This window comes from Schistocerca americana, chromosome 4 (assembly GCF_021461395.2).
Source record: "Schistocerca americana isolate TAMUIC-IGC-003095 chromosome 4, iqSchAmer2.1, whole genome shotgun sequence".
Classification (NCBI taxonomy): Eukaryota; Metazoa; Arthropoda; class Insecta; order Orthoptera; family Acrididae; genus Schistocerca; species Schistocerca americana.
The window spans coordinates 530,450,917-530,595,095 of NC_060122.1; positions in this window are offsets into that span (position 1 = coordinate 530,450,917).

Below are 144,179 nucleotides of genomic sequence, written 5' to 3' on the forward strand. Positions count from 1 at the left end.
CTCCTATTTGGCACTCAATCCGTTTATATTTCTTTCCCACTGACATTACTTTCGTTTTGGAGATGCTAATCTTCATACCATAGTCCTTACATTTCTGATCTAGCTCTGAAATATTACTTTGCAAACTTTCAGTCGAATCTGCCATCACAACTAAGTCATCTGCATATGCAAGACTGCTTATTTTGTGTTCACATACCTTAATCTCACCCAGCCAGTCTATTGTTTTCAACATATGATCCATAAATAATATGAACAACAGTGGAGACAGGTTGCAGCCTTGTCTTACCCCTGAAACTACTCTGAACCATTAACTCTATTTACCGTCAACTCTAACTGCTGCCTGACTATCTATGTAAAGACCTTTAGTTGCTTGCAAAAGTTTGGCTCCTATTCCATAATCTCGTAGAACAGACAATAACTTCCTCCTAGGAACCCGGTCATATGCCTGTTCTAGATCTATAAAGCATAGATACAATTCCCTGTTCCATTCGTAACACATCTCCATTATTTGCCGTAAGCTAAAGATCTGGTCCTGACAGTTTCTAAGAGGCCTAAATCCACACTAATTTTCATCCAATTTGTCTTCAACTAATACTCGCACTTTCCTTTCAACAATACCTGAGAAGATTTTACCCACAACGCTGATTAAAGTACTACTTCATCGATACTAATTAATTTACGGACGCTAACTATTTTATTGGTGTGACCAAATTTAGCAGAATCGCTAAACCGTTATCATACTTTCGTCTTCTGCACTTGTTGCAGTGCGATGCCGTACATCAGATTTTTGTCTCCTCCTTTGTAGTTTTCTTCTTAAATTAGAGCAAAGCTTAGACTTTAAGGCATTACTCGTCCGAGTTTACGAGAAAGCGAGTAGGGAAGCACGCCCCGAGCCGGACTTGGCAATTCGCCGTCGCGAGTTTGACGGGATGAGTGAGGGCGGGAAGCAATAAAACGAACGAGCGCCAGGGCGTGGGACCGCGGCGCTACACGTGGCACTAATTACACGGCTGTCAGGGCAGACATGGCGGACGCTCCAGGGCCGGAGTCCGCAGCCGTCTCTGCCACTGGCGCGCTGTTCACTCTGGATGACGTCGGTGTCGTCTGCCTGCAATGCAGTGCAGGTTTCACACCGAGAGATGCACTGAGACGAAAAAAGTTACGGGATACCTCGTAATATCGTGTCGGACCTCCTTTTGCCCGGTTTTGCGGAGCAACTCGACACGGCATGAACAAGTCGTTGAAATTGCCCCACAGAAAGAGTGAGCTGTGCTGCCTCTTTAGCCATCCATCATTGTTAAAGTGTTGCCGCTTCCGGATTTTGTGCACTAGCTGATCTCTCGATTGTGACCCTTAAATATTCGACGGAATTCATGTTGGGATCGAAATGTCCAGAAAGTTCTTCAAACCAGTCGTGAACTATTGTGACCCAGTGATACAACATCGTTGTTTGGGAACGTTGTAAGACGTCGTGGCCTCCTGACCTTCATTGCTTACATATTCTGTCCCACAATCATATTCTGCACATCAAGACGCTTCATTCGAACCGAAACTCGATAAGATAAAGTCAATGTTGTATGAATTCATGTAAACGATATGCAAATAACTAGTCCATCGCAAGTGCACACCGCGATTGAAATACTCGAGGCTGGCGTACACACACACATTCCAGACATGACGGTCACAGGAGCTTTTAGTTCGGGGAGGCAAACCACATGCCAGGAGGCCGGTTCCTTCAGAGGACCAGTCAACCTATCTACGTCGGACGGCGACCGCCCGTAGAGCAGACAGCGTTTGCTCGAGTGAAAGAAAGAACAACCTCGTGTTCAGCTTAAAAGCAAATTCCGCTACATTGTGTGGGAGCGCCCAGCCTATGCGTTCTTTACGAACATAGCACGCAGGTTCAGAGGTTTTCACAGGGAGACAGCAAACGCCAAACGCCGATCAGATTTCTGGATTGGTCGCCTTAAACAAAACGTCATTCTCCCGTTTCAGAAGAGCAATGCTGATTGGCAGACGATATTCCTGACGCGTTGAGCTGAAGGAGTAATGGAAGAGACCGAAAGATGCACCCCTTCACGTCTGGCATGGAGAGGGGCCGTTCTGTTGTTGCTCTTGGAGGGAGAACACGTAACGAGAGCGTGTGCGCTCGTACGTGTACTCGAAGAGCGAGGAACAAGTCTCTCCTTAGTACTTCACTGCGAGAGCACCTCTGTCGAGAGCAAATCGGAGTGCAACTCTGTATTGAGTCCTTGCGATTAAGTGTTGTTCACTGTGTTGGCCGCCACACTTATTGTGCGGTGTGAACGGACAGAGTTAAACGCCTGCGAGCGAATTTTTGAGTGGCATCGCGGTGGACTGGTTATCTGACCGGTGTACCACGCCAATAGTTAGACTAGAGGCGAATAGGAGTCCTTGACTTCATCAAGGCGTAGGGAGAGTTTGATTGGCGAAGGCCAATCCAGATAGAACGAGAGTTATCTTCTTTGTCAGCAATGAGCGGCGCAGACAGCATTCATCGCAGCTCACAGTATTGTGCGCTACAGCTCTTGTGAGCCCCATATTTCCTCCACAACAGTACACTTTACTGCATTTCACACGCGACAGCCTCGACCGTACCTAGCAACATTGTAACGGATAATTATTCAAGTTGAGTAGGCGCGGCTCTCAGCCATTCTGCCAAGTCATTAACAATATTTAACTTTGTATATAAATGTCATTAGCGAATCCTATCCTTAATAGGTAACTTCACATTCCGAAAAGAACCCGGAAATAACTTGTTCAAATCATAACTAAAAGTGCCATTGTGATTTCTCAGAAGTTTTGCAAAATAAATAATAATTTTCGTTAGTTTCGTGTTTTTCTTACACTAACTAGCACTACTCCAGTACCCAAGTATCCCACTAGTTACGTAAGAAATTTTGTGAATTTTTGTGTCATTTCCTCACAGCAGACGACTCCAGAAGACTGAAAGTTTTTCAGGCATTTCTCTTTAGAACGTTAGGAGCGTCTGTCTGACTTCTGGAGTAGTGTGTGGGTGGAAATCGCATCTTGCAGGAGCCACAGGGTAAAGGGTACATCTCAGATTAATCAGTTGCGCAGAATGACAGAATAGCACCCCACCGCTCACAGAACGTGAAGTCTATGAATGGCTGCAAATGGTCTCCGAGTAGCCAAACATAGCCATTTACAGTCAATGACCATTTCAGATGCACCAAATGACCCAGTCCATTCCATGTAAACGCAGCCCACACCATTGTGGAGCCACCGCCATCTTGCACAGTGCCTTGTTGACAAATTGGGTTCATGGTTTCTTGGGCCTGTGCCACACTCGAATGCCACCACCAATTCTTATGAAATGAAATCGGGACTCATGTGACCAGGCCACGGTTTTAAAGTCGTCTAGGATCCAACTAATACGGTCACGAGCCCAGGAGAGGCGCTGCGGGCGATGTCGTGTTGTTAGCAAAGGCGATCGCGTCGGTCGTCTGTTGCCACAGACCATTAACGCCAAATTTCGCCACACTATGCTAACGGATACGACAGTCGTACGTCTCACACTGATTTCTGCGGTTATTTCAGTCAGTGTTTCTTGTCTGTCAACATCGACAGCTCTACGCAAGCACCGCTCTTGGTCGTTAAGTGAAGGCCGTCGGCCACTGCGTTATTTGTGGTGAGAGGCAATGCCTGAAATCTGGTATTACCTGCACACTCTTGACGTTATCTATCTAAGGTATGTTGAATTCCCTAAAGATTTCCGAAATGGAATATCCCAAGAGTCTAGCACCAACTACCACTCCTAGTTCAAAGTATTTTAATTCCCGTCGTACGGCCATAATGACGTCGGAAACCTTTTCAGATAACGGACCATAGCAGAAATGACAGCCCCGCCAGTGCACTGCCCTTTTATACCTTGTGTACGCGATACTGCCACCCTCTCTATATACAGGGCGTTTCAAACAGAATATACGTATTACAAAGTATTATTTTGTCCAAACTATCGATCGCTGCGCCTCGGCTCGGCTGTTGGAGAAACGAATACATAGTCTACTTCATATTAATAGCCACTAGATGTCAGTTGTCTTCTGTTTTGATTGTTAACCGTCATATGTTTAAAATGGTTACTCCGCAGGAGAAATCATTTTGTGTTCTCGAGTTTGCGAAGTGCAATTGCGTCATTACAGTGCAAAGACGTTTCAGATTGAGGTACCAAATTGATCCTACAAATGGGTGGGACATTCGCAGATGGTATCGACAGTTTCTAGATACAGGATGTGTATGTAAAGGAAAGAGTCCTGGCAGCCCTCATGTTCGTAAAGATAATGTTGCACGAATTCAAACTGCTTTCCAACGTAGTCCTTCAAAATCAACTCGTCGTGCCATTCGGGAGTTACAACTGCCTTCAACAAACATTTGGCGTGTTTTGAGACGTCGGTTGGTTATGAAACCGTACAAGTTACAGCCATTACAAGCTCTGCGTCCTGATGACAAACACAAACTTGTGGCATTTTGTAACGAGATTATTAATGCTATTGACAACGATAACACTTTCGCACAACGCATCGTGCTCAGTGATGACGCGACTTTCCATGTTAGTGCTCAGGTAAACAAACACAATGTTCGAATTTGGGGCCATTGAACATGTACGAGATTCGCCCAAAGTCAATGTGTTTTGAGCGATATCCCGATCATCTGTTTACGGCCCATTCTTCTTTGATGGAAACACGGTTAACGGTCAGCAGTATCTCGCTATGTTACAAAACTGGTTGCTTCGGAGGCTGAACGAAGACAACTTAATTTTTCAACAAGGCGGGGCACCCCCTCACTGCAGTCGCCAAGTGCGTGAATACCTGAAGAAAGTTCTACCAAACCGTTGGATTGGTCGTCAAGGAGCTGGCGACTTAGTGTGTCTCAGCTGCGCTCCACAGTCACCGGATTTGACACCCTCTGACTTCTTCCTGTGGGGTTTCGTTAAGGACAACTTTTATGTACCACCACTCCCACAGAACCTGGAAGAGTTGAAGAACCGGATCCGTACTGCCATAACAATCTAGACGAACGACATGCTTGCCCGAGTATGGGAGGAATTTGAGTATCGATGTGATATTGTTCGTGTCACTGATGGAGGACATATTGAACATCTGTAATCTGATCTTGAGAGGTTCGTAAATACGTGTGTAAAGTTTCATATTCGTATGCCTTAAAGTTTGATAAATATAAGCATTAAAAATACGTATGTTCTTTTTGAAACACTGTATTTACACATCACTATACCATGACTCTTGTCACTTCAGTATACATCTTGTTAAAAGTATCAGGATACCCGTATGTAATGCGGAGTTGACCACCAGATGCCACTAGAGGAGGACTCACCAGTAGAAAAGGAAGGCGTTAGTGTCGTCGTGTCAGCAGAGAAGCAGTAACAACAGAACTGGTCGGTCAGGGGAGCTCAGTGAGCTCAAATGTGGTCCAGACCTCGGGTGTCGCCTGAGTGAAAAATCCGTCAGCGTCATTTCGGATCTTCTAGAGCTTTTTTTTTTTTTTTTTTTGGTCATCAGTCTACTGACAGGTTTGATGCGGCCCGCCACGAATTCCTTTCCTGTGCTAACCTCTTTGCCCTCTACAGCTCCCTCTAGTACCATGGAAGTCATTCCCTCATGTCTTAGCAGATGTCCTATCATCCTGTCCCTTCTCCTTATCAGTGTTTTCCACATATTCCTTTCCTCTCCGATTCTGCGTAGAACCTCCTCATTCCTTACCTTATCAGTCCACCTAATTTTCAACATTCGTCTATAGCACCACATCTCAAATGCTTCGATTCTCTTCTGTTCCGGTTTTCCCACAGCCCATGTTTCACTACCATACAATGCTGTACTCCAGACGTACATCCTCAGAAATTTCTTCCTCAAATTAAGGCCGGTATTTGATATTAGTAGACTTCTCTTGGCCAGAAATGCCTTTTTTGCCATAGCGAATCTGCTTTTGATGTCCTCCTTGCTCCGTCCATCATTGGTTATTTTACTGCCTAGGTAGCAGAATTCCTTAACTTCATTGACTTCGTGACCATCAATCCTGATGTTAAGTTTCTCGCTGTTCTCATTTCTACTACCTTCGTCTTTCTCCGATTTACTCTCAAACCATACTGTGTACTCATTAGACTGTTCATTCCGCTCAGCAGATCATTTAATTCTTCTTCACTTTCACTCAGGATAGCAATGTCATCAGCGAATCGTATCATTGATATCCTTTCACCTTGTATTTTAATTCCACTCCTGAACCTTTCTTTTATTTCCATCATTGCTTCCTCGATGTACAGATTGAAGAGTAAGGGCGAAAGGCTACAGCCTTGTCTTACACTCTTCTTAATACGAGCACTTCGTTCTTGATCGTCCACTCTTATTATTCCCTCTTGGTTGTTGTACATATTGTAAATGACCCGTCTCTCCCTATAGCTTACCCCTACTTTTTTCAGAATCTCGAACAGCTTGCACCATTTTATATTGTCGAACGCTTTTTCCAGGTCGACAAATCCTATGAAAGTGTCTTGATTTTTCTTTAGCCTTGCTTCCATTATTAGCCATAACGTCAGAATTGCCTCTCTCGTCCTTTTACTTTTCCTAAAGCCAAACTGATCGTCACCTAGCGCATTCTCAATTTTCTTTTCCATTCTTCTGTATATTATTCTTGTAAGCAGCTTCGATGCATGAGCTGTAAAGCTGATTGTGCGATAATTCTCGCACTTGTCAGCTCTTGCCGTCTTCGGAATTGTGTGGATGATGCTTTTCCGAAAGTCAGATGGTATATCGCCAGACTCATATATTCTACACACCAACGTGAATAGTCGTTTTGTTGCCACTTCCCCCAATGATTTTAGAAATTCTGATGGAATGTTATCTATCCCTTCTGCGTTATTTGACCGTAAGTCCTCCAAAGCTCTTTTAAATTCCGATTCTATTACTGGATCCCCTATCTCTTCTAAATCGACTACTGTTTCTTCTTCTATCACATCAGACAAATCTTCACCCACATAGAGGCTTTCAATGTATTCTTTCCACCTATCTGCTCTCTCCTCTGCATTTAACAGTGGAATTCCCGTCGCACTCTTGACGTTACCACCGTCTTCACACTCATAGAGGCTTTCAATGTATTCTTTCCACCTATCTGCTCTCTCCTCTGCATTTAACAGTGGAATTCCCGTTGCACTCTTAATGTTACCACCGTTGCTTTTAAAGTCACCAAAGGTTGTTTTGACTTTCCTGTATGCTGAGTCTGTCCTTCCGACAATCATATCTTTTTCGATGTCTTCACATTTTTCCTGCAGTCATTTCGTCTTAGCTTCCCTGCACTTCCTATTTATTTCATTCCTCAGCGACTTGCATTTCTGTATTCCTGATTTTCCCGGAACATGTTTGTACTTCCTCCTTTCATCAATCAACTGAAGTATTTCTTCTGTTACCCATGGTTTCTTCGCAGCTACCTTCTTTGGACCTATGTTTTCCTTCCGAACTTCTGTGATGGTCCTTTTTAGAGATGTCCATTCCTCTTCAACTGTACTGCCTACTGCGCTATTCCTTATTGCTGTATCTATAGCGTTAGAGAACTTCAAACGTGTCTCGTCATTCCTTAGTACTTCCGTATCCCACTTCTTTGCGTATTGATTCTTCCTGACTAATGTCTTGACTTCAGCCTACTCTTCATCACTGCTATATTGTGATCTGAGTCTATATCTGCTCCTGGGTACGCCTTACAATCCAGTATCTGATTTCGGAATCTCTGTCTGACCATGATGTAATCTAATTGAAATGTTCCCGCATCTCCCGGCCTTTTCCAAGTATACCTCCTCCTCTTGTGATTCTCGAACAGGGTATTCGCTGTTACTAGCTGAAACTTGTTACAGAACTCAATTAGTCTTTCTCCTCTTTCATTCCTTGTCCCGAGCCCATATTCTCCTGTAACCTTTTCTTCTACTCCTTCCCCTACAACTGCATTCCAGTCGCCCATGACTATTAGATTTTCGTCCCCCTTTACATACTGCACTACCCTTTCAATATCCTCATACACTTTCTCTATCTGTTCATCTTCAGCTTGCGAAGTCGGCATGTATACCTGAACTATCGTTGTCGGTGTTGGTCTGCCGTCGATTCTGATTGGAATAACCCGGTCACTGAACTGTTCATAGTAACACACCCTCTGCCCTACCTTCCTATTCATAACGAATCCTACACCTGTTATACCATTTTCTGCTGCTGTTGATATTACCCGATACTCATCTGACCAGAAATCCTTGTCTTCCTTCCACTTCACTTCACTGACCCCTACTATATCTAGATTGAGCCTTTGCATTTCCCTTTTCAGATTTTCTAGTTTCCCTACCACGTTCAAGCTTCTGACATTCCACGCCCCGACTCGTAGAACGTTATCCTTTCGTTGATTATTCATTCTTTTTCTCATGGTAACCTCCCCCTTGGCAGTCCCCTCCCGGAGATCCGAATGGGGGACTATTCCGGAATCTTTTGCCAATGGAGAGATCATCATGACACTTCTTCAATTACAGGCCACATGTCCTGTGGATACACGTTACGTGTCTTTAATGCAGTGGTTTCCATTGCCTTCTGCATCCTCATGTCGTTGATCATTGCTACGTAGGTCGAATGTCGCTGATACAATTGTAAAGTGGAAAATCGAAGGAACAACGACAATTAAGCCAAGACCAGGCCCATCTCATGTACTGACGGAAAGAGACCGACGATCATTGCGGAGGCTGGTTGTTAGAAACAGCATGAAATCAGCGGAAGGAATAACTCGTGAATTACAAAGTTCTGTCAGCAATTTAGCTAGCACAAATGACTTGCCGTAGAGAGTTAAAAGGAATGGAGTCCAATGGCCCAGCAGCTCCTCATAAGCCACACCTGCTAAGTGACGCTTTAAGTGGTGAAAATAGCGATGCCACAGGACAATGGATGACCGGGAGCCAGTAATGAGTCGCGTTACACACTGTGGCAATCGATGGAATGTTTTGGGTTTGGCGAAAGCCTGGAGAACGTTACCTTCCAGCACTGAAATACTGAGAAGGTGGCCTCACAGTTCAAAATGGTTCAAATGTCTCTGAGCACTATGGAACTCAACTGCTGTGGTCGTAAGTTCCCTAGAACTACTTAAACCTAACTAACCTAAGGACATCACACACATCCATGCCCGAGGCAGGATTCGAACCTGCGAGTGTAGCGGTCGTGCGGTTCCAGACTGTAGCGCCTTTAACCACTGGGCCACTCCGGCCGGCGGCCTCACAGTATGGCCGTCTTTATTGTGGTAGTGTGTGGTTCCCTATCTGTGCTTAAGGAAATGTTAATGTGGAAGGATGCGAACACATTTTACAATATCGTACCGGTATACTGAGTGGAGCAGAGTAACAGTTCAGAGACTGTGGTTATTTGTATCAGTATGACAAAACACCGTATCGTGACACGCGTAAAGCTGAAAAACTAAACACCTTTTTCCAAAGCTGTTTCACAGAGGAGGACCTCACTGCAGTTCCTTCTCTAAATCCCCGCACGAGCGAAAAAATGGCTGACATCGAAATAAGTGTCCAAGGAATAGAAAAGCAACTGAAATCACTCAACAGAGGAAATCCCACTGGACCTGACGGGATACCAATTCGATTCTACACAGAATACGCGAAAGAACTTGCCCCCCCCCCCCCTTCTAACAGCCGTGTACCGCAAGTCTCTAGAGGAACGTAAGGTTCCAAATTATTGGAAAAGAGCGCTGGTAGTCCCAGTTTTCAAGAAGGGTCGTCGCGCAGATACACAAAACTGTAGTCCTATATCTCTCACATCGATCTGCTGTAGAATTTTAGAACATGTTTTTTGCTCGCGTATCATATCATTTCTCGAAACTCAGAATCTACTTTGTAGGAATCAACATGGATTCTGGAAACAGCGATCGTGTGCGACCCACCTCGCTTTATTTGTTCATGAGACCCAGAAAATACTAGATACAGGCTCCCAGGTATATGCCATTTTTCTTGACTTCCGGAAGGCGTTCGATACAGTTCCGCACTGTCGCCTGATAAACAAAGTAAGAGCCTACGGAATATCAGACCAGCTGTGTGGCTGGATTGCAGAGTTTTTAGCAAACAGAACACAGCATGTTGTTATCAATGGAGAGACGTCTACAGACGTTAAAGTAACCTCTGGCGTGCCACAGGGGAGTGTTATGAGACCATTGCTTTTCACAATATATATAAATGACCTAGAAGATAGTGTCGGAAATTCCATGCGGCTTTTCGCGGATGATGCTGTAGTATATAGAGAAGTTGCAGCATTAGAAAATTGTAGCGAAATGCAGGAAGATCTGCAGCGGATAGGCACTTGGTGCAGGGAGCGGCAACTGACCCTTAACATAGACAAATGTAATGTATTGCGAATACATAGAAAGAAGGATCCTTTATTGTATGATTATATGATAGCGGAACAAACACTGGTAGTAGTTACTTCTGTAAAATATCTGGGAGAATGCGTGCGGAAGGATTTGAAGTGGAATGATCATATAAAGTTAATTGTTGGTAAGGCGGGCGCCAGATTGAGATTCATTGGGAGAGTCCTTAGAAAATGTAGTCCATCAACAAAGGAGGTGGCTTACAGAACACTCGTTCGGCCTATACTTGTGTATTGATCATCAGTGTGGGATCCGTACCAGGTCGGGTTGACAGAGGAGATAGAGGAGATCGGAAGAAGAGCGGCTCGTTTCATCACTGGGTTATTTGGTAAGCGTGATAGCGTTACGGAGATGTTTAGCAAACTCAAATGGCAGACTCTGCAAGAGAGGCGCTCTGCATCGCGGAGTAGCTTGCTGTCCAGGTTTCGAGAGGGTGCGTTTCTGGATGAAGTATCGAATATATTGCTTCCCCCTACTTATACCTCACGAGGAGATCACGAATGTAAAATTAGAGAGATTCCAGCGCGCACGGAGGCTTTCCGGTAGTCGTTCTTCCCGAGAACCATGCGCGAGTGGAACAGGAAAGGGAGGTAATGACAGTGGCATGTAAAGTGCCCTCTGCCACACACCGTTGGGTGGCTTGCGGAGTATAAATGTAGATGAGATGTAGATGAATCAGCTTCTGTGAGGCAATGCTTTGTGGACAATAACGTTCTCGAAGTGGACTCGTCTGCCCAGAGTCCCGGTCTGAACCCGTAGGAGCACCATTTCGAAGAGTTAGATAGCCGACTTTCCGTCTAGTGTAACTACTTTCTCTGGTTTTGACTTTTGAGGATGAATGGGCTACTATTCCTCCACAGACATTCCGACACCTCCCTGAAACTGTCTCCTGCAGATTTCAGGCAGACATGAAGGCAAAGGAAGGACGTTCCACATGATCTGCTAATAGATGGCCAGAGACTTATAATAAGATAGCGTACGAGTGAAAATTTTCAAATAACTGTACGAACGTAATACGAAGTCTTTCGAGACCATGGAAGCTAAGTTATAGGCTAAGTTGCCGCGTCTTATTCGAATGAAATCCCAGGCTTCCGTCGATAGGCTTCATCGTCAGGGGATGCATCTGTTGTTATTGTTGTTGGGGTTTCCAGATCAAAGACTAATTTTAATCAGCTCTCCACGCAATGCAGTTCTGTTCAACTTTGTAACCTACATAAATGAGTAATCTTGTCTTAGTCTTCATCTTTATATTTTACCTGCCGCACTCCCGTCCGCTACCAAATTGACATGTCCTACCTCTTTTTGTTCCGATTCACTTCAGAACCTCCTCATTAGATACCCGATCTACCACCATATTTTCAATATTCTTCATAGCAACACATTTCAGTAGCTTCTGTTCCTTTCTTGTCTAAACTGCTAATACACGTTTCATTTCCATACAGGGCTACACTTCATACAGTTGCCTTCAGGAAATACTTCTAATGCTTAAATTTATATTGAATGTTAACAAATTCGTCTGTTCAAAAAGGCTTTTCTTGCTACTGTCAGCCTGCATTTTATATCCCCTGTATATTTATGTTGCGGCCCAAATTGTCGAACAGTTTAGGTCTCATTTCCTTAACAGATTCTTTCAGCGTCACCTGTTTTAATATGACAATTCTTTCACTTTTGTTGATATTCATCTCGTAACGTCTTTTCAAGAAACTATCCATTCTGTTCAACTGCTGTTCTAAGTCCTTTCCAGTCTCTGACAGAATTCAGTGTCATCGGAAATTCCATTCCGAAATATCGCCTTGATGTCCCTGATTCAATAACATCGGAGACAATCTACAATCTTGTATCACTCTCTTGTTATTTACTGCTATTACTGGTTCATTTACAAGCCGCGCTTCCTTTTCACATAACTGTAGACAGATTTCTGTAGAAATTGTAGATAACTCTTCGCTCCCTGTATTTTACCCTTTCTACCTTCACAATTGCAGAGAGTCGGTCAACTTTGTAAAAAGCTTAATCTAAACCTACAAATGTCACAAACGTAGTTTTGCCTTTGTTCAGCCTACCTTCTGAGATAGGTAGTTGGATCACTATGGCCTTGCTTGTTCCTACATTTCTCCTGACCGCAAACTGATCCTTCCCACGGTCGGGTTCTACCAGTTTTTCCATTATGCTGTACATAATTCGTGTTAGTATTTTCAACAAATGCTTATTAAACTGACGGTTCGGTGATATGCACACGTGACAGTACTTGCCTTTTTTGGAACAGGAATTATTACTTCTTCTTGAAGTGTTAGAGTAATTCGTTCAACTTTCACAGAAGATGGAACATTTTTGTCATGGCTGATCCTCTCAAAAAAGTAATTACGAGACAATATCGTCTACTGCAGGGAACTTGCTTCTTTCAGAGTTCTGTCAAATTCTTTTCGCAGTACATACCTCTCATCTCATCTTCATTTACTTCCCATTTTCTTTCTGTAATAAGTCTTCATGCCTGTTTCTCTTATATAGACATTCTATGCATTATTTCTATATTTCAGCATTTTTCTTTGCTTAGCGCGGGATTGCCATCAGAGCTCTAAATTATCTCTTTTCTACAATAACACCATCGAGACCGTTGAGTTTTTCTCTTCTGCTTACGACCGACAGAACACCGCCAAAAGTGTCACTCATCCCCTCAGAAAACTGGCGAGGTTGTCACGTTTATGCCCAGAACACGAAAACATGTTTCAGTAAACGAGGATCCAGATTCTTGTTTCGAGCTACTGCGACTCTCTTATTGGAGAATCCACTGAAATTACACTGCGTAACAAATCCTTTCACAGAGATGCCTACTGAGCAATGCGTAGGCGTCCAGGAATTTGCATACGATTCCCCTGTTTTTATAATGTTTTGGAATAGAAGTTTACTCCAGCAGCATTTTCCTCTTCTTCCTTGGCTGGATGATACTGTTTCTTATTCCTGCTTTGCTTGCTGAAATGGCATGCCAAAGAACAATCTCTTGGGATGAGGACAAGTGAGAACAGCAGACAGGTCCACCGCAAATCAGTATATTGACATCTGTTCTCCGCAGCCAAGTAACAGTGTCTGGCGTAGGACTGTTTTGTTTTCCCCTTCCCTATCCAATTTGCGAACGGAGAATAGTGCGTGGAAGAATTATTGTCAGTAAGTCTTGTATTAGTTTTAATTTTTCGGATCCTCTAGCTGACATGATTTCTCTTGAAGTATGTCTTGGAAAGTAAAATGTTTCCGACTTTCCAGAACGTATCCTCTCAGAATTTCAATAGTGAACCTCTCCGTGATGCACAACGCCTCTGTTGCAGCGTCTGCCACGTGAGTTTGTTGAGCATCTCCGTAACGCCCTTGCGCCGACTAAACGATCCTGTGACGAAACGCGCCTTCTTCGTTGGACACTGTCTACTAGTAACACAATCTAATGTGGGTCCTAGACTGACGAAAATACTCGAGAATCGGTCGAACAAGTGTTACGTATGACGCTTCTTTCGTGGATGAAATACATTTTCTTAAGATTTTTCTGCCGGGAATCTGATTTTTCTAAAATTATTTTTGTATGTCCATTTCGCTGTAGGTCGTCTGGATAGTAGCTCCAAGGTATTTTGCTATGGTTACAGTACCAAGTGATTTGTCACCACTAGCGTAACGAGACTGTAGCGGCTTTCTTCTCCCACTGATGCGGAATACGGTACATTTAGTTACGGTCATGGTAAAACACCATTACCTGTACCAATCATCGATTTTCTGCTGGTCATCCTGAAGTACGCAAGAGCCGTACGGCATTACTAGCTTCTTATAGGAAAACACCTCATGTGCAACTAGCCTCCTGGAGCTAGTGAGGTTAACTACTAGATCACTTACATATGTATTATAAATAATAACGGTCCTATAGCACTTATTTCGGGTATTCCTGAAATTTACACATGGCGTTATTGTCCCATTAAGAACGAAGTACTGAGTTCCGTCCGCCAGTCCCGAATGTACGAATGGTACACGGTTAGAAATATATTACAAACAAGTCATCCTTTAGCACACACAGATGCAATTCCTTCATTTCGTAACTTGAGAAGATACGCCTTTCTTTTTTTGTACGAATGGTACACGGTTAGAAATATATTACAAACAAGTCATCCTTTAGCACACACAGATGCAATTCCTTCATTTCGTAACTTGAGAAGATACGCCTTTCTTTTTTTTTATATAGCGACTCGCCTACTTACTTGCTTGTATTTAGTGCAACCGCCTTCCAACAGGACGTCACTTAGCCGGCCAGTGTGGCCGAGCCGTTCTAGGCGTTTCAGTCTGGAACCGCGGGACCGCTACGTTCGCCGGTTCGAATCCTGCCTCGGGCATGGATGTGTGTGATGCCCTTAGGTTAGTTAGGTTTAAGTAGTTCTAAGTTCTAGCAGCCTGATGCCCTCAGATGTTAAGTCCCATAGTGCTCAGAGCCATTTGAACCATTTTTGAGGACGCCACTTCGGCTGAGTGAGTGTGGGGCATGTGAGAGGCGCTGCTATTCCGCAACTGTACATTCAATTGATGAAAGCCTGCTCCAGTTGGTGATTTGGTGATATACAGGGTCAACACTAATAAAACCGAGAAACTGCAGGGTCAGATTCCTGACTACAAATGGAGGAGGAAAGGTCAGGTGAACATGTGATCGGAAATGTATCGTTCCATGGTAGATGCCACTGATGGATGAAAATTCCTCTGACCATGTGCCGTGTGTTCCCTGTGCGCTGCAGGCTGTGTGGTAGACGCGCCGTACTGTAAGCAGCAGAATGATCCGGTATTCATGTGGGCAACAAGCCGAGGTTTGTGTACGGCCAAGCAGATCGAAACAGTCTATACCAAAACAAGCACTCATACGGACACCAACCACATTACACACATTTCAAGAACTTTTTTGGCGATTGTGTGATCACGAGTTCTTTCAGACAGTCGAAGATGCAGCAAAGTGGCCACACGAAATTTGAAGGAGCGGGTCCTACAGAATATTGGGACGAACCCTAGTAGAAGCTCCTGGCAAGTGGTCTGCTAACTTGGTGTAAGGCAAGTATGATTATATGTATCCTCCATGACAACCGCTACTATTCCTATCACCTGAAACGATTAGAAGGACTATCAGCAGCGGGTTTTCCTCTTGGGAAACATTTTGTCTATGGTTTTTGCACCAGACTACGAAAATTATGGGATTATTGTCCTCAGTCCTCTTTACCAGCGAAGCAACCTTTAGCAGAACCGGCATCACCAGTCTGCATAATCATCATCATCTGTGGGCTACAGACAATCCTCGGAAAGTGGTTGAGGTGCCTCATCAGCATCGGTTCGGCATCAATGAGTGGGGAGGTATTTATGGCCACTACATGATTGGATAGATCATTATTTCATAACGCCTAAATGCAGGAACGTACCTGGACTTCCTGCCGAATACTCTGCCTGGACTGCTTTAAAATATGCCTTTCACAACACTACAGACAATGTGATTTCTGCATGACGGAACACCATCCCACTTTTGCGTTACAATTCGCCTACACCTCAACAACATCTTCCATGGACGTTGGATAGGACGCGGAGGTCCTGTAGCATGAGCCGCTAGGCATCGGACTTCTTTGATTTTTATCTCTGGGGGCATCTGAAAAGCGCTGTGTATTCTGAACCAGTTCCAGATGTGCAGACCCTTCAACAGCGTGTTCACGACGCCTGTGATGCTATTCGGAGAGAGGCCGTAACTTGCGAAAGAATCGGCCAATCCATGATGACACGTGTGAAGGCATGCATTACATCCCATGGACGCCACTCTGAACTTGCCTTGTGATGTTGATGCGATGCAGCTCTGTGTTGTGTTCCGGGACCATTTGTTGTCGTTGCGCGCACGCCGTCCATTTTTGGACACATGTTCATAGGACATTTTTTCCTCCATTTCCAGTCAGGAATCCATCCCTGCAATTTGTAGGTTTTATTGATGTTCACCCTGTATACTGAAAGTCCACGACCGGTTTCGGCTTTCACATCCATGCTGTTATCAAACTGTGTCCTCGTATGTAATGGCCTCTGGTACTATTCCCCAGGCTTCGTCCGAAATACCATCTACAGGGTGATTATTATTAAAATTCCAGTTTAAAAACACTTTAAAAACGAACCACTGCTAGGAATGAAGTGAAATTTAAACTAAATATCATCGCAGAGGGGGGAAACGTTAGGGAAACAAAAACTTATGATGAAAATATGTCCAATAGATGACGCTCTAAGCAACATAATACGCAAAATAAAAGACGCGGGATACACGGTTCAATTTAGGATCGCGGGCTTCTGGTAAAACTCTTTTACAAGAACAGTAGCTGTGTGCCAGCAACTCTGCAGAAGTTGACTCTAAAAGCTATGAAACAAGGCGTTGATCCGATGTCTACCAATGGTCTGGAGTAAATGATTAGGAAATATGAAAAGACAGATTCTTCTGAAGTGCAGTGTGGCAGAGGGAATAAAACAATTCAGCTGACGACAGTAGAAGGTGTGGCCGCAGCACTGCAGGAAGACTCAAGTGGTGGTGTGCAAATATGTAGTGCACGGGGAATAGTCCGTACTTTGGACATGCCTGTGAACACGGTGTACGGAATTATACGAAACATCCTGCATTGCTATCCAAACAAAATTACCCATGTTTGACAGCAGGTTCAGCCTGCCAGTAAAACAAATGTTGTCTGTAGAATTTCTTGCTCACATGGAAGTGGATTTTGTGTGGACATGGAACATTCCGTGGATATACGAAGCCCATTTCCATCTACAAGAACATGAGGACCTGTCAACCGGTCCCTCATATCAACAGAAAAAAATTTGGAAAATTTGTGGTAAAGCTTTATGTGACCAAACTGCAGAGGCCATCGGTCCCTAAGCCTACACACTACTTAATCTAACTTTAATTTACACTATGGACAACACACACACACACACATGCCCGAGGGAGGACTCGAACCTCCGACGGGGGGAGCCACACGGACCGTGACAAGACGCCCAGACCGTGCGGCTATTACGCCCGGCCATCAACCGGTACCGCTTTATTCTGAAAAGGTAACCGTGGTGCGGGTTGACGACATCGTTTATAGTAGGACCATTTTTTTTTTCGAGGAGATAGGCCCTACAATTCCTGTTAGCACTACCGTCAACGGTAAACGCTATGAGAGTCTTTCGCATACCAACGTCATTCCAACCTTTCAAAAGCGTGGATCTGTGACAGAATCATCTTTATGCAAGATGGATCTCCTCCGCACATTGCACAGCCAGAATTAACAAGCCTTAATTTCCCTACAGCCTGGCCGTCCAGATAACCTGATTTTAATCCCTGTGACTTCCGGCTGTTGGGTTATCTGAAAGATGGTCTGTTCAGTGCTGTGATTACAAACAAAGCTGATTTGAAGTCCTGCATCGAGCAACGCATTCCGAACGTGGCACTTGAGACACTCCGACCTGTTGGGGAAAGCGCTGCTACTCGATTTTAACTTGCAGCAGGAAACAGTGGACAGAATATCGCACAGTTTATGACCGATTTCTTTGTTGCTTCCTGTGCAGTTTTTGGCCCCAGGATAATTAAAGTCCAATTTCTCTCACCCGATGTGGTACCTACTGTAACAGAGCCACAACTATTGAATGGTAGACTTTTTCACATTGAACAGTACGATTGGTTTGATGTGAAACTTACACTCTAGCCGTCGTATTGCGATTCATGTATCATTTGTAGCTGAAACCATCTATGTTTGTCGCTCACATCTCCATCTAATGGAACATTATTGCTAAACTTTCTTTCGTTTCTTTCGGTAACATTCCGTTTTGTGAGCAGTTGTTCTTTCTTTTACAGCATTTTGAAACTTGAACTTTACATCCTGTGCAATCCAGTCCGTCCACAACTACTGTTTACAACTTGCAGCTCTTCTCCGTTGACTCACAGTATATATCAGCATCAGAAGCGGCCTCTCATTAATTACATACAGGATTCGAAGCACCTTAATCAGAATCTAGAGCAAGCACGCTACCGAGAGTGTGCGTCTAGAGACTCCGACAATAGAAAGGGATTTCATGGTGTAACGTACCGTCGATTGTCGTGGAGGCAGGTGTTGAGTTAGTGATATAGTTGCACCAAACTCCATATTTAATTCCTTAAGGATTTGCTTTTAACATAAATATAATTGAGATGTTTTTTACCGAGAGATTAGAGCCCACACAGAGACATACCGACAATCTTTCTTTCCACGAACAATACGAGCCTGGAATCGAAGGGAGGACCGATAGAGGTACTCAAGGTACCCTCCGCCACACACCGTCAGGTGGCTTGCGGAGTATGGATGTAGATGTAGAGTAATCTTTAGTGGATGAAGGTTTTTTGGTAACTATAACTTAAGATCCTCGGAAGGGTGTAAGACTAGCATCGTGGGCAGATGCTTTAAATAATACCCAAAAATAAGCAAAAACCACTCCGACATAGGGAAACAATGGTAAATTATGGTAAATCAAGCTCACCGTGAGGGTGAATTATGGTGTACCAGCCAAGAAAAGCTTTTTTTTTATTTTAATTGCACAGAAGTGTGAAAGTGGTGTGTAATATCATTATCCAACAGCTCGCAAAAGTTAACTGTAGGCAATCCAGGCAGCATATAAGCGACGTGGTTAACATTTGGAAGGTACTTTAAGTGCGTCCGATTCAATTTATAGTGGCCGGTTCAATAAGGCCAATGTAGTATAGTTTGACAAATTATCGGCAACTGCTTGTAGGCAAAATGAGTTGCAGTGCTCCCTTTTATTTTTCTCTCTTAGTGCACTGCGGAATGCCTTCGGAACGATTCGTTAATCACAAACAAGCGGTCCATCAAGAGTCAGAACAGGTTTCACAAAGGTGCGCCAACTATTACCTCTTCAAACACTCTGAAATTTCCTACCACATGCCAATAAATGTAGCCTTTGATGAAATCCATTGCTAGCCGCAAAAAATTGCTTTGAGATCTATGGACTGCGCGGCTTCGTTACACAAAACGAAAACAATTTTCGTAGGGAACGCTTGTCGCTTAACACAAGGTATCGCCAATTAAGAACTTCTATGCGAGACATACAAAATAAAAATTGATAATGTCAACTTATTGTTCAACAGCTTTTAAAAGCTACGGGAAAATTATAAATACGCAAAGAAGGAATTGTAAGGTAAATTCTGGTTTATAAACCAGAGGTTCGTTTTCTTTGATGAGTAATTCAGAAAATTATTATAATGGGAAATACTTAATACAAAAAATGGAGTTCCTTCTCGTGCCTAATACTCGTACTTAATAATATATATAATTCACCTAATGTTACTTATTTGAAGCTGCTGGCGATTTGTTGTCTTACTCACGCACATGAATGGTTACAACTAAATTTCACAGATCCAAATCTACGAAAATGGAAATAAATTTTTCATTAAAGACAGAACGTTGATGCATTGCATTCATAAATGTGAATTTACTTGACAAAGAAAATGTAGCTTACTTTTAGTTTAGAACTTAGCAGAGTTCGTCTCTTGGTAATGATTTTAGTTTTAAATACACTAAAGGAGGAGTATAAATGTTAAGAGCTACGCAGCTATTAACACGTAAATAAATTTTCGTGCAAACAACACAGTGAAGTAAAACAAATATAGAAATTTGAATTTGTTTAACATCTGAGAAATATGAAGTGTGATCGTTTCTGTCATTAGACAATCAAACATATTAATGAACGAAATACATCTTTAGAATTTTATCTGGAAAGCAGTGTTCCATACATGACAAGAAATAATGGAGGTAAGTGCAGATATTTCTGTTGGTTACAGGACAGTGAACTGAACAACGTTACATCAGTACTAAATCAGTATTTACTTTATTTGCTGAAATTTAATTATAGCTATTAGAAATAGTATGTTTTTAGATTGGTTAGTGCCTTCAAGTACATGTGGCAAGAGCAAGCCATTAATACTTACGTTCCCCTGGGCAGCAGGTCAGGTGTTAATGTGTGGACATGTGGAAGCAACACGTTAGTCTATAAGTATAGGGGTAGTCACTTTGTGGTGCACTTACTACTATGCAGAAAGCAGCAATTCATATATATATATATATATATATATATATATATATATATATATATATATATATATATATTACTTGTGTGTATGGTGAAACCGTACAGCCAGTTCCGTTCCACTGTCACTTGCAATATTCGGGCCTGTTATTAACATTCGGGTCACAGTGAATCTTATGCTTTTACTGCTGTGTGAGCCTCTGGAGGAAAATGAGTGAGTACAAATGTTTATTTTTTATGTATTAGTGCCCGTTAACACGCATTCTTTCCTTTACAACGCTTTGGAGTGTCTGGTTGGACGAATCAGACTGTTTTGAAAGTTCCGAGATGGATCAGAGAGTAACATCTGTATGCCTGAGCTGTACCGACCTTACAGTGTTCTGGTAGTTAAGCAACAGTAAACGCAGGGTGAGTGAAACATGTGTTATTTCTCTTAAACGCAGCTGAACTGCAGTTCACAGCAATTAACATTTCAGCTCTCCCCACCATTTTCCGGGAAACGCAAAAAATGGCTCTGAGCACTATGGGACTCAACTGCTGAGGTCATTAGTCCCCTAGAACTTAGAACTAGTTAAACCTAACTAACCTAAGGACATCACAAACATCCATGCCTGAGGCAGGATTCGAACCTGCGACCGTAGTGGTCTTGCGGTTCCAGACTGCAGCGCCTTTAACCGCACGGCCACTTCGGCCGGCAGGAAACGCAAAAAAAAAGAGTGAAACCCCGCGATCAGGATCTGAAGGCAACGCGGTAGTTGACCGGCTGCTGTGTCATACTCAGTCATTAATCATCGGACGATCCGGGAAACATGTCCGGCCGAAATTATGAATGGTCAAGTACTTTGCTTAGGGGACGCGTCAATATATGGCAGTAACTCTCCTAAGCTTACTGGTATACTTCAGTACTGCATAACGGTTGGAGTCATTTCAACAAGTAGCTATTTTTAAACTGTTTCGGTTAGATGTGTAATTCAGTCGACCGTTATGCGATTATATTTCTTGGTTTTACTTATTCGAGTTTTACGCGTATGGCGCGGTTTACTGTCGAAGTGTTTGTCCATGATGGAATGTAGCTATGTGTGTCTATAGATCCACGCACTTAGACTCTCATGAGTTGTTTCGTTCCTAAATTAAAATATTTATTCACGGGGTTTTCAGAAATCTTTCTCAAAATATTCGGGTAATTTTGATATGTTACACAGCAGCTTTGATCATGGTCCTTTTTCTGTAGTCATTCCACGTGTCAGCATAGCGAAACTGATTCTAAGCTGATTAAATGAGAAGACTATTGCCTACAGCAACGTAATTTAATTATTTTGCACTCCTCATCTTAGGAATATTTTATCCGAGTGAACGTTTTCCATTCCAGTGTTGAACATAGCTGTGCAGATCAGACCGTGCAACGTGTGCTTCATCTTGACTGTAGCGGGTAATGATGTGTTTCACAATGTAGTACGGAAAACTATGAGCGTACAAATACCAACACGCGTAAAGGATTCGTTCTCGTTTTTCATCTACAGATTTCAATGCTATTTCTTTTGTCGTCACAGTATCCGGTCGGTTACATCCTAGTGTTTACCCTCCTCCTCCTCCATTGGGTTTTGTGATAGATGAGTACCCGTAGAATGCCTATTTCTGAGAGTTTGTGCAAATTATTCCCCCTACCTTCGTTCCACGACTGCTGCGAACGTGATGCAAACCCTGTCTGTAATCGAAATCCCATGTCCATGATATTGTTTTATTCACTGCATTAAGGCCCGGTTTAGTTAAAATTGCGACATTACCCTTGTTAACACAGTATTCGTATGTCGAAGACGTTTAAGTCTACCCTCTATGGCTCTATGGCTCTATAAGGATTCATGACGACCAAGTGTCACAAGAACGGATAATTCACCATTCTTTGTAATTACCGATCACTGTGATTTATTGACAACACATATAAATCCAAACTTTATTCCTTCCCAATGCTCAATGTACTCCAACAAAGCGAAGAATGTTTTGGAAGGGAAATGGATTTAATTTATCATGATGCGTATTAGGTTATTCCACGTACCACTGAGCTGGTGTGCTAATATTGTAGTGAAACATTTCTCACAGAATCAATATTAACAGCAGTCTCGGTCCGCTTCAATGAAGTAGAGTCAAAAGTTGTAGGTTCAGAGATCCCATGCAAACCCAGTAGCTCATCAAAACAGGTGGATAATGTGATAGGAATATAATCTTGTTTAAAATACCCCCGTGTTATCTGCATCCCAGCAGTGACATCCCAGTATAATCACAAAGGTTTGATTTTCATTAAAACACCCCACTTCTATCCTGCGAACCAAACTTCGATTTTTTTTATATCCATCTCAAATACCAAACGTTATTAAACTTTCCTTCTTTTCATCAGTATATATACTAATGTGTGAAGGCATTATGACCACCTGATCAGTGGCTTGAGGGTCCACCTATGTAATGCAACAGAGTAGCCATTCTACGCGGAATGGATTCGGCAAGTCCACGTTTTGTTCAAATGGTTCAAATGGCTCTGAGCACTATGGGACTTAACTTCTGAGGTCATCAGTCCCCTAGAACTTAGAACTACTTATACCTAACTAACCTAAGGACATCACATCCATGCCCGAGGTAGGATTCGAACCTGCGACCGTAGCGGTCGCGCAGCTCCAGACTGTAGCGCCTAGAACCGCTCGGCCAGTCCAGCCGGCCCACGTTTTGTTTCCGGAGGTGTGTACCACTAGGTGTCTGAGAACAGATCACGCAATTCCCGTAAATTAGAGCTCAATGATTTGTAGGCAAGATGTGATCCATCGCGCTATTATCAGCACTGTTATTCTAACCAAACTACTGTTGTTTGGATCTGGCCATGTGATGGGAAAAATTATCCTGGTGGAATATGTCATCGCCGTAGACGAAGATATCAGGCTTGAAGCAGGTGGTGTGGAATAATTTTCACGCACTCCACTGCTATCATGGATTTTTACCACAGGTCGCATGGAAGCTCATGTGGATGCTCCTCACAGAAAAATACGGCCCTTGTAGGCCTGCGTCCACAGTGTGGTGGATGTTTCGAGGATCCATACGCCTGGACGACGGCATCTCAGAACTCGACCGTCGACCTGGTATAACAAGAAAAGTGATTCAGGAGATCAGAGAACACGTTCCCATTGACCCACGATGCAATTTCGATGACTGCAAACGTAACTGGCGTTGTCGTTGGGCCAGAGTGGGAGAACGTGCAGGCAGGGAAATCAGGACGCGCTCAGTGTAAAGACACTTCAGCTATCAAGATATTAGTAGTAAATTTTCAGGGTGTTCGGAATAAAGTTCCTGAATTTACTGCCCTCCAGGAAGCGTGTGGCGCGCATATTATTCTCGTGACTGAGACCTGGCTGAACCCTGAGATAGGAAGTTCTGAAATATTTAGTGAGGGTTGTAACGTGTATCGGAAAGACAGATTAGACACCGTAGGAGGTGGTGTCTTCATTGCAGTTGACAAAAATATTGTGTCTACTGAGGTCGAAGTAGAGTGTGATTGTGAAGTTATATGGACACGTTTAACAGGCTAGGGAAATAAAGTTAATTGTGTGGTGTTATTATGGGCCACCAGGCTCCACCGTGAGAGTTCTAGAATCATTCAAAGGGAGTCTACATTCTGTATCGCAGAAGTACCCGGATCGTGCTATATTAATCGGAGGCGACTTCAACCTACCTAGTATAGACTGGGATGTCTATGGATTCATTACAGGTGGTACAGACAAGCCATCGTGTGAATTACTTTTGAACATATTATCCGAAAACTGTCTTGAGCAGCTAAAGCGACAGCCTACTCGTAATGGAAATATTTTAGATCTGGTAGCCACGAACAGACCAGACCTCATCGACGGTGTCAGTGTTGAGACAGGGATTAGTGATCATGATGTCATTACGACTATGGTTACGAAAGTTAAAAAGTCGGTCAAGAGGGCTAAGAGAGTATTCTTACTAGAAAAAGCAGATAAGCAGTTGTTAGCATCCCACTTAGTAAACGCATTGACATCATTTACTTCCGGTACGATGGATGTGAAAGAATTATGGGCAAATTTTAAACACATTGTAAATCACGCATTGGAGAAGTATGCTCTGAAAAAGTGGGTTACGGACGGAAAAGACCCACCGTGGATTAACAGCACAATTCGGAGAATGCTCAGGAAGCAAAGACAGCTGCACTCGCGGTACAAGAAAGATGGGAAGAATTAGGACAGGCAAAAGTTAGTAGAGATTCGTGCTGATGTAAAAAGAACGATGCGCCAAGTATACAACCACTACCATCGTCATACCTTAGCAAAAGATCTTGTTGAAAACCCAAGGAAATTCTGGTCTTACGTAAAATCGGTAAGCGGGTCGAAGGCTTCCATCCAGTCACTCACTGATCAGGCTGGCCTGACAACGGAAGACAGCAAAACGAAAGTTGAAATTTTAAATTTAGCATTTGAGAAATCTCTCACGCGGGAGGATCGTACAAACATACCGCCGTTTGAGTCTCGTACAGATTGCCGTATGGAGGACATAGTGATAAACATCCTTGGGGTTGTGAAGCAACTGAATGGTTTGAAAATAAATAAATCGCCAGGTCCTGGTGGGATTCCAATTCGGTTTTACAGAGAGTACTCTACTGCAATGGCTCCTTACTTAGCTTGCATTTATGGCGAATCTCTTGTCCAACGTAAAGTCCATAGCGACTGGACAAAAGCGCAGATCACGCCTGTATATAAGAAGGGTAGAAGGACGAATCCTCAAAATTACAGACCAATATCCTTAACATCGGTTTGTTGCAAGATTTTTGGACATATTCTCAGTTCGAATATAATGAATTTCCTTGAGACAGAGAAGTTGCTGTCCGCGCATCAGCACGGCTTTAGAAAGCATCGCTCCTGCGAAACGCAACTCGCCCTTTTTTCACATGATATCTTGCGTACCATGGATGAAGGGTATCAGACGGATGCCATATTCCTTGACTTCCGGAAAGCGTTTGACTCGGTGCCCCACTGCAGACTCCTAACTAAGGTACGAGCATATGGGATTGGTTCCCAAATATGTGAGTGGCTCGAAGACTTCTTAAGTAATAGAACCCAGTACGCTGTCCTCGATGGTGAGTGTTCATCGGAGGTGAGGGTATCATTTGAAGTGCCCCAGGGAAGTGTGGTAGGTCCGCTGTTTTCTATCTACGTTAATGATCTTTGGGATAGGGTGGATAGCAATGTGCGGGTGTTTGCTGATGATGCTGTGGTGTACGGGAAGGTGTCGTCGTTGAGTGACTGTAGGACGATACAAGATGACTTGGACAGGATTTGCGATTGGTGTAAAGAATGGTAGCTAACTGTAAATATAGATAAACGTAAGTTAATGCAGATGAATAGGAAAAAGAATCCTGTAATGTTTGAATACTCCATTAGTAGTGTAGCGCTTGATACAGTCACGTCGATTAAATATTTGGGCGTAACATTGCAGAGCGATATGAAGTGGGTCATGCATGTAATGGCAGTTGTGGGGTAGGCGGATAGGCGTCTTCTGTTCATTGGTAGAATTTTGGGAAGATGTGGTTCATCTGTAAAGGAGACCACTTATAAAACACTAATACGACCTATTCTTTAGTACTGCTCGAGCCTTTGGGATCCCTATCAGGTCGAATTGAGGGAGGACATAGAAGCAATTCAGAGGCGGGCTGCTAGATTTGTTACTGGTAGGTTTGATCTTCACGCGAGTGTTACGGAAATGCTTCAGGAACTCGGGTGGGAGTCTCTGAAGGAAAGGAGGCGTTCTTTTCGTGAATCGCTACTGAGGAAATTTAGAGAACCAGCGTTTGAGGCTGACTGCAGTAGAATTTTACTGCCACCAACTTACATTTCGCGGAAAGACCACAAAGATAAGAGAGATTAGGGCTCGTACAGAGGCAAATAGTTAGTCATTTTTCCCTTGTTCTGTTTGAGAGTGGAACAGGGAGAGAAGATCCTAGATGTGGTACGAGGTACCCTCCGCCACGCACCGTATGGTGGATTGCGGAGCATGTATGTAGATGTAGATGCAGGTGGTCTGCTACTGAGACGCTTCTTCACCAATGCACGCCAAACGGAATGCTCCGAAATACTTGTGTCTGCTTCAGCATTGCACTGTCGCCAGATGTGCCACAGACCACCGCATATCCTGCTTTTCAGAGTAGGAAAGCCTGAGAGTTCCTGATATACACACGTCGCCCGCTACATATCTTTTCATCGTCCTTTCTGTGCTATTCGTACGGGCTCACTATAGTTGCACGTGAAAAGCCTTCTATCTTCGTTTTCGAGCTGCTCGTTCCCAGGCGTCGGTCCATAACAGCCTCTGTTTGTCAATGTCGCTTATGTACTGGATATGCAAATTTGTGGCCCGTGTCGTCGCTTAAATAATTCCCCATGAGTCTCTGGCCCTCTTACATAGTTTCCTCACCTTGTAATGAGCCAGTAACGTCACCAGGCAGCATAAGTCTCGTGGCGGGCAATTGCCTTTATGTTGATGATCGACACTAGAAACTAATGTTAAGTGTATATTCCAGCTAGCTTGCTTATTTTTATGACATACACAATTTTCGCTACAGTGCTTCTGTTTACGACAGCGCAGATATACTTAGGTCCAATCTCCGATAAAATGGCACAGGTATTCAAGGAAACTAGTGTAGAGACTACTTATCATACAGACAGAACATTACGGCAGAAAATCAGTCACAGCAGAGGCAGAACCAACCAGATTTCAAGATCTGGGGTCTACAGAATAGAATGTGGCTGATGCGCAAAATATTATATTGGACAGACTGAGTGGGCCTTCAGTGGCAAGTTTAATGAATATCTTATGCAGACATAGAGTAGTGCCTCTACTGTCAGCAAACATTAAAGCGGGAGTAAACATATAGTGAGCAACATAGATTCAACCATTACGATGCTGCATACAGTGCCTCAAAGTAGAATTATGAGCATTCTTGAAGAAACAGAAATTTACAACTGTCTTAAATCATCCAGACGACTTGCTTAATAATCAAATTGAATTAAGAAATAAAAGATTTTTAGATAATTTCCTGTTTATTTTATGCGCAGATAATAGAAAGTAACACGGCATAGGGAAACATTACCTTTCTCCATCTGTCCTAACATTTTGTACAGAAACGTATGTATCTTACTACGCTCCCAATGTTTTCTATTGTATTTCTCTGTTATACACGATAACGAGGAAGAAACATGAGCATTTCCATAAATTTTATTTTTGTAAATTCATTTTATCCCCTACATTTTATCTTATCTTTAGAGTTTATCTTATCTAATCTATATTAGTAGTGCAACATAATACTGTGTAATTACTTTTTGCAGTTTTCTCAAGAACATCTTAAACATTTTTAAATTGTATAATTACATGTACACACGTTTTTAAATATTTACAGTTCCCATATCAGAGCTTGTTAGAAATACATATTGCTTATTTATGAGGAAGCGTTTTCTCATGTATTTTCTCATTTCGTTGTGCTGCGCTGTCAACTGTTTCACGGGCAGTGAATTTTGCACCTTCTTTGTTTTTTCATCACTCGTCTTGTATACGCTAAGTAACACCTACTATTACTGTTGCCATGTTCTGCATGAGTATCCAAACAAGTGAAACAGATTTAGAACAAATAACATGTATTAGTATACCGCTGTGTTATAAATAATTTTTCTACCCTGTTCCTTGTACGTTACGAATATATAATCACACAGAAAGATGTACGCTGCCAACACGTGTAAAATAATATTATGATATGAAGTTTAGAACTGTTATTACTGGAATGTATTACCTCTGGACTCTGACTTGTGAACGTATTGTCGCCGTCAACGGCCTCAGTTTACAAGTAAACAGTGTGTTAGAAAATTGATTTTTAATGATTTATGTGAAGAATGTTACCACTGGTAGCAGTTTACGTAATTTACATCATTTCACGATGTACAGGGCTTCGCACATGTTTGATGTTAGTGAATTTCTACAGCGAAAAGAGTTAAGTTTGACGATAACTTGTATACATGGTGGAGGATTGTAAAGTCCATGTGCTGATGCAAAATGTAAGTGATGTGTTTTTTAACCATTCTTATAACGTACTTTTGCCTACACTCTGGGTTTCATTCTTTTAGTGATCCTAGAAGGATTCAGTTCTTACCGATTGAGGTATAGAACTCTAAAAACAAACGCAGCAGTGACAGACAAAAATTAGAATTCATAAACAGTTAATTGTGCAGATATGTAGCCATGGTACTGATGCCACAAAACTGAAGTAAAGCAGACGGAATCGTATTATTCGAAGGGAGATGACTAGGGAAGAAAATTTTTTTCAGTCTGTCCACACCTCTTCGACGATGCTCACTCATACGCCTAGACAAGAGTCGGCGTCAACGAACATGGCTGGTAAGCAACGTTTGCTCGCACCATTAGCTGTTTGTAGCAGCACGTCGCGTCGCTCGGCAGCCGCAGAAAAAGCATCGCGCCTCCCTCCCCTCTCCCGCTCATCACCTCCTCCCCTCCCCCCACCCCCATCCCCGCCCACGCTGATGAGTGTCGGCAGTGGTCCTGGAGGGTCTCTTCCGCCTTTCGCCTCGATTACAGCGGCGAGTGCAAACCAAAGCCCTGGGCGAAGCGTTTTATCCACCCGCTACACAAGACCGTAATCTGCGTTCTTTCTTCCGTGCAGATACATCTGTTCTGGTGTTGTAGTTGAAGCAGACTATTACCTTTCCACGGACGGCATGCCTCTATTCAGCACACTGCGACAAAGCACCTCTACACTTCTATAATTACACTCCTCGTTGCATGCAGATAGAAATATTAACTACGCCGTTGAAAGCATGCCTTTTCTGCGTTGTACTATTTGAGACTCGTTGAATCAGATTTACCCGCGACGCCCAATTTACGAGTGAACAGGGATAGAAATGAACATATATTAATCTATATGCCTTAGGTGTCCTAGAAAGAGCGCTTAGCCGACAAGCAACTAATAATAGAAAAGTAAGTCCGATATTACTCACAGCTGCAAACGGTCTTCACTGGAATCGGTAGTGCTTTGTCAATCGAAATCTCTCTACGTATCGGTTGTCATTGATCAAGTAACTATAGGCTAGCGCTGAACAATAAAAAGCTGCAACGTTCTTGTATCTGCGAAGCCGCAGCGATGATTTATAGTCTAAGGTACTGCCGCTAGGAGCATCCCAAGTTCCGCCCAACTCCGCAGACGGCACAAGACGAGAATACAATGGGCACGTCCCCGGCTTACTTCTACCTCTGCCCCACCTCATTTGTTGACATATAGTTGTGTTGGCCGAATGTGCCTTATTGTACCTTAATAGTGCCCGCATCAGGTAATGACTTTTTGTTCAAATGTGTGTGAAATCTTATGGGACTTAACTGCTAAGGTCATCACTCCCTAAGCTTACACACTACTTAACCTAAATTATCCTAAGGACAAACACACACAATATGCCCGAGGCAGGGCTCGAACCTCCACTGGGATCAGCCGAACAGTCCATGACTGCAGCGCCCCAGACCGCTCGGTTAATTCCGCGCGGCTGACTTTTTGTCGTTATTGTAGAAAAGCGTATTTGTTTGCTGCTACCTCACTTAGTAAAGTCATTTTCCTCGTCTCAGAATGGCAGACAATTTTTCTCTCAGGTATTGAAAGACGCTATTTCGATCCGTTTCTGCAACAAAGTCGTATTGTACTTTCAAAAACACTGATGGCTCAGATGATTCTCTTTTTATTTCCATACAGTCTCAAATTTAGGTTGGTTGAGACGGTGACGACATCTCCAGCCTCATGCAGAAAGCTTCCATTGTAACATCTGATTCGACGTTGTCTTGTCGACACAATGCCTGGATGTGATCTGAAGAGATATTACGGATTCAGAACACCTCACTCTTATTTCATTACAACTCTGTATCATGCGTGTTTTCTGTCCCGGTCTGTGGGTTTTTGAAAGCCAAGTCCAACGTGTATTTCGGACATTTTGCTAGACTGGTAAGGGCCAACGTTCTATGTGATGCGTTGGATTGTTTTAGAGAACCCCAAGCGCTTCTAACCGCCAGCAGCCATTACGATAACCTCTAAATCGCCGACACCTTTAACCATATGACACCCGGAACAGTCAAATTCGTATTGTATACAGCTTGAAACTCTTCGTCCTATGTCAGTACTTTTTATTTAGTTTTAGTGGTCTTTGATGTATATTTCATGCAATTACCACACTATTTCCTAAGTGTCGCATGTATATAAATAAAAATGTAAGGAAACATGGGTGAAAAACAATATGTGTTTAAAAGGAAAGTAGGGACAAGAGGTACAACAGGATATCTACACTTCCCAGGATACAGTTTTATTAAAAGAAAATGGCGTGTGCATGTGTTTTGTACATTCTGAAAAATTTTTTAACAACGTGAACTAGAAAAGCTTACAAATACCTTGAAGATAACGTGTGGACAGGAAAACTACGCGGGTTATAAATTCACCATATCTGAACCAGAACGCTTCTATAAGACAGAAGAGAGGATAGCAACTGGAAGAGATTAGGAAACCTACACCATGCAACATATATTTAGAAAATTTGAATGAGCATTGTTTCCTAATGGAAATGGGGATAGGAATCGAGACATAGTGTTCGGGATTCGCAGACGATACGATACTTTTAGCAAGGGCATTAAAAGGGCTCGAAGAAATTGTTGAAGAGTTCGCAACTACTCAAAAAGTTTATGATATGAAAATACGGGTGAACAAAAAGAAAAAAATGACAATAAGACGAGAAATGTGGCCATACTTAGCTGACTGGAGAGAAACTGAAACATAAGCAAAATTTTAAGTAACTAAGAAATAGAACAAAAGGCAACAGGAGGTGCAGAACACGTATTATAATGGGTGATCAGAAAGTTTTTGCTTGAGGCCGTTGCTGCAGCACACATGCAATGTAGCGCGACTCCGATGCGGCTATGAAAGCACTGACATATAGGCGAGAGGATTAGTGTGGCATGTACGTGTGATAAACGCGAACTATGGCGACGGATTACCAATTGCACCCAAACAGGACCAACGTTATTCTTTTCTTGGTTGCCTAGGAATAAACGCTGGTAGACATGCATCGGAGAATGAAGAATGTGTATGGGACAGTATGACTGCCGAAAACCCAACGTTGTGGAATGGCGCTGCTGCTTCATGATGGCGAACGTCCCCATATCGCAAATGCCGTATCGCAGAAGTTACGAAAACGCAAGTGGGGAACACTCGAGCACCCGCCCTATAGTTCTGATCGCTCCCCATGCGATTATCACGCCTTCGGTCCCTTAAAAAGCGCTCTGTTGAACGAGGATGTGCAGCAGGCAAGTACGGATTCCTTCGCGCAGCAGGAAACGGCGTTTTACCAGACGAGTATCTTTAACCTGGTGCGTCCGACAGATTATTGCCTCAAGGTGATTTTGTCTGATTGGCATATCGATTCTGGGCTGTATCACCTTCGACCGGAAACTTGATCACCCCTTGCAATTCGAGAAATTCAGTAGAAAAATTGGAATTTCGAAAAGAAGTATTTGCTGCATGGATCAGTGTGAAGATGGGATTAAGAGACTGTTAGATAGGAGCGAAGACAGCAACAGGGCCGGCCGGAGTGGCCGAGAGGTTCTAGGCGCTATAGTCTGGAATCGCGCGACCGCTACGGTCATGGATGTGTGTGTTATCCTTAGGTTAGTTAGGTTTAAGTAGTTCTATGTTCTAGGGGACTGATGACCTCAGAAGTTAAGTCCTATAGTGCTCAGAGCCATTAGAACCATTTGAACAGAAACAGGTGTGGTCATGACAAATAAAGAAAATAGAATTGGTTGAGTGAGTGAAGAACGATGATACGCTGAGGAGAGTGGAGACGAAAGACCGTGTGTGGCTATAATTATATGACTAGAAAAAGAAACTGGATTGGACGTTTAATAACAAAAAGTGAAACGACTTTAAAAACCGTTTCAGAGGGCTATGTGGATGGGGGGGGGGGGGGGGGGGGGAAGGAGGAAGGGGGGTGAAAGAGGGGGGAATAGTGAAGACAAAGACGCAGGACGACTCAGAACCTGGACGATCTGCTCAAAAGGTGCAAATAGTCTGAAGAGGGAGGTGATCGACTGCAAAAAAGTGTAACCATAAGAAGAAGACAAAATAGAAAAGCGATGATTATTATCAAGAAATACCATTTAACAAATAGTGCAACGAGGTGTATAAACCTACAGGTGTATGACCACCCCGCAGCTCTCGCTTAAGTGCTTGGCAGATGCTTTATGGAACCACCATCAGTTTGTTTCTCAACCGTTTCACTCTCGAATAGCACATGGGAAAAATAAACACTTAAATCTTTCCCTGAGAGCTCTGATTTATCTTATTTTATAAAAATGATCAGTTCTCCATCTGTAAATGGGCGTCAAGAAAATATTTTCACATTCGGATGAGGCAGTTGGTGATTGAAATTTTGTGTAAATATCTCATCTCAAAAAAAAAAAAAAAATCCTTTGTTTTAATGGTTGCCAGCTCAGCTCTCTGTTATTTCACGATAATGCAAAATGAGTTGCCCTTCTTCGAACGTTTTGGAAGTCTTCCGTCTGCCTGTTTGGTAAGGATCATATACCGCACAACAATACTCCAGAAGAGATCGCAAAAGCGTGCGTAGGCAGTCACTATAGTAGACCTATTGCATCTTCTAAGTGTTCTGCCAATGAAACGTATTCTTTGGTTCGCCTGCCTCACAACATTACCCATGTGATGGTTGTTCGTAATTTTAATCCTTCATATTTAGTTGAAAGGACAACCATTCCATGCCTTATCGATAACGGAAAATTTAATGATTTGTTTTAGTATGCAAGCAGAGAAACTCGCATTTTTAGTTTTTTTGGTTCAATTCTCATTTTTCGTACCATACAGATATCTAGTCTAAATAAATTTGTAGTTGATTTTGATCTTCTCACGGCTTTACTAGATGGTAAATGACAGCATCATTTGAAAATAATCTAAGAGAGTTGCTCAGTCCTCTGTATCGTATACATAGATTAGGAACAGGAGACCGCCTGTAATACTACCCTGGGGAACCCCATAGACACTTGTTTCACTCGATGATGTGAACTTTCTGGTAGGAATCACGAATCTAGTCGCACAACTGATATAGTACCTGGTAGACACGCAATTTTATTGGAAGCTGTTTATAAGGAACAGTGTTAAAAGTCTTCTCGAAATCTAGAAATCAGCTTGAGGTTCGCTGTCGACAGAACTAATTACTTCGTCTGACTTAAAATCCAGTTTTTCACAAGAAAGACTTTTCTAAATTCGTACTGGTAATGTTTCAATATAACTTTTTTTTTGCAAATTAGTATGAACGATATGGGTCGGTAATTCAGAGTATTAGTAGTTCACTGATGCTATATGTATTTACATAGTGTCATATTTTCATTTGGAGATAATGAGTGGAGCTGTGAACGTTAGAAGATGGAGTGCCAAGTGGAGAAAACGGAACATTTCCGACATGTTCTTCTGTTTGAGTTCAATAAAGGGTTGACACCCATGAAGGCAGCCAGAAACATTTGCGCCGTGTATGGGGATAGTGCCATTGGACATAGCACGGTAAGAAAGGTGCTTTTCTCGTTTTACGGACGGTCATTCTGACATTAGTGACTCCCTACGTTTAGGAAAACCTTCGGGGTTTGATGAACATCGTTTAGACCCAATTATAAACAATGTTCACGTTAGTGTACTCGAGAATTGGCAAATGTAATGAACTGTGGTCATTCCACCATCGTCCGACATTTGCGTGGAAACTGAGAAAGTTCAAAAATCTGGTGTATGGGTACCGCATGCAAGTCAAAATCACAAAAATCTGCAGGTGGCCATATGTTCATCTCTGCTTACTCGTCATCAATTGGCTCGTAGCCGGCCGAAGTGGCCGTGCGGTTAAAGGCGCTGCAGTCTGGAACCGCAAGACCGCTACGGTCGCAGGTTCGAAACCTGCCTCGGGCATGGATGTTTGTGGTGTCCTTAGGTTCGTTAGGTTTAACTAGTTCTAAGTTCTAGGGGACTAATGACCTCAGCAGTTGAGTCCCATAGTGCTCAGAGCCAATTGGCTCGTGAACAACACCGACCATTCCTATGCCGTATCGTTACTAGTTACGAGAAATGGTGTCTTTCTGCTAACATAAGGAAAAGAAAGGAATGGCAAAGCAGCGTTTCCCCGTACAAAGACCTGCCTGCATCCACGAAAGGTAATGTTATGCATCTGGTGGAACAGTGCACGCCAAATTGCTTTCCCAACGTGTAACCGTCACTGCTGACGTTTATTGCCAACAACTGAGATTTCCCGTACAGGCAATCGAAGATCGACGATTAGGAAGGCTGCATGAACTGATGGTACTTCACTATAACGCCAGCCTCATTCTGATAGACTGAGAAAAAGCTTTATAGGGGGTTTGGGTTCCGCTACCACCTTAATCATCTGATCTTGCGCCCTCAGATTTTCACATTTTCCGCTATCTATCGAAAACATTCAAGGAACTTCCTATCCTCAAACGGGTTGACGAGTTCCTCGCCTCAAAATCACATGATTTTTACAGTCGCGGAACTGAAAAGTTACCCCAGCGTTTGCAAACAGTTTTATATAGCGAAGACGAATATATTATTGTATCTGTCATGTGTATGTGTTCTGTTTACTAACCTTGTGGATAAAAGCAACGAACTTATGCACTAACACTTATATACTTGCATGTGTATCAGTGTGACCTATACAACTTTCCAATCTTTAGATACGGATCTTTCGACGACGAGTAATTGTATACGATTGCTAAAAATGGATATATTTCATCAGCGTACTCCGAAAGGAAGCTGACTGATGCCCAGTCTGGACCAGAAGACTTGCCTTTATCAAATGACTTCAGTTTCTTCGGTTCACTGGGGGTATATACTTTTAAGCTGTTCTTATTCGAAGTACAGTTTTTTGGCGAAGGGATTTTGGATACCGTGTTTTAGACCAGCTAACAGTCACAATAGTACATCATGTTAACTGATAACAAATGTTATTCTCCTAGGTCATTGACAGAGGACAGTAAAGATTAGTAGGAAGATACAGCAAAAAGAATGTAAACACTGCAAGTTTTGGCTGGGATATCCCACGGGATTGGTTCAGCCGCCAGTGGAAAAGGGTGTTCTTCCTCTTCGCACATCGACCCCTTTCCTTGCGGATACGTGAGATTTGTGTCGTATGTCTATTTGTATAGTGAATACGAGTGTAATGTATTGTAGTATTATGTTTGTGTTGTATGATAATGGTGATGTTGATGATAGAGGGGAGATGGTGAAAGCCAGTGCCAACATATAGTCTACTCCTCTCGAAGAGCACCGAGGGCTTAACGTTCATATCCGACATATGGATCACATTACATTGATACTTATCTATAGATCATGTGTAAGACATTTCGTAACGATGTGGAAGTGTCAGTTTAACAAGTTTTCTTTACACAATATAAACTTTTCTTCCAGTTTCACAATTACTACTTCATATCAATAAATTCATCCATGGAACACAAGAGGATATCACCCAGAAATTCTTTTAATTTGTTGTTAAATACTGGTTGGCTAACTGTCAGACTTTTAATGCTATTTGGTAAGTGACCAAAAATTTGTGTGGCAGCATAATTCACCTCTTTGTCCTAAAGTCAAATTTAACCTAGAATAATGTTGATCATCCTTTCTTCTAGTGTTATACCTATGCACTTTGCTATTATTTTTGAACTGGGATGGGTTATTAATAACAAATTTCAATTCAATATATGTATTGCGAAGATATTGTAAATATCCTGAGTTCCTTAAATAAATGTCGGCAAGGTGATGGTGGCTGGAATCCAGCTATTATTTTGATTACACACTTTTGTGCAATGAATGCTTTTTCTTTTAATGATGAAATATCCCAAAATATGAAGCCATATAAAAGCAGTGAATGAAAATAGACATAGTAGGCTAATTTACTGATACATTTATCACCAAAATTTGCAATAACTCAACAGCATAAGTAGCTGAGCCTAAACGTTTCAACAGATCATCAACGTATTTCCTCCAATTCAATTTCTCATCAATGCACACCCCCAGAAATTTTGAATATTCCTCCTTAGCAACAGACTTCTGTTCGAAGTCTGTATTTATCATTGGTGTTATGCCTTTTACTGTACAGAACTGTATGTTGAGAGAACATTTGTAGAGAATCCCTTAATTTTCTGAAAGACATTATTTACAATATCCTCAGATAATTCTTGTTAGTTGGGTGTGATTACTATACTTATATCATCACCAAAAAGAACTAGCTTTTCATCTTCATGCATATAGAGTGACAACTAATTAATATATATTATATTAAGACTGAACCCTGTGGGACACCATTCTTGATGCTTCCTCAGCTGGAGGACTCTGCTGATTATTGTAGACCATCTGTACTATTAATTTCAACCTTCTGCATTCTTTTAGTTAAATATGCAGTGTCCCACTCATACCACAATACTTAAGCTCATCTAGAAGAATTGCATGATTCACACAGTCAAAAGTCTTTGAGAGATCACAAAAAAATCCCAATGCGTGATGTTTTGTTACTAAGAGCATTTAATTTTTGATCAGTGAAGGCATATATAGTATTTTCTGTTGGAAAGCCTTTCTGAAAACCAAATTGACATTTACGATATTGCAGTGCCTGTGTTATTCTGATTACGACGCAAACTTCCTTTGGACATGCATGACATTTTTTTAGTACTTCATTTTTAAAATACTGAATGCATTGCTTTTTCAAGAATTTTGGATAAAGCTGTCAGAGGTGAGATTGGGTAGTAGTTGTTAGCATCAGAACTATCCCCCTTTTTATGCAATGGTTTAACTATCTGGAAAAATGTCCTGTTTCAGTGAGCTACTGCAAACATAGCTGAGAAACCTACTTATCTGTCAGGAACAAGCTTTTAGTACTCTATTGCAAATGCTAGCATTTCCCTGTGAGCTTTTACTTTTGAGGGAGTTATTAGTTTCCTAATTTCAGTAGGAGAGGTGGGTTGAATTTCAGTTTTATCAAACTGCATAGATACTGTCTCTTCCATACATAGCCTTGGATTTTCTAATGAACAGCTGGAGCCTAGTTTCTCTATATTATTTAAAAAATGATCATTAAAAATATTTTCTGTTTCTGACTTTTTGTTAACAAACTTTTCATTGAGTTTGATAGAAATACAATGTTCCTGATCTCTCAGTTGCCCTGTTCCCCTTGTAACAATTTTCCAAACTGTTTTAATTTTAGTGTCAGAGGTACCAGTCCCAGACATAGTGCACATACTACTGGAATTTTTAATAATGTTTCTTAGCACAGTGCAGTAGTTTTTTTTATAATGTTTGGATGTTTCTGGATTATTACTCCTTTGAGCTATAAGATATCATTATAAGATATTTTGATCCTTTTACTACGTCATAGCGGTTTTAGATGGCTTCTTACAATTATGTTTCACTATTTTCCTAGGGAAACTGTTTCCAGATATACTCACAAAAGTATCACAAAATTTTAAATTGTGCTCAGGTTCTCTGCATACCTCATCCCAATCTTACCGTTGCAAGCTATTCCTAAAATTTACAACTGTTAAATCGGTAATTGAACGCACTATTTTTGAAGACTGATTAACTGAATGGAGCTACGTCATATGCTGTAAGTAGCTGTGCGCCATAATCAGAAAGACCATTCATAACAGGAAAAGGTTTTATGTGATGAAGTTTATCTTGGTCTATAAAAATAATATCTATCAGTGTGCTGCCTTTTTGTACTACCAGAGTAGGAAAGTCAACTGATGTCAAATTGAAAGAACCAAGTAATAGTTCAAGGACATGCTTTGTATCATACTCTTTCAGAAAATCTACATCAAAATCTCCACAATCAATAATTTGCTTCCTTCTGTCACAGACAGCACCACAGAGAATCCTAGTTTTTCAGTTATAGATGAAAATTTTCCAATGGGGACCTATAAACATTTACAGTTGCAAAAGTACCATCATCTAGTTTAAGGCGCATGCTTCTGTATACTGCTGTACATAAAATCCTTTATCCCTAATTTTTTCATACTATCATAAATTTTAAAATACGTGGTAACTACTCCTTTCTCCATAGTGTCTCTGCCTGCATGTGCTGAAAACCTATATCCATGTGCATTTACCTTTTCTATATTTATGACTATATGATGCTCAGACAGTCATAGTACATCTATTCCAGTCTCAGTTTCTAAATATTCTATACAAACGAGAAGCTCACCTACATTGTTTAATAATTCAGGAAATAATCTGCTTTGTCATAGCGAAGCCATTTCCATCAATATCGTTTCTTCCAAGAACCTTCAGTAAGGTGTGCAGGAAAGCTTCTGTAAAAATTAGAAGGTAGAAGTAGTGGCAGGAAGTGAAGCTTTGACGGCTGACCGTGTATTATACTTGGATGCCTCAGCCAGTACCAACATAAGCCGCATAAGGAAAGGCTTCTGCAACAGTTGTAACATGTGAAAGTTTCATGACAGATTAGGGATTAATATCTCGTCTACGCGAAGTCACTGGCGATGGGTTTTGAGAAGGCTAGGGAAGGATATCGGCCGTATCTTTTTCAAAGTAACCACACCGGTATTTACCATAACCGATTTAGGAAAATCACGGAAAACCCAAATTTGGGCTGACGAGGTTATCAACTGCCATTCTCTCGAATGTAAAAAGAGTGTCTCCCTACTGTGCCATCTCACTTCACACAGGTTCTTAAAAAGTCCGTCCGCAGCTCGTGGTCGTGCGGTAGCGTTCTCGCTTCCCACGTCCGGGTTCCCGGGTTCGATTCCCGGCGGGTCAGGGATTTTCTCTGCCTCGTGATGACTGGGTGTTGTGTGCTGTCCTTAGGTTAGTTAGGTTTAAGTAGTTCTAAGTTCTAGGGGACTAATGACCATAGATGTTAAGTCCCATAGTGCTCAGAGCCATTTGAACCATTTTTTTAAAAAGTCCACGCGCACTTTTGTAGATGTGCACCAACTTAACACATATCCCGTACCCACACGTTGTAGCTCACAGGTGTGTACCACCAAGAATCTAAATCCCAGCACCAGTAAACGGTCAACGCGGAGCGAAGCAGCACAGCGGGCAGTGCCTCACAATCACATTAAACACAAACTTGATTGGATTTAGAGAGAGCTCGGCTTTAATTGACCTATTTCGAGGCACGGCCTCACGCGATCAGTTTGTAATTGTTTTCCGATGCTGTGTTTATGCGCGGTGATTCGCTATTTTAGCTCAATTTATATTTCATGTTCTTCGCCCAAAGCGTGTTTGTGATAAATTAAAAAGTCTTCAGGAGCACCTGAATAGAATATCTTTCGGGCCATAAATGGCGTCTGTGGTGTGCAAAAGGTACTTAAAAGGAAGTAATGTAATGTATATATATTTGTGTCCCACTTTTCTCAGAAAGCCTCAAATGTGCTCGCTTTACATATTCACAAATTCCTTTACCTTTGATCCAAATAAATACAGTTTCATTAACAGATATCTTACGTCTACTACGTGTATACAAGGAGAAGGGTGAGGGTGACATATATGATGATTTGCCAAAGTCTTTATTTGCATTTTCAACAAGATGATATGTTCGATAGGCTATGACGTCACGATCGACGAAGCTTTCCAGTCCTGATACATTTGGAACGCCTGTACCACCGCGTACAATAGCGACTGTTAACCACCCGTTGCCATGGGTAAAGGAATCATTGATGTCGATGCTGAAGTACAGTCTGCAACCACAGAAGACAGCAGGTCCATCCAATAGAGAATGTGCAGCGACAGATTTGATAGTACTCTTTTTCTTGTCGGCGGCAGATGTAGTCATTTCGACGTCTTCAAATGTTTTATATATTGTCTGTCTTGCACGACGACGGTATCTTCTGCAAGGCATCTTGGCAGCGTTCAATGCAGTTGCCTGTGCATAGACAGCTTTTTCTCATACAACTGCCTGATGTCGCAACGTACAAGATAACTGATAATTAAAAGTGTCATAAAGAGCGTCAGAGATTTCAACAGAGCAGTAAAACTACTGTATATCTTAATATCGTGCCTATCCTGACAATATACAATGAAGACAAAAATTTGATCAAGCAGTTTATCCAGCTACAATGAGGCTGGGCTATAAAACGCGGTTTTAACAAGAAAATTGAAGATAGGTTAGTATTGGGAACTATCAACAAAATCTTTATAATTAACTGGAGATCTCAATTATTTTGCACAGACTTTTCCGTGTTGCTTCCGGGCCAGAAATAAATTCATGTCAGTGGTTTGATAATGAGTACTCGTTAAACTTACTCTCGGAGAACTGCAGAGGGCTCCTGGAGCTTTAGAAATAGTACTGTAATGGCTTAACACTCTAAAAAGAACTTTGCAGGAAAAGATAGTTAAATCACTCTGTAAGGGATAGGAAACTGCGATACAGATTCATTAGACTATATTCTCTGGTCACTATCGTGTACATGTGACAGTTAACATTTCCCAATCCTGAAAACAGATCAGGTTCATATTCTGAGTGGAGCTCCTACCATGATCCACACAAGCTGAGCATTCCTCGAAGATAAATGGGAGACACTCACAAATCAGCGATGGACTACAGCGTCCCGGAAAAACTAACCGCTAATGTCATCCAATGTCATCGAAAGACGAAAGACAGTTTTAGTTACTATTCTCATCGAGAGTCCTTTGTGATTCGACGTGTGCCTTTTGTAAAAAAAACTATGCTTAAAAATGTATAGTGTATCAACTAGCAGTATACAGCAAAGGCAGAACATTTTTAGGGCCACATGCCGCACGCACATCAAAGCCCGAGCCGTTTTCCGCTGCAAGAGCAGTGACCTTTGCTATAAATGCCCTAGGGCACATTGGCTCACTCCTTTGTCATTTTTTGTGAGGTGGGGTAGTCCAGTTGACAATGTTGCTTTCTAAAATGCATTATCTACATACAAATAGTCCGACAGTTTCGTCAACGACGCACGGCTCGTTCTTATATGGATACTTGTGCCTCAAAAGCGAAGCCTTTCTTCTTTGTAGCAAAATGCTTTACTCGGTGTGTAAACATTCTAATATATTGTGAAACTATTATAAACAACTGATCGTAAAGTCAGTTGTTAAAAATAACTAGAAAAACCATAATCTCCATGTATTGTAAGGTTTACTGTGTAGTTATTTCATGAAAAGTCATTTTCGTGTAATATTTCTACTGAGATACTGCAAAACACAAAAATTTTCCACTTGAATTGTATCTAAAGTATTTATAAAAATCAATACACCAAAGAAATAGGCAATAATTTCTTCTCTGTGGATTACATTTAGCAGCCATTATGAATTTTTGGAATTGATGAAAACATACTCACGCCTTGGATATTTTCCACAGAAATAAATAATTCCTCTGGTTCTTCATGGGTATCTAACTGCAGCCGTATGACCGGTAACAATTAGCACATTTATTAGAGCATACTGTGATGTGTGGGTGTCGAAGGCAGATCACCTCATGTCGATACCTTAGTTACTATTCACATACTATACAGTCTTCACTGACTCTCGCTTCTCTAGTTTCTGACTGATTATCTACTATGAGTCGGGCTAAGACTGGTTTATGAAATTTCCTGGAGCTTGTAGACAGTAAAAGCGCTTCGAAATATGGTTCCACTGTCAGCAACGAATATATACAGGGAGGCAATTACTGAACTGCCGCCCGGTGCGGCCGAGCAGTTCTAGGCGCTTCAGCCTGGAACCGCGCGACCGCTACGGTCGCAGGTTCGAATTCTGCCTCGGGGATGGATGTGTGTGATGTCCTTAGGTTAGTTAGGTTTAAGTAGTTCTAAGTTCTAGGGGACTGATGACCTCAGATGTTAAGTCCCATAGTACTCTGAGCCATTAGAATTATTGAACTATATGAAATAAAATTGTCATAACTTCTGAAAGATTTACGTTAGAACGTTCAAACTGCTCGACTGGCCATGGGGCATAACGCGAATTAGTTTGCGCATGCGCACCATCCTTGTTTGGTTTACCGACTTCCATTTGGATGGCTCCGTCAATATAAAAAATTAGCGCATTTGGGTGACTGGGAATCGGCGTTTCGCGATCAAGAAGTCTCTTCACCCTCAACTATTGAAGGTGTGGTGTGCAGTGCACAGTGACGGAATAATCGGTGCGATATTGCTTGATGGAACTGTGACTGTCAAACAGTACGAGAAGGTTTCGGAAGATGATTTCATCCCTATTCTACAAAATGACGGTAATTTCTACAAAATGTGGTTCATGCAAGACAGAGCTCGACCCCATCGAAGCAGGAGAGAGTTTTATATCCTGGAGGAGCACTTTGAGGACCGTATTCTGGCTCTGGGGTATCCAGAGGCTACAGGTATTGACCTCGATTGGCCGCCATATACTCCTGATCTGAACACATGCGACTCCTTTTTGTAGGGCTGTATTAAAAACAAGATGTACAGCAATAACCCCAAAACCATTGCTGAGCTGAAAACAGCCATTCAGTAGGTCATCGACAGCATCGATGTTCCGACACTTCAGCGGGTCACGCAAAATGTCGCTATTCGTCTGTGCCACATCATCACCACTGATGATATGCATATCGAACATCTCATAACCGAAATCTGAATGTCTATAGTGACGTTTAACTGCTGAATAATGTGTGTGCACTCTGTAGTTTGTAACTATTTTACATTTATTTTCATGTAGTTCAATAATTGCCACTTTGTACGTGGCCTAGACTCGTCCTACACTGAATATAAATTTGGTTTCCCAGAGTATACTGTCACAAACATACGATTGTAATAGCTCTGCACAGAGTATACAAACAACACGTTTGGCTGACTAGATATTATCAAAGTCTGCAGCCTTCCGTGGCCGTTGTCACTGAAGTTAAAATCTTTTGTGTTATAAGGCTGTGTCTTATTTTTTCTAAAATAATCGACGTTTCGACCCCCTACTTCCTCAGGATCTTCGTAAACACTCTTCTAGCAGTAGTGGACACAAGAAGATCCTGAGAAATATCTCAGCAGAGGGGTCGAAACGTCGATTATTCTAGAGAAAATATGACGCGGCCTAATAATGCAGAAGATTTTAACTTCAGTGGCTAGATATTACTTGAGTTGACACGGCCCTTCTGTGATAATTCATTAAGTGCAGAAGGCTTCCAACCTGAGCGAATGTATTCGTGCATATACTAGGCAGACTGATTTTCTCCTTACACCTGAGTAAACTGATCCATGCGACACATTGCCTCAGTCACACTTACAACTAATGAACACAATGAAATATATAAACAAATATGTATAAACAAGTTCTATAGGTACTGCTGTAGTGGTGATTATTGATGCGTAACTGTGAGCTACCGGAAATCCAGGTATGGACAAGTAACGCAAATATCTTTATGTAACTGTTATCAACGGAATTAGTGAAGAGAATGTGCAATTGCAGACTTGCGTTAACTGATTTGTGTCGTAAGACTACAGATCGATCGTAGTAATAAATATTAATAGGGCTGGAAGTTTATAACAGTATACTCTGTAACAGGAATTAAACTATTTGTAAAACTGATCAGTACTTTTATAAAATAAGCAATACATTAACTCAGCATGCAGTTTTAATCTGTAGTAGTTGACAGCTGAGCGGAAAGTTACATTGTGTTTAACAGCAACTACCTACATTTCAAACTCGGGAATTCCCGTAAATTAATATCGTTAATTATCACGCTGTTTTTCTATGCAGTATTCCTTAGTCTGATGTTAGGTAAACAGATTTGCAACACAAACGGCGACAGACTGTTGATAGCTGAATACTTCCTACCATGGAGGGATAATAACGGGAGCTGTCATTACGTCACAAATTTGAAGCTGACGTCCGTCACGTTATTTGTCCCAAACATTAGCTTCTGGTGGAAGGGTTTTGATAAAATCTGCCAGCTTGCGTCATTTAAAGATTTCTTAATCGAACTGATTGTAGTCTAAAGTGTAAAAGAACCACATTTCATTCCTAAGTGGATTCGTTCAAGCAGTATTTTCTTTTATATACATGAGTTTTGGTTGCCCTGTTTACTTTCACTGCAGTGATTTCATTGTCATCATTTTCTTATACAGCTGACTGTTATTCGTAAATGCGAATACATTTAATGTATAGCAAAATACGTCCTCAGCATTTTCTGGAAGAGGACATGGAAAGAACATGTCTCGTCAGTCGCTATTAAGAAAACGCTGTATTACGAAAGCAGTCTCTTCATATCATGCACCGCTCTTCTTGGTTATTCGAAACGTATAAAAAAAAGAAAGTTATATTAACGAGGCGAAACGTGTCATATTATTGAATCAAATATGCATTTAAGACCAGAAAAACGTCTGAAAACGCATTCCTGATTTATCCATCAGAGCACTGTAACTTTCTCTATTTAAAACAACTGTTGCACGAACACAACAGAAATTTAGAACAAGTAGCAATCGTAAACAGGAGTTTGTTAATGTTTTGGGGCATCTGACAAGGCGACGCTGGCTGCAAAGCGACGTACAGCGTATGTCTGTAGCGCCCTGCAGTATAGTCTCAGGAGTCGACGCTTACCTATTGCAAGAATATCGCTGAACTGCTGATAAAATGGCGAGGGTGATTTTATCGATTTCCAGAGTATTCATCAAAACTGAAAATAAAGCATTACTGCGGCTCCGGTGTGCTGCTCCGTAACAGAAGGCATTGCAAATTAAACTTAAGGCTCTCTCGAAAGTTACGGGACCGAGTATGTTGGATTAATATCACGAACACGGCCAATAAAATATAGTTTGAAACAAAACTCTTCACAGTTCGGTGCACAGAACGCAGTCAGTCCATTTTCACTCGAAACGCTTTAGAACTACAAAATTCCCTTTCTCTCTTTCGGCCCTCAATGGTCACGTAAATATTTCTTTTTGCTGCACGAGTGAACTACGATGTGACAGTGCTCTGGCAACCTGATTTCCGGGACTTCTGCAAAGTTCGACGTGTCTTCAATATCTTCTTCATTCAGTCATTTTATCTTCTAAAATGTTTTTGCATGAATCTCTTCTTCCTTCTCCTTCTGGCTTCTGCTCTTACGCTTCCTCTTCTACGTCGTACAACAAATAACATTAATAGTAATGAAGCAATCGCCTTCTAGGACCTTCCACGTTAGATTCGCATTCCCTCCTAAATAACGACTTTCTCAGCCTAGAAATTTCAGCTTCTGCTACCTTCCGAACTCTTCCTCCTTCTGACATCGACAAAACTGTTCTTTACCTTACAGTTTAATGAACTTTGCTCGATTTCACATCACACGCGACCGAGCATCTCCAACCTTATGAAAACCCTCCCATTCATCACTTGTCTCTCCTTTTCTCTTATAAAAAATTAATACATAGATTACGCCCTACCGGGCCGAGCTTTCAGAATTACAAAGAGAAGATACAAATAGCAATATCAATTTAGGTAACATTTTTTTCAGTTCATTTTTACGTAAGATCACCAAATGACTCAATAAAGTTCAAAGAAAGGAAGCAAGATGTGTATAATTTTACATTGGTTCCTCAAAATTATTGAATTCGTGAAGCACTGTCACCAGGATACCAAAAGAGGGCCAAAATTTGTCCGCCACAGTACCTGCATATGGTCGTCGGCTATATTGCGGGAAACAAGTGAGCTAGAAATGTTTTATCGCATACAAAAAGTGAGATAGTCAGTTACTTCAGTATGTAGACAGCATGAAAATTTTGACTGAAGGGCCCAGAGTTAAGTAAAACATAGGTTATGATTTAACTAGAAAATCCTAGAACCATTCATTCCCCATATAATTTATAGTCCATTCTGACTTTCATAAAAGTGCGAAAAACTGATGCATAATTTCTACTGGTGTTTACTACAAGGGATATTTACTATAATGATTATAGTTCTTCAAAGTGAGTGAAACAATATTACAACGTGCTTCTTTGATTTTTTATCGTTTTCAGTGTTTTATTTTGTTTACAACTGTAAAACTACCTTTCGGCCACTTTACCTCACTTATACAGGATGGTCCATTCATCTTGACCGGACCAAATATCTCACGAAATAAGCGTCAAACGAAAAAACTACAAAGAACGAAACTAACTAGGAGGGGGAAACCAGAGGGCGCTATGTTTAGCCCTCTAGATGGCGATGCCATAGGTCAAACGGATATCAACTGCGTTTTTTAAAAGTGGGAACCACCATTTTTTTATTACATATTTGTGTAGTACGTAAAGAAATATGAATGTTTTAGTTGGACCACTTTTTTTGTTTTGTGATAGGTGGCGCAGTAATAGTCACAAACATATAGCTCACAATTTTAGACGAACAGCTACTAACATGTAGGTTTTTTTAAATTAAAATACAGAACGTACGTGCGTTTGAACATTTTATTTCGGTTGTTCCAATGTGATACATGTACCTTTGTGAACTTATCATTTCTGAGAACGCATGCTGTTACAGCGTGATTACCTGTCAATACCACATTAATGCAATAAATGCTCAAAATTATGTCCCTCAACCTCAATGCATTTGGCAATACGTGTAACGACATTCCTCTCAACAGCGAGTAGATTGCGTTCCGTAACGTTCGCGCATGCATTGACAATGCGCTGCCTCATTTTGTCAGGAGTTATCGGTGGATCACGATGGCAAATATCGTTCAACTTTCCCCAAAGAAAGAAATCCGGGAACGTCAGATCCGGTGAGCGTGCGGGCCATGGTATGGTGCTTCGACGACCAATCCACCTGTAATGAAATTTGCTATTCAATACCGCTTCAACCGCACGCGAGCTATGTGCCGGACATCCATCTGTTGGAAGTACATCGCCATTCTGTCATGCAGTGAAACATCTTGTAGTGACATCGGTAGAACATTACGTAGGAAATCAGCATACATTGCACCATTTAGATTGCCATCGATAAAATAGGGGCCAATTATCCTTCCTCCCATAATGCCACACCATACATTAACCCGCCAAGGTCGCTGATGTTCCACTTGTCGCAGCCATCGTGGATTTTCCGTTGCCCAATAGTGCATATTATGCCGGTTTACGTTACCGCTGTTGGTGAATGACGCTTCGCCGCTAAATAGAATGCTTGCAAAAAATCTGTCATCGTTCCGTAATTCCCCTTGTGCCCAGTGGCAGAACTGTTCACGACGTTCAAAGTCGTCGCCATGCAATTCCTGGTGCAGAGAAATATGGTACGGGTGCAGTCGATGTTGTGTAGCATTCTCAACACCGACGTTTTTGAGATTCCCGATTCTCGCGCAATTTGACTGCTCCTGATGTGTGGATTAGCCGCGACAACAGCTAAAACACCTACTTGAGCATCGTCATTTGTTGCAGGTCGTGGTTGACGTTTCACATGTGGCTGAACACTTCTTGTTTCCTTAAATAACATAACTATCAGGCGAACGGTCCGGACACTTGGATGATGTCGTCCAGGATACCGAGCAGCATACATAGCACACGCCCGTTGTGCATTTTGATCACAATAGCCTAACATCAACACGATATCGACCTTTTCCGCAATTGGTAAACGGTCCATTTTAACACGGGTAATGTATCACGAAGTAAATACCGTCCGCACTGGCGAAATGTTACGTGATACCAGGTACTTATACGTTTGTGACTATTACAGCGCCATCTGTCACAAAACGATAAAAGTGGTCCAACTAAAACATTCATATTTCTTTACGTACTACACGAATATGTAATATTAAATGGGGGTTCCTATTTTTAAAAAACGCAGTTGATATCCGTGTGACCTATGGCACCACCAACTAGCAGGCCAACCATAGCGCCATCTGGTTTCCCCCTTCAAGCTAGACGAGTTTCGTTTTTTGCAGTTTTTTCGTTTGATGCTTATTTCGTGAGATATTTGGCCCGGTCACTATCAATGGACCACCCGTATACAGCAAACACGGAAAGCAACACAGTGCAATTTTTGCTTCACAGCTGTAAAGTTATCTTTTCCGTTGGTACCATTTAGAATTAAAACTATGAATATATTTCTTGTTGTTGCTAATGCCTGGCTGAGATATTAGGATATCAGGTGTAGAACAACCTCTTGTCTTAACTATAACTTTCTCACGGGGAGACATCAGTGAAAAATCCAGCTTTTGAAGTTTGCTTTTTATCACAGAACTTATTTCTTGGGGATGTAAGACCATCGTTAAAGTATTCTGTAAAATAAAAGAAAAAGACAAGAATCAAATAGAATAGATGGAAAGCATGGTCTGTATCATTAAGCGAATAACACGGGGCACCGTTGCAGGATTCTTATCTAACTACGTCGAGGAGCAACAAAAAATTGATTTTTAATATTTCATATAATTTTTTACCGACTTTAATAACTTACAATTCTATGATTAAGATGTGTAATCTTGTGTTTCAGGTTTAACACAGTAAGACTACACTTGTGAACTGAGTGTATGTCTTGAGGCACCGCAATTCACAACGTGCAAATATCCGAACTATACTCATCCATTATTTGAGAATGAGAGCACTTAGCGACTCCCACCATATTTTAATCATCAACAAAAACTTTTCTCGCCGGCATCCCGAAAAACTGATGATAGGAGGAAAGTTTATCGCTTACTCCATTTTCGCTGTTCATGTAGTCAAAGTTCAACACGAGGCTCCACGCTTTATTATCTCTTTACTACTAACTATTCGCAACATATTTTTTAGACAGTATTCACATGTATTACAGAACGTATTTGCAAAATTAAATGGCTGTACGGCCCACAGTTCTGGAGATTTGGCAACATAAACATTGATACGCATGAAAAACTAGCTTAAAAAAAACACAGAACGCACATTATCGAGACTATACTAATCCATTATTTTATAATGAGAACACTTAGCATTATCAAAAAAAAATTTTTTAGCATAATTTCATATCTTTTCTACACTTTTCATGCTTACGTGTTTAACATCAAGTATTTAATTCTACAGTTTATCGCGTTGAAGAAGATGCTAGACGATTTTTAAGCACAAGAAACGCAGATTTAAGAAAAAAAAAAAAAAAAGAAATAGCTTCCACCAGCAGTGCGTGGGCTGCAGTGTTCTCTCCCTCGCAGCCTCCCATGCATCTTCCTGTGTGCGCATGCGCGTAACAGCCACACACGACATCGCTGGAGCGACGAAGCGCACAGTTTCATACATAGCTTTTCGTATTCGTAAACTGCGAGATGGCTACTCACATTACACTTAATTATTATATACTGTACAAGCAGAAACAAATATTTGAAGAAAAAGTGCGCCATTATATTAAATGATATCGACAATATGAAGTGGAAATAGTTGATACTGAAGTTCCACGGTACCTGTACGCGAGCTGCCCCTGGACATAATACATGTATAAACCTGCCAATCTCTCCAAATGAAAAAGAAAAATAAGCGTATAAGAAAATCAGATGGATACAAATTCCCGCAATCCCTTTCTGCTAAACACAAAATTAACGTGAAAATGCGTATATTCAATGGCTAAGCAACTATTGACGCATCTAAAAGGCACTGACGTTTAATTATTTTCATGCATGTCTATAAACAGGTCTGAAAATTAGTGGTTGTTTGAAGTAATTGTGAAAGCTCCTTTTTAACAAACCTCGGTTAAGATCAAACAAGTATTTTTCTGTGAAACAGAGTAGCGAGAACAGAAAGTTCGCTGCACTGGCCTACCTTGCCCTTTTGCTACTAACCGCTCCGCGTTCCCACCTCGCCAAGCGACCTTACGACCCGGTTGAGCAGGGCGACGCACTGTAGCGAAGGACGTGGGAAGTACCCGCTTAACAAAGCGGCTGTCTGCGAGGCCCCATCGATCTATCGCTGAGCGGCTCAGTCGACCGGGCTGCCCCGGCGTCCTTTCATAATACGCGACCCTCGATCGATAGCCGCCGCGCCGGCCGGAGGCAGGCATGCGTGCAGTACGCGTCGCTGCCCAACTGTGCCACGTGCCCAGCGGCGCCGCGCCTCACTGATCACGGTTTTGGCGCCTTCTGCCAAAGCTGAGGCCCCACTCGCGGAAATGACTCACGCCCGAGAGGAAAAACGATTGCTTTAAAGTGCATTGGTCGATGCCCTTAGATGGCGCTTGAAATTCTTTCCTCCATTTCACCCGACTAGCTTGAGCTAAACGTCAGAGATCTGTCACGTGATGAATAAATACGAGGGCAGTTCAATAAGTAATGCAACACTTCTTTTTCTGAAACAGGGGTTGTTTTATTCAGCATTGAAATACACCAGGTTATTCCCCAATATTTTAGCTACACAACACTATTTTTCAACGTAATCTCCATTCAACGCTACGGTCTTACGCCACCTTGAAATGAGGGCCTGTATGCCTGCACGGTACCATTCCATTGGTCGATGTCGGAGCCAACGTCGTACTGCATCAATAACTTCTTCATCATCCGCGTAGTGCCTCCCACGGATTGCGTCCTTCATTGGGCCAAACATATGGAAATCCGACGGTGCGAGATCGGGGCTGTAGGGTGCATGAGGAAGAACAGTCCACTGAAGTTTTGTGAGCTCCTCTCGGGTGCGAAGACTTGTGTGAGGTCTTGCGTTGTCATGAAGAAGGAGAAGTTCGTTCAGATTTTTGTGCCTACGAACACGCTGAAGTCGTTTCTTCAATTTCTGAAGAGTAGCACAATACACTTCAGAGTTGATCGTTTGACCATGGGGAAGGACATCGAACAGAATAACCCCTTCAGCGTCCCAGAAGACTGTAACCATGACTTTACCGGCTGAGGGTATGGCTCTAAACTTTGTCTTGGTAGGGGAGTGGGCGTGGCTCCACTCCATTGATTGCCGTTTTGTTTCAGGTTCGAAGTGATGAACCCATGTTTCATCGCCTGTAACAATCTTTGACAAGAAATTGTCACCCTCAGCCACATGACGAGCAAGCAATTCCGCACAGATGGTTCTCCTTTGCTCTTTATGGTGTTCGGTTAGACAACGAGGGACCCAGCGGGAACAAACCTTTGAATATCCCAACTGATGAACAATTGTGACAGCACTACCAACAGAGATGTCAAGTTGAGCACTGAGTTGTTTGATGGTGATCCGTCGATCATCTCGAACGAGTGTGTTCGCACGCTCCGCCATTGCAGGAGTCACAGCTGTGCACGGCCGGCCCGCACGTGGGAGATCAGACAGTCTTGCTTGACCTTGCGGCGATGATGACACACGCTTTGCCCAACGACTCACCGTGCTTTTGTCCACTGCCAGATCACCGTAGACATTCTGCAAGCGCCTATCAATATCTGAGATGCCCTGGTTTTCCGCCATAAGAAACTCGATCACTGCCCGTTGTTTGCAACGCACATCCGTTGCAGACGCCATTTTAACAGCTCCGTACAGCGCTGCCACCTGTCGGAAGTCAATGAAACTATACGAAACGAAGCGGGAATGTTTGAAAATATTCCACAAGAAATTTCCGGTTTTTTCAACCAAAATTGGCCGAGAAAAAAATGTGTTGCATTACTTATTGAACTGCCCTCGTATTTCCCTCTAACAGTAAGTGTGTGGTTCCAGAGTACAACGGCATCGTCTTCACTTTTTGCATTGGGGTTGACAACTGTTCGATCTGCATGGATCAGCCTTACTCGTAGCGTTCTTTCTTAGGTCTTCCAACACTTTTTTTCCGTGACGTGCATACGCTGATCAACCAGACATTATGACCACCACCGCAACAGCCGATATGTCACCTTTGTCACGGATAACAGCGGCGACGCGTCATGGCATGGAAGCAATGAGGCCTTAGGAGGTCGATGGAGAGGGTTGGCACTACATCTGCACACACAAGTCACCCAATTCCCGCAAATTCCTGGAAGGGGGGGGGGGGGGGGCGTTGAGCTCTGACGCCACGTTCAGTGACATCCCAGATGTGTTCAGTCGGGACCAGCACATCAATTCGAACTTGCCACTGCTTTCCTCCAAACACTTCTTCACTCTCCTGGCCTTGTGACATTGTGCGTTATCTTGTTGAAAAATGCCATTGCCGTCGGGACACGTCATCATCATGAAAGGGTGTACTTGGTCCGCAACCAGTGTGCGATACTCTTTGGCCGTCATGATGCCTTACGCAGGCTCCACTGGACCCGTGGAGGCCCACGCGCATGTTCCTCAGAGCATGATGGAGCCGCCACCAGCTTGCCTCCGACCCCCACAGTACGGGAATCAAGGAGCTGTTCCCCTCGAAGACGAAGGATTAGCGCCTTCTTATTGGCATGGTGAAGAAGGTATCGGGATTCATGAGACTATGCAACGCTCTGCCACTGCGCCAACGTCTAGTACCGATGGTCACGTGCCCATTTCAGTCAGTTGCCGATGTCGTAGCGTAAACACTGGCACATGCGTGGGTCATCGGCTGCAGAGGTCCATCGTTGGGAGTATTCGGTGAACTGTGTGTCCAGACACACTTTGCCCAGGATTACAGCCTGATGTTAGTTCCCCCACAGTTCGCTGTTTTATCAGTCTGCCCAGCCCACGAAGTCCGGCGTGTGTAGTGAGGGGTGGCCGCCCACCTCACGACGTCTGGACGTGGTTTCACAACAAGTTGAAGATACTCATCGCCACACTCCTCGAACACCCGGAAAGTCGTGCAGTTTCCGAAATGCTCGTGCCGAGCTTCCAGGTCATCATAATCTGCCCCTGGCTAGACTCAGATACATCACGAGGCTTCTCCATTCTGCACACGGACAGCACACTCACAGAGCTTACATGCACCGTGTGTGTCTAAGTAGCAGTCATTCCTCGTCAGGTTGCGCTGCTGTCGCCTAGACGGGTTTATATAGATAGTAAGTCGTGATCATAGTGTTCTGACTGATCAGTGTATTTTATGGCTTGTCGTGGTAATTGCCATTCTGACACTCTTTCCATATAGCTGCCCTGCTTAATTCTACACTCATCTGTTACAGCGTTTATTGGTTTACTTTTAATTCTCTACTAATGTTTATAGCTTTTATTTGCTCTAATTTTGTACATCCTTATACAACTCTTAAGCATTTTACTTCACATGCTCGAATTTTATTTTTCTGGGTAATGGGACGCGTCCGGGTCTCACTTTTCTAGTTTTCACGACATCAGTTCGCGGAATATTTTGCTTCCATGTTCTAACTTTATACATGATATCACCGTGATAACTATTGTAAAAGCTACATATTTAACGGTGGCTGCAACATCTAGGTTTTTTCTGTAAGGTGGACATATCATTTTGATTTTTGTAATTTTTTTATCGATGTGCACGTCAGACAGCGAGTAAGTTATGTCACTGTTAAACAATCTTTGGTTTTGACTCTGGGCAGTTTGGTACATTCTTCGTTGAAGTGTGGCAGGTGATGGACGTACTCAGCGGTCCTGTATTGACTTGTGATTTTATCGGTTAGATGAAGAAACGTTTATTTTGAAGGACAGCAAGGATGAATAAGATGGACGTGAATATATTGGAAAGCGAGGAGAATATAAATTTTGAATAATGTTATTTCTGGAGAGCAGAAGTTTGAGGTAAGACTGCAGCACTGCACAGCTAACTTTTTAGAACAATTATTGTCGGTTAGTTTACTTGCTCAGAGCTGAGAGAAAGACCACCCCACTTCCCTGAGTCATGCATTAAGATATCGACTGATTAAGATGTTTGGTTTTTATAGGAACTCTCGGTTAACACTGAACCCTTTCCAAATCATTGTGCACTTTAAGCATAGCAATGTTCAGACCAATTGTTATGTGTTAAGATCACGCGAAATTTTAATGTGTATTTTTGAACACATACTTCAATCTAGCATTGTTGTCTTGGAATATCATTTCATGGGAATAATTACACTCGCCACTCCACTAAAGGTTTATCAGCACATTTCACCATGTGGTATACAACAGTTTGAATATCTATTTCGAAAAAGAAATCTAGCTTAGTCTTTGCATGCTGACTGTTTGCTGTTGTGCTTTCGAGACATCTGCAACAATTTTGGCAAGACGTGAGGTACGTGAAAACTTTGATTAGGGCCAGATAATTGTTTTACTTCAGTTGCGCATTTTAATATAAGGACAAGTTGTATTGAGACCAGTTTCAGTTCAGTTCAAGTCATGTTCTTTTCAAAGGTTAGCATAAGGGTTTTGTGTCGGATAACAGTTCGTCAGTACATTGTTTTCGTAATATGTGCACTTTTTATAGGATGGGAGGCAAAACTGAGTTGAATTTTATATAGAGTACATTATGTTTCTGACATTCGTTGCTAGAACGGTGTGCACGCTCTGCACAAAGCGTGGGAGAGGCTACATTGCTGTGGCGGCTGTTTCCCCTGTGTTACGTACGTCAAAATGGCCGGTGCCGCTTGGGCAGTCCCGCGTTCGGCCATCCTGATTTAGGTTTTCCGTGATTTCCTTAAATCACTCCAGGCAAGTGCCGAGATTGTTCCTTTGAAAGGGCACGGCCGACTTCCTTCCCTGTTCTTCCCTAATCCGATGAGACTGATGACCTCGCTGTTTGGTCTCTTCCTCCAAAAATCCCAACCCGCTTGGGCAGTAGCATAACGAGATGTGAAATGCGCAAGCCATAGCGCTAGAGAAGTACAGTTGTGGAAATCAGTATTAGGGCAGAGTTGCACGAATTAATAGTACAAGGTGTGAAGCATACATGTATCGAATTTAATATGAACTGTATAAACAGTTTGACTGAATTTCATAGTTCCTTTGTCGTAAACGTCTGGCAGTTACTGGCAACTGTGACTCAGCAACAAGTTGAGCAGAATAACGGTTTGTGGTTCCAGTGTTGCGCAAATGTAACTCTTTCTATGCTTCTGATGATTTTCTACATTGCCCATATTTTTTGTGTGTATATCGTGCTCTCCGTCCAACGAAATTATTAATCACTGTGCTTGAACTGCTCAACTTCTTGATAATTTGATGATTAGTCCTATTTCGCTGTAGGTACAGATTTTTATTGTTTCATCACATGGTAACTATTTTCCGCGTGGCACTGTCACAGTCGTGGCATATGTAAACAACATTCACTGTCACTAACGGTGTCTGCTCCCCACCTGCAGTAAAGTTACATATGCACACACTAACATTGCACAGAGCCGACTGACTTTTTACCGAGTTCCACCTGAGTCGTAGAAGTATTGTCACATACTGTACTACTGAGATCGAAAGTGGTACTATCTGATTGCCTTGTCGATAGACTTGATTTTCTACTGTTGCATATACACTGTGCAGAACTGTTCCAACCGGCAATGCTAACTTCCCTACAAATATCCGTGCCTTTATACCGATTTCCGCTACTGTAAAAGTGTAGCGTTATATCACACTGCATCTTATTGCGCACCAACCAAGCTATCGTCTCGCTAGCTGCAACATCATTCTGGTGAACACAAAAAAGGAACACTTATCTCAATCTAACATGACCGCACACTACATGTAGACTAAGAAAGCCATTCGATCATGACCACAGCCGGCCGGGGTGGCAGAGCGGTTCTAGGCGCTATAGTCTGGAACCGCGTGACCGCTACGGTCGCAGGTTCGAATCCTGCCTCGTGCATGGATGTGTGTGATGTCCTTAGGTTAGTTAGGTTTAAGTTGTTCTAAGTTCTAGGGAACTGATGACCTCAGAAGTTGAGTCCCATAGCGCTCAGAGCCGATCATGACCACAATGACACGTTAAAACTCAGGTGACAGATTTTCCGGGAAATCAATTGACTATTGTAAATCCAGATTGTGTTCTTCCTTGCACACTTCATCAACAGTAACTATTGTTTCTTTGATTTCCTAACAATGTGTATACGAACAGGAAGCTTAAAGGAAATCGCTATTACAGTTCGCCGAAGCTAGCTGGTAGAACATTGTAATATAAACACCCCCCCCCCCCCCTCCCCTCCCTCACACACGCACCCGAACGCAGACATGAGGGCCGGCCTGGGAGGCTAAGCGGTTCTAAGCGCTACAGTCTGGAACCGCGCGACCGCTACGGTCGCAGGTTCGAATCCTCCCTCGGGCATGGATGTGTGTGATGTCCTTAGGTTAGTTAGGTTTAAGTTGTTCTAAGTTCTAGGGAACTGATGATCTCAGCATAGTGCTCCCATAGTGCTCAGAGCCATTTGAACCATTTTTAGACATGAGGAACTGAATCAAGTGCTCCTACCTAGTAACGTGTAGCAATCCTCTTTGTACTGAAGCAGTCGCACAGTGGGCCAGAATCCTGAAAACCTGGCCAAAATTATAAAATCTGCTCAAATATTGTCAAAGATGGGCATAATGGTGTTTCTGATTCTTCTGGTAACGAATTTACATCAAAATTGAAAAATTCAAAGTGGTGGACCTAATATGGCGGAAAGTATCTGGAAAAAATTAATGAAGGGGACAAAAGGTGGTTTTGTTGAAAATTGATAATTTTAACGGTATGCCTAAATTCTATTACGAAATTGGCTCTATTACTTTCCTGATAACAGAAATTAAGTATTAGCGATAAACGTTGGAAATATTGTGAGTCTTCTGAATCTTCATTCGATTGTACTTTTTGTTATTAATCTTCATTTCCTTCATCTTCTCCCTCACCGTCATTTCTATTCTCCACGTGATTCTCAGCATCCAATGTCTCGTGATCCTCGGCAGCAGATACCAAGAGGGCAACAACTTCTGAGGACACAGTTTCTCGCTTTCCTTGGTGTCCGCAAAGAAGAAATATGTAACAGTAAAATATAATTTATCAAGGAAAGGCTTATAACATGAAATATTACAATTATTTTATAAGTATGTTTAAAACATTTTTATATTTGGTAATTACATTTTTGTTCTGTAACAGCTTATTAGCAGTATTATTTCTACAACAATCGTATGATGTGCACGTACGAGTATGTGTTTTATTCGTATTTTAGTAAAATTTTCAACTACATTTTCTCAGTGTAATTAATGGTAATTTGCAACTGTCGCTTAAAAATGACTCAAAGCTGGAGTTGCGGCTAGTAGCTGGATTTTAAGGCTGATTCGTGACGATAATAGTGCATACTTAAGTACAGAATGAAAAAAGAGGAATGTCACGGAATCCAGAACTTTTCTTTTCTTCGCTCGCGTTTTACATGTTTTCTTGCATTCTGTTAACAAGTTCATTAACAAAAACCAGTTGTTAATTAATGATTAAATAATGAAATAAACGTTCGTAATTAAGAACATGCCTCCTGGAACACCCTGCATTTAAAAATTTGTCTCATTTCGCTCAATAAAAATATTTAAACCGAACGTATTTCGAAACTTCCTAACTGCGAACTTTGTAGTATTTATGGCCCCTTTTTCGGGTTTCTGACACAATGTGCGTCGGTGATGCGTCGTTACGCGGACTCCAAGAAACACGCAATGTGTTCCAGAGCTATCCTGATCCTTGACTAATCAAGTACCATCCCTAAACCACATCCATTGGTCGTAGTTAGAACGAGACACAATCCTTTCAATCGACAGTTTCCCAAATGTTGTGAAAAGCATTGGGGTCGGGTGATCTAACGGCAACTTCAGCAATAACGAATCTGTTGAGTGACAATGAAGCTGCTCTGAGAGAATTAAAGAGCGACGTTGTGCTGGATTGTCTTTCTGAAGGTACAGGTCGCTGTAGGCTGGGTGCTTTAGGCGAAGAAAATCAGACAATACTTGATGTATCTATAGTTTGTTGGTTATGGAGTTGATACGAGCCCACACTAATAACGTACATTCCCTTATCAACAACTTCCGCGGATATAATTGTCGTGTAGTGAATTGTTGTTCGGGGTTGGGAATGGACTGCTTCTTATGTTGATTTAAGTGTTTTTTAACTCCCATGAGCATTTATCTCTCACCTGGTAGCAACCTGTTTTCATGAAAAACTTTTAGAAGAGGGCACTTGATTCTGCTGATTTTGAACCAGAGGTCTTTTGGCTGTATGTGGATGATACTATTATAGTGTGGTCCCTTAGTGGAGAACTGTCACGTATTTTGCAGCATCTGAATTCCGTCCACTAGAACATCCTCGCGGCTGCCTCCCCTTTCTGGACGTCTTGGTCAGTCGGAAAATGCATAATTCATTGGGGCTTTCTTTATAGAGGAAGCCCACTCTTACGAACCTGTATTTGCACGGGTCTAGCTACCACCAGAAGTAATAAACTGTCGGTGTCCTTCGAACATTGTTACATCGGGTAGCTACTGACTGACAGACAGCCTTGTAAAGGAGCTGGAACACCTACAATCGGTGTTCAAATATAATGGATATTCTCCATGTCAGCTGAGCATAGCTTTAAGGAGGAAGAAATGTTACCACCCGCAAGACAGAGGAGACGCAGCCGTTAGTCCATGGCGTTCCTCCAACATGTCGGCCATATTTCGTCGAAATTAGGCGGCAGAAACCTAAGGAAACATTACGTCAAGTAATCTTCTGCTCACCTACAAAGAATTGTGCTCTTCTCTGTTCAGTAAAGGATCTGGGATTGCGGAGGGCTGGAATCTGCAAATACCTTACCAGTGTGGCAAACAGTATACTGAACATGACCTCCACACTACCCTTTTGCAGCCCAATAATCAGCCGTAGCCAAATATTGTATCTCCACAGGACATTCTACGGATTATTCTGCCACGGGAATATTGGCTTCAAAGAGATCTTTTTGGGGTTCAATTATTAAGGAATCGGTGGAAACCGGTTTGGGGGAGGGTCTCATTAATCGTGACGGCAGATTTCAATTGGATAACGCGTGGAATTCCGCGATTTCTTTAATATATAAAGAAAGAAAATATTTTGTGACTAAGTACACGTCTAGTGCCAGTTAATTTTATTAACGTGATATATGCATTCAACTCCGCGAGCCCGCATTCCAACAGAGAGCGCGCATGTAGTATCACATTACGTATGCGTCTGCGATCCATAAATGGAGCAGTATTCGAAAAGGGCGCCATACTCGATGGCGGGTGCTCATGTAGCGGCTGCCTCGGCACATGCGTCTCCACACTATTTTCTGGAACAAAGTTAGCGATGTGTACTGGTAATCTCCAGTGCGAAACACTCACCCGAAGATGGCTGAACGATTGTCAGCCGAAATATTGTGGTGATAAGTCGATGTCATCAGGCTGCACTCCCGAAACTTCATGGAACAAATAAAAACTTTGCGTAATGTTTGTTTATAAAAACAACAGTAGGGAAGAAGCATTCAACTATCTCGCTTCTTCAGTGTTGCTACCTTCACGCTATGAAAAAATAATGCAGCCCCATCTTGGTTATAGACGAACATCCGTAGCTGTCAAAGCGCCTAGTTATACAATTAATTCAGTGGACCCAGATAGCATTGGGGTTGTCTTACAAATTATCTTTCCTTTTTGCGTGCCAATCGTGTTCATAATATATTAATTGAACCAGGCTGAAACAGAATGGAAGGGCTAAAAATATATAAAAGCAGCAATCACTAGAAAGATGCCTAAATTAATTGAAACACTGTTACGGTGATGTATATAAGACGATTAAGTTTAATCAGTAAACTGCGAAACTGAAATTAGATTTGGTCTACGCAAAGTATTAAGACTTACCGATGTATCTTTACCCATATTCTAATTAATAAATAATTAATAATGAAAACAGAGTTTTAAGTAAAACTAAGTATCAGAATCGCATTATTTTGACCTCCTGCTTCTACTTAAGTTCATCAATTGATTCAGAAGTCTGTCTCAAAAAGTATTAAACTGAGATGAGCAGTGCTCCCATATCAGGCTGTGCCACGATTAGTTGGTGAAAACCATCCTCCAGAAAACCTATTATGTCACTACGAATAAGAAGTGGTTCTGACTTCCAATAGATGATAGCAGACCTGGGGATACTTTTTCAAACAAAATGAAAAGCACGAAAACATTAAGCACACGTTGGAAGTTAATGAAGTAGATATAGTAGACATAACGAAGCAGATCGACATGGAAAATGACAGATAATGTCCAATTTTAAGTAGTGGCCGGATTGTCAATTATGCAACATCAGGACCAACTTCAATTAGGTAGGATTTAGGCTACTACGAAGAAAGAAGTTTTCATCTGTGTGCAATTTCACTTGCAGGTATCTGGTTTCTGCGCTTCTACACTTTAAATTCGGTGTGTATAGTGCGAGAAGACTCATTGCCACCTCCCTTCCCTCCTTATTTCCACTCAAATCAATTATAGGGAGTCAACATACAATATTTAAAAAAACTTTTATTCTCGTAATAAATTAAAAGGTGCACAAGACGCCTGCTCGCTGCAGCACTTGGCTGTCTGAGAAAGTGAGCGCTCTGGCCTTTGTCCTCAGGCTACAGGTTGGTCTGGCCAGTTGCTAAAACTAGATATTGCTAGAAACGACAAACGTGAGTGAAAGGACTTGTAGCGTAGGAGAGGATGGAGTGAATCTAAGGCTCGGAGCTCTTCAGGCATGGGCTCAATTTAACAACGAATTTATTATAAACAAAATCTTCTTGACAAGAGAACAGTGACAATGAAACAGAACTTATGAAGTTCCAACATACTGATGGGGAGTAAATCCAGCAACTTGGGGGTATTAATACTTTTTTTTTCCAATATCCTTCATAACTGTGATAACATTTCTTTGTGGTGACTAGTTTCGAACCATCACGTCCGTTGTCAAACCATGGCCTTAGAAGTATAGATGTGAATAACCAGATGTTCTTATTCCTTGCCAGTCATCAGTATTTAGATACATAGTGATAATCTTTGTGTGAGCATACAATGTGAATTCTTTCTAATTGAACATAATTATTTGGTTAATCACATGTACATTATATGATTACACTTACGTCTAAGGCTATGTTTTGCGAACGGATGTTATAGTCCGACACCAGTCACCACTACGAAATGACTATTGTCGCAACTATTAAGGATATTGACGGTAATAAAATGAGAATTTAACTTGCAGCCCAATCTCTATATATAAAACTGACTCATCATCGCCCAGTCCAAACCGCTCAGGATAGAAACTTGAAATACGGAAAAGCTGTGGATGTTATACGTGTAGGTGTCGTTTAAGAAGGAATTTTTCGATATTCCAACCCTAAGTGGGTGAAATAGGGGATGGAGGGTTTTTGAAAAATGTCGCTGTTCAGGCAGTTTTAAAGCTAGACCCACGAAAACTGGTATTTGGTTTCTGTCAGAAATAAAGAAATACGTGTTCCAACATTTTTGGAAATTTAAACCTATGGGGCGAAATAGTGAGTGAAAGCTTTTTTTAAAAAAGTATACGTCTTGATTAAAGAACGACTAAAGTATTTTAAAAAATGGTTCAAATGGCTCTGAGCACTATGCGACTTAACTTCTGAGGTCATCAGTCGCCTAGAACTTAGAACTAATTAAACCTAACTAACCTAAGGACATCACACACATCCATGCCCGAGGCAGGATTCGAACCTGCGACCGTAGCGGTCACGCGGTTCCAGACTGAGGCGCCTTTAACCGCACGGCCACACCGGCCGGCTCTAAAGTATTTTAAAGCTAAATCTATGAACATGGGTATCTAACCTCTCGATAACAAATAAAAGATACATGTTTGTTTTTGGAAATTGAACTCCTTAGAGGGTGAAATATGGGATGAAACGTTTTATGAATATACTTAATTACAAAAGCATTTTTAAAGCTAAAGCTCTGGACATTGGTGTTTGGCTTATCGGTTAGAGATGAAAAACTTCGTGTTCCACGGTGTCTGGAAATAAGGTCAAACTGATTCACTGGTTCAACATCGCCCAGCCCAAACCATTAAGGAAAGAAACTTTAAGTTTAGAAAGGATGTGGATCTTATATTATAGGCATCGTTTAACAAGGGACTGTCTGAATTTCCACTCTGAAGGAGGTGAAATAGGGGCTAAAAGGCTATGTGCAGGTATGTGGCTACTAAGGAAATTTTCAAGTTAGAACTACGAAAAGCGGTATTTGCTTTCTCAGACAGAAAATTAAATAATATGTGTTTCAGCATTTCTGGAAATTCAACCGCTCTGGGCGTAAAATAGTGGCTGAAAGTTTTTCTGGGAAAAAATTTGCTAAAGAGCTACTAAAGTATTTTTAAGGTTTCATCCATGACAGCTGATATTTGACTTCTCGGTTCGAAATAAACTACTTGTTTCATTATTTCTAGAAATTGAACCGCTAAGGGAGTGCAACAGGGGTGAACATTTTTAAAAAAATATTTAGTTACATTAAGGGGAGCCGGAGGTGGTCAAATCCAAAAAATTAAGATTTTTTTTTGCTACCGAAAATTAATTGGAACATTCCTCTTTAATGTAAACTTTGAATTATTGTTCTACTCGCCCTAGAAGTGGAGTTATTACCATTTTCCCCCACGCCTGCAGAGGAAATGGGCGGCCGCTGAATGCATCTAACACCCTCTCGTGACTTCCTGGCGAACTGCTTGGGATTTTCTCGGCCTGTTACGCACACAGCGCCTTATGTTACGCATACAGCGAGTGTGCAAGGGTTGGCTACATTGTTTTCTGTGACAAATGAAGCGCTAAGAGCGCGGAACATCGTCTCTTTGCTGTTTACCGTTTCGAATTAGTTCAGTGTTGCGCCTGTTGTTGGTAGTATTATACTTCTTGTGTAAAGCGTTGTTCTGGTTACGATGCCACGTTTTAGTAACCGTGTATATAAGATCAAGAGCGTAGCGAAAAGAAAATTAACACTAATACCAAGTTGCGATACTACAATTACTGAAACAGTGCGTTCTTTTGCTAAGCAACACATGGCCGGCCATAGCCCTGTGACATCTTCTAGCAAGAAGCTGACTGGTGGAAGTGACAGATTTCGTGAATGTTAGTGACAGTGATTATATTAAGGAAGTACTGAATATTGGATTATTATCTTCTGTGCCGAAAGAAAGTGTTCTGTGCAAAATGTGTTCAAGTGTAGGAGTGGGACTAGAGATAACAAAGCACTTTGGTTTAGCCTGTGAGATGAAGATTATCTGTGCATGTTGCAAGTATCAAGTGACTTTCTACAATTCACATGCCAGTCTCTTTGGTGAAAATGGACGATCTAGAGTGTTTGATGTGAATGTTCGACTTGTGTATGGTCTTAGATCCATTGGAAAAGGGTCTGCTGCTGGTAAACTGTTTTGTGGTATAATGAACTTGCCATCACCTCCAAGCAAATTTGGGTACTACTGTGGACTGGTAGGATCCTCTGTTGAAGATGTGGCTTTGAAAACCATGAAGGAAGCAGTGGAGGAATCTGTAGAAATGAATGGTGGTTCTAGGGATTTGGTAGTGGCATTAGATGGTTCCTGGCAAAAGAGGGGTCATAAATCCCTGAATGGGGTTGTAACTGCTACTTATGGTGATAGTGCAAAAGTGATAGATGTTGCAATATTATCAAAACATTGTAGGTGCAAAAATAAAATCAAAGGAGAGCACAGTGGAACCTGTGTGGCAAATTTTAGTGGATCAAGTGGAGCAATGGAAGTGGATGGAGTGAAACAAATTTTTGAACATTCAGTTCCCAGATACAACGTTAGGTACAAATACTACCTTGGGGATGGTGACTCCAAAGGTTTCAAGACTATAGAGGAACTGAAACCATATGGAAATGAATTAGCAGTTGAAAAGTTGGAATGCATTGGGCATGTGCAAAAGCGTATGGGTGCACGGCTTCGAAGGCTCAAACAAACTTTGGGTTCAAGTAAGCTCAGTGATGGAAAGACAATAGGAGGGAGAGGCAGGCTTACTGATGAGGTGATTGAACGTCTACAGAGATACTATGGGTATGCTATAAGGCAAAATACTAGTAATGTTAGTGATATGCGAAAAGCAGTGTGGGCATTGTTCCTTTATACTGCCTCTTCCAATTAATACCCTCAACACAGCCTGTGCCCAAAAGATTCCTGGTGCAAATATAATGGAAAAAAGGACTATGATCACAAACATGGTTTGCCAGCAGCTGTGATAAATGCAATAAAACCAATTTTTCATGACTTTAGCACAGCCAGAATTGTTACACATATGTCTACATGGAAAGACGCAGAATCCTAATGAGAGAGTAAACAATTTGATTTGGAAAGTGATTATTAGAAGGGTATTTGTAAGCATAAAAACACTGCACTTTGGCATTTATGATGCAATAGCAACCTACAACCAAGGGAACAGTGTGAAGTGTGATGTTCTGAAGGCATTAGGATTTACAGCTGGGGTGAACACTGTACGAGCACTAATAAATATTGACAGAGAAAGGATAAGAGGAGCAGAGAGAAAGGCATATGAAGTATGAGGGAACAACAGGCCAGAAAATAAGACAGGAGAGGAAGCTTTTGGAGGATGAAGAAGAAGACCCTGATAATCCATCTTATAGTGCAGGAATGTATTGAGAAACTTTGATAGCCATTTCCCATAAATTAGAATTTTTCGAATACAAGGAACATTTTCTCAAAATCCACTCAAGCTAGAGAGATGAAATTTTTATACAGCACTCCTAGTGGTCAAACTTACGTTGTAACACAGCCATTTGGCAATATGTTCAGCAGTTTCATTTCAGTTCAATTATAAAGCAATTATTTGTCATTATGAAAAAAATAATTGGAAGGAAACTAGAAAAGATACTCCAAAATCCCTCTGTCATAACTGCAATACTAAACCACTCTATATGTAAAAAAAATTCAAATTTTTCTATTTGGTAGTTTATTCATAAATGTTCCTCAAATTTAGTGATTTTAACATGGGCAGCATAGGCACCTCCAGCTCCCCTTAAAAGAATTTAAAGCTAAATTTACGAAAATTTGTATTGCACTTCGCGGTTAGATATAAAGAAACATTTGTTAGGGGGTGACAGCTGCTATGGAAATACCTCCATAAGAACGCAAAAGGCATGTTTAAACAAAATATTTGGACTCCAGCTACAAAAAACGCTTTTAGGTCACAAGAACATTTGGTAAAGACCATGCTTATATGGCCTTATTTGCCGTGACAAGCTTAATTGGTGTAGCTATTTGTGAACAGCACAAAAATTCGATTAAATAAAAACAAAACGTGTCTGCAGGCCGTCTACGCGAGCGAAGTAGCGGGTGCTAAGCTAGTATAGTTAGAGAGGAGGGCTCAAACAAGGGAATAACAAGACGTCTTGAACACAATGAAACGGAATTAAAATCAACTTTGCTCCAGCACACAGACTCGGGCAACAACAATAATAATTAAAATAGGTGGCCCACAGCCACAGACGGGAGAAGACAATACATATTAGCCATAGGACACTAAGACAAATCATAAACTTAATTTAGATGACACTCATAGCACGCAGTTAAACATTAGTCTACAGCCACTCCCACACTAACTACTCTCTGTGACAAGCTACTGTTAACTATCTACATGAGCAACTGCGCATATATCTCACCACAATCTCCTGTACAATAAAACGTATAAATGATCACTCTCCCTTATACAAATGGCGTAAACCAAATCAGTCAAAATTACAACATATACAACAAGATCACCTTGTTTACAGTAGAACACACAAATCAATCACGCATATGGCATGTAATTAACAACAAAATGAAAATGGCTCTCGCCTTTAGAAAACACATTTGCAAGCCCAGAATCCTATCACACAACAATAACACGTCGCATTACAGCCACTGAGCGTCTGTTAACAAATACACTTAATGCACCACTTTTACTCTGCATTGTACTCCATTGAATGAGTTGAACACTACGATGCAACCGTCAGCCGCTAAAGAACGTAGGTCGAGCTCTTCCAAAAATGATAAAGCCCCTATCTCTGCCTCCAATGAAATCGCCACTCTCTGGTTCTAGCAAAGACACCAACCATTCCACCGTGTTGTTTGTGTCAAAACAGGGCCACGCCATGCACTGACTGTTAGCGACATCCCGTAGACAGCTCCTCGGTGCTCCATCTTGAAGGAGGCCTCGCGTTCCTGGCCGTGCTCCAGACGACTTCCACTCCTCGGTCACTGCTCCGTCTCCTAGCAACACAGACGCAGCTGCGGCCACTGCAACAGTTGGCGGCCTTCTATGTCGACGTGAGACGAGTCAGACCAGCACCCTAATACTGGGCCAGCGACTCGGTACGTCAGCAGCAGGTACCATGGATTTTGGCGCAGACCGATGATGTCTTTGCATTTCCTCCTACGCTGTCCGTACCTCCTCAGCAACATCGGCCACCACCCGAGCAGGGACGCGTCCCGCGCTGGCCGTTGGCAATGCTGCAGTCTTCCCGAACGCTGCCCACCGAGAGAAGTGGCGCAGTGGTTCGCACGCTGGACTCCTATTCGAGAGGACAACGATTCTAACCCGTCTCCAGCCATCCTGATTTAGGTTTTCCGTGATTTCCCTAGATCGGTTGAGGCAAATGCTGGGATGGTTCCAATGAAATCGCACAGCCTACTTCAGTCCCCATCCTTCCCTAATCCGTTGGGACCAGTGAGCCCATTGTTTGCTCACATCCACCAAATCAACCAACCAACAACACTGCCTCGTGGCCGCGGCACTCGCTTCCGACAGCTGACAGTGGAGTAGGTAATAGGCTTTCTGTTTCACGCCGCTCCATCGAAGGTTCGGGTGATGCTAGCTGGGCCACAAATCCCACCGACCGCGCCTGCTAGCCATGCACTAGCACGATAGCAGCACTGATGCGGCCGGCTGGGCACGGCAGAAAGCAAGACATGCTGTGAGTCACAAACTCATTGCACAAACTCAGCGTTATCCGAAGCAGTCTGTTCGGATTAGAGCGACTGGTCGCAATCGATATCGAATTTATGAAAAGAGCAGCGAATTCAGTAGAGCTACACTGATCAGCAAGAACATTATGACCAACGATCTACTATCGATATAAACCCATCCAGGAGATAACAGCGTCACCTGGCGAGGAATCTCCTCTAACCAGTCACACGCAGGTGCACGTAGTATCAATGAGGGTGCTGCCCGTGTGTAGAATATGGAAGGCACGCGAACTATCAGTTTGACCGAGGGCTCGGAGGCTCGGCATGAGCATTTCGGAAACTGCACGACTTGTCGGATGTTCGTTGAGTGTTTTGATGAATGTCTTCAACACCTGGTGAAACCAAGGTGAAGCAACGTCCAGACGACGTGAGGTTGGGCGGCCACCTGTCACTAAAGATGTCGGATGTCGTAGGCTGTGCAGACTGGTAAAACAGGCGGCGAATAGTGGCGGAACTAACGTCAGACTTTAATGCTGGACAGGGTACAAGTGTAACTGGACACATAGCGCACCGAATATTCCTAACGATGGGCCTCTGCAGCCAACGACCCACGCTTGGAAAATGTTAATATCACGTCATCGCAACTACAACTGAAATGGGTTCACATCCATCGGCACTGGACGTTGGCGCAATGGCAGAGAACTGCATGGTCTGATGAATCCCGATACCTTCTCCATCATGCCAATGACAGGGCCTGAATCCGTCGTCTACAAGGGGAACAGATTCTTAACACCTGTACTGCGGGACAGAGACAAGTTGGTGGAGGCTCCATTGTGGCATGTGTAACATTCACATGGGTATCCATGGGTCCAGTGGAGCTCGTGCAAGGCACCATGACGTCCCAGGAGTATCGTACGTTGGTTGCAGAGCATATGCACCCCTTCATAGCGATCATGTTTCCTGCGGCAGTGACATTTTGCAGCACGATAATGTGCCATGTCACAGGGCCCGAAGTGTGATGGACATAAGTTTCTTTGTTATAAAAAGAATAGTGTGGTGATTTCAGAGTTTCGGAAGTTTGGCTTCTTTGATAAATATTTCCAGAATATTTTAAATACCACTTACAAACGTAATGCTTGAGACTGGTCACAATTTTTTATTGTTCAGCACTGATGCGGCCACTGTTTTGTTGCAGTGCGGTCAGTCTACTTTTTGCTACCATCTGTAACAGTCGACTGTGATCCCTTTCCATCAACCAGCTGGTGCCCACGACACTACATTCGCCGAATAAAGGTTCACACGGTGCACGCTTGACACGACATGACGTGAAAAAACATGTCCCTGAATGCTAGTCGTGGTAAGGTATCTCATACGTCGGGCATCCACCGTCTGACCCAGTATTAACCACAATGAGCATCGCACGTTTTTTCCGTCTTTTGTTCGACTCTGACGCCAGTAACTAATAAAACAAGGTACACTACTGGCCATTAAAATTGCTACACCAAGAAGAAATGCAGGTGACAAACAGGTATTCATTGGACAAATATATTACACGAGAACTGACATGAGATTACATTTTCACTCAATTTCGGTGCATAGTTCCTGAGAAACCAGTACCCAGAACAACCACACCTGGGCATTGAGTCAGAGCTTGGACGGCGTATACAGGTACAGCTGCCCATGCAGCTTCAACACGATACCACAGTTCATCGAGAGTAGTGACTGGTGTATTGTGACGAGCCAGTTGCTCGCCCACCATTGACCAGACGTTTTCAGTTCGTGAGATATCTGGAGAATGTGCTGGCCAGGGCAGCAGTCGAACATTTCCTGTATCCAGAAAGGCCCATACAGGACCTGCAACATGCGGTCGTGCATTATCCTGCTGAAATGTAGGGTTTCGCAGGGATCGAATGAAGTGAAGAGCCATGGGTCGTTGTTGTTGCTGTCTTCAGCCCTGAGACTGGTTTGATGCAGCTCTCCATGCTACTCTATCCTGTGCAAGCTTCTTCATCTCCCAGTACTTACTGCAACCTACATCCTTCTGAATCTGCTTAGTGTATTCATCTCTTGGTCTCATCTACGATTTTTACCCTCCACGCTCGTAACACATCTGAAATGTAACGTCCACTGTTCAAACTGCCGTCAATGCGAACAAGAGGTGACCGAGACGTGTAACCAATGGTACCCCATACCATCACTCCGGGTGATAAGCCAGTACGGCGATGACGAATACACGCTTCCAATGTGCGTTCACCGCGATGTCGCCAAACACGGATGTGACCATCATGATGCTGTAAACAGAACCCGGATTTATCCGAAAAAATGACGTTTTGCCATTCGTGCACCCAGGTTCGCCGTTGAGTACACCATCGCAGGCGCTCCTGTCTGTGATGCAGCGTCAAGGGTAACCGCAGCCATGGTCTCAGAGCTGATAGTCCATGCTGCTGCAAACGTCGTCGAACTGTTCGTGCAGATGGTTGTTGTCTTGCAAATGTCCCCATCTGTTGACTCAGGGATGGAGACTTGGCTGCACAATCCGCTACAGCTATGCGGATAAGGTGCCTTTCATCTCGACTGCTAGTGATACGAAGCCGTTGGGATCCAGCATGGCGTTCCGTATTACCCTCCTGAACCCACAGATTCCATATTCTCCTAACTGTCATTGGAACTTGACCAACGCGAGCAGCAATAGCGCGATACGATAAACCGCAGTCGCGATAGGCTACAATCCGACCTTTATCAAAGTCGGAAACGTGATGGTACGCATTTCTCCACCTTATACGGGGGCATCACAACAACGTTTTACCAGGCAACGCCGGTCAACTGCTGTTTGTGTATGAGAAATCGGTTGGAAACTTTCCTCGTGTCAGCACGTTGTAGGTGTCGCCACCAGCGCCAATCTTGTGTGAATGCACTGAAAAGGAAATCATTTGCATATCACAGCATCTTCATCCTGTCGGTTAAATTTCGCGTCTGTAGCACGTCATCTTCGTGTTGTAGCAGTTTTAATGGCCAGTAGTGTAATTACATCATTCTACAGGTAAAGGACGATTTGCTCATTCTTGCCCGCTTCCACCCTAGCCCCTGTGTTACAGATCTGCTTAATCGTCAGCGCCAGTGTGACACTAAAGCGATCAGGACAGGCCGTTTGCTGTTTGTGTGCGGTTTTAAAACGTGTAACAAAATTAACGACCCCGTCATGGGTGAAGTTGTATTATGGATTCTCAATGCAAAACAAGTCCACCATCTTGAAATTTACGGACATATATCTGAAGTTTACTGAAATATTATGAATGAAGCCTCAATTTGAAAGTGATGCATCGTGTTTCACGGAAGGCGGACTAATATTCATGATGAGGACCTATCAGGCCGACCTTCAGTTGTGACTGAAATCAATGACTGGGGAAAAATTCAACTGGACAGACGTTTCACTATTGATGGACTGAAACTGAGACACTCTGAAATTTCTCAATCAGTTCTTTATCAAAATGTTGATGGTGATTTGTCTATAGAAAGGTGTGTGCCATGTGGGCTCCTCTATTCTCGACAGATGAACACAGCAGTGGGAGCTACGCCTACTTTTCTCACTCGAGTTTCTGAACCACATTGTTACGGATGACGAGATCTGGTACAAGTTGGGCAGGATGCAGTGGCCTGTGAGTAGTGACCACTTTCCGTCCAAAGCGCTGGGCGAGTCCATTCAATTGTTCAGAAGGTGAGGCCTATCTTTCGGCCTGCCGGCGACGACAGGCTCGACGCGCACGCCACGCAGTCTTTCTCCAAGGATTTCACTGAAACTCTTCGGTAGAAAAATTTAACTTTTTACTTGTAGCTTCATATGGCAGGTTCATTATGATCAGCATCCCCATTTCGTACATGGCCATAGTTTTTGTGAAATTTACGTGGAAGTAAGAGACTACGAGAAATTGAAAAATGTTTGCAATTAAAAGCAGGCGTCGCTATGATTTTGCGTTTGGTGCATATTACATAAGATGTTGCTGATGATAAAATTTACTTAACATATTGAATTTATCTTCAGACTTCGGTGGAGGTCTCTCTGCCTGTCCCCCATCTCGAGAAGATTGATCTGACATAGCGCACTCATTTGCAATTGCAACGTGCCTGCCATAAGGCCAGAGTGAAATATCCACAACATCCCTATTTCATAAACGGTTTCAGATATCGAAATGTGATTTTGGCAAATGACATCACACAGAGCAGAGTATTTTGCCATATGGTTATTACGCAAAACTTCATTATCTGCCGTGTTATTTCAATAAATACAGACTTTTCCGATGAAAGAATGTAATTTTTAAGAGCCATCGATAGCTGGTGAAGCGAGAAATGCTGTGGGTTTTGGAACAACGTAAGTGATGTGATTACATGTTCATTTTGTACGAAGGGTTTGCTTTTTCATATAGATGCTGAACTTACTTTTCTTCAGTTCTTCACTTAATAAATAACTTTTTCAGAATTCTCTCCCAATTGCGTATGCACAACATCTGAGGTGAGACTGTGCAAACTCCGCTGAGTTTTGGCAAAAGAAGAAAGTTGTAACGTGCCACCAAGAGAAATGTGTAGGTTTTACTCAAAATTCCCCATTTGTAACACTTATCTGAAAGTTACAAGTGGTTAACAAACCAGTCGAAAATAAATAGTTTTATTTTCGGCGGAATTCTTTTCAGATACTAACCAAAGACGAGTTGACAGATCCTTTTTGAGTGGTCACCATGCAGGTGTGGGTGCGAAGAGGCCCCGCTTAATATTTACAAGGAATGTGAGTGTGAGCTTCAGTTTACAATGGCACTTCCCCGCCAGCACTCGGCATTTCACGCACAGCGCCTGCCCGCAGCCGCCACTACTACCGCTCTCCCCATGTGTGCCTTGGCAGCTGTGCATCTTCTGGCCACAGTATTCTATGCACTATACAGCAAAGAGGTTCTGAAAGAAAGCCCTGTCAATGGAAAGCAATCATTCTCGACCCCCAACAAAACTAAGGAGGGCCAAATAAATTCTGAACAGCAAAATGCTTATGGCCCATACTATTTTGCGATCTTAATACATTAATGAGGAACCCATTTACGCCGGAAAAAATTACTTCTAATTTTGATCACGATATCAAAACATGGCACTGCGAGTGGAAGAAAGACGTATACAAATGTTCCCATGTATAATGGATTAGGAATGGGACGTGGCAAAAGAGGTCAAACAAATGAGAAAAGCATAACGTTGATTTTACACAATTTCTTCAGTATCAGCACTATAGACGTCAACAAGATGCTGCATCCGTAAAATGATGTGATCAACAGTTTCTCGCAGCAGTTCTAGTGGAATCTGAGAAACATGATCGTGTATACTGGCCTTACGATCAGGTAGAGACCAACCGTGTCCCTGGTAAGCGCCAAAAGCCACATGGATTCAGACCTGCTGATCCTGCAGGCCATGCATCTTGAAAACCTTTTGAGATAAGACGATCTTGGAAGGTTTCATCATGCAATCTTTCACTGGGCGAACGACATGAGGTGTTGCCCCAATTTTGCATGTAGACAGTGGTTTCCAGAAAGCTGCGCTCTTTCAAAGCAGGAATCACTTGCTTTACAAGGAGGTTTCGATAACATGCAGATGTCACTGTGCACCAAGCGTTGTGGCGCAGTGGTTAGCATACTGGATTCGCATTCGGGAGGACGATGGTTCAAACCCGCGTCCGACCATCCAAATTCAGGATTTCCGTGATTTCCGTAAATCGCTCGAGGCAAATGCCAGAAAGTTTCCTTTTAAAGAGAATGGCCGATTTCCTTCCCTATCCTTCTCTAACACGAGCTTGCGCCTTGTCTCTAAGCATCTGAATGTCGACGGGACATTAAACCCAACCTACCTTCCTTCCTTCCTTCCTTCCTTCCTTTCTTCCTTGATGTCATGGGACACATGAAGGACACGCTGGGTATATTCTCTTCAAAGAAGAACGGACCGAGAATAAAGGTGCTTGTGAATCCACACCACACGGTCACATACGGCGACTCTAAAGCTTTTCGTGCAAACGAGTGGTTTAATAGACCCAAAATTCAACAGTTCTGTGTATTTCGCCGCACCCTGTAGTGTAAAATGCACCTCGTCACTCCATATAATATTTCCCAGCATTAGGTCATCAGCTTCGATCCGTGCGAGAAACCAGAGAGCAATTTCAGAACGTCGCTGCAGATCAAACAGTTCAAATGGCTCTGAGCACTATGGGACTTAACTTCTGATGTCATCAGTCCCCTAGAACTTAGAACTAGTTACACCTAGCTAATCTAAGGACATCACACACATCCATGCCCGATGCTTGTCAAGTGATGGTGTGTATGTCATACTGTGATTCAAACAGTGTACAGCGCCATACTTGTACAGATGGTCAAAATTGGAATTAATGTTTTTCCAAAATAAGTCGGTTCTGTATTAACCCATCAACATATCCACCAAGTTTTGCTACCATTTAATAATTACAGCCCACACTGGACCTCCGCGAATAACTGCTCTTAAACGGACACTGTAATGTGGCAGTTTTAGATTGGGATGAGGATGTTCTACGGTTACGTAACATACCAATGAATGAGAGCCTGAACTACTAGGACACTGCCAACTTCAGCAAACAGCTGCACTGTAACCGTTCCCGACAGCATTTGTGCACTTCGCTTTGCTTTGTGTTGTTTCTTTCTCGTTGTTATCTTTTCTTATTTTGAAATGAGAAGTTCATGACGGGGTGCAAGCACGGCCCTCACAACAGCAGAAGGGATCGGCGATCCGTACAAACATTGTCAGTTCTGGTCTCGCAGGGGCACAGAACACGGACGCAGTCTGCCAGCAGTGGGAGAGAGGCGGGGTTTGTTCCCTCGCTCCACGCATATCCCCACGGGTGGTCCGAGATGTCGTTTCTTTACTCTCTCTGCTGACTGCACCGTCGTACAGTGTACACGCTACGAGACGGCGCACACTGCTGCTCGGCGGCACTGTGTACCTCCGCACCCCATAACGCTCTCCGTCACTCCGCTGCACTGTCGAAGGGTCTGTTTCGGCAGTTCATTTTGTGGTATCGATAGCAGCGATGCCACGGCATAGTTGCAAAGGTTGGCATTACCACGAGGCACCGACGACATCGCCCTCTAACTGGTGCTGTGCAGCTCTACGAGCTCCGCTACAGATTCTGCCCATTTCATCAGGTGCAGCCAGCCAGGAAACTCCGCTTCACCTTTGCTCTACATACGACGGGTCTAAGACTTCGCATCTGTACAAAGTTGTGTGTTCTTTCTTGCACCAGTAAACCACCTTACTCACTGCAGTACCAACGTAACTTTCCTGCTGCTGCCCCTACCCACTCGCCGCCTTCCAGGCGGTATACAAAACATTTGGGATGTTTCTGAACACCTGCCTTGTAGCCCAGATTCAATCCCGAGCAATTACGATATTTCTCCCAAATGCAAGGTTTTTTGGAGCAGAAAACATTGTGGAAATGAGAGAGGATGTTAGTGACTGATACATCAATTTAGCATCATCTTCCTGTAAAGAAGGTATAGAAAAGCTCGTGGAGCGATACGAAAAATTTAAATTTGAATGACGACTAGGTAGAAAAAAATTTAAACATGATATAAAATCAGTTTTTTAATTATGTTTTGTACAAATGACTAGAGATATAAACGATCTTTAGTTTTAGAATAACCGTCGTATACCGACACATTAGGCACGTGGCATGCAGAACTCATTCAGTCATTGCAGCGACAGAAGGTATCTGCCTACAACACAACTACTACTTCTAAATGTTACACACGAATCCAACAAATTAAATAGTAACATTTCCTAAACATTTAAGTCAATAACGATATTAAGTCTCTAAACCAATACTGTGTAGAGCGCAATTCTTTTCAGCTGAACCTCGTTTCCTTTTGTGTGTTGGTTTCTCTCACGGATTTCTTCTATTAAATTTCAAGATGGCTACCATACAGAATCGCAACTAACTTCTACGACAAATATGTTACTCGACGATACACAAAATTAGAAACGTTCCGATGTTATCGTACCAATACCGGGTTTCTCATTTGGTTTCACACTGTGCATTGCCTACCTACCGTTTATGGAATGAGACACACTCTTTACACGGATGGTCATGAGTCTACATGACTCAGAAATACCTATTCACAATGTTATGCAGAAATTATATCGCTTTTTTTTATCCCTACTTAAATATAAGCGTAAGTTGTACAACTATTTGTGTTTCTGCTTGGTTATTACAATTAAAGTTCCAGGTAATATCGTTTGTGTAATCCTTATCTCCCCTTCTTTATTACAAAAGTTGTCCGAAGTGAGCTAGTACAGTCGATCTCAGCACATCCCCCCTTCCCAATCTGAGCCTTCGGGATAAAGTTCATCATTGACAGCTTTCCTCAAGAATTCTTCGTAATCCCTCTCTATTGAGTCCTCCTTTTACTCTCTTACTTGCCAAATACTTACGATGAAAATTTCTTCCACCAACAGGAATCCACCCGGCTACCTGAGAGTCGACGACCACTGCACGAGGGTGCAGTTAGTGAACTTGGCCACATAACTTAGTGTCAGGACGTTATGTTCTTAAGAAGAAATTACTTGCGCCGAAACTAGATTTTCTTCTCTGCCTTCTTTTCATTCCGCCGGCCGAAGTGGCCGGGCGGTTAAAGGCGCTGCAGTCTGGAACCGCAAGACCGCTACGGTCGCAGGTTCGAATCCTGCCTCGGGCATGGATGTTTGTGATGTCCTTAGGTTAGTTAGGTTTAACTAATTCTAAGTTCTAGGGGACTAATGACCTCAGCAGTTGAGTCCCATAGTGCTCAGAGCCATTTTTTTTCTTTTCATTCCCTTAGTTACCAATACAAGACAACACTACCGTACAAAAGCTTTCATTACAAAACGGCAGATTCGGTTCAACATCCCGTCGATAACGCGAACATTAGAGGTGAAGCACGTGCTCCGGTTAGAGAAGAACTACGCTGGAAACCGGCCACGATATCACAGGTACTATCCCGGTCTTTGTTGTTGCTAATTTGGGAAAATCATATAAAGCTCAATTAGTGATAGCCAGGTGGAGATTTGAACCGACGTGCTCCCCTATCCACTGCGCCACCGTGCTCCATGTTTTTCGTAAGTATCCGTACAAGACAACATCAACCAGGCAGAAGGGTGGTTTAGGCGTAGTGACTAGTGATAAAAACGTTCTGGGCCTGAATTAGAAAACAGACATTGCTTAATTTTAGGAAAAATAATTGTTTAAATAAACAAAATTTTGGTACACCGCATTTTTAAGTCGGACGAAAAAGAAAAAAATATTTTTCCTAGCCCCATACAGATTCCTAACCACACACACAGTCCTAAAAATTTATAACTGAATTTCAATGTCCATTAAAATATTTGGAAGACCTAAAATGTCAAACGTGGGGTGCATGCAAAATTCAAATGGTTCAAATGCCTCTAACCACTATGGGACTTAACACCTGAGGTCATCAGTCCCCTAGACTTAGAACTACTTAAACCTAACTAGCCTAAGGACATCACACAAATCCATGCTCGAGGCAGGATTCGAACCTGCGACCGTAGCAGCAGCGCGGTTCCAGACTGAAGCGCCTGGAACCGCTCGATTGCAGCAGCCGGCTGAGGTGCATGCAGTAAATGACATAAGGAGGTAAACTATTCATACATAAATTACTAAGTAGCGTAATAGTGTGGAGGTGAGTTAGTCATGCATCAGCTTCGTATTGCTTGTGCCCTGCGTTTTCCGTTTTAAATCTTACAAAGAATTTTCATAGCTATTGAAACATCACAATCTTACATTTTCAGAACCATTTGCATGGTGGTTACGAATATGTACAGGAATGCGAAATTACTTTATACTTATCAGTCTGATTTAAAAACGTGATATATTCAAATGTAATTTTTATTCTATTAAATTTCTCAGTCGATTTCAAACATTTTGATGAGATTGAGACTGCGACAGAGACATTGGGTGATTTCAGGTTAATTTCAGTATCTCTTAACTTGGCTTAACACACTACAGGTCATTAAAATAGCTACACCACGAAGATGACGTGCTACAGACGCGAAATTTAACCGACAGGAAGAAGATGCTGTGATATGCAAATGATTAGCTTTTCAGAGCATTCATAAAAGGTTGGCGCCGGTGGCGACACCTACAACGTGCCGACATGAGGACAGTTTCCAACCGATTTCTCATACACAAACAGCAGTTGACCGGCGTTGCCTGGTGAAACGATGTTGTGATGCCTCATGTAAGTAGGAGAAATGTGTACCATCACGCTTCCGACTTTGATAAAGGTAGCCTATCGCGATTGCGGTTTATCGTATCGCGATATTGCTGCTCGGAGTTGGTCGAGATCCAATGCCTGTTAGCAGAATATGGAATCGGTGGGTTCAGGAGGGTAATACGGAAGGCCGTGCTGGATCCCAACGGCCTCGTATCACTAGCAGTCAAGATGACAGGCATCTTATCCGCGTGGCTGTAACGGATCGTGCAGCCACGTCTCGATCTCTGAGTCAACAGATGGGGACATTTGCAAGACAACAACCATCTGCTCGAACAGTTCGACGACGTTTGCAGAAGCATGGACTATCAGCTTGGAGACCATGGCTGCGGTTACCCTTGACGCTGCATCACAGACAGGAGCGCCTGAGATGGTGTACTCAACGACGAACCTGGGTGCACGAATGGCAAAACGTCATTTTATCGAATGAATCCAGGTTCTGTTTACAGCATCATGATGGTCGCATTCCTGTTTGGCGACATGGCGACATTGGAATCGTGTATTCGTCATCGCCATACTGGCGTATCACCCAGCGAGATGGTATGGGGTGCCATTGGTCACACGTCTCGGTCACCTCTTGCTAGCATTGACGGCACTTTGAACAGTGGACGTTACATTTCAGCTGTGTTACGACCCGTGGCTCTACCCTTCATTCGATCCCTGCGAAACCCTACATTTCAGCAGGATAATGCACAACGCATGTTGCAGGTCCTGTAAGGGCCTTTCTGGGTACAAAAAATGTTCGATTGTTGCTCTGGCCAGCACATTCTCCAGATCTCTCACCAAATGAAAACGTCTGGTCAATGGTGGCCGAGCAACTGGCTCGTCACAATAGGCCAGTCACTATTCTTGATAAACTGTGGTATCGTGTTGAAGCTGCATGGGCAGCTGTACCTGTACACGCCATCCAAACTCTGTTTGACTCAATGCCCAGCCGTATCAAGGCCGTTATTACGGTCAGATGTGGTTGTTCTGGGTACTGATTTCTCAGGAACTATGCAACAAAATTGAGTGAAAATGTAATCACATGTCAGTTCTGGTATAAAATATTTGTCCAATGAATACCCGTTTATCATCTGCATATCATCTTGGTATAGCAATTTTAATGGCCAGTATTGTATATTCCCTGTTCCTACGGATATCTCTCGAAAATATCGCGAAACTAAAAATTAGGTAAATTTCAGGTCATATGGGGGGTAACCAGAAATCGCTCTTTCTGTAAACCATTTGCGACTGGATCAGGAGAAGGGGGGAATAGTAGTGGTACACAAAGTACCCCCCCCCCCCCCCCCCGACATACACCAGGCAAGAAAGTGAGTTAATGTTGCATTGACATCCAGTTCTGAGCTATGTTTAAAAATTCAAGTCTCTAGCTCATTAGGAAATTCGTTTAAAATAAATTGCAAAATGTGTCCTGAACAAACAGAAAGCAGAAAGACCTAACACGGGGTGAAATCGTTATCAGTGGCGTCTGTGGATTTCCGGTATAAAGTCATTCTTGTTCTGCCAATGACCTTATCAAACGATGGAGGATAGGACAGTGTTTCAAGGCAACATCTTGCCCTTGGGGAGCGGATTTATCCTTAAAAAGCAGTAGAATGAGCAATCATAAACTGCAAACGTATATCCACATGACATGTTGCCCGTAATTGAGAAAGTATCATGATGATCTCACCGTCGGCAATATATTTCAGATTAGTCTCGTATTCAGATCTCCAAGAGGGGATTGCCAAGGAGAACGTAACTACGAAAAAGAGTTGTAACAAATTCAAACATTCAATATGTTAAAAGACTCGGAGCGTGGAGTATCAGAACTTGCAATGTGGTACGGAAGTTAGAAAGTCTGGAAATGGAAAGACTTCTTGTAGACATAGTAAGGATCAGTGAAGTGAAATGGAAAGACTGAGAGGATTTCTGGTCAGACGCAGTAGAATATAGGATTCGTTATGAATAGGAAGGTAGAGTTGACAGTGAACTACTGTGAATAGTTCCACAATAGGGTTGCTCTCATCAGAAACGACATCGTAGCAGGAATTAGAAACGAGGAGACTCAGTTCTGTAATGAGTTGCAGTTGGTAAAAGTGAAAAAACTGTTCAAGAACCGCAAGAGGAGGAGACATACATGGGAAAGTTCTGAATACACGGATTATTCCAGATAGATTGTCATGTTCAGATTGTGTTTCCGAAATTAGGTATTGGATTGTAAGACCTACCCAGGAGCAGACTGACTCGGATGAGAATGTAGTAGTAATGAAGAGTAGACTGAAGTTTTAAGAGAATCCTCTGGAGGAATCATCTTGAAAAGAAGTGGGACACTGAAGTACAGAGGAATGCCGAAATGCGTTTGAAGTTCCCCAGTGCTGCAGGTGCTGCGATAGTGCATAACACAGTAGGCAGTTCGACTGAAGAGGGATTGTTATCTTTTAAAAAAGTCATAACAGAAGGTGGAATGACAAACTTAGATGCAAGAAAGGTAACTGCGAAAAACGACGGGAAACAGAAGAAATTCTTCAATTTATCGACGAAAGAAGGAAGTACAACGTTCAGGGAAAGACGGGAAACACGAAAATGGCTCTGAGCACTATGGGACTTAACTTCTGAGGTCATCAGTCCCCTAGAACTAACCTATGGACATCACACGCATCCATGCCCGAGGCAGGATTCGAACCTGCGACCGTAGACGGGAAACACATCAATATAAGTTACTCAGGAGTGAAAGAAGTAGGGAGTGCAGGAAAACTAAGGCGAAATAGCTGCAGGACAAAGACGAAGTAGTCGAGAAAGAGCATGTAACCGGAAGGAGTGATTCAGCATATTAAAAAGTCAAAATAACATTCAGTGAAATTAAAACAAAGGCGTCAATATCAAGAGTGCAAAGGGAATTACACTGTTAAGCGCAGAGGACAGAGCGGATAGGTTGGAAGAGTACGGTGAAGGCGTCAATGAGCTGAAAAAATTTTATAACGGCTTCATAAAAGAAGTGGGAGTCGATATGGGAGAGATAGGAGACCCAATATTAGAGTCAGAATTTAAAAGACCTTTGGAAAAACTTGAAGTCAAATAAGGCAGAAGGAGTAACTAATATCTCTTAGACAATTCTAAAATAGGCAACCAAAAGAACATACAATTTGGCGATTCTCCAGCCATAAGACTGGAGGCATATCAATAGGCTTTCGGAAAAATATCATCCACTTAATCCCGAAAATAGAAATGGCAAATACGTGACAAACGTGGCACAACCACTTTTACGTCCCACGCTTCGAAGTAGTTGACAAGAATAATATACAGACGAATGGAAAAGGAGTCGAGGAGCAGTTAGATGACAGTTTCTCTTAAGGGGAAGTAAAGCTATCAGTGAGGTAATTGTGACGTTGAGTATGGTTTAAAAAAAATCAAGACACGTTCTTAGGATTTGTCGATAAAGAAAAAGCGTTCGACAGTGTAAAATGGCGGAATTCGTTAGACATTGTGAGAAGAATAGGAGTAAGTTATAAGGACAGATTTGTTCCATACAACACGTACAAGAATCAAGAGGGAACATAAGACCACAAAATAAAGAACGAAGCGCTCTGATTATAAATTGTGTAACTCAAAGATGCTTTCTTTCGCCCCTAGTATTGAATCTACACATCGAAGAAGCCACGACACAAATAAGGTTTAATAGTGGGATTATAATCTAGGGTGAAAGAAAAGCAATGATAACATTAGCCGATGACACTGCTATCCTCAGAGGAAGCGAGGAAGAATTAAGACATATTGCACGAAATAAGCACAGAATATGGACAGAATAATCTGCAGAAAGACTAAAATGAGTAGGAGTAACAGAATAGAAATTACTAATAAAATTAACATCAAAATTGGTGACCACACAGTAGACAAAGTGATGACAATCAGCTACCTTGGAAGGAAAATACTGCGTTACGGATGAAGCGAGGACATAAAAAGCAAACCAGCACAGAAAAAGACGGTTTTGTGGCGAAAATAAATCTAACTGGCGTTAATTTGATGAAGAAATTCTCGAGAATGTACGTTTTTGAGACAGCATTGTACGTTAGGGAAAATGGTGTGTGGGAAAACCGGAAAAGGTAAACAATCGAAGCACAACAGATGTTGTGATGCAAAAGGATGTTGAAAACTAGGTGGACTCAGAAGATAAGGCATGAGGAGGTTCTCCATGGAATCAGCGAAGAAATTAACATATTCATAGCACTGATAAGAAGGCGAGACAGGATGGTAGGACATGTGTTAAGACATCAGGTAATAACAGCTATGGTAATAGAGGGAGTTATCGAAGGTAAACGCTGTAGAGGAAGGCAGAGATCGAAATACATCCAGCAAATAACAGAGGATGTACGTTGCAAGTTGCACTCTGAGATGAAGAGGTTGTCATAAGAAATTACTCTAATTCAAACGATAACCGAGAACATATTACTAAATTAATGTAAAATTTCCAACACAAATATTAGTTGAAAGTTGTGAAGCAAGAACGTCGGATAATTCTCGTGCTGCAGATTTGATTAAAACTTGGTCGCATACTCCTTGCACTTGTGAAAACGGCAGCCAAAAAACTCGATAGGCTTTAGAAAATACATGCACAAGCAGTATGTGTGATAAGTACATATTTATGTTTTTAGGCTTGCTATACTGTTAATACCAGTACTTAGAAGTAGGGAAAGCCATCCGATAACTCAGGATTCTCCCCCTTTTTTTATTTATTTCTACAGACGGCTGCTGTGTGGCATTTAAATTCTATTGCATGGCTGTGGAGAGTAAAATCCAGATAAATAAAGCGGAGATTTATGGGGCGAAACACGGCGCTGCGTGGGAGAGCGTGCAAATCCTGGCGAGCAGAGTGCGCGCTGTAACTCAGCGCCAGCAACAGGTAGCTGGCCGCTGGCGTACAGCCAGGTCTGGCGCTGTCCACACCTGCGCTCCCCAGGGCTCCGTCTTCTCTCCACCGTAGACCAGGTACCTGCCGTGGCCGATACCACTTCATAAAATCTGGGGCAGGCTACTCGACGTGGAGCGAGGCAGGCGAGCGGCTGCAGGACAAACAGAACTGTGGCGCAGGTTGTCAAAACTGGGCATACTACACCGCCACATCACTAGTGAAATGCGGCAAAAAAATGGTTCAAATGGCTCTAAGCACTATGGGGACGTAACTTCTCAGGTCATCAGTCCCCTAGAACTTAGAACTACTTAAACCTAACTAACCTAAGGACACCAAACACATCCATGCCCGAGGCAGGATTCGAACCTGCGACCGCAGCGGTCGCGCGGTTCTAGACTCTAGCGCCTAGAACCGCTCGGCCACTCCGGCCGGCGAAATGCGGCATTTTGTCTTACAGTGGTGTTCAAAAATTAGAGACGAAAGTAACTTTCGCATTGTGTGTCACTGCCTGGTAGTGCAGCTCGACGAAGCTAGGATCACACATAAAAGGAACTGCCACACTACATTGATAATTTTTATTTTGGCTGGAGCCACAGACATGGAAATTTTTTTGAAAGATGCTGTCGCTATTTGACAGTAATTATTTTTATTTTATTGTTATACAGTTCAGATTTCGGCCTTAGGCTAGTTTAAAGTACAAATATTTATATGTCAAAAGACATCAGACTGGTAAGAAATACAGGCCCTTGTCGAAAAACCATAACTGCTCATAAAAGCCAGATCTCAGTAGTAAAAGTGAGAACACCTCTAACACGCCTAAATATATTGCAGACCCTGTAGCACAGCTGTTGCACGCAACTGCTAACCAATAACAGGTGTGGCGCATACGTGTTTATTGGTTAGCAGGTGTGCTATAAGGTCCAGAAATGGAAGTCTGCAGTACATTTAGGCGTTTTAGACATGTTCTCACGTTAACGGGTAGCAGATCTGGCATATATGACCAGATAAGCTTTTTCGACAAGGATTTGTATTTCGCACCAGCCTGTTGCCTTTTAACCTATAAATAAGTTTCTGTTCTTTAAAACTACTTGAAGCCGAACTCTGGACAGTATAACAACAAAATAAAATCAAATTGCGGCAACATCATGCGAAACAAAACAAAAAAAGTTAGTGTAGCACAGAAGGTAACAAAGAAATAAGCAAGAGGCGAGCAGAAGTTCACAATCATCCCACGGATATTACAAAAGGCGAGACATGGTTTTTAATAGGATGTGATCACCATGGACAGTAATGCATGCTCTGAAACGTGTTCTCGTGCTGGAAACAATGTTGGTAATGAGTTCTCGTGGTAGGGCGTTCCATTCCTCTACCAGTGTGATTGCCAACTGCTAGATGGTTGTCTGTGCATTATGAACTGCTGCGATACGTCTCCCTAAGTCATCCCACACCTGCTAGATGGGATTTAAGTCTGGGAAACGGGCAGGACAGTCCATTTGCCAAACATCTCCTTCCAAGAGCTCTTCGACTTCTGCTTGTTCGATGCCGCCGCACATTGTCATTCATAAGAATGAAATCAGAGCTGAATGCTGAAAAGTCGCATGTGGGGAAGCAAGAACAATGTTCCCACCTCTTGCCATATGAGCATACGTCCAGCATTGTCGAATATGATCGTTTGTAATGTCCTGGGGGACAGCATAAAGCGCGGCGACTTCAGTGTAATTATTCTGTTTGGATAAAACTGCCTTTTCTGCTCGTGTCTTGCGTATTTCTTTCCTTCTGTACTAGTCTCTCGCAGTTCTTTTTATGTATGTTCCAAGGTTCTACTTGTCTGTGCTCCTTTCCACTGACACATAATGCGAAACATACTTTCGTCCTTAAGTTTTACACACCAGGATATTTACAACTGGCTATATACGAAGTGCGTGAAGTCTTTTGGGGCCTAAACAGTCTGAACCCAGTATGTTGAGATAAGAAATTAAGTCACAAACAAATATTTAAGTCGATCCGAGGCGTGTTAGACACTTGTTTGCATGAGGTTGATTCTAAAAGTAAAAAAAAAGGTTTGATCTGAACGAGCCGCGGAGTTTCCGACTTAAAGTCCTAACATCACGAGAAACAGATTTTAGGTACCAATGAACTGTCTTTCTGTCGGAAGTCTGGTTACACTTCATTTCGCTGGACGGAGCTGCATACATTATCCTGGTGTACTTCTGTACCATTCCAAACAGAGAAGCGTGTGGCCCACACGTCGATTTATCGCTATCGAAGGAGGTGAAGCCAGTTACAGGGATCCTATGCCCAAGAGCAAAGGACATTAATTAATATACTAACAGCAGAACGACGGCAGTCCAACAGGGTCTTCAGTGCACATACAGACAAGTGGCGAAACCTATAAAAATACTCTACCGTAGTATTTAGTCGGTGGAAGAAATAGTTACCTGGTTGCCCATGCTCCAGCATTTGCAAACATTATTGCACAACTCGCAACAGGTATTCAGCCTTCGATCGGTCGCAGAACATTGTGGCATTAAGATAAACAAAATAAGAGATGTTTTGGGAAAGGAGCCCATGGAGGAAAACTGCACATTTAAACTATACTTGCCTCTTCCGTCCTATATACCGTTTGTTCACCAAAGACCACACTGGTGTACACAACGGCTGTCCACGTGTTCTATGTTCCCTCTAAAGACGGTGTTCTATAAATTGTCCTTAGCTTCACTGTTCCTTAAAGTTTACCTACAAATTAGTCACATCTTAAGTTTTTACTACTTTGTACTTGCGCTTGAAACTATTGATAGTAAAATATGATAGTAACTGTAATCAATAGCTATGCACAACGTCTAATTGCTATAACTGAATCGACACAATTTCAGAAACTTTCCTGGTCTCAAAAAGTTTCAATTGGCTCTAAGCACTACGGGACTTAACATCTGACGTCATCAATCAGTCCCCTAGACTTAGAACTACTCAAACCTAACCTAAGGACATCACACACACCCATGTCCGAGGCAAGATTCGAGCCTGCGACCGTAGCAGCAGTGCGGTTCCGGGCTGAAGCGCCTATAACCGCTCGGTCACAGAGGCCGGATTTCCTAATCGCTCACAGATATGGTTTTATGTATATAGTCTGAAAATTTGTACCACGGCCCGGAATCGAATCCGGGTCTCCTGCTTATTAGGCAGATGTGCTAGTTACTAAATCACCTTGGCACAGCAGTTCACTCAAACTGCACAGATTACGCTGGCATCCTGTCTCCTCGTTGCAAATTGTCACTGCCACCCTGGTCTGCTTGAAATTCGCCCTTACACATGAACAGAATTGCCGAGGCTCTCCTAAGCATCTTAAATGGGGGATGCAGCCTGAAACCCAGGTGCATGGTGCTTATGAAATGACACCATTTCAGAGACTTTCCTAGTCTCACACAGATATGATTTTCTCTATATAGAATGAAGCGGTGAGTGAAAATTTGTACCAAGGCTGGGAATCGAACCCAGGTCTCCTGTTTATTAGCCAGATGTGCTAGCCACTAAGCGACCTTGGCATGATGGTTCATACAACCAGAAAAGTCGCTGAAATTGTCATTTGTATAAACACCTGCACCTGAGTTTCAGGCTGGATCCCCAATTTACGTTCGATGCTGAGGAGGTATTTCAGGACATGGAGAGCCGCAACAAATCTCTTCATGTGTAAGGTGAAATTTAAAGCAGACAGTGGCGGCAGTGAGAATTTACTACCAGGAGGGAGACGCGCCAAGGCAATCCATTCAGTTGTGTTAACCGCTGTATCAAGATGGTTTAGTGGCTAGCGCACCTGCCTAGTAATCAGAAGATCCGGATTAAATTTCCAGTTTTTGCAAAAATTTTCAGTTAATGATTCTGTCTATATGTATATAAAAGACTAATTTCTATGCCAGGATTAGATACTGAGCGGAATATCTAGGTAGAGTTAGCTCACTGGAGCCAGGTGTTCAGGAACGAGGAACTGCTGTTGCCCAAGCGAACTTGGTGCCGTCTCCCCGCACGTTCGATGTGGACAACTATCTCCGGATTGACTCTTCTTTTGTTAAAAATAGTCCACTCATTAGGCTGTTCCGAAAATTTTGGGAATCATCACGACAATTTGACCTCAACATACTCGTAATAAATTACCTACGCCCACGTCCCCATATTCAGATCGGTTTACTACGAGCGTAGCTACTGTTAGCATATTGTAATTACGAGTAGGTAACATTTACAGCACAAGGATACACAATTCACTAACCCCATCTTATTGTAGGCTAAAGCAGTCAACAAAATTACCAACAAATATGGCGCACGAGATTAAATATTTAAATGTTGAGGGAACGCACAACTTAATTTCTTTCGATAATTTCAAAACACCCATTTATAAGCACATACACAGTAATTTAATTACATACTTAGCCAAAAACTTGAAAAGAAAAATTAAGTTTGCTGGCAACGACTAATCGGAGCCCTGTCAGTAGTTTCACTCTTCGTCTACACACATATTGGTTCAGAAAAGTTATATGTATTAAAACACGATGATAAGCAAACAATATACAAGCCATACATATCCAAGATACTATATATACGCGCAGATAACTTACAATTCAACATGAAATTACTTTAATGAATTCAAGGGGTCTGTTGTATTTTGCGCTTCGATTTAGAAGAAATAACGTGAGACTGAGTCAGTATTCTATGCCTGATGAGAATTGGGAACCAAACGGCTTCTATGGGGAGGGCAGCTCGCAGCTTGGATAAACACCGATGGCCTTTGAAATACACTCCTGGAAATGGAAAGAAGAACACATTGACACCGGTGTGTCAGACCCACCATACTTGCTCCGGACACTGCGAGAGGGCTGTACAAGCAATGATCACACGCACGGCACAGCGGACACACCAGGAACCGCGGTGTTGGCCGTCGAATGGCGCTAGCTGCGCAGCATTTGTGCACCGCCGCCGTCAGTGTCAGCCAGTTTGCCGTGGCATACGGAGCTCCATCGCAGTCTTTAACACTGGTAGCATGCCGCGACAGCGTGGACGTGAACCGTATGTGCAGTTGACGGACTTTGAGCGAGGGCGTATAGTGGGCATGCGGGAGGCCGGGTGGACGTACCGCCGAATTGCTCAACACGTGGGGCGTGAGGTCTCCACAGTACATCGATGTTGTCGCCAGTGGTCGGCGGAAGGTGCACGTGCCCGTGCAGCGACGCACGGATGCACGCCAAGACCGTAGGATCCTACGCAGTGCCGTAGGGGACCGCACCGCCACTTCCCAGCAAATTAGGGACACTGTTGCTCCTGGGGTATCGGCGAGGACCATTCGCAACCGTCTCCATGAAGCTGGCCTACGGTCCCGCACACCGTTAGGCCGTCTTCCGCTCACGCCCCAACATCGTGCAGCCCGCCTCCAGTGGTGTCGCGACAGGCGTGAATGGAGGGACGAATGGAGACGTGTCGTCTTCAGCGATGAGAGTCGCTTCTGCCTTGGTGCCAATGATGGTCGTATGCGTGTTTGGCGCCGTGCAGGTGAGCGCCACAATCAGGACTGCATACGACCGAGGCACACAGGGCCAACACCCGGCATCATGGTGTGGGGAGCGATCTCCTACACTGGCCATACACCACTGGTGATCGTCGAGGGGACACTGAATAGTGCACGGTACATCCAAACCGTCATCGAACCCATCGTTCTACCATTCCTAGACCGTCAAGGGAACTTGCTGTTCCAACAGGACAATGCACGTCCGCATGTATCCCGTGCCACCCAACGTGCTCTAGAAGGTGTAAGTCAACTACCCTGGCCAGCAAGATCTCCGGATCTGTCCCCCATTGAGCATGTTTGGGACTGGATGAAGCGTCGTCTCACGCGGTCTGCACGTCCAGCACGAACGCTGGTCCAACTGAGGCGCCAGGTGGAAATGGCATGGCAAGCCGTTCCACAGGACTACATCCAGCATCTCTACGATCGTCTCCATGGGAGAATAGCAGCCTGCATTGCTGCGAAAGGTGGATATACACTGTACTAGTGCCGACATTGTGCATGCTCTGTTGCCTGTGTCTATGTGCCTGTGGTTCTGTCAGTGTGATCATGTGATGTATCTGACCCCAGGAATGTGTCAATAAAGTTTCCCCTTCCTGGGACAATGAATTCACGGTGTTCTTATTTCAATTTCCAGGAGTGTACATGGATTTCACTCCCCACAGACGAAGATCACTAGGAAGACCAAAGTGAAGGTACAGAGGTGGAATCTGTGAGGACTTGCTACAGTCTGGCATACAGGGTAAGTGTCGTCAGAAAGCAGGAAACGAAATCCAATGGAAGAGGAGCTCGTGGTCTTCTGAGACAGTTCCCCTAAAGTAAACAAGTAAGGCTGATTAATCTATCCAGGTATTTTCACTAAACTGAATCACTTTCATAATTGTTTCGACTAGCAACAATCAGCACAGATGAACAAGAAAGCGAACCAGGAAAAGTGTAAACTGACCCCATTTTGAATGACTATCGATGACAAAGTTCGCTACAGTTGTAAAAATTATTGTATTTTATAAAAATAAAGCACTATCTGGTTTCAGGACATACGTCTCATCTTCAGCTGCATATTAAAATGTGGGTTCACAAAGGATAGTTAGCTAAGGTTACAGTAGCTATGCCTTCTTTGTGAACTCAAATTTTAAAATTACCCTTGCTGTGTCGTCCGAATAAGACACAGCTAGTGAAAAAGCACCACAGGCGCAAAGATGCCAGCTGGTGCCAAAGCCATAGAGACTCGCCACTGTCGCGAGTTCCAACAGCGTCACTGGCGGCGCTAAGGATACCGACTTCGCCTCGGCCAATTGCCAGTCGAGTACAATCCGCCAATGATCGGACAACGGACAGAAGCCTACATGGAAGATAGAAGAGCAGCTCTTGTCCAATTTGTTAAAGAGCCTCGTCCAGGGCTGACTTAGACAGGGAACGTCGTTTAGGGGACTCTTAGAAGTGAACAGAAGGTTGCTGTAAACTGCATTTGTTCTGTGGGGGACTTGGATAAACTGAAAGAACCAGAGGTTGTAGAGGGTTTCAGGGGAAGCATTAGGGAACGACTGACAAGAACAGGGGAAAGGAATATAGAAGAAGAATGGGTGCCTTTGAGAGATGAAATAGTGAAGGCAGCAGCGGATCAAGAAGGTAAAAAGACGAGAGATAGTAGAAGTCCATGGGTAACAGAAGAGATACTGAATTTATCGATGAAAAGAGAAAGTATAAAAATGCAATAAATGAAGGAGGCGAAAGGAATACATACATCTAAAAATGAGATTGACAGGATGTGCAAAATGGCTAAGAGGGAGTGGCTAGAGGACAAATGTAACGACCTAGAAATATATATCACTAGGGGTTAGATAGATACTGCCTACAGGAAAGTTAGAGATCTTTGGAGAAAAGGCAACCACTTGTATGAATATCATGAGCTCAGATGGAAAACTAGTCCCAAGCAAAGAAGGGAAAGCAGAAAGGTGGAAGGAGCATATAAAGGGCCTATACAAGGGAGATACAGTTAAGGGCAACATCATGGAAATCGAAGAGGCCGTAGAAGATCAGAAGGGAGATACGATACTGCGTGAATAATTTGACAAAACCCTGAAAGAGCTAAATCGAAAAAAGGCCCCGGAAGTAGACAACATTACGTTAGAGGTACTGATAGCCTTGGGAGAGCCAGCCATGACAAAACTCTTCCATCTGGTGGCCAAGATTTACGAAATAGGAGAAATACCCTAAAACTCCAAGAATATAATAATCCAATTTCCAAAGAAAGCAGGTGCTGTCATGTGTGAAAGTTACCGCCCTGTCAGTTTAATAAATCACAGCTGCAAAATACAAACATGAATCATTTACAGAATAATAGAAAAAAATCGTAGAAGCCGACCTCGGAGAAAATGTTTGGATTCCGGAGAACTGTAGGAACACGCGAGGCAATACTGACCATAAGACTTCTCATAGAACACGGAAGGGCAAACGTTTATAGCATCTGTAGACTTAAAGAAAGCTTTTGACAATGTTGACTGGAATATTCTCCTTCAAATTCTAAATGGGCAGGGGTAAAATACAGGGAGCAAGAAACTATTTACAATTTGTACAGGAACTAGAGGGCAGTTATAAGAGACGAGAAGGGAGTGAGACAGAATTGTAGCCTATCCCCGATAATATTCAATCTCTATATTGCGCAAGCAGTAAAGGAAACAAAAGAAAAATTTGGAGTAGGAATTAAAGTCCAGGAGAAGAAATAGAAACTTTGAGGTTCGCCGATGACATTGCAGTTTTGGCAGCGAGCAAAGGACTTGGAAGAGCAGTTGAACGGAATGGACAGTATCTTGAAAGGAGGATATAAGATGAACATCAACATAAGCAAAACGATGACAATGGAACGCAGTCGAATTAAATCTGGTGATGCTGAGAAAATTAGATTAGGAAGTGAGACACTTAAAGTAGACGAGTTTTGTTATTTGGCGAGCAAAATAACTGATGATCGTTTAAGTAGGGAAGATATGAAATGCAGACTGGCAATAGCAAGAAATGCGTTACTGAAGAAGAGAAATTTGTTAACGTCACGTATGGATTTAAGGATCAGGAAGTCCTTTCAGAAAGTATTTGTATGGATTGCAGCCATGTATGGAAGTGAGATATGGACGATAAATAGTTTAGCCAAGGAGAGAAACTTTTGAAATGTGGTGCTACAGAAGATAGGTAGATCACGTAACTGATGAGGAGGTACAGAATGGAATTGGGGATAAGAGAAATTTGTGGTACAACTTGACCAAAAGATGTGATCTGTTGGTAGGACACATTCTGAGTCATCAAGGAATGACCAATTTAGTACTGGAGGGAAGCATGTGGGCTAAAAATCGTAGAGGGGGACCAAGAGATGAATACAGTAAGCAGATTCAGAGGGACGTAGGTTGCAGTAGTTACTTGGAGATGAAGAGGCTTGCACAGGATAGAGTAGCATGGAGAGGTGCATCAAACCAGTCTTCGCAGTGAAGAAACAATAACATCATGTACTGTGAAGTTGTCCTACGATTATTTGCACATAGCCATTGAGGGCCTTTTCTGTGTTAATTGCAAGCAGTGTTGCAGACTTGTTTATTCAGCAAGTTACGAAGATAAGTAAACCTTTTTAACTCATTTGTGAGACTTTGTAACTAATTTGTTGGAGTGTTGTAGGACCTTCGTTCTCCTATTGTTACCTGACCTTTTGGCATAGCTGTGTGAAAGTATTAGCGGTGTATTGCATCAGAAGCCATTTCACGGACTCTGCCTACCGTGGTGGCAGTTCGGCCCCCACAACAATAGCGACGAAGCCTTTACAAAACTGGCGACGAGGGTTTACAAAAAAACCTCAAGACGGCACCTACAGGGTGTTTCACAGTTCATGTTAAATACTTAGAGATTGTAGAGGGGACTTTGTGGACGACGTTTTACGCCGGTACCCATATCCGGAAACCTAATCCAGCGATACTATATGGCGTCAATGTTATAGGTGCCGCCGCCTCTAAAAGTATGTACTGTATATACAAGGCGATACCTTGATGACGTTACAAACTCTCTACGACGATGGAGAAAGATGAACATATCGCTGAACGAATAAGTGGAAGCCGGCCGAAGTGGCCGTGCGGTTAAAGGCGCTGCAGTCTGGAACCGCAAGACCGCTACAGTCGCAGGTTCGTATCCTGCCTCGGGCATGGATGTTTGTGATGTCCTTAGGTTAGTTCGGTTTAACTAGTTCTAAGTTCTAGGGGACTAATGACCTCAGCAGTTGAGTCCCATAGTGCTCAGAGCTATTTTTGAATAAGTGGAATACCTCTGATACTGGCTTACATCTATTGTTATTGCTAAGATCTTACGGTAGGCCACTTTCACAGGTGGTAGTATGGACTAAAAGAAGAAAGAATATCCAACAAACATGGGCTCTAAACTACATATCTTAAGAGGTATGGGCACTTGTTCAGTGAGGATGACGTGTTTCATGTTGGCGAAGATAAACCAGTGCTCGTAGCTCCTCGGGTATGCATATTAAAGCCCTTGTTGAAAGGACATTTTTTCTTTATTTGGTACACATTTGAGACGCCCCGCTAAATCCGCAGGTCAAAAGAGGTAGTTGGAGTTGTGGAAAGAGGCCAAAATGAGCGGCTGTCAGTTACGCTCGAACACATTTAACTTTATTTGTCTGACCAAACCATACAGTGCGAATTCTTCAGCTTAGTTATCGGCTGAATACGCCACACTATCTTATACCTTAAGGGCACAACCACTTCAATTTTTTAAAAAAAGGCTAAAAGCCATTAACTCAAAATTGAGACGCCAAAAAGAATATTTAGAAGGCAGAAGGTCTCACATTAAGTAAGTTCTATAATTTGGCTGAAGGCCCAAAAATCTAACACTTGAAAAGCAACAACCTTAATTTAAAGACGTCTGAAGGCCGATGATTTAACACTCAAGGTAAAATTAAATCTAAAAAAAAAAACAAAAGGCAGAAGGCTTTATCTTCAATTAGGCTGATGCTCGAAAGACAAAGATCCTTAATTTAAAAACGGCTGAAGGCCCATGAATTAAAACACCACTGAAAACAATTCAACTTTAATTCAAAACAGTTGGCTATGAGCCATACAAATACACATAATAGAAAATAAGAAAAGGCAGTGCTGCTAACGGTGCTCAGAAGTTTCGGGGGGTCAGCCACCACTTCAAATACTAACGTTCACTTAGGTGAGACAGGCAGTCGGCCCAACCGTTCTAGATCCGACGATAACCCAACCAACAGACAGTCAACGGACCCACTGACAGTGAAACTTGCGCTTCACTCGACCAGCACACAACAGGGAGACCAATTCAAACGCAAGGCATGGACGCCCACAACCAAGCATACATTAAGCTGTCGAACTACACACCATGCTGGACAGCAACAACACGGCGAGGAAAGGACACTGCCTAAAGTTACGTCAACGGCCAGGGTAGGTAACCGGAACGTTAACGGCCACAAGGCAGAAAATCCCGCCGGTGCACTTCAATTGCAAATACAGTTAGATTCCACCGGACGGTGGCTAAACCTTCGCTAACTCGCACACGTTGTTGCTCGCGGGAATGTCCAACAGACAACAAGAACCAAACGGCACAATGTGAACACTCTTGACTTGCTGGTAAATTAAATCCAAACTCAACTTTCGTGTCTAGGGTCGGTGAGCCACGGACTTCGTAGCAATGGGAACAGCCCCACACACTCCGAGACTGTGTAGAGACTGCCAGCGGGTCCGGCCAAACAACGCCCCGCGGAGATTTCCTCGCTGCTCCACGCCAACCGACCGACTCCACACATCAGCACGGAGACAGCAGGTAGCGACTGTGCAATAACTAGGACGAATCACGAGTCGGCACACGCAGGCAACCCATAAGCGATCGCCGGCCAACATACACGTCGTCCAACAAGACAACCGACCGACGACCAACCAAGGCGGTTCGCACTAAAGTGATAAGTATCGGCAATCGTCGGTCCGGACCTCACTGCAGCCGCGCCCCGACTGAACTTCCGCCGCGTCGTAAGTCAAATACTGCCAGGTCCGCACTGCCCTACTAGCGACCCCCCCCCCCCTCCCTCCCCCCTCCCCCCCCCCCTCCTCACCCAGCTCACTGGCACATCCAAACTAACTCCGAACACACAACTGGGAAGAAGTAATAGCAGTCAGCAGTGATAATACGCCAGGCCTTATATTGATAAGCACCGCTGCTGCCGCTCACGGGGAGGCAAAGCAACCACTCAGTGACAACAGAAATCGAAACTAACATAACGAGGTGGCAGTATGGTAAAACAAACAAAAAAAAGGATGTAAAATAAGAGATGGCGCGAACAAGAGTCACTCGTGGCTCAATGTTATCACCGCTGGAAGTTGCCTACCCTGCAATCATAGCAACAACAGTACTACCAGTACATACCTTCCACTGTCAGAGGTATCAGATCGGTTTTCGCTAATAACTTTCGATTCATTCGTTTTCGGTACACCCTAGAAAACTTAACATCATAACGGAATCAGCCTGTACGTACATACATTTACAGGCACAGGTGCTTGTAACTTCGACGCTCTGTACTGTGGATGGATGACGTTGCCGGACGTGGGTCCCTAGATAAAACTGGATCTCCTAAGTCCCCTCTACAACCTCTATAAGTGTGTAACATGAACTGTGAAACATCTTGTATGTCCTGAAACCGCGTTGTACTACATAGTGGGAACGGAGATCCTGAATTCATTGTATTAGTCTTACATGGGACTTTCATTGAGTAGTCGCAGCTAACAACAGTTAACTTGAACTTCAGAAATTAGTTGCAAAATTACCCGATTCGTAGCATGAATACGCAATTGAAAATTTATAGCCACCTGTATTTGAAATAATAGCCCAGTCAACGAAGAATAAAATGGCTCTGAGCACTATGGGACTTAACATCTGAGGTCATCAGTCCCCTAGAACTTAGAACTACTTAAACCTAACTAATCTAAGGACACAACACACATCCATGCCCGAGGCAGGATTCGAACCTGCGACCTTAGCAATCGCGCGGTTCCAGACTGTAGTGCCTAGAATCGATCGGCCACCCCGGCTGGCAGTCAACGAAGACCAAAAAAGTGAAATACGGGAGAAAATCGTGTAATTTTTGTACCTTGGCAGGAGGAGGGAGTGTCATGAACAACCTTTAAACTTCTAGACGGCGGGCGTGAGTTTAGGGGGTTGGGGCATATAAAGGTCACTTTGTTTTTCTTGAATAAGTGGAATACCACGGCTTCTACCAACAATGTTTCCCCGCAATATTAAGTTACATTAAATTTCGTACCTAAAAGATCTTGTTCATTTTTTTCTCTAGGATTAATAAGTTACATGTTGCAGGGGGCGGAAAAATTGCATAGTATTAAAAACTGTTCTAATGGTATGGAATTAATGTCTAATGTGAAATAAAGTGGTTAAGAACTAAAATTAAATGTGGATACCACGTCTAACCACCGTAGAGCCGTACTAAGAATTAAATTGTGTTCTAGGGGTGTAACTGTGTGGAAGGGGAGAGTTTGAGGGTAGAGGAGCAGCAGAAGGCTGGTCGCCGGTTTGTGGTCAACTTCCCTCCTTCATAGGGTGACAAACTGAAGAGGCAGCAGGTGACCGTCAACTCTGTCGGGCACACAACGCAAGCAGGGGCAACCACGGGACGTTTGACAAAGTTATATAGACTCTCTACAGCACTTCTTAGGAGTCACTGGAGACGCCGAGAACAGACATTCCCAGGTCTGCTTGTTTTCCACTAAACGTATTAACACACCACGGAATGCAGATATGAGCTACCAATAATATTAACGCAAGAAACGCTTGTGGGCAGACTCTACATAAAGCTCTGCACAGCGTTCCACATTGCTAGAGGGCCATTTCGCCTTAGCTTCCCTGCACTTCGTATGTGTTTAATTCCTAAGTGACTTGTATTCTCCATCCACCGACTGCTTTCCGCCGATTGAACATGGTTGCACGCAAGTTGCCCATGAGTACAAGATTCTTCCAATCAATTTGCTTTTCTTACCAGTTCGTTTTTTCGTGAGACTTCTACATGACATTGGGGCTCTGTTCGGAGTGGATTTAACCACTCATCTAACTATACAACAGTTGAAATATGTCAATTAACAAAATGTGAGGTGACGTCGAAGGTTCCGAAGATATAGTCAGCTCACAAATTACAGAAAGCAAAGGCTAGTGGCATTTTAAAGCCCACAGAGGCCTACAATGCAGCATCGAAGCAAGCTTGAAAATTTTCACATATCATACCCTCCCTCCATTAAACTTATACAAACGACCTTCCGCTGTTAGTGTGTTCCATGTTTGAGCATCCGCAAAAAATCGCCAGATCTCACAACTTGTTTTCTTATGGTCATGCGGCTGTGTGTTTGCAAATTAGCGAACCATCCGGCTAACATACAAGCTAAAAATAACACTTTCTCAAATCACTCTAGACCAGGGATTCCCAATAAAATTTTCTCGATGACACATTCATCGAGCATGATTGGTACCTTGTCATATTACGGTATCAAGTACTTAAAGAAGCCAAATTAAGAGTCTTTTTATACGATTTCTATTTTTGGTAATTAGAAAAAACAACGACATTTTCATTATTGAAAAAACATTGAGCGGTCAAAACAAAAAAGTCTGTTATCATACGAAATATGTTTAATATTTTTATTCTAATAGCATTTAGCAGACCCCTCTGGCATAGCTCGCGGTCCCCTGTGAGTTCGCGGATCACCTGTTGGGAACCACTGCTCTAGACTATCGTGTAATTTAATGCTAAACAGAGATGTGAACAGTCTATGGGACGAGATATTACTCATTTTCTGAAGGCTTTCGTCTACTTTCTACTCCGTATCATACTTGTTACTACTAGTGATTCGGTGCTAGGCCTTTTTTCAGCTTCGAACCAGCAGATTTCTGTCGAAAGACACCTTCGCCATCGCTAGTACGTCATCGTAATGTATACTGGAGGAGGAATCGGAAGAGAGAGTAAGTTCGATTGTGTATGGGATCTTTCACGCGGTAACGGTGAACCATGTCGTTAGACGGCAAAATGAGTGAGAAAAACTGCCTAATAATCACGCATAGTCTAGTCGTGTCGAAGATCGTCGGGTCACACAGATTCAGAGTCTGCTAATCCGTTTCCAGCAATCCATCGATTTACAGCTTGTGCGCCCTCGAATAAATGTGCTGCAAATTCGAGATCTCTCATCGGGTTCATACAGCAGATGGCCTGTATTAATGACTAATTGGGCCACATCTCACTGAATTAATCACCCGTATCCGCTGTTAGAAACACAGAGTGAGGAGTGCAGTGTGACATCACTCGGTACGACACACACCCCATCTACAGATCGCGAACGCTGCTGTTAATTTCCCTCGGGGCGGTAATCTGGCAGACGATGGCTAACTAGAAACTAATCACAGATTGGGAGTTCGCTGCGCTCGGTTCCATACGTACGAACAATTAACTATGGATTCAATCAACGCTGTGGGCAAATCACGGCCCTCTTCTTTTGCTTGTAGTCGGAAATTATCGCAGAACGAATCTGACACGCACGTAGTGGTCGTCAGCAAACGCTATTTGCCATTCATGCTTAATACGAGCACCGGTCACAAGCGCGCAGACTGCAGCACGCGACGCCCAAGCGTGGGAACGACGTCGCAACTCACGCCGAATTTCGTGATTAGCAGCCAATACCCGAAACCATAGGCCGTGTCTTGTCTACGTGAAGCGATCTGATTTGCTACTATTAGCACTTATCAAGGCATAAAAATGATACACCAAACCAATTGATCACACACAATGGTTATTTATGGAAAATCAAAAATGATATTCGATAACAGATGTGTGTTTCGGATCGGCAGGGTAAACCTCGTGCATTACGAGGTGCGTGCCTGATAATGACTTACTTCACGAACTGAGCGTTTGTATCTTTCTGACTGAAAGCTATAAAGTGTAGAAAAATATCCGCTACCAGTCACAATAAAAGATTATTTGTTTGTCATACGACCGATTTCGAGCTTGCGCCCATCCTCAGGTGTTTATACATTCATATACATGTTTATACTGTTGAAGATCACTGTATAAATAAAAAAAAAATATTTGCTGGTGACTACACAGATAGAAGTGGGACAATTGTAGGTGACAAGGCAGCATTTGACGAAAATATATCTGTACTTACATAAAGATTAAATACCGTTATTACAGTTACTCTGTAGTGACTGTTTTGCCACTTAGTTACACACTTATCAGTTTCACGTCCACATTTCAGTTTTACCAAGTGTAGCTTCATATTTCATTATTTCGATGTGCACTCGTGAAATACACTATGTTTACATACAAACATGTGGGCTGAGGTCAACGAACTTAGATGTAGCAGATGTAAAGATGTTGCTCATACAGAAACATGTAGTTTATGGTCAAAGGACTTAGCCACAGGAAGTGCAAGGGTGTTGCACATATAGAAACTTAAAAAGCTATTATAGACTGAAGTTTTTTGATACACATTATGAAATTTTTGATTCAAATTTTTGTCGGAGAACTTAGACCTAGGAAGTACAATGATGTTATATATATGAAATTACTGAAAGCTATTACAAATTAAAAAATGACATCTAGAATTGTTTCGAGCCACACGGTTGCCAGAGAATTTAGATCTAGGAGGTACAGTAATGTTACACACATGAAATTTTGAAAGCTACTACACACTATACAATGACAGTTAAAGCTTGTGTTTACAATATTACTATTACAGATTACGATAATGACCCTCGGACTGTTGTATGACTGCTACACTGAATTTCCATAGAATATTACTCTGTTATTCTTCGATGTAGGAGTCATACGACAGTCCAAGTGTCATTATCGTAATTTGTAATAGTCATATTGCAAACACAAGCTATAACTGTCATTGTATAATGTGTAATAGCTTTCAAAATTTCATGTGTGTAACATTATTGTACCTCCTAGATTTAAGTTCTCTGACAACAGTGTGGATCAAAATAATTCTAGGTGTCATTTTTTAATTTGTAATAGCTTTCAGTAATTTCATATATATATAACGTCATTGTACTTCCTAGATCTAAGTTCTCCAACAAAAATTTGAATAAAAAAAATTCATAATGTGTATCAAAAAACTTCAGTCTATAATAGCTTTTTAAGTTTCTATATGTGCAACACCCTTGCACTTCCTGTGGCTAAGTCCTTTGACCATAAACTACATGTTTCTGTATGAGCAACATCTTTACATCTGCTACATCTAAGTCCTTTGACCACAGGCCACATGTTTGTATGTAAACATAGTGTATTTCACGAGTGCACATCGAAATAATGAAATATGAAGCTAAACTTGGTAAAACTGGAATATGGACATGAACATGATAAGTGCGTAACTAAATGGCAAAACTGTCACCACAGCGTAACTGTAATAGTGGTACTTAATCTTTATGTAAGTACAGATACATTTTCGTCAAATGCTGCCTTGCCACCTATAATTGTCTCACTTGTATCTGTGTGGTCACCAGCAAATATTTTTATAAATTTGTTATAAATATCTCAAATAATGGCAATAACAGTGGTCAGCGATTTTAATGGCAAATTTGGTTTCCTCGCCTGTTCGCGTCTCTCTGGGTAAGAGGCGGAGACCATTTTTCCGCGCTGTGACCACTAGCCTACGGTCCAACTGCAGATAATTGGTCCATTTTCAGCCAAAGTAGTGTCTTGTCAGGTACACAAACATTTTAAATTAGACTAGCTACACGCATGAATATATCATTTTAAAACAGACGATCCTTCCTACAAGATTTGACAATTAATGAAACCTAAAGCCACCAACGCTTTCTTTTTACATCTCTGCTCATGAAATACTCACATAAAACATGCATAAAACAGGAGGGTTCAGTGGCTTCTGACGCATTGCAACAGGCACTAATGATCGTATTTGGCACTTCGGTAATAACTATTTTCTTAGCACGTATTAGTGTAGCAGTAAGCGGGCCTGGCCAATCTGCCTGCGGTAGTCGTCTCGCATCGACGTGCCGTGTTTAAGTCCCAGGAGCGCAGCGGGGGTGAAGCGAAACAAAAACACCGCCGGGGAGTGCTACGACCTTCGGCGGCAGCATTTGTAAGTAAACACACTCTGGGCACCTAGTGAACATGTAAGAACTTTGGAAGAATACGATCAGACTTACCTTCCCAGGTAGTTGCACAAAACAGCAGAAAGCTGAGATCGATAACTGGCGTTTTGTGACACGAGATTTGTCTGTCAAAATATACAGGGTGTTTCGCAATTAATCTTACACACCTTTACAGGATGTGTGGGGGACTTGGTAGATCGAGTTTTACATAGGTACCCATGTGTCCCTTCATCCAAAGACGCCACATAGTGTCAAAGACGTAGGTGCCAGCGTCTGAAAATGTATATGTATACAGGGTGATTCCGTGACAATGTTACAAACTTTCAAGGATGATGGGGAAGAATAATTGTATCAATCTGAGGTAAGGATCCTTGTACCACAAACGAGCGAGTCGAAAATTATACGCTAAAACCATTACGATACTTCTGACAGTGGAATACATGTACCAGTACTATTGTTGCTAACATTGTTAAGTAGGGAACTTCCAGAAAAAAAACAAGGCCAGTAAAAATGGGCTCAAAAATGCATACCTTAAGAGCTGTGAGCACTTGTCACTGGAGGAGATGGGTTCCACACTAGCAAAGATGAACAAGTGCTCACCGTTTCTAAGGTATGCATTTCAGAGCTTGTGTTTACTAGACATTTTTTTCTTGTCTTGGTCCATACTACCTCCTCTGAAACTTGTATACCCTACATTCTTAGCAACAACAGTACTGGCACATATATTCTACTGTCGGAGGCATCAGAACAGTTCTCGCTTATAACTTTCGATTCGTTCGTTTGAGGTACAGAAACCCTTACCTTGTAGGCTACTGATACATTTACTCTTCTATATTATTCTTCAGTATGTAACATCACAGAACCACCCTGTACATGCATACATTTACAGACGCCGGCGCCTATAACTTTTTATGTTCCGTAGCGTCGTTGGATGAGGTTCCCGGACATGGGTTCTCTCCAGAAGAGCGTAACATGAATTGTGAAACACCATGTGTATGGATTTCAGTTTGATTTACTTCAAAACTCAGATCAGACGTTAATGGCTAAGACTAACAATTAATGGCTAAGACTAAAGGAGAAGCTGATTTTGTGATCCCCCTCAGGTGAAATTATCAGTGCATCCACATCACTGGCTGGACTGGGCGAACATATTCAGTCTGTATTGAGGGCTTATAGAAGAGTTCTATAAAATAAAAAAGAGAAGTTAGGACGAATACCCACTTAAATGTTTTAACACTGTTCGAGGGGTCTGCATTGATTTAGAAAAACTTTCCTGTGTTACATTAATGTGAAAGGTTTTCGGGTCCTGACTATTTATGGTCAACCCAAAACGTATGCTGTATATGGACAAACTGATCACTTATGGCGGAAACGCACCTGCATTTGTACACCCTGCTCTCAGACAGAAACATGGAAGGCACCTACATAATAACGGTACCAACGAATGCTGCCGTCACTAGCAATTCAGTCAGGCTTGTGAATCTGGCAAGCAAAACATTAGAGCAACAGACCACAGACCAAACACAGTCACACAAGTCAAGAAAATTTAGGACAACCCACCAGCCCACATCGAACTACTGAGTGCACAGACGAACGAGTCACTGATGCAACCACCTCTGTTACTTTTGACCACAATTAAAGCTGGGAGAATTTCAGCAAAAGACGTAAGACATTTCGTTTCATGACGTAAACATGGGTTCCACTGAATCATCAATTGAATATCAATCCTCAATAATCACTGGAACTCAAGAGTGCAATCCCACTAACACATAAAACGAAGTCATTAGACGATCTGTACAATGCTATGTCTGTCTCTCAAACTGATACACACCAAAGATAGTCGAGATCTAAACGAGTCCTGGCATCACAACCAGCGGTTGCTTCCAAGGGGCAGGACTGAAAACAATCAAAAATTAGGGAATCAAGTAAAAAACAAACTGGAGACCTTCTTATGTCGGTTAAAAACGATAACAAGACAAATACAGGTATGGATACCCATTCACTAGCTGATCCGGACAATAAAATTGTGTCCCCTGACTTGCAGTATGACACAAAGATTTCGTTTATTGATATGTTGCTTGATTGGCATGGGTGTATTGTGTACTAAATATCAAATGTAAAATGGAGAGAAAGTAACTGGAGACGAGAGAGAAAGTTATACATACAAATTTTCTAGACTGAATTGTTTCTTATCCCTTATGACGTACTTCGAACCGTAACCATCACCAAATCAAAATAGGTCCTTACTCTTGGATGCACTATATCACATCGAACTGTAAAGTACATTACAGTGAGTAATTTAAATGACAGTTTTTGATTTGGTACAGTGCATCTAAGGGTAAGGATGAGAGACTGTAGGGCACTCGCACTTCTGATACGGTGTTATGCTTGTTAATGTTCTTAGGGATGATGATCTTTATTAATTGGTTGCTGTAGTGGATATGACCTGAATTCATTCATATGCTGAAATGGTTGGCAGCATTTAACGCTCTTACTTGTATGCTCTAGTGAAGGAATAGCAGTAAGCTTTACCTGCGTTCAAAGGAAGAGGGTGCTGATTTAAACGACTGCAGTAAAAGCGTACAGCGGCTGAGGGCCGAAGGGAGCGTTTTTTCTGCGGAACCTGGGTGAAAACGTTGCGGACTCACCAGTTCCTCAGTTTCATTGTGCAGACACGCTGTGTGGCGCCGGTCGGTCAGCAACTGCGTCCGGGTAGGCTGACTAGCGCCGAGGAGTCGCTGCTGCTATGGGCAGAACATTTATGACTGGCAATAAAGCGGAGGATGGGCCCTTGTTAGGCAGCAAGCTGATGAGACAAGTGTGTGTTTCTGTGAATTTCCGTGGGGCAGGTCAGTGACGCCCAGACTTATATACTCTGCTAAAAAACATATTTGTGAAGGCACAAGGCTTTTAGCACGTTTATGGTTGTTCTTTGTAAAGTTCGAAATGAACGCAACAGGGGAGATAACGATCTTTTTTTATGGAGAGATGTGGTTCCATGCAGTTCATGCTTTTAGTAAAAGACACGGCATAAACGCATAGCGAAGAGGCTACGAAGCTGAATCTTTTTTTTTTCTTTCCTCCCAATTAATTTTTAAAGTCGCTGGTTGGCCAAATCTGGGTATGCAGAGCAAGGGACAGTCTCTGAACTACGAATGCCACGCTCCAGCTCATGATTGGCTTGGGCCAGAGTGGGTGTAATCTAAGCATGTAAATGTGCTATGCTACCGAGCTGGTGAGGTAAGCTGAGAGAGATGACACTCTCGTACTGGCGCTTCATTAGTAAAGAACTGCAGGTCTTTACCGAAATGGTGGGACTTGTCTCCTTTGCTAGTGTGCCACTTAGAGCCTGTACCAGTCACCATCTGAACCATCAGAGGTACTGCTTCTAGCATCACTCACACAACCAGTGATTCGCGGGTGTACTTATTTGTTTTGAGTCGACCGTCTAAACGTTTGACATATTCCGCCACACATAGTCGTGGCACGGGGTAAAATTAGTTTGGCAGACCAGCAAATGGGTCCACCTGCATACTGGAATCCACCAGGGTTTCAGAACCTCATAGGAAAGTACCTGCGTTCCGAATTAGCCGAACGTGAGACCGCGTACTTTAATTTTTTTGTGCGCGCGCCATTAATAACAGATTGCTACCGTCCATGACTCCAGTCGCCAAGCGCATCGTGGTGTGCTGCCCTGCCCTGACCTGGAGAAGGGTAAAGTATTCGCTGTTACGGCGTAGAGCTCCGATATATGCTTCTCAGCCCCCTGTTCTTCGGAATCAAATTTTTCTCTATGGAGTAGTAGAATATAGATACCTGATAATAGTGTAGTTTTTGGCCACACCACCGATTCACATGTATAAAGTCAGGTAAAGCAATTAGTTATGGTTAATGGTTGCATTGATCCCAGCTGATCACTTTGTTCGCCATAGACCGCATATCAGTGAAAGCGTTTGCCGAATAAAACAATGTTTGTGTGCCGTTTCTTTAGCATTTTTTGTGTCTTCTGATGTTAAGAATGAATAAAGCTATTGTTATTTAGACCACAACTCCTCCCAGTGTTCTGATTACATTACCTTTGCCATTTTTATTAAAGTCTTCATTACAAGTGAAAGTCGGAAGCTTGCAAGGATTTATTTCGATTTGGTGATGTCTATGGTTGAAGTGCGTTATAAGGAATAAGAAACACATTGTGATCTAGATTAATTCTTTGTGTAACTGATAAGAATGAACGCCGAAGTCTATTACCCTCCTATGGACGAACTGAACTAACTTGTGAACGCTTTGTTGACTGCATAACGAGAAATATTTCCTCGCATATCTCACACGCTGTACGTATGTAATGCTTCAGATTACATGAAAAGGAAGCAGTGCGGCGCTGAGACCGTTTACTGAATCACTAAAACAATGTTGGAAGTTTAAAAAAAATGTTACGAGATACAGGTAATTTTTACGTATATCTGGTTACAAAGTTATTATAGTACACAAAATTAAAGAAATTGACGAATTTTTTTAATGTTGCAAACTCATCAACATACTTTCAGGCATTCGCGGGTAAACAGTCATTTTGATATAGATAAAACAATACTGGAGCATGTCGTGGAAATTAGAAGAGGGTATTCGCTCTTATTGCAAGCCGAGCTGATGGACAAAATGATAGTTGTCAGAGTGCCTCCTCCAGTGACACTAATGACGATTATGTCAAAACGTAGGGATAGGTGCTACATCAAGCATTTCAGATAATGGTAAGGATTAAGCCCTTAGGTTTGAGTTTGTACAGCAGCGTTATTTACAACTGTTTCTGTACATGTAGTCAGTCTGTAGATTTTTCACTGAAACTTTCAGAGCCGAGTTGTTCGTCAGCGCAATGATGGACCATGGCCAGTTGTTTCTGAGAAGAGAGGCAGATACAAAATCCTGAATTACGATGGAAGTTCATCAATTGTCTACGAAATGTGGAATGTTCATTACATCGAGCAAAAAAAGGGAATCATTTCTGTACTTCCTCATACAATAAGGTGAATGTAAGTCGAAAGTATCACAACGTTTGTATTTACATAACACAACTGACTCGCTTATACCTTGCTGTGTTGAATGATAATTAAATTCATAGAGGATCTTACGTAAAGTGCACATTCGGTTTACTTCTGATACGCAGCATTACATTTATTTATGATACTTGATGTTACTGGCGCTTAATTTCAATTTAATTACAAGAGTCAGAGGAACACCACAACACTGCTTCGTGAAGTAGATAACGCAAAGCACATAGCGCTGCTCGAGGGAGTAATTTTGTGTGTGGAATAGAGTGAGTGCTCTGAAAAGGTGGTAGAAACTTTCCGGGAACTGGAGAGCCGTTGGCTTTTTATTTTCACCTCGCTCCTCTTTAATTTACAGTAGCCGCGGGGCAATGATGCAGCTCATGCCCTATAATTGCACCGCCGCCTCCTTCCAAGACGCCTCTGCACCCCAACCCGCCACGCTCTTGTGGTCCCCTGGCGGTCGAAATTACAGGCGCCGCCGTTGGACAGTCTATTTGTGTTACTGTCCATTTTTGCACTGTGGTGCTGGAAGTTCTGTGTGGATAAACTGTGGCGTCTATGCAACTACAATTAACACCAACTGCTTAATGGATTCCCCACAATGAGTAACTACACACATCAAAAAGTTTTGCATTACCCCGGTTTCCAGAACTCCTGCAGATAGACGTTGAGTGTGGATATTGTCTCACAGACACAGTCCCTTTGTTCATAGATGTCACTAAACCCGCCCAAAGATGTGAACAACCATGCACGAGCAGCGCCTATTAGACGGAGGGGGTCTGACAGCCGATCAGGCATTCCACCAGGAAGGAGGTACACGGCTCGTGTTGTCTGTAGTTCAACCAAGCCCAGACAGTAGATACCGCGGTTCGATCGCGTCCGTATTGTTACTTTGTGCCAGGAAGTGCTCTCAACAAGGGATGTGTCCAGGCGTCTCAGAGGGAACCAAAGCGATCTTTTTCGGACATGAAGTAGATAGAGACAGAAACTGTCGATGACATGCCTCGCTCAGGCCGGCCAAGGGATACTACAGCAGTGGATGACCACTACCTACGGATTATGGCTCGGAGGAATCCTGACAGCAACGCCACCATGTTGAATAATGCTTTTCATGCACCCATAGACCCATAGACTCAAATTGTGCGCAATGGGCTGAATGACATGCAATTTCACTCCCGACGTCCATGGCGTGGTTCAACTTTGCTACCATTTGCTACAAAGACACCACGAAGCGCGGTACAGATGAGCCCATCAACATTCTGAATGCACCGTTCAGGATTGGCATCACGTTCTCTTCATCGATGAGTGTCGCGTATACCTTCAACCAGACAGTAATCGGAGACGTGTTTGGAGGCAATCCGGTCAGGCTAAACGCCTTAGACTGTCCAGCGAGTGCAGCAAGGTGGAGGTTCCCTACTATTTTGAGGTGGCATCATATGGGGACGACGTATGCCGCTGGTTGTCATGGAAGACGCCGTAACGGCTGTACGATACGTGAATGCCATCCTCCGACTGACAGTGCAATCATATCGGCAGTATATTGGTGAGGCATTTGTCTTCATGGACGACAATTCGCGCCTCCCATCGTGTACATCTTGTGAATGACTTCCTTCAGGATAACGACATAGCTCGATTAGAGTGGCCAGCATGCTCTCCAAACATGAACGCTATTGTACCTGAGATAGATTGAAAAGGGCTGTGTATGGATGACGTGACCCACCAATCACTCTTAGGGATCTACGCCGAATCGCCATTGACGAATGGGACAATCTGGACCAATAGTGCCTTGATGAACTTGTGGATAGTATGCCACGATGAATACAGGCATACACCAATGCAAGAGAACGTGCTAATGGGTATTAGAGGCAATCTGGACCACCACCTCTGAAGGTCTCACTGTACGGTGGTACAACATGCAATTTGTGGTTTTCATGAGCAATACAAAGAAGGGAAATGATGTTTAAGTTGATCTCTATTCCAATTTTCTGAACACGTTCCGGAACTCTCGGAACCGAAACGACGCAAAACTTTTTTTGATATGTGTATTATTCGATAAAGAAAAGTTTGGCTTGAACAGTGTGACGGTTCTGTCGTATTTAAGAATGAACAAGACACAGGACATAGCAACAGCGAATAAATCTGCACCTATATCTACTTCTCCACTCCACTAGCCACCTTACGTTTTATTGTAGCGAAGATTTCTTTCACCACAATTATTTCCCCCCTTTACTGACTCATTTCTGAAACGTTCCCTGTAACAAGGACGGTCCACAAGCCTCCGCACTAACTAGAATGTCTCCGATTTACTACCCTTGGTCATTCAGTTAGATGTATGGTTCAGATGGCTCTAAGCACTATGGGACGTAACATCTGAGGTCATCAGTCCCCTGGACTTAGATCTACTTAAACCTAACTAACCTAAGGACATCACACACATCCATGCCCGAGGCAGAATTCGAGCCTGCGACCGTAGCAGCAGTGCGGTTCCGGACTGAAGCGCCTAGAACCGCTCGTCCGGCGGCTAGATGTATGTAAGGGAAAGTACTTGCTACCCGAGTTCAGAGATGTCACTAAACCCGCCCAAAGATGTAAACAACCATGCACGAGCAGCGCCTATTAGACGGAGGGGGTTCGACAGCCGATCAGGCATTCCATCAGGAAGGAGGTACACGGCTCGTGTTGTCTGTAGTTCAACCAAGCCTAGACAGTAGATACCGCGGTTCCATCGCGTCCATATTGTTACTTTGTGCCAGGAACTGCTCTCAACAGTAAACCACACACAGAAGTACATTGCGTGTGAGATAGTATGGTGCCACTCCACGGGTAGCCGTTTTGCTTCAGATTCAAAATTGTGCAGCGATATTTCATCGCCTGGGACGAAGTTCAACGACCAGATTGGAAAAACGGCAGCAATTTCGCACATATAGTCCATCGTTGCTCTTTAGACTGTGTGGAGCGCTGCGGGCACACACCTTTGAGTACACCGACTGGTGGACGAATATGTCAGCACTACGACAGATACGTCCAGTTGAGCGGCGAGGTGTTTGTACCTATCGATTACCTAGAATGAGACTGCCCGCACGTTGCATGTGTCACAGATGTGTGCGGCCGGACGACAGACCGGAAATGGGACAGGTTTACGTGAGCTTGTTACGATGATGACAGGTGCCCTGTCCAACGATTCATCGTGCTTTTGCTCACTACCAGACCTCCGTAAAAATTCTGCAAGAGCCTATGAACATCGGCGATGCTCTCGTTTTCCTTCAGAAGCAACAAGACAGCACACTGCTTGGAGCGCATCTCCGTTGCAGAAGCCATTTTGAGGGCTATGTAATCCGCCGACACCAATCGGAACTCAACGAAACTATAGGAGCTGATGAAACTAGAATATTTCCCGGTGCCCCACACAAAATTCCGCATTTTTTCGACCGAAATCGGTCGATTAATATGTTGCATTACTTACTAAACGCCCCTCGTGTGTAAGCAGAGCAGGGGCCAATGGGGAATGATTATAGCGACGAAATGGTCCGCAGGTGGGAAAATCCTCTGACATAGGAGACACTGGCAAAGCACAGATTCATGTGGCCAAGCATCTGGGAATCGGCGAATCTGATCGGCTGTTCACTTTCTACTGACGTGAGCATCTGTGATAAGGTTGAAGGACGGTGAAACTACGAGTAGACTACATGGCACTGGACTTCTGCACCTCGTCTCAGAATGTGGAGGCTGAAAGCCTGCATGCTCTGTAAGCCTGATCTGACGGCAAAGTGCAAAGACAGTGTAGACACAAGTGTTTCAAAGACACCATACTGCGCGCATAGTTGAAACTCAGCACCAGATGAACCCTACGTGTTCCCAAGTTGACTCAACGATATCGTCAATCGACTGTTGTGAATACAGTAACATCGATATTGAAACACGGGTTAAGGGAAAGTCTCGCTTCGTCGGGTGAATTAAGTTTCCCGTTACACGAGGTCTACGGTCGCGTGCACATACTCAGTCATCCAGGCGAACGAATGCTCCAAACACACTGTGCCAAGGATGTAGACTGATTGGGGCATTGTTATGGTATGTAGGACATTGATCTGGAATTGTATGGGAAATCGAAGGCACCATGACAACTGTGGACTAAATGACCACTATTGGAGACGACCTGGATTCCTTCGAGCTTGATGCACTCCCCCAACGACACTGGCATCTCCCAGCACAACTACTGTCATCACACAAAAAGTACAGCTATAGTGATTTGAAGAGCACGACAGTGAACTCATGTTGATATCTTGGGCACCAAATTTACGTAATCTGATCGCAATGGAAAACATCGGGGCACTGTCGGGCGTCAGCTCCGCGCCAACATACCACCGCCCCGTAATTTACGGGACTTTATTCAGAATGTGTGTAAATACCTTATTCCATACATCTGGAAACCTACCAATAACATTTTGACTTCAAACCATGCAAAACGTTGCTGTATTTACACTACTGGCCATTAAAATTGCTACATCAAGAAGAAATGCAGATGATAAATGGGTATTCATTGGACAAATATATTATATTAGAACTGACATGTGATTACATTTTCATGTAATTTGGGTGCATAGATGGTGAGAAATCAGTACTCAGAACAACCACCTCTGGCCGTAATAACGGCCTTGATATGCCTGGGCATTGAGTCAAACAGAGCTTGGATGGCATGTACAGGTACAACTGCCCATGCAGCTTCAACACGGTACCACAGTTCATCAAGAGTAGTGAATAGCGTATTGTGACGAGCCAGTTGCTCGGTCACCATTGACCAGAAGGTTTCAGTTGGTGAGAGATCTGGAGAATGTGCTGGCCAGGGCAGCAGTCGAACATTTTCTGAATCCAGAAAGGCCCGTACTGGACCTGCAACATGCGGTCGTGCATTAGCCTGCTGAAATGTAGGGTTTCGCAGGGATCGGATGAAGGGTAGAGCCACGGGTCGTAACACATCTAAAATGTAACGTCCGCTGTTCAAAGCGCCGTCAATGCGAACAAGAGATGACCAAGACGTGTAACCAATGGCACCCCATACCATCACGCCGGGTGATACGCCAGTATGGCGATGACTAATACACGCTTCCAATGTGCGTTCACCGCGATGTCGCCAAAAACGGATGCGACCATCATGGTGCTGTGAACAGAACCCGGATTCATCCGAAAAAATGACGTTTTGCCATTTGTGCACCCAGGTTCGCCGTTGAGTACACCATCGCAGGCGCTCCTGCCTGTGATGCAGCGTCAAGGGTAACCGCAGCCATGGTCTCAGAGCTGATAGTCCATGCTGCTGCAAACGTCGTCGAACTGTTCGTGCAGATGGTTGTTGTCTTTCAAACGTCCCCATCTGTTGACTCAGGGATCGAGACGTGGCTGCACGATCCGTTACAGCCATGCGGATAAGATGCCTGTCATCTCGAATGCTGGTGATACGAGGCCGTTGGGATCCAGCACGGCGTTCCGTATTACACTCCTGAACCCACCGATTCCATATTCTCCTAACAGTCATTGGATCTCGACCAACGCGAGAAACAATGTCACGATACGATAAACCGCAATCGCGACAGGCTACAATCTGACCTTTATCAAAGTCGGGAACGTTGTGGTACGCATTTCTCCTCCTTACACGAGGCATCGCAACGTTTCACCAGGCAACGCCGGTCAACTGCTGTTTGTGTATGAGAAATCGGTTGGAAACTTTCGTCATGTCAGCACGTTGTAGGTGTCGCCACCGGCACCAGCTTTGTGTGAATGCTCTGAAAAGCTAATCATTTGCATATCACAGTACCTTCTTCCTGTCGGTTAAATTTCGCGTCTGTAGCACGTCATCTTCGTGGTGTAGCAATTTTAATGGCCAGTAGTGTATTTCCAAAATTGGAACATCACGCTGTCAATTACGTGGTCGTAATTTTTTGGTCCGTCAGTTAATGTACATTTGTTGGACAATTATTTATAAATCTAAAATAAAGCTTAAAATCTATCGGACGATGACACTGACGTCGAAAATAGTTGCAGAATAACAGTAATTTCTAGCCGCTTGTGGTGGTTTTACGTCGAAATATATTTCTTAAAACCTGAGGGGAACCACTTACAGAAGATTTAATGTGTGATCAGTGTATTTAGTTTAGTAGGTAGCGTGGACGCACGTGGAAAGAATCGGAGTAAATCCTCTTGGAAGTTTTTGCTGACGGATCTCTCCTTTTAACCAGCCCTTTGTTTTCGAAACACGGAGAAGAAATGCGTAACAAGCAGTGATCTATAGACGAGTGGAGGGGCGACTGCCGAGGGCCGAGACAGCCGAAGTGAGGGGCGCCCTTCGGCCCTTTGCCGGCATTCTAGAGCGAGGGGCCCAGACACGGCTGCCGGCGGTGCGATGGTTCCGGCGCGGGCCGCGGCGCCGGTGCGGCGCTGCTCTCGCCCCTTAATGACGCGCATTCAGCGGGCCGCGTCCATTAGGCCGCCTACAGCCCATTAGCGATAACAAACTGCCTGCCTGTCTGCAGCCGCGCCGCGCCCCACCCCTCCCAGGCAGACGTCTCCACTGTGCTCTCCTCAGACGCCTTCGCAAGCATACATCTAAGCGACACCAGTTATCACCGGATCGGTATAACGACCCCAGCGAGAGCAAAAATTTATTTCTAGGAACAACTCTACGGTAAGAATATTCTAAATGACCTTCAGTTCTTAAAAATAATGGGTCTGGCGCAACTTACGACACGCCCTTCCATTACGTATCCGATTACGGAACAATTTCAAATAGGTATCACACGAGTTACAGAGAAGACAATAATCTCAAATGTAAGTCAACGCTATAAGTGCGGGTGGAAAACTGGTGAAACACACATTCAGCGGCGTAACTAGGCTAACTGGTACCTTTGGCAATTTTCGATATTGCCTCCCGTCCACCAGCTGTGCTGACCTCTCCCCCGATTTTTTAAAACTTAATCTTCACCCCAGCGAACGGCTCTTTCCATTCACCCGTGTTGGTTTCCTGTGTTTGAACCTGTCAATAAATAAAAATTGACATGTGCCTTCTCTATTAACTGAGTATTTTAGACAAGATTAAGTCTTAAACGTATTGGCTACCTGTTTCGACAAGATGTCACCAAATTTTCATTCCAAACTCGAAACCAAACAAAGTATTTAATTTGCAAAGGCAATGAACTCATGCTTAAATGATTGGGGATAGTTAAATTCTATTAAGGTATGGCACCTAAAAATCGATCATTAGTTAATTTGTTCTTTGATAACAAGAAAACTTAAAGTTGCGCTTAGTATATGCCAACAAAAAGAAAACGCTGTAAAATTCAATTTATTAAAAATCAATCTTTCTGACGGCTTTTCACAAAGATCGTGCCGTGAAAACTCGAACTTTTAGGCAAAACAATTGTTCTATTCTGTCATGACTGTGTTGAGATAACGCCTGGGAGGGCACAGCTAGGAGGAACACAAACACCAGAACAAACAGTTCACTCGACGCAAACAAATACTAGAGGCTCCTAGAGAAGGCTAAATCTCTTTACACATGTAAAGCGAAGTAAGTAAATCAAAAGAGTATTTTTAACGTAAAGAATTGGAATACCTCCTTACACCCTAACAGTAAAATATAATCAAATGCACATACAGTTCGACACAAAACTGTTTTAAGCCTTTTTTTCTATGAAAGTTGTTGAAATAAGTGTTTTCATAAAAATGAGGTAGCAGGACAACATAGAAATACCAATCACACTTTCACCGTAGTGAACTGCTGATATTTATTTTATCAAAATGACTGACCCTATCTCATGATGATTTTCTGTCCTACATATCTCTCCACATTTGTCTGCCACCCAAACCCTACCTTTCTTCTTCTTCTTCTTCTTCTTCTTCTCTCCTCCCCCCCCCCCCCCCCCCCTTCTTCGTCATCTGCGCCTCGTTCACTTGCCTTTCTCTTTTGCCAAACCACGTTTTCCTGCCCGTCACAAAACACTGCCGCCCCTAAACCAGCGCTTGCACCGTTCACCTACCACCTGCCGTGCACCCAATATGCCATTGCATATCCTTAAGCCTGAAACGCATGGAACAAGTTTTAACGGAACTTGCTATGAATATGCTATCTGGAATCCTATCACAAAAATTATCGTTTCTTTTTTCGGGCGGGGGGGGGGGGGGGGGGGCGGCTAAGGCACCCCGTAGCACCACTGGAAGTGGGCGTGGGGAAGAGGTGACACACTAAAAGAATCGGAAATGACAAACGACAGTGACATTTCCAAAAGCCTTCACAACTGTTGGCTGATTGCTGTCAGTTCACTGTTACGCTCCTTCTGTCAGGATAGTGTTCGTAGCGGAGTTACTTGAATGTAAGTACCTCGGCCACGCTTGGTAATCAGCCAGCTGATCGTAAATAGATTAGGGAAGTCACCGTTCTCTTGCGTCCAACGGTGTCGTTTGTTTTGTAACTCCGCTTTACACACATTTGTGACACACAAGAATGATGTACAGGACCGTGAATCGGAGCCACTATAGAAAGGGCCATGGCTAGGCGGGGCGAACATATGCAGGGGCTGGACGAAAACATGGATGCTTGAATATAAATTCAGATGATACCGAAATCTGCAGATTTCGCTGTTATATTTGACCACGAACGGTACCTGTGCAATATCCACAGTACGTTGCAAGTGTCGGTCGCGGTCAGAACAGTGACTATGTGGATGTGAGTACATAATGTCCGAGCAAAATGGCCTGTAACTGAAAAAGTTTCATGATCTTTCCGTTGGCAAAACACTCAGACATAGTCCCCCATTCAGATCTCCTACAGAGGACAGCCATGGAGAGATGAGCATCAGATAAAGATTGAATAATCGACGAAAGGATAACGTTCGACGAGTCGAGGCGCGGACTTTCGGAAGTTTGAAGGTGACAGAGAAGATAGAAAATTTGAAAATCGAAACGCAAAGGTTCAATATAGATACAGTGGGGTTCAGTGAAGTGAAATGGAAAGAAGACAAGGATTTATGGTCAGACGAGAATGCGGTAGTATCAACACCAACAGAAAATGGTATAACGCGAGGAGGATTCGTCATGACTAGGAAGGTAGGGCAGATAGTTTGTTACTTTGAACAGTAGTGATAGCGTTTTTCCTATCAGGATCGACAGCAAATCAACACCGACGACGATAGTCCATGAGTACAGGCCAATTATGCAAGATGAACTTGAAAAGACAAAGTATACGAGCGTATGTCACGCGTAGTTCAGCACATAAAGTTAGTTATAGAAAATACTCTGTTTAAGAAGCACAAGAGGAGGTATATTTGGAAAAGACCGGCAGATATGGGATGATTTCAGTTAGATTACATCATGGTCAGGCAGAGATTCCCAAATCAGACACTGGACTGTAAGGCATACCTATGAGTAGATGTAGACTCAGATCACAATTTAGTAGTTATGAAGAGTAGGCTCCGGTTTAAGAGATTAGCCAGGAAGAATCAATTCGGAAAGAAGTGGGATGCAGGAGGTACTAAGTAATGACAGGATACGCTTGATGTTCTATAGTTAAAGCGATAAGGAAAAGTTCTGTAGGCAGTTTAGTTGAAGATAAATTGACATCCCTAAAAAGGACAATCAGAGAAGTTGGAAAGAAATCATCGGTACAAGGAAGGTAAGTGTGAAGAAACCATGGATAACAGAAGGAAATGTTGCAGTTGATCGATGAAAGCAAGAAGTATAAAAACGCTCTGGGAAATTTAAGAATACAGAAATGCAAGTCCCCCAGAAATGAAATAAACATTTAAGTGCAGGGAAGCTAAGGCGAAATGGCTACATGAAAAATGCGAAGAAATCGAAAAAGAAATGATTGTCTGAAGGATTGACTCAGCATCCTTGAGTGAAATTAAAAGTAAGGGTGGTAACATAAAGAGTGCAATGAGAATTCCACCGTTAAATCCAGAGAGCAGCACGTGTAGGTGGAAAGAGCACATTGAGAGCCTCTGACGGGGAAGATTTGTCTGATGTGATAGAAGAAACAGGAGACGATACAGAAGAGATAGGGCAACCATTATTAGAATCAGAATTTAAGAGCTTTGGAAGGCTTAAGATCAAGTAAGGATAACGGATAGATAACTTGCTATCTAATTTCTAAAATCGTTGGGAAGGGTGGCAACAAAGAGATTATTTACGATGGAGTGTAAAATGTATGAGTCCGACGATGTACCATCCGATTTTCGAAAAAATGTCATCCATACAATTCCGAAGACAGCAAGAGATGACAAGTGAGACAATTGTCACACAATCAGCTTAACAGCTCATGCATCCAAGTTGCTGACAAGAATAATATACAGAAGAATGGAAAAGAAAAGTGACGATCAGTGTGGCTTCAGTCAAGATACACACTTTGCGGTTGATAATCGAAGCAACTGTATAGAAAAATCATAATATATTCACAGGATCTGTCGACCTGGAAAAAGTGTTGGACAATGAAACATGGTGCAAGATATTCAAAATAGTGAGGAAAATAGAGGTAAGCCATAAGGAGAGACGGGTAATATACAACATGTACAAGAGCCAAGAGGGAATTGTAGGAGTGGACGACCAAGAACGAAGTGTTAGGATTAAAAGGGGTGTAATACAGGAATGTGGTCTTTTGCCCCAGCCGTTCAGTCTGTAACTCGAAGAAGCAATCATAGAAATAAGATTCAGGAGTGGAATAAACATAGACGGTGAATGTATATCAATAATAAGATTCGCTAATGACATTGGTATCCTCATTGAAAATGAAGACGAATTACACGATGTGTTGAACGGAATGAACGGCCTAATGAGTGCAGAATACAGACTGGGAGTAAATCGAAGAAAGACGAGAGTAGCGAGAAGTGGCAAAAACGGGAGCAGCGAGAAGCTTAATAACACGATTGATGGTCACGATGTACATGAAGCTAAGAAGTGTTGTTACTAGGCAGAAAAATAACCCATGACGGGCGGAGAAAGGAGAACGTAAAAAGCAACTAGGAATGGGAAAAAATGGCATTCCTGGGCAAGGGAAGTCTGCTAGTATCAAACATAGGTCTTACTTAGAGGGAGAAATTTCTGAAAACGTACGTTTGGAGCACAGCATTAGCATTGTGTGGTACTGAAACATGGACTATGGGGAAACGGAACAGAAGAGAATCGAAGTCTTTGAGATGTGGTGCTACAGACGAATGTTGATAATTAGGTGAACTGACAACGTAAGGAATGAGAAGGCTCTGCGCAGAATTGGAGAGGAAAGGAAATTGTGGAAAACACTGACAAGAAGAAGGGCAGGATGGTAGGACATCTGTTAAGAAATTACGGAATAACTTTTATAGTGCTAGAGGGAAATGTAGAGGGTAAAAACCATAAAGGAAGACAGAGATTGGAATACATCCAACAAATAATTGAAGACACGGTTGCAAGTGCTACTCTCAGCTGAAGAGGGTGGCACAGGAGGGGAGTTTCAGGCGGGTCGCATCAAACCATTCAAAAGACTGACGAGACAAAAAGTGAATTCTAACGTGTCCAAATTGTTGATGCTGTTACAATGGGTGCTTCCGTAACCAAGGAAACCGAAGTGTCTAGTGTTTCAAGAGGCATCGTATCGTAAGTTTACATCGCATATCGTATGCGAAGACACAACATGGAAGAAGGAATGTGTTCCATGACGGTGACGGACTGTCATTGAAGAGGATTGTGAAGAAAAATAAGAGGAAGACAGCTACAAAAGTCACTGGAGAGGTTAAAGTCCCATTCTTGAACCCTGTCAGCATCAAAACAACACGAAGGGAGCCCCAGAAGCAGAACAAGCTGGATTTTAAAATCCACACTTCAGTGGTGTATTTGGCCGTGAAGGTAAAACGTGGTGCAGCAGTGGAAGAATGTCATTTGGTCGGGTGAAACTCGTTTAACACTGCTTTCAACCGCTGGTCGAGTTTACGTCGCAAGAAAGAAACATGGCGGTGTTCGATAGTGATTTGGACAGGGTGTACCACGGGCACCATGCTTACACTGCAAGGTCACATTACTGCCAAGGATTGTGTCACCATTCTGGCTAAACGGACCGTCCCATCGTACACTGTCTAATGTAGGATGGTGATAATGAAGCCGACGGAGTCACTGTTCACACAGCTCACTTCGTCCAGGACTAGTTCTGTGAGCAGTCTCTCCTGGCCGCCACCGTCACCAGATCTCAATATTAATCAGCGTCTGTGGTTACTTTGGAGGAAAGGGTGCGTGACTGTTATCCAACTCTATCATCATCACCGAACTTGCCACTATTGTGCAAGAAGAAGGGTGTAAGATTCTTCTGAAAATCAAACAGGATCTCTACGAATATTATCCATTCCCTGACGACTGGAAGCTGTCACCGTTTTTCCTGCACTCTTTTAGGCAGGGTAACGTATTTATGGTCTTTTCATATTTTTGTCTACCCCCATCATGTAGTGCATGCGGCTTCACGCGAGGCAGTGTCACTGAGCGCGGTCGGACATGCCAGGGTGGACTGTGCAAAGTGGCCGCAGGGCTGGATATAAACTAGAGGCGGCGGTGCCGGTGAGTTCAGTCAGCTGTGAACGGTCCAGGAGCATGGGTAGGTCAGGCCGGGGACCTGGACTGAGAGCATTTGCTCTGGCTCATTCACCTTTAATACTTAACTTCGCGTAACTTCCTCCAGGAGAACTTTGCAGTTAAGAGTAAAGTACTTTCAAGTATTTCGCTCAGACGAGCACTAATGATTGTTTCACGTTTTGCCTGCTTTATTTGCTTGTATTTCCTTCGTCGAATTCCATGACTGCTCACAATATTCGATTATCTATCACCACTTTTAGCTAAGTGAACCGACCTCAGCCCGTGTATTGTCATCCTGCGTCTAGACCGCTCGCTGGACGCGTCAGTGGTTAAAGTCCCGGTCTGTCACATACCTGTCTGCAGCACGTATTTGTCTTGACGTCACTGTCATTTACTCCACATTATTGGAGTAAAAATAAGTGAAGATGCAGTAGTAACCGTTATTTCCTACGCTGACGACATTACTGTACTAGGAAAGCAAAATATGATCTCCGATAGTTGATGTATACTAGTACGTCAGAAAACCTCGCAAAAAGTACAACTAGAAGTATCTAAAATCCAAACTGATTTCTTTTCAGGATAAATATGATGTTCAATCAGTGATACTTATCCGTGAGCCCCGTTTCGAACAGTTGTCACATTTTTGCTCATTAGAGCTTTGCGTAGGTTTCGACGAGGGAGTTACGTAAAATTAAAGGCATAACACAACGTTTGAACTATGTTTGTGGAACTACCAGCAGAATACGGAGATGTTAAGAGGCACAAAGTAAAAAAAAAAAAGTTTAAACAATGGAACGACAGTTTCTGACACATGATAGAGTGATGTGGATCCCGCTACAGAGGGAGCTGACAACATTCAAAGAAAGGAAACGAGATATCTATGAAAATGACGAAGAGGCGTTGGAAGACCTCAGGAAATGTAGTTGGAGAAACATTGGGAGTAATTCGTCGGATGAAGTTGGAGCAGACATTTTCCTTGCACTGTGAAGTGAAGAATCAGTAAACAAAGAAGTAGAGGACGAAGAAGAAAACTTAACTACAAGATAAATTGTTTTTCGTCATTTTTTGTTTGTTTGTGTAGTTCCTTACTTGCTTCAAGAAATACGCTTCTTTTATTTATGAAGCATCTTTGTGGTCTGTTAAAAATGGTTCAAATGGCTCTGAGCACTATGGGACTCAACTGCTGAGGTCATTAGTCCCCTAGAACTTAGAACTAGTTAAACCTAACTAACCTAAGGACATCACACACATCCATGCCCGAGGCAGGATTCGAACCTGCGACCGTAGCGGTCTCGCGGTTCCAGACTGCAGCGCCTAGAACCGCACGGCCACTTCGGCCGGCTGTGGTCTGTTACATACGTTTTATTTTATTTTTTGCCAGAGGACGTACGTTTCTTTACATAACCGTTAATCACTGTACATGTCGCCGGCCAGTGTGGCCGAGCGGTTTTAGGCGCTTCAGTCTGGAACCGCGCGACCGCTACGGTCGCAGGTTCGAATCCTGCCTCGGGCATGGTTGTGTGTGATGTCCTTAGGTTAGTTAGGTTTAAGTAGTTCTTTATTGTAGGGGACTGATGACCTCAGCAGTTAAGTCCCATAGTGCTCAGAGCCATTTCAGCACTGTACATGTCAGCATCAGTTATTTTACAAAACCGATATTGACATTTAAAAATATATCAGGATTGGGACTGGAGACTGTAACGATACAAATATCTTTATAGCCATGAACAGTAAACTTCCAACCATATATTTTTTTCCGTAATAAAATTGCATTGTAACAGCTGGCAATGCTGAAGTACCTGTCATCCCTCATGAGTAAAGAGGTACAGCACAGGGCATGCCGTCTAGTGGTGTAACAGGAACTAATGTGGTGGAGTGGCAGTAACATAGGAAGCAACTGTAATCTGCTGTCAGCTCATGGCTAAAGTTACAACTAACGATGCTGTAGACGTTCATAAACCATATTTGTAAGATACGCAAATCGATATTGTTTTGTTTATTTCGTTGAAGGGATCATGTTGCCAAGAATATTGCGAAGTTAAGCAATTCTCATTGTAGGAAGACATTGCTTTAGTATTTAGGAATATTGTGTAGGGAAATCCCCCCTGATATGCTTCCTTTTTCAGTGACTATACTTCCAGTACGTAGTATCCTAATTCAGACTAGGTAATGTGTGGTGTTAATTGACCTAATTATCAATAAGAGCCATGGAAGCCCTGATTTATTACAAAATTTATGCCAGATACGTTGTGGAGTAGTGGGTTCTGCAAAACTTCAAGATACGTGGTACTGGCTGTTAGTCCAAAGCATGAATCAGTTTTATTCAGACCCACAAAAGTGCAACCAGCGAAGTGCACTTTATAGTAGCATTTTCAATGGAGGCTTGGACATAGCTCACCACACAAGTGGAGGACTTAAATTTATTTTTGTATGTGATTTTGAGTCATTTGGAATTCATACAGGAAAGCCATATTTGAGTTGTGAAAGCCATGCCCTATTCAGATTTTCAAGTTACATTATAATTATTTGAGTTATTCTAAAAGCAAATGCTTGTACAATATTATTTGTATAGATAGGAAGTGATCCTATTTTCCTTTGAAAGTGTTTGTTAAATTAATCATGTTTACACTGATAAAAGCTGGTAGAAATCTGAATATAAATATTTGTCAATTACTTAAATGAAGCTAATACATAAATTATAAACCATCTAAATCGTGTTACACAATCAATGTTACATGTTGCTGATGGTGAACTTCAGAAGACTGCATTGCAAAGTAATTTGTGACTATTATTATTCTTATTAAAATCATTACGGTGGACTGTAAGTTATGGAAATCCTCAAATAATGTGCACATGACGAAACAGTCCTCTGCTTATTCAAGGTTAGACTCAAGTGTTACCTCAAACAGAAAGTGTAATTCCCTGTCAGATGCTCAGAAGTGATCTATATAACTTCAGCTTTGGTATGAAATAAATGTACATAACTGTACAGTTACAAAATCTGCCAACACAATAAGCTAAGCATCCTCTAAGCTTGGCAAGCTAGTTAAAATAGTATATCAGCAATGTCCATAAACTGACTCATATTCAAAGTAATTGTTTGTGAGTGAGTGTATGAAAAAAATGCTCGTTAGGCATTGCTTTACATAAAGTGTTCATGTTAGTCAACCGTTTCCCATCATCGTCATCTTAAAAGCAGTTCGTATGAAGTTAGGCAGGTTTCCTCTACTTCGTTTGCAATAACTATTTATTTGTGTATAATTTATCATGTGGTAATGTGCAAGCTCTGTCTAATAAAGAAAGCGATCAGCAGTTTTAATACTGAGGAGCTGCTGCATACGATCGCTTCCCGTTTTTTTTGGTCGGATTGCCAAACATGTCATCAGAGCAATTAACATCCCTACTTAAGATGTAAGACTGGAGACATAGCAAGACAGAAGGGTAGGGAAGAGAAGGAAGAATGTAAAACGCGTCTGGAAGCTTCGGTAACAAATTTTGCAAGGCAGCTAGTAGTGACGTTATGTACTCTGCGAGAAGTGAATTCTGAACTTCTGAACTGCTTTCACTGCAAGACAGAAGACATTAGTTCATTGTTTCTCATTTTACAAACTATTGTACTGCTCTGGCGTGGCAAGGGATGTTATTTTTTTCAACAGAGGTTAAGAAACACACTTGTGGTTTCAAGGAGAACGGAAATTAATATGAATATTAGGATCGAGTGTCTCGTGATTTTTTAACGTATGAACGATACATTCACCACTGAAATTAACTAGGTCATGGAGCAAACAAGAGATAGTATCAATATAGCTGGGATAAAAAGACGAAAGTATTAAGGAAAGGCAGAAACAAAATTAGTGACATACCGTACGGCGTAAAATCCGGGCACCACTATGTAGATGAAGTTAAGAAATTCTGCCGGCTTGAAATCAAAAGACATGAAATACGAAGCAAGGAGGATATAAGAAGCAGACATTCACGGGCAAAGAGAGCGTTCTTCGCCGAAATACGTCAATTTCAAACATAGGCCTTAACTTCATAAAGAAATCTCATTGAGTATACGGCTGTAACACAGCACTGTATTCATGTGAATCATGGGTTCCGGGAAAACAAAGAAGAAAATCGAAGCATTTGAGATGTTACAAGACAGAATGATGCTTAAAATTGAGCCAATATAAGACTTTGGGGGGATTCACCGTAATATCAGCGAGGAAAAGAATATATGGAAAATCCTATCTAGGAGGAGAAAGAGGATGATATGCCATGTATTAAGACTTGGCGAATTAAATCCCTTTGTACTATAAACTGCTGCAGAATGCAAAAATTGTGCCTGAAGAAACAAATTTAAATACACGTGTAACAAATAATTGAGGAAGGCGAGTATAGATCCTACTGAGACATCAGAAGACTAAGGATCCAGAAACGAAAAGTACTCAAATAGTAATTAATGTAAAGGATTGTCTCTAATCATGTGTTGGCTGATATCTAATGTACGAAAGTATGAGTAGCATCTCCAATAAACATTATGAAGTGTCATTTAGATTAATTACAGGTCTTTCAAAAGTGTGTAAGCATACACTTCTGGCATGATTAAATTAATTCTAACAGTTGGTAAACTGAAATATGAAGAGCAAGGACATATATAATGAACGTAAACTCTGCTATGAATTTTCCAGTAATCTCCAGAGTGAGCTGCAGATATTATAAATCTGGAGTGGAAACATTAATATTGTCATATATGACAGGAAATCGACTACCACGTGATTTAAGGGACTATCACCATACTCAGAGGTAGTCTGCCAAATCAGAAAGAACATAAATTAGTGGTATCAAAATAAAATTACATTACTATATTTTAATGATTCGGCAAACAAAAATACTAATGTTACAAGAACAATAATGACCTGCATTCTGAGACTATTATGGCCTTCAGACTCAGTAAATTTCTCGTTAATGGTTTGTGTCTTATTCAAGAAATTTAACAATTTTACTAGCACTTGCTCTACAATGGAGGAATTTTAGAAGTGCTTTCAGTCTGTTAGTTTCATGATGCATGGAAGATTTGTTAATGATACTGAATGAGTCATTTTCATTCATATCTCAATACTGTTACATGCTGACCATTTAAAACATTATTTTTTTTAATACTGATGTGGATTAGTAAGTCAAACACACTACGTCTTATGTATTACATAAATGTGTATAGATCCTCTTCGACGTAGTAGGGGAGTGCATAAAGTGAGTCTTTTTCAGTTTGTTTTCAAATTTACTTCTGCTTTCTGTCAAACATTTTATTGTATTCATCAGATGATAAAAAATTTATGGCATCATTGTGCACACCTTTTTGCACTAAAGACAACATTAATAATAATAATAAATGTAATTTTTTCTTCTAGTTTTGTAAGTATGTACGCTACTATTCATTTTCAGCTGCTGTGTGTTATTTACACAATCTTCATGAGAGAATAAATATATTGTGGAGCAGCAGACAAAATGTCTAACTCCTTTAACATGTACGTACTAGCTGCTCGTGGGTGCACGGCATATTTCTTTTACATTACATTTCTGGCAATGAAAACTCTTTGTTAAAGGCGCTTCACCCTGGAAACACTGTGAAATGGAAATATACAAAACATGGTAACACAATAATTTCTCTCTCTTCAATATTTGCAACGAAGTGAAAATGTAGCTGAACACACTTGTTTCAGCATTTCAAATATGTTTTTTCAGTTTAAATTCTTACTAATATGGACACTAAAATTTTTGAAGTTTCCACGTTCTTTATTGTTTTCTTACCAGGTGTTACATTTACTATTGGTATAGTGCCTCTAGATGGGCAGAACTGAACATGTTGTGTTTTTGAAATTGAGAGACCATTTCCCATAAAACACTCAATTATATTTTTAAGAGTATTATTTACCATATCTTCTGTGGTGTCTATATGCTTCGACTGATTAGATTACTAGTGTCATCTGCAAGAACAACTAATTCTGCTTGTCGCATATTAGATGAAGGGTCGTTTACATATATGAGAAATAATAATGGACCTAACACTGAGCCTTGTGGAACACTGTGATTTCTTCCCAGTTAGAAGAATATCAACTACATTTTTCTGCATTCTTTTGCTTAGACATGACATAGTCCATTAGTTGAGTAAATCGTCAATTCCATAGCCTGTCTACATATGTGAGAGGAATTTGTTTATAGGTAAGAGATGGGAATAAGGTAGTACTTCGTTCTGTATTTTAGTCCCCTTTCTGTAAGTGCCTTCTTGGAATTACGTAACCAGCTCTATTGTTTTAATGTAGGACGGAAGAGTAAAACTCTAAAAAGCATACAGTTAGTTTTTTTTGTGATCGTCAGGCTTTGTGAGCACAGCTGAGACAACGTAGAGTTCGGCAGTGGGGAGCAGGACAGAACAGAGACATGTAGAGCCACAGGTGCTCATGCCTCGCCACATAACACGGGGCCGCACGCAGCGCCGCCTGTTGCTGCTGCACACAAAGAACTCGCGCAGCAACTCCGCGTTGCGTGGCCGCCAGCTGAGTCACCTGTCAGGAGAGCTGCTAAATTATTCCACTTCCTGCAAAGCAACTGCCTGCCGAGCTGCCGTCCCAGTGTATCGATTTAGCTCACGGGAAAAATGCCTCCCTCGCCAGCTTCTAGAGTCCCACAAAATTCCCTGGAGGGGGAAGAAAAACAACGTGGCACGTAGAATCGAGCAAAGGTTAGCCATACGTCGGAAATGCACAGCTGTACAGCTAGTGAAAAGAGCGCAAAAGTTTTCCCGGTCAGGCAACGTGTCCAGTACTGCGGTTTCGTCCGAGCAAGCTGCTGTCGCATTCGTCAGAATAAATGTATTTTCAAGCCGAATTTCAGGAACATTACGAAGAGGCTGGAAGTTAACAGGCAGGATACAGTATTGTTATTGATGTGCTTAAGTGTGTTTCAGTGTGAAAGATTTTTCAATCACTGCTGCTTTTTCCACCAGAACGACGTAAGGTAAATAGTAGTTTTTAAAACATAATTAAGGGATTTTTGTCCTTAACGATTTGCGAAATAATAACATGTCTAGCTTTTCGTGCTTTATGTTGAACACCTGGGGAGAAAAGCAACACGGCCGCGTTTACTTCGTTGGCAGAGGACCATCCCTGTGCCCATCAGAACGACATATTAAGCCGACAGTCAGTGACCACGAGAAGACATCGCTGCTTTGTTCTCGTTTACTGCGATCATTATTTATTATTATTAGTGGTTCTTTATTGCTTTTGGTTCCTTCCGCTGTACTAACAACTCCCATGTACACATTTACGCAAAATACGCACGGAAAGTATCGATATTAAAGTACTGAACAGGTCATACATTAACAGTGAGTGTGTAGACTCAAGCTTGACAGTAGTACTGGAATAACTGCTAACACATCACAAACACTGCAGTCAACGTAGGCATGTATTCTCGCATGCAAAGAATTATAAAGGTCCCGAATGGCATACTGCAATAGAACCTTGCATCTTTGTTCCAGTGGTTCTTGTAGGCCCTGGAGAACGAGGAAGTTCCCTCTTCATCATGTCCCATTCGTGTTCAACTGACGAGAGATCTGGTGATCCTGCCGGCCAGGCCAGTTGTTGTGCACCATGAGGAACACGTTGCGTAACGGCAGCCGTATGTGGTCGTGCACTATCCTGCTGAAAAAGCACATCACCTTCCCATCGAAGAAATGGCATTAGCACGGGGATAAGAGCCAGCAGTGCAATGTGGCGGGCACTGGTTACTTTACTCTTCAGAAACACGAAATATGGTAGTGAGTTGTAACTGAGGGGCCCCACACCATGAAGATTGGGATGGACCTGTGTTTCGTGGGCGAATACACTCTAGAAAAGACAACTCACCAGATCTGCATCGTAGACGTGTACGTCCAGCGCTCGTATACGGATGGAAGCTACTCTCGCTACTGAAGACAACAGAACGTCGCTCCACTCTCCAGTCGACACTTTCACGATACCACAGTAGCCATACTTGGCAGTGTCATGGAGTCAGTGGTAGCCTGGCTAGAGATAGGCGTGAACTTAAACCTGTTGCAAGCAGCCGGTTTCCAATGGTCGCTGATGATTCAGCAGATTCAACATGTCTTCGAGTTTAGTCCGTAAATGTTGTTTAGACGGCCACAGTTTCTTTCACAAAGTGTCGATCTTGACGTGCTTCTCCATTACGTGGACGTTCAGAAGCTGATCAACAGGAGTGGGAATGTTCCACAAACCACTGTTGAAAGCACCGACACACCACCGATACTTTGTACCCAAAATGTGCAGCAATCTACCGATAAGTCCATCCAACTCGCCACAGACACGTAACGCGACCCCATTCAAACGGGCAGAGCTGTTCAATAGGGATACGTAGTCGTTGGTATGGTATAGTTGTACCCTGCAATGAATGCCGCAACAGTGTTCATTTCTAAACCCAGAAAAGGTGTTGCCTGTAGAGTAAAAACACAGGATGCACAGACAGACCTACTGATCGCTGATGAACGTGACAAATGAATCACTAAAACTACAACCCCTCAGCAAGCACATATTATACCCTGGTGTCACTAAACACAGTACTTAAGGGTGCTGCATTTTCCCGGCGGTGTTTACTTTTGTTTACGTATTTTATCACTATGTTGTAGATGGCAACTACTCCTCAGCTTAGCAGAATGCTACTGGGGAACTGATGAGGTACAGTTTTTCCGTAACATTTTCTTCATTACTTATTCATGATGAATACTTAATAAGGATAAGCAAATAGGTGTGTCCAAATTATAGAGCGTAGATATACAGTAGTATTCAAAGAACTGTGACTGACGCCCGAACAACAGGGAACTGACATGCATTGAGACTAGAAATATAGTGTATTGATGATGGCTAAGCACTAGCCGAAATCTGGATTTGCCAAATAAAACCAGAAAAAGAAGAAAACGACTGATTGCTGCGATCTATACTTTATAAATCATACGACAGTTGCTGATTGCACCCACTTTCCTTATAGAAGGCAACCTGATGAAATTGGAGGTAGTTCACTAAAGGACTCGCAATAAGGTGCCTCATGAAGACAGACGATACAACTGGCTTGGTAAATTCCCTTGTTTTAGCCTTACCTTATTAAATTGGAGATGCTTCTTCTGCTGTAGATTGTTTTGTGGAAACAAGGTTTCGATGGGATTTTTTTAACTGCTACGTAGTGACTGTCATTTATTTGCCTTAATGAATTCCAGACTTATTGCCACAGGGGGTTAATGGTGAGTTTGACAATGTTATAAAATGTTGTATGTGGTAATTTTATACTTAAATGTGTCCCTATTGCTGTTGCTTCCTTTGCAAGTTCATCCACTTTCTCATGGTTCCTAATTCGTAGTGTGCTTTCATCAAAGTCATCTTTGAGCTTTCCTATTCTGTTACATTTAATGCACTGTTCCATTATCCTTATGGTATAATTATTCAGAGATGCCTTCTAGTTTCTTGTTGACAGGAGACTTAAAACAGACATGTGACCATTAAAATTTAGTTTGGAGCAATGTTCACAGTGTACTTTAGTGCTCCAAGGATGGCGAATGAATCCGCAGTAACAACTGAAGTGTTTCCTGGTAAGTGATATCTTCTATACTATCCTTGGTACGGGCAGTAAAAGTCACATTCTCCATAGCCATTTAAAGATTGTTTGGATCCTTCAGTGTAGATAAATATCTGGCAGTTTATTGAGAATCTCCACATTTTTGAATAAATATTGACAGCCTGTTTCTCTGGACTAACACTTAGTTTTAGATAAGTGTTACATTATAGCGGAATAATTGCAATCATAGAATGGTGGTTTCTTCGTGACAATTTTCATTTTTAAATGATCCATGCCTTGTGACTATGGCATAAGGCTGGGGTGATAGTTATTCTACGGCTATCTTTGTGAATGAGTCTATGTTTGTGATTGCTAGTACAGAAGGTGTTCGAAGTGATGACCATTGGTATCAATGCGGTGATGCAATCTTCTTATCATGGATTGAGTTGTATTCCTTATCACATCGGCACTTTTCGGAGCACATGCTCAGACAATTACGTCTCGCATATCTTCGGGTGTAGTTGGAACGCCTTTATAAACAATGTCTTTTACGAATCCCCACAAGAAAAAATCCAGAGGCGTCAAGTTTGGCGAACGAGCGAGCCACGACACATCTCGTCTGCATCCAATCCAACGATTTGGGAATTGAAACTTCCTGGCAGATTAAAACTGTGTGCCAGGCCGAGACTCGAACTCGGGACATTGGGTAGCTTGGTTGCTTGGGTAGCTCAGTTGGTGCCCGGCCTGGCACACAGTTTTAATCTGCCAGGAAGTTTCATATCAGAGCACACTCCGCTGCAGAGTGAAAATCTCATTCTGGATTTGGGAAGTGTCTCTGCAACTCATTTCTAGCCATCAGCGAAAAATGTGCCGGACACCCATCGTGTTGATACCGCAATCCGTTCCTTGTTCCTAAAGGTATTTCTTCCTATAACAGACCTAATGTTTCTTGCTGGAATGTGGTGTACTTACTACCATTAAGATTTCCATCGATGAAACAGGGGCCTAAAATTCTGTCCTTCAGAATCCCACATCATACATTCATCGACCACGATGTGTGGTGTGCAACTTGCCGCAGCCAACATGGATGTTCAGTTGCCCAATAATGCATGTTATGCAAATTAACACTTCCGTGGTTCGTTAATGTAGCTTCGTCAGTAAATCAAATCAAATTAATAAATATGTCATCCCTCCGAATCTGAAGTTGAGCCCATCGGCAGAATTCAATGAGACGCATACAATCCGTACCAGTTAATTCTTGGTGGAGATTGACATGGTAAGGATGATATTTATGGCGCTGCAGAACGCGATCACTACTTCTCTGGCTCATGCCAGATTCCGTTGCGATTTGCCGAGAACTAACACAAGGACCTCTAACCACAGTGGCAAGAGTACCAATTTCCGTTTCCTCGCTAGTAATTTTCCTTTGCTGGATATGTTTCCGGTTCGTTAAAGATAGAATTGTTCTCAGTTTATCATACACATATTTAAATGTACGACGTGTAAGGTGAGTACGTTGAGGGTATCTTTCAGGGAATAAGACTCTAGCTCTCACTGAATTTCGTTGGCACTCCCCGTAAATGAGAAGCATATCGACTTGTTCTTCGAAGGAATACATCTTTCACATTCGCTTTATTCGACAATATTAGTCTTACAGTTCCTATTAGTGCTGTATTGCGAAACCGTCGAATGAAGTTTACATGTCAGTGGCACGTTAGAAGGATAGCCGTATTCGGCGAATATTTACTATTTGGACGATATACGAGAAAGAATTGTCTGAGCATGTGCTTCGGTAAGTACCGAAGTGATAAGGAATACCACTCAATCAATGATAATTGGCATCAATGGTCATCACTTCGAGCACCTTTCTGTAAACGGACGTTCATGCCACCTTCATTGACCTTCAAAGACCTTACTGTTACATATCACTGGATTCGTCTCGATAGCCGCTATCAGAAAAAAAGTACCAAACCAAAGCATCCCATTAAAAAAAACAAAGTTGATCTTCATATCTCTAACGCGACCCCACCTAGCAACAGAGAACTAACTCCATATTAAGGCCTCCGTTGTCCCATGCAACACTTGTCCATCAAACTTTACAGCTACTATCATACTTTCGGTGTTATTCTAGGTGGCAGTAGTTAGTGATTCACCCTGTATAGCTATAATCACACATATAGGCTTACAGTATATAAGTTTCACAAGACATTGCTTGAAGTCAAATTTTATAAGACTGCAAGTGACTGTTGTGAATGGGTCGCCATTGTCATGATTACAACAGCACGCAGCGTAATGGTATAGCGCAATGCTTAGCGTATAAACCTGAAGAGTAAAAGGTCATATGTTCGAATCTCGTCAACTGCACTCAATTTTTTAAAATTTCTGAATCTAATCAAAGAGAATGATTATTATTTTTACTCAGTTAATTTGTTTAGATGCTATTTTTTTATTTCTAATGCTTTGCCGCACTATTTTTATCATTGCACTGGCTTTTATTTGGTTTTATTTTCCTTGCTATCATTCTTTTTTCGTTTGGAATCTGCCTGTATCGGCTACATTCTGCAACCAAGTGCCAACCACGACTGCTTATTGGTTGCGGCAGCCCGTATGGTTTCACGTAACCAATGATGGTGGGAAATTACAGTCTACCTTCTGCGCCGAAAGTGAATTTCTTCTGTCTTGAGTTTGCTCATAGAGATAAGGTTTAAACGGCATGACCAAAACGATCGTGGTTTTACTTCTGCCGCAGTGTATTGACTACAGTTTTCTCAGATAGATTACACATTACGAGGTTGAAGTTTGCTTAGAACATTCAGGGCTACAAAATGCGTCGTCTACCACACTTTAGTAATTAGTAAGTTATATTCAGCTGTCGACAAAGCATTTCGCATATCCGACATACCTCGCGGCTGTCACTTAACGTTGCTCCGCATTACACATTAACAGCATTTGTGAAGTGACCTGCCATGTTTGTGTGTCGCCCAGAATCGAGCAGGCCGATGTGGCAGCACTGTAGTGGCAAGTAACAGATGTCAACTATCAAGTAATTTTAATCGGACTAGACATCTACTTGATAGTAGAAACATCAAATTCAGAATATGGATTTCCTTCAGGCTCTATTAAAGCGACACTTACAGGCTCCTGCCTAGAAAATTAACAACAGTCAGGAAGATTGGTTCTTATAAGTACCTATCTTGTAATTTAGGGAATAGTAGAAAACAAATGTCAGAATATAATTTCTATGAACTGATCGATTGATGACATTTGTAAAATACAGTCGTATTTTTTCTGATTCATGCGTTAGATTCCCGATCGGCATCATACAGTCACATTGTTGTACTTAAATGATATGGGGGGCCGGCCGGAGTTCCCGTGCGGTTCTAGGCGCTACAGCCTGGAGCCGAGCGACCGCTACGGTCCCAGGTTCGAATCCTGCCTCGGGCATGGATGTGTGTGATGTCCTTAGGTTAGTTAGGTTTAATTAGTTCTAAGTCCTAGGCGATTGATGACCTGAGAAGTTAAGTCGCATAGTGCTCAGGCCCATTTGAACCATTTGACATAGGGGAACAGTAGGAGCAGTTGAACAAAATAAATAGGCTAAGAATGGGTACAAATCCTTCAGGCTTGACAATATTTCCAAGTTTTTACTCACATTTAGCTCGTCGATCGATGTATAATACTTTATACCTGGCACCAGTAAAAGGTGGATAAATGTATGTTGCGGAGAATCCTATCTATCAAGTTCCATATCGCTACCAGCATTTCCAAATCTCTTTTCTCAAGTATTCACTTCGTGCAACATCCACCTTCTCTCCAAACGTAAAGCGTCAAGCATTAAAATAAGAACTGAATGCTTCATTGTACACCTGCGCAGCATCTTAGTAATAGCGGATGAAAAACACTCTTACTGTCCATTGCCTTGCAATTGGCATGTGAAGAATAACTTCAGCAGTGCACAATTAGCTGGAGAAAAGAAGTAGCATGCACAGTAGTTACTGGCAGATGTCTGCGACTCAGAGTAACATGTAGCTCACAACCAATCTTGTGAGGAGTCTAAAGATGCTGTGAGGCCATTTTAAAGTATGTAAGCGTATATTTCGCAAATAGATACATTATATTTACTGTTTCTAAAACTATAAATTTTATCAACTGTTTAATACGACAGTACAGGCATGGAATGAGTAATGTTATCTTCGATGTTATGACGCATCTATATTGTACTCCTTAGTTATCGTTAGTTTCTGGAATTTTCGAAGCTGAACGCGTCATTTCTCTGGAGGGAGCGTTGTCTCGCTGTACAATGTCAACAAAGCCCCAGTGCTACTCTTCAAGCGTTGAGTGGGGCTGAGTGAGAGTCATTGTTGGGCTTTAGCAAGGAGCGTTCACGCGCAACAGCTTCGCGAACAAATGTGAAAAAACTTGCTAGAAAGTATAACTAAAAGTTAAGAGTGTTCCATATATGTGACTGGAACACTGTTGTGTAAAGAATCGTCACTGTCGTCGCGATACACATTGATAGCGGTATGGAAATGAAAAGGCTTCAGTGATCAGTGATTACCTGTTTAATTTTTGTGGAAATGCGAAGTAGCACAGTTAATGCTGTATGGATGTGAAACGAGCTTAACTGTTAACACAAGACTGTATGAGTTTTAGGCATTGTTAAGAAAGTTTGTTACGTGTTGAGAGAGACAATGAAAGTAGTTTACCTGGTACTATTGCTATTTCAAAGTGACATTTTCCGTGTTTCAACTGAACAGCTTTAATATCTGAATAGTATAAGACAAACATGGTTGTGTTAACTCATGGTCATGTTTATTTCGCACAGAAGCCTATTCTCTATGTAAAGCTCCCATACTCGAGTCAGGTAGCCGCAAGTTAATCCTTAATCATGAGGCGATTTTTCTGGGGGACCTCTATGTTTAAACCGAGATTTAAGGCGCAAATGATACGAAATTTTTAATTCAAGTTATATAACATTAATTTTTACATTTACTTAAGAGTAGTTTAAATACCATACTCCTTGTTGATTTTGTTGCACTGAATAAAGTCTGCAGTATTTTACTTTTCATCACACAAAATCAGATACATTTGTAGAGTTCTTTTTTAATAGTACGAATAAACAAACCGCTAGAGAACTGAACTTGACATTCTAAAAAATTTGGAAGTTTCTCTAGCAAGCAAGTTTTCGCATAAAACTAAATTATACGCTTTAAACTTGCACATAAAAATTGCACTCTATATGTACAAAAAGAAAGTTTGCAAAATTGAGATTTAGTGCTGGAATCTTTATTTTCTTTATCATCACCCAGAACACATTTCATTTTAGCTAACACCAAGTATTTTACTGGAGAAACAGAAAGGTCCCCATCACAATTGTCCTGAAGTTCTTGCTCTGAGCGATGCTCTTGTTCGCAAAAAAAAAAAAAAAAAAAAAAAAAAAAAAAAAAAAAAAAAAAAAAAAAAAAAAAAAAAAAAAAGTTCAATTACTGGCTGTTTTAAAATTGTCACCTTTTTCGTTTATCTTGATCTATGTCACTAGCATTTTTCTCCGTCCACTGACTGACAATTTCACCAAGACTACCACTGTTAAAATTGACACATTTGGTACTATATTGGAGAAAGCAGGTACCTAGGTCACGAGAGGCGATCTAGCGATCTAGGAGACACCAACACGCGTCAGTAACAAATGTCAAAACAGCAAAGAAGGTGATGTTGCAACAAACAACAAAACATTGTAAAGTTGGCGATTAAGGGGGATAGGGGGGAGGTACCAGATAAAGTTCTCCAGAAATGACCTTAGAGAGCAAGTTCGAAAATTTTCACGTAGTATGAGAAACCAGACCTCATGGGTTAAGGCTGAAAGTAACCAAAGGAAGGAGCTTCATACCTGCTGCCATTACAGTGTCATTAATTTTAAATGTATCCATGCAAAAAGAATTTGTTTACACCAGTTATCACTTTCAGTATCGCTGCAGAAATTCACTTCGTTGTTTAGAAACCAATAAATATGCCAATAAAGTGTCAGAGGAAAAACCACTACGTGGAAAACATTCCTCGGTGTTTCTTTAATAGAAGTACTGTTGTGGCGCAAAATAGCTTCCACGTGGAGTTAACGTTACCCGAAGCAGAAAGAAACCGAAACGCGTAATTAGGGTGTAGAGAAGCGCTGAGCACAGTGTTCTGCCTCCGAACGCCTACATACGAGGGCCGTTCAGTAAGTAATGCAAAACTTTTTTCCTCGGGCAGTTTCAGTTGAAAAAATGTGTAACTTGTTGTGGGACATCGTGGAATAGTCCCGCTTCAGCCCTTGTGTTTCATGAAGTTCCGATACGTGACGAGCCGGCCGGAGTGGCCGTGCGGTTCTAGGCGCTACAGTCTGGAACCGTGAGACCGCTACGGTCGTAGGTTCGAATCCTGCCTCGGGCATGGATGTGTGTGATGTCCTTAGGTTAGTTAGGTTTAAGTAGTTCTAAGTTCTAGGGGACTGATGACCTCGGAAGTTAAGTCCCAGAGTGCTCAGAGCCATTTGAACCATTTGATACGTAGCGATGCTGCAAGTAGCCTTCAAAATGGTGTCTCTAACGAAGATGTGTTCCAAGCAGACAGCTGTCATTGAGTTTCTTTTGGCAGAAAACTAGACAATCGCAGGTATTCATAGGCACTTGCACAATGTCTACGGAGACCTGGCAGTGAACTAAAGCACGGTGAGTCGTTGGGCGAGGTAAGTCATCATTGCTACAGGGTCGCCAAATATGTACGATCTCGCACGTGGCGTCCGGCCGCACATAGCTGTGGATCCTGCAATGTTGGAACGTGCGGACACACTCATTCGACATGATCGATAGATCAAACACCTCGCTGCTCAACTGTATGTCTCTGTTAATGGTGACACACTTGGCCACCTGTTAAGAATAGTGAAAGGTGTGTGCCTGCTGGATTAGTCGCCATCCTACAGCCAGGATCTCGAGCTTTCCGACCTCCATCTGTTTGGCTCAATGAAGGATGGACCCCCTGAGAAGCAGCACGTGGAAAATTGAGGGATTATTGATGCAGCAAGACGTTGTCTCCGACGTCGACCTGTAGAGTGGCACCTTTAGGGGATACCAGTCTTCCCAGTGATACCGTGTAAGAGCGTCGAATTGAACGGAGATTGTTAAAAACTACGCTTTCGTTCCCAAAAGAGTGGCGAATAATATGATGTGCTGAAATCCTGAATAAAACCAACCTGCTTTCAGAAAAAATGTATTATTTATTGAACACCCCTCGTACGAAAGGATTGCACAACTGGTGGTGGTGGTGGTGGTGGTGGTGGTGGTGGTGGTGAATTCCTGTGGGACCAAACTGCTGAGGTCATCGGTACTTAGGCTTACAAACTACTTAATGTAACTTAAACTAGCTTACCTTGAGGACAAAACACACCCACTCCCGAGGGAGGACTCGAACCTGCGACAGGTGGAGCAGCGCGAACCGTGGCAAGTCGCCTTAGACAACGCGGCTACCGTGCGCGGCGAACAACTAGTTATCAGCTCTTTACAAGCTGATTATGTAATTTTCGAAAACTGTATGAACTGAAAATATTTCAAAACTCGATGAAACGCAACTTTTTTTTTCTTTGTGCTTTGATGAAGTTGTGGGATTATTGGGGAAAAGACTTCCGTCTCAGTGTGGAAAGGAGAGCAATTCCATTAGCACTTAATGGACATCGTGCGCTACACAAGTCCAATATGTGAGAAAGGTCACCTACTTTATCACTTAGCGTTGCTGACCTTTCGCGACCGAGCCGTCCATCTTTCTCATATTACATCTCTGTCTTGGTGTGTATTGTCCGGTCCACATCAGCAGCTGAACTTATTACATCACCACGCTGGTTTCATGTCTTCCCCGTCACTATTAATTTAGTGTGAAAATCTATGGAACTTTCTTGGGTTCTTTTTTTTTTTTTTTCTACCCTATTTATACAGTACGAAAACATTCAGTGACTCATCCACCTTTCACTCTTCCCAGATACGAATCAAACATCGGATTTCTAGCAAGTTTTTGTGAGCGTTTTGTTAGGCACATACACTTTAAGAATGACTATGTTTCGTTGATTGTGTGGCTAAATTCTTTTCTTACGTGTCAAGTATTTTAGACCACTTTTGTTAATTTTTTATGGTTGTTAAATATTTCATATTTCGTATATCTTAGACTTCCATGTCTCTGTCTGGCCTTTGAGAAGGCGAATTTCTGGCGTAAGTTGGCTTCAAATTACTATTACACATGAAAATCTATAAAACATCCAGACGGAGGGCATCTTCGATAAAAATTTCAGATATTTCTCCTAGGTTGATACAGTATAGGTTTATTATTGTGCATTTACTCGAGCCGTTGTTGAAAACTGGTCGAGGGTCATCGTAAAAGTAGGGAACGTTCGTTTGTCCAGACTTTTTATTCAAGACAGTGATAGAATACCTGTTTTTCGACATATTTTGATATATTTACTACTTTGTCCGTAGTCGGCATTGAAATTTAAACATTTGCCGTCAAATGTTTACTAAATGGCTCTGAGCACTATTGGACTTAACAATTGTGGTCATCAGTCCCCTAGAACTTAGAACTACTTAAACCTAATTAACCTAAGGACATCACACACATCCATGCCCGAGGCAGGATTCGAACCTGCGACCGTAGCAGTCGCGCGGTTCCGGACTGAGCGCCTAGAACCGCTAGACCACCGCGGCCGACAAATGTTTACTATTCCAGTCTCTGATCACAATATCAATTCTTTTGACGATGACCGGTTTCAGTCAGTAATGACCATCCTCAGATCTACAATATAAAAATATATACACCTAGTGAGCAGTATGTTTTTCAGCACAATACAGCATTATTTTAGATCTTTGTGATGATGCTGTGCTGAGTATATGTATGTATTGTCGATGCCATTACGGCCTTACCACTTTAGATGTCCTAAAGGTACGTTTTACTGTATTTTATCTGTACATTTCTGTTTGTGAAATCTTATGGGACTTAACTGCTAAGGTTATCAGTGCCGAAGCTTACTCACTACTTAACCTATATTATCCTAAGGACAAACACACACACACACACACACACACACACACACACACATGCCCGAGGGAGGACTTGAACCTCCGCCGGGACCGGCCGCACAGTCCATGACTGCGGCGCCTTAGACCGTATCTGTACATTTCCCTGGTTGTATGATAGTATATTGTGATACGTAATGCTGTATTGTGTTGAAATACATACTGCTCGCTAGGTGTATATATTTTTATTTTGTAGATCTGAGGATGGACATTACTGACTGAAACCGGTCATCGTCAAAAGAACTGATATAATGATCAAAGACTGGAATAAAAAACATTTGACAGTATTGGATCACTGTTCATATACGCGACTACGTCACAGCTGGTAAAACATATGTCGTCCTTCACAAACTTTCCCATGTCTTCTGTGTGCTTAACTACCACCAAGTTGTTGAAACAGACAGTAACGTTCTCCTTCAGTTCGTTGCCATATCCATAGCGCTTTCCACCCAAAAAATTCTCAAGTTTGGGAAAAATATGGTATCACTTATGAATACCACCCTACTGGCTTGTTTAGATTGGCAATGGACTTTACAAGTTTCCGTCAGACATGGACAGAGTTCGCGAGGGTTCTGGCGTACCCAGTGGTGCACGCCTAGTGAGCCACGCCTCCAGCGGCTCTGCACGAGGAGCGGCCTCTGTCGCCGTGATAAAGGACGGCTGGCGGCAGCCACACAGTACACCGGCACTTGCAGCCTCATCGCTGCGACGCCGAGCCTTCATTCTAGTTGCTGTCGTACGGATGGACTGTATTCTTCCAACATTATTTGTAACGGATCTTCGTACACTTGGAGAAATACAAGTTCAGTAAATCTTCTGTAGACTGAGTTAACTTGTTCACTGATCATTTCTGCTCCTGTCCAGGTTTCCTACGACGATCGTTGCCACACTACTCTGCAGGCAACCTTTCCTTAATGTTGTGTATGAAGCGATACACAACAAAAAAAAAGATGGTAATCACTCGACGCCAAGTCTGCGCTATGAGGTGGATGTTCAAAAGCTTCACACTTGAACTAGAGAAGAAAATCTTCCTTAACGCAACAGCAATGGGGGTGAGAGTAACAATGAAACAGAGCCGCTGGACATCAGTCCACGCTGGGTGGAGCGCCACGGTCCATTGGCCGGCAGGTGTGGCCGAGCGGTTCTAGGCGCGTCAGTCTGGACCCGCGCGACTGCTACGGTCGCAAGTTGGAATCCTGCCTCGGGCATGGATGTGTGTGATGTCCTTAGGTTAGTTAGGCTTAAGTAGTTCTAAGTTCTAGGTGACTGATGACGTCAGACGTTAAGTCCCATAGTGCTCAGAGCCATTTGAACCATTTTTGAACAGTCCATTGTGTTTATGGTTTCCCCCCTAGGTATAAAGTCGATGAGTAGGGCGTCTTTTCAATCCCAAAACACTGTGGGCTTAACATTTTTGGTGATCTGAGTTTGCCTGGCATTTTTCAATTTTGTAGGGATTGTGGATGACACCATGCTATAGACTTGCGTTTTGTCTCTTTGCTTTTATGCGAAATCCAAGTCCCGTCATGTGACGTTACTGCTCACTGTTCCCCTCGTTGATAATTACTGCTGTCCTTGTTGGTGACGAATTGTTTCATCATTATTATAATTTGATGATCGGTTGTGTGGAATTCGTTTATCACAATTGATTGGGATGACACCATGAGTTATTATGTACTTTGTTGAAAGATATTATTGAATTATAGTAAGAAAATCTTGCCACTTTCATGACTGTTGGACATTTCCCACTCACGAATTACTGTTCAATATTCCTCCGACAAGCGACCGTAAAATTCAGTACCCTACTAATAAGTTTTGAGGCATCAAGGGCTCACAAATTTAGCATTGGAGGGCAGCGTGGAGGGTAAAAATCGTAGAGGGAGACCAAGAGATCAATGCACTAAGCAGATTCAGAAGGATGTAGGTTGCAGTAGGTACTGGGAGATGAAGAAGCTTGCACAGGATAGAGTAGCATGGAGAGCTGCATCAAACCAGTCTCAGGACTGAAGACCACAACAAACAACTAATAAGTACTTTCGTGTACTTCCCCCGACCGTATTCGAACGTTCCACATTAACAACTAAGGCGCTAGCGAACGCTTAAAACGATTAACCGTAAAACTGAAACTTTATGGCAGATTAAAACTGTGTGCCGGACCGAGACTTGAAACCGGGATCTTTGTCTTTTTACGGACAATTGCTCTACCAACTCAGCTTTTTTTCTGATCTCATATTGTTGGAAATGTTCGGGGCGGACGTCTCATGACACCTGTTAAAGTTCACCGTCGATCAGTTCATTCAGTTTTTTTTTAAATATTATAGAGGGCAGCTAACCCTCTGACCAAGCACGCTGAGCTCCCGTGCCGGCAGCTATCCCAGCACGACTCGCGACCCGTCCTCACAGCTTCATATCTGCATTATCCTGTCTACTACCTTCCAAACTTCACAGAAGCTCTTCTGCTCCAAAAACTTCATACTTTGTGGGTTAGTTTATTTCATCACACATTTTGAAATCACATAAATAAACAGTAAAGGAGTCTTCTTGCTCGCAGTTAATGTGATGCTGGTGTCATCACTAATGAAAGTGGTGGTGGCGGCGATGGTGGGGTGAGATTGAGGGGTTCGTCATATCGAAACTTTCTCGTATTTGAAGAAACGCTGGAAGAAAAGAGTCGAGGCGCAGACGGTTGACGATAGCGGATGCAGTAACTGTAATGAAACTAGCTGCTACCCGGCGCGTTGCGGCGTCAGAGGAAATAATTGTGGAAATATCGTTTGAAATTTAAAAGAGCTATCTTGTTTGATTAAGAATTATGGGGTGATATTTATTTTATCTTCGATAGCAAGAAAACGGTTCAAATGGCTCTGAGCACTATCGGACTTAACATCTGAGGTCATCAGTCCCCTAGAACTTAGAACTACTTAAACCCAACTAACCTAAGGACATCACACACATCCATGCCCGAGGCAGGATTCGAACCTGCGACCGTAGTGGTCACGCGGTTCCAGACTGAAGCGCCTAGAGCCGCACGGCCACACCGGCCGTCACGCAACATACAACTGGCCATTTCAAAAACATGGATTTTCTAGATTCAATCCGCACACTTGAAGTGATTGACCTTGTCACCTATTGATGGTCATTGACAATTAATTTGGAGTGGGTAACTGCGATCGTTTGATATCAAATGGCATGTCGGTGGGAATGGTGTGAATAATTTGTATGAGCTCATCTTCTACTTTCGAAGTTCCATCAAGAACAGTTGCCCCGATTACATTCGGCATCAGTTTCTTCACAGCGAGTCTTGTTCCATTAAACATCCGGGGTGCACTAATATTCCGTAGGAAAATAATTGGTACGCCGCCTTTAGTAGCAATTTGCGCGGTAGTACACCAGAAAGATCCAACAAATGCAAAAATTCGATAATTAATAACTTCATCCCCATTCACGAGGCTGGCAATGATTTCGTAAGTACCAGAATCGCTTGCAATTTGTTCTTGAAATGCATGGTTGAGTGCATTGACGTGCTAACGGTACGAACGCCAAAATCCTCTCTCATTTTTTATCACAAATTTTTCGTGTAGGATGGTGAATGCATGTGAAAATGATGGCGAATAATGTTAGAATTTGTCGCGGATGATAGCTGGCACATGCGTCCGTGAACGTTGTTTCCCAGTGTCAATCATTTTATTGCAAACGAAAATTTTGACAAACTTTTCTGTACGTCTGGCAATCTACATCACCAACAGTTCTCAGATTTGACGTTAATAAACAGCATTCTGAAATAGCAACACTCGCTATTATTTACCGAGCGGAGTAGCGAGGTAGATAGCACACTGGTCTCGCATTCGTGAGGACGACGGTTCGAACCCGCGTCCGGCTATCCTGATTTAGGTTTCCCGTGATTTCCACAAATCGCGTTAGGCAAATGCCGGAAAGATCCCTTCGAAAGGGCACGCGCTCTTTCCTTCTCCATCCTTCTTCTAGTACGAGCTTGTGCTCCCTCTCTAATGACCTCGTTGTCGGCGGGACATTAGTGTTTTAATCTCCTCCTCCGCTCCGCATTATTTGCATGTACGGTTTCAATACGGCCCTAAGCATAGGACGAATACAGATTTTTATAGCCTTCAACTCGCATGCCTTGCTTACGTCGTGGAAATTTCTTGGATGTTGCATTCCATTTATAGTACTTTCGGACTCTACATACAAAATTGTCTTCGCAAATACATGTACTTCACACAGCCCAAAAAATTCTGTGCGTGTTGGGTACGCTGCTTCAGCAACATTACTTCTTGCAGTGTCTATCGTGAAATAGACTCTTTGTCCATTTTCAAGATGAACACTGAGGTGAGCAACATTGAGATGGCGACTGTGATTTGGAAAACTCAAAATATGCGAAACAGTCTCGTTGGTGTTGATATGTTAACCTTTTTGAAACTGCCTCATCTACATCTACATGGATACTCTGCAAATCACATTTAAGTGCCTGGCAGAGGGTTCATCGAAGAACCTTCACAATTCTCTGTTATTCCAATCTCGTACAGCGCGAAAAGAATGAACACCTATATCTTTCCGTACGAGCTCTGATTTCCCTTATTTTATTGTGGTGATCGTTCCTCCCTATGTAAGTCGGTCCCAACAAAATATTTCCGCATTCTGAGGAGAAAGTTGGCGACTGGAATTTCGTGAGAAGAATCCGTCGCAATGAAAAAACGCCATTCTTTTAATGGTGTCCAGCCCAAATCCAGTATCATTTCTGTGACACTCTCTCCCATATTTCGCAATAATACAAAACGTGCTGCCTTTCTTTGAACTTTTTCGATATACTCGGTCAGTCCTATCTGGTAAGGGTCCCACACCGCGCAGCAGTATTCTAAAAGAGGACAGTTGGCGACTTAGTAGATCTGTTAAATTTTCTAAGTGTCCTGCTAATAAAACGCATTCTTTGGTTACGCTACTCGCGTCAGGTCTACCGATAGTGAGCACTACCCCATCACTGCCTTAATTCACGTATTTGCATATACACGTGATCGATTTGATGGAATGACTATATTCGACGTTGATATGAGCCTTGAATGTTTTCGATAACAAAAGAGAATATGGTACAGTCCATCTGTTGTCGATTTCAAAGTCAGCATTTCTCATTCTGATTGTTGTTGTGCGACCTCCATTTTCTGGTTTTCGGCGCCTGTATTGTGAACGTCTACCATCACCTGTGCGTGTTCCATGAACTAAATCTCGGGGATACTTCCTCGTGCATTTGTTTTCTACCATGCAAGGAGATTTCGGATCCATTGCACTGCATGGTCCATGCACCATGTTTTTCGTCACAATATCGAAAAGTAGTGGATCTTCTTCAGGATTAGGAATTTACGCACAAATGACATCATCAGTTTGGGCTGTGTGTATTTTCGCTTTGAACCGCATGTATTTTCGCTTTGAACCGCATGAGAATTCGAGCATGTGGAAGTACTCTCTTCTGCCATTCAATCGCTCACATCTAGCGGCGAGGTTCACCATAAATGTAATGCTCCACTATTAACCACACCAATTCCATGAGTTTTTTGCTTGAATATTTGTGTAGTCAAATCGTGTCGATCGGATGACACTAACTGGGCAATCGAAGCTTTCTCTCATCTCATGCTGTATTCTATGTAAATGTGATGAAAAAGTCGGCGCGGCCATATAAAGGCACATAAGTCATGACATCTTAAGTACATTCATGCATATGCCGTGAGCTGCCACTGAACGTTTCTGGAAGTATGACTTTTATCAGTGAAGGAAAATTTCCGTTGTTTGCAATTACATCCCGTAAATGAATGTACTGTTCTGAATACAACGATGTTTGATCTAAGCCAATGAATAACAGACGTTCGGATTCAATTTTGGCATACATGTCACGTATTGATGAAATAGTTGATGGCTTTGCAGAACGTGATTTGTTCCATTCTGAGGTATCATTATGCGGTATGGATAATGATTCATCGCTGATACTTTTTTATTCAGCTGTTCGCCTGTAAGAATAAAGAAAAAGAAAGAGAAGAAAAATGTATATTACACTTACGAATGTTTGAAAGTTAAAAAGAAAATACTTTCATTTGATAATGAAATAAAGATATCTATATTTAACTGTAATTGGATTAGTTTGCATAATGCTGAAGTGATATCATTCCTGTCCCTCCCAAAAAATTATGGGATACTGCAGCGCATTATATGATCGACGTGTTTCAGCTACACGTTGAAATGTATTATTCCGTCGTTGAAGACGTGTATCACGCACATAATGTTCTTCGCCAACTATGACAATCGCAACTACACGATGAGGGAGAGGTGTTTTGTCGGCACGTATTTGAATTGCGTAATTATCCGCCGGTAAGTTACCAACTCACATTTTGAATAATTTTATCAATGCATTGTGTTTGTGGAAAAACATTTGCAAATAGGATATAACGTGGCGTTTGGTGCCTGGAACTGCATCGCATCGTTGATTAACTCGTGCTTCATGGCCACCCCATGAAGTAGGTTTGTAGAAATTTACGTTCAGCGTCGACAACGGGTAGACATTTACCAACACGGTGATATATATGTCCTTGAATTTTGAAAGTAGGCGTGTACTGATCTTGTAAAAATTTGTCGGCTCCGAAACTTGTCTCCTGAAACGCTGAATTATTTTGCGAGTGTACTCCAAAAAGTATTTGGAATCAGGTGAGTCGCCCGAAAGCAATGACAACAATGGATAAGGTGGTGCACACAATCTCCGCAATTTAAGTTTTCCATTCGTTCAGCATACTCCTGGTGTTACATTGTTGAACTTAACTTACCCTTATCCATTTGCCAGTATTTACACTGGGATGAAAACTGTAATCTTAGTCAACACCAAACTGAAATGCAGTTCGAATGAACATGAACATGTACCGCTTGTCAAAATTGAGTAGCTCGTGAACGTCCTCTTTCAATTCTCGACGCTTGTTTCTCTTGTGATTCTGATGCGCGCGATTGGTTGGCTCGCGAATGTCCTCTTTCGATTATTGCAGAATGTCGATCGTCTGATTGTGATACACTTGAATAAGCGATTCGTAAATGATCTGCTTCATTCCTTGTAGTATGTTGGCCTTGTGATTGTGATGCATGTGATCGGATACTACGTAAATATTCTCCCTCGATTCTTTCCGTCTGTTGTTCTTTAGATTCTGATGCAGGCGAATGTGCAATTCAAAAAAGATCTGCTTCATTGCTCGCTTGTCGTTCCTCGTTTGTTTGAGAAGTTCGAATTCGTTTATCTCAACGTGCTGCGCTGGTAGATCCGCTAAGTGACGGAAGTTTAGAGAGCATATTTTTGATGAAGCACTTATCACACTGCAGGCTTGTATAACAAAAATACCGTTCTTAGATTCACTGGAAACACAGAAAAATTACTGTTTGCACTGGAAAGTTTCGTTAGATATACGTCTCATTTTTCGGCATCGAAATGAATAAGACACAATAAAATACTGATCTCTTTCTTTCTGTCACATTAAAACATCTCACTGTTTCCATCCTCCTTCAAATACATTTACTGATACGAGATGCGCGGTAAGTTCACTGCACTAGGGCTGTAGCATTCGCGCAAGTGCAAGCAATAAGTTGACAAAGCTTTGTCGCAATTGTGCGAACGGTATGGCAGGTTGGTTGATTCGGGGAAGGGGACCAAACAGCGCGTTCAT